The sequence below is a fragment of the Myotis daubentonii genome, chromosome 3 (assembly GCF_963259705.1).
Source record: "Myotis daubentonii chromosome 3, mMyoDau2.1, whole genome shotgun sequence".
NCBI lineage: Eukaryota > Metazoa > Chordata > Mammalia > Chiroptera > Vespertilionidae > Myotis > Myotis daubentonii.
In genome coordinates this window covers 20,034,974-20,179,152 of record NC_081842.1, presented here as the reverse complement: position 1 = coordinate 20,179,152, position 144,179 = coordinate 20,034,974, and the positions used below count along the sequence as shown (strand labels likewise).

The following is a 144,179-nucleotide window of genomic DNA, read 5'->3' as shown; positions in this document are numbered from 1 at the left end:
GCGGGGAGCTGGGGGTCCCCCGCCCAGGCCTGACACCTCTGCCGGAGGCCTCAGGCCTGGTCAAGGGGCCGATCGGTGATTGGTGATCGGAGGGTGATGAGGGTCAACTCCTCTGGCCGAGGCATCAGGCCTGGGCGGGGGGCGGAGCCGGGGATTGGGGGGATATGATGGTCCCCTTGCCCAGGCCTAAAGCCTGGGTCAGAGGCATCAGGCTTGGGCGGGGGGTGGAGCAAGCGATCAGAGGGAGATGGGGGTCCCCTTTCCAAGCCTGACACCTCTGGCGGAGGCGTCAGGCCTGGGCAAGGGGCCGATCAGGTGATCAGAGGGTGATGGGGGTCTACGCCTCTGGCTGAGGCATCAGGCCTGGGCAAGGGGCAGAGCCAGCAATTGGAGGGGTCTGGGGGTCCCCTGCCCAGGCCAGATGCCTGGGCCAGAGGCGTCAGGCCTGGGCTGGGGGCAGAACCAGTGATGGGGGGAAATGAGGGTCCCCTGCCCAGGCCTGACGCCTCTGTCAGAGGCGTCAGGCCTGGGCAAGGGGCCGATCCTGCGATTGGAGGGTGATGGGGGTCAACGCCTGAGGGCTCCCAGTATGTGAGAGGGGGCAGGCTGGGCTGAGGGACACTCCCCCCCCCCACACACCCAGTGCACGAATTTCGTGCACCGGGCCCCTAGTATATATAATAAAAGCATAATATGCTAATTAGAACAGACGGCTGAACAGCAGAACAACTGTCCGGACGACTTTCCAGATGAAGCCTGCGAGGCCTGAGGGCCAAGGCAGCTGCTGCAGCTACAAGGGCTGAGCCCCTTGCACGAATTTCATGCACCGGGTGGGGGGGTCCCTCAGCTTGGCCTGCACCCCGCAGGCCTAAGCCAGCAGGCAACATCCTTCTCACAGTCCGGGACTCCTCACTCCTTACTGCCTGCCTGCTCACTGCTCCTTACCACTCAGCTCACTGCTCCTTAGTGCTGCTGCAGAGGCAGGAGAGGCCCCTGCCACTGCCGCTACACTTACCAGCTGTGAGTCCAGCTTCTGGCTGAGCGGTGCTCCCCCTGTGGGAGCACACTGACCACCAGGGGGCAGCTTCTGCATTGAGCGTCTGCCCCCTGGTGGTCAGTGTGTATCATAGCGACTGGTCATTCTGGTCATTCAGCCATAAGGGTCGCTTAAGCTTTTATTATATATAAATATATAAAATAAAACAATACACATATTGTTTTATCTTCCACAGCCTCTCCTTCAAATGGTTACCATGTAAACTGTGAAGACTGAAGTCCTTGAGATCCACAATGTTTATTGGCTATGACTGTACATTTTAGTCATATACTAAATTAAAAATAATGTTAAACTCATTCAAATAGCAGCTGCCAACTGTCCTTGGAGTTGCTGTCCTTGAAGTCCCTAGTTAGAGAAGTCTGCAAATTCAAGCCCTGAAAAATGAATAGAAGTAGACAACATTTCAGTCTTTATAGCACAATAGCTACAACACTTTTCTATATTTGAATAGAAGAATCACAGTAAGCTAAAGATAGAATGAGTTTTGCACAGCATTATGAAAGTATGTATGTGTGTGTGAACAAATATATGAGAATAGAAAAAATATCATTCCAGAAGTTCAGAATCAAGAGGAAGAGTTACAGTGGGATATCGCTGAGAGATTAAAATAAATTCTATTATTTAATGTCTTGCCAAAAGAGGCCTGGGCCCTATTTTACTCATTAACTGAGATTTAAAATGAGAATTGCATTTAATGCACTACTACACCAATTTACCAAGGAATAAATTCCTGAGTTGTGTTCTACTTATTTTCCTCCTTTATTTTGCACAGTCATCCCCTGTTCAAGTTCTACTGCTTCTGCAGACAAGGTATTTTCCAAAACCAACAACCCTTTCTGTACAACTCACAGTCCTGTGCCTGAATTGAAACTTTTATCGCAGACTCAAGGATTCTTAGAATCTCAAGGACATGAAATAGCATTGAAGTCAACCTAGGCTAGAGTATGCATGATTGACAGCCACCCATCTCAGCAGAAACAATAGCAACAAAAAGGAACACGGAAGCAAAACCTAGTTCCTGTGTAGCCTATGCTGCCTGCTAACTGGATGGCTATGAAATAATCACAGTTTATTTGTCAAATGAAAATAAAAATATTGCTCATTTATTTATATCCTTATGTGAAAAGTCTTTATAACCTCTACAAATTCTGCAAAACGTGCTATAATTTAATTCATTCTTTATTATTTCACATTTGTTGTAAGTCTCCCTCCTTCCCTTAGAGAGGACCAAAAGTGTTTCTCTAAAGCTCTGTCTTAAACAACACAGATTATCTACTGATATTTTTGCCCCTGAATGTCATGAGGAATAGATGGATGGCCATTTGAGTAAGATCAGGCATAGTTACAACATCAGTAAGGAACAAAGTCTGCTGAATAATAGCAAGCTATTAACTTATTTCAAAATCTTGACAGGGCATTACAAATTGTGCCAGTAACTATCTCTTAGAGGAACTCAGAATGATTTCTTCCAGTCAAGGCCTCTTAAGATTAAATAGACATATTTGAGTTATCCTATATAATAAAAGGCTAATATGCAAATCGAACGAATGGCAAATGACTGGTTGCTATGACATGCACTGACCACCATGGGGCAGACGCTCAATGCAGGAGCTGCCCCCTGGTGGTCAGTGTGCTCCCTCAGGGAGAGCACTGCTTAGCCAGAAGCCAGGCTCACAGCTGGCGAGTGCAGCGGCAGTGGCAGGAGTCTCTCCTGCCTCCGCAATAGCACTAAGGATATCCAACTGATGGCTTAAGGCCCGCTTTCCATGGGAGCAGGCCTAAGCCGGCAGTTGGACATCCCCCGAGGGCTCCGAGACTGTGAGAGGGCGCAGGCCCAGCTGAGGGGACCCGCCCACCCCCAGTGCACGGATTTTGTGCACCGGGCCTCTAGTGGTATAATAAAGCTGCTGCTTTAAAAAGGTTCATGTAGCTAAATCTTGGACTGCTTCTACTGAGGATGCTCAAGTTCCACAATATTCCATTTTTCATAACATTAGGACCCACATGTGGTAGACACTCTTTCTAATCTCATATCCTTTATTTGCTGCAATAGCCAATTTGGTAGCACTGCTCTGGTGGCTTTATGGTGATTTTCTTTTCTTTTTCCTAATATATTTTTATTTATTTCAGAGATGATGGGAGAGGGAGAGAGAGATAGAAACATCAATGATGAGAGAATCATCAATTGGATGCCCCTTGCATGCCCCCCATTGGGGATCAAGCTCACAACAAAGCCATGTGCCTGACTAAGAATCACACCAGAGACCTCTGTTCATAGGTCGATGCTCAACCACTAAGCAACACCAGTCAGGCTTGGTGATGATTTTCTTATCCCAAACTTCAAATCCTAACAACTCCTATTAGTTGCACGTATACACACCTTCCTCCATAGAGTCCTCCCCATTCTCTATTTCTATGTTAACCTCTCCCTGCATCCCCACACCAAGATTATACCACAGACATTCTGTCTTAACTGTGATAAACCATTTTCTTGCCTATCTTTCCTAATAAGTTATTAGCTCCTTACAAGTTTTAACAAAGTAAAGAGCAAAGGAATAATTTAATAAATGGCAACAGAAAGAACACTTCTGTTTTTCCCTCTGTTGTGTTATACATTTAATATTTTCTGCGGACCCAAATAGGATATTTCTGATCCTGACTGATCTATCAAAAAATCTAAATTTATCTATTGTCATTTTAATATAATATTTCAGAATAAATTCAATCTCTGTAAAAGCCTAAGGTTATAAATGTGTTATGTGGGAAAGCATTCAAGACATTCAAATGCCACAGTGGAAAAGTGGCATTTGTTGATGGAAATGGCTGATTCTGAAGAGACACATCTTAGTGCCATATTTATCAGTCAGAGTTTACAAAACCTATAGAGCACATATAATAAATATGCCTAGGTGTTCTAAACTAAAGAATTATAGAATTAAAAATCATGCTTATAAGCAAATAAATACAGAGATATTATATGCTTATATATAATGTTTATCTATAATAATAAAAGTATAATGTGCTAATTAGATCAGACGTCCTTCCGGACTACCTTCAGGATGAAGCCGGGGCTGCGAGGGCCGAGCCCCTTGCATGAATTTTGTGCATCCAGTCTCTAGTAATAAAATAAGCATCCTATCTAATAATAGATAAACATGGTAATTAACCATACCTCTGCTACGCTTCCCATTGGCTAATCAGGGTGATATGCAAATTAACTGCCAACCAAGATGGCAGCCGGCAGCCACGCAGCTGAAGCGAACATGAGGCTTGGTTGCCCTGGCGATGGAGGAAGCCAAGGTTCCCACCTGCGCGGCCCGGCTCTGAGCTCCAGATGCAACAATGTTGCAATTATAGAAGCTAAACAAAGCCCAGATACCTGCTTTCAGCCAGCTGGGCTCAGAGCTGGAGCTGCAACAAAGTTTCAATTACAAAAGGTAAATGAATCCCAGAATAAAAAAATTACAAAAAGGGGGAGACTGGGAGCTTCAGTTGCAGGCTTGGCCAGCCTGAAAACGGCCCTCAGAGGCTAACCCAGGCTGGCCAGGCACCCCAGTGGGGACCCCCACCCTGAAGGGAGTGTGGGCAGCCTGAAAACAGCCCTCAGCCCCTCATCCAGGTTGGCCAGGCACCCCAGTAGGGACCTCCACCCTGAAGGGGGTGCGGGCAGCCTGAAAACAACCATCAGCCCCTCATCCAGGCTGGCCAGGCACCCCAGTGGGGACCCCCCATCGAAGGGGGTGCAGGCAGCCTGAAAACAGCCCTCAGCCCCTCATCCAGGCTGGCCAGGCACCCCATTGGGGACCCCCACCCTGAAGGGGGTGCAGGCAGCCTGAAAACAGCCATCATCTCCTCACCCAGGCTGGCCAGGCACCCAAGCGGGACCCCCACCCTGATCTGGGACACCATTCAGGGCAAACCAGCTGGCTCCCACCTGTGTACCAGGCCTCTATCCTAGATAGTAAAAGGGTAATATGCAAACTGACCCTAACAGCAGAACGACTGGGAATGACTGGTCACTATGACACACACTGACCACCAGGGGGCAGACGCTCAATTCAAGAGCTGCCCTCTGGTGGTCTGTGAGCTCCCACATGGAGGAGCTCTGCTCAGCCACAAGCCAGGCTTATGGCTGTCAGTACAGTGGTGGTGGTGGGAGCCTCTCCTGCCTCTTCAGCAGCACTAAGGATGTCCGACTGCAGCTTAGGTCTGCTACCTGCTGGCAAGTGGACATCCTCTGAGGGCTGCCGGGCTGCCAGAGGAATGTCTGATTGCCAGCTTAGGCCCAATCCCCTGGGGAGCAGGCCTCAGCCAGCAGATGGTCATCCCCTGAGGGGTCCCAGACTGTGAGAGGGCACAGGCCAGGCTGAGGGACCACCACCACCACCCCCAGTGCACAAATTTTTGTGCACCGGGCCTCTAGTGGATAATAGACAGGAAATTTCACATTTAAAAAATACAGAACATAAAAATATTATAATTATGACTGTCCCTTCAGATTAAGCTTGCAGCTCCCAGGGACCTTTGTTCATTCTCCTTCATTTTTTAGAATGTTAGCAAAAACAAACAAAAATAAATATATTCTTCTATAAGGGGAAATGAAAATAGTTGTAGCAAATGAATGACAAGTAATAGTACATGTACATAAGTCAATATAGTATATGATTCCACAAAAGATTACCTCACTCCCATTTTCATCAGTTTGCTGTTCTTCCAGAATTTAAACTGGGATTGATTTGTTTCAACAATTTTTCAACCCATGTGCTGCAAGAATTCTTAAAACATACCACACCTGACTATTTAGTTAGGGGCACTGACCTCTTTTCCCTTAAACTGTCAAATAAAAAAATGACAGCAGGCAACACAATAGCTGTCCTGTGTGAATAAATCAAAATTATACCATTTTTTTAATCAGGTCAGCAAAAAAATATATTTTTTGGCGTGCCTCAGAACATTAGTACTCAGTCTGTGTGTGCCACGAGATAAAAAAAAAAAAATGGTTGAAAATGGCTGATTTTTTCCATTTACATGTTCTCCCTCACTATGATGCAGGCACTGACCAGACAGTGAAGGTGCAAAGATACATGTGAAGAGGCTGCTTGCCTGAAGGAGCTTTCTGACGAGCTGGTGATGGACATACATCCGAGTGGTGCAGGAATAATGATACAGTGAGGCCCAAGAAAGAGGGGAGTCAGAGCAGCTAGCCTAAAACAAATACCTGTGCATTATACTTTGGAATATTAAAACTGAGCAAATTTGAGAAAACATGAATTGTAAAGTAAGCGCCAGAGAAATCTTTTCTGAGTTCCCCACACTTCCTGGGTATAAATATTCAGTAGCTGATCTGTGGCAGATAGGATTCTGTAAATAAATTCAGACAGGGCCCTCATTTGCTCTGTGTTCTGGCAGGAGTAACGAGGCTCCTGTGACCACTGAGAGCCCCCGGTTCCCTTACAGTAGCAAGACTGGTTTCTTAGAAAAGCCACAGACCACCAAGAGAAGAAATTCTGAATACATTAATACTTCTTTCAAAGCCATGGCAATCATGAAACAATTGTAGGAATATAAGGATTTGAATTGACATAATTTTAAAAATTTTCTAGTGTTCTGGATTTGCACATAAAGAACTCTTATAAAATAATGATGTTGAAAGAGAAAGACAACATTACAATTAATATTATACTTAAGATATTATGAATCTGAAGTTTCCAATGGCCCCTTTATCAAGGATTCACTGAAGAATTTCAAGTTGAACAGTATTCTTTTTACATTCTTTGTCATTTTGAAAGTATTTATAACTTTCAAGTCAAAATGTATTGTTTTGCATTTCCCATATAGTCGCTAACAACAAGATCAGCTCTAGAAATGGATGAGTGGACATTCTATTTCTCTATCTAGCATGCCAAACACTGATAAATTTATGTTTTAATATCATCACGTTCATAGAAACTTTCAAAATCTTAATGAAGAATCACTATCAAATCTTGCATTTGCTGATTTCTTGGGAAGCATCAGCCATTAGGGACACTGTTCTCAATAGACTGGTAGAAGTGTCTGCTTAAAACAACAAAGGTTTTATTTTGTTTCTTTTGTTGTTATTATACAATGACTAGTTGTTGTTGTTTTTTTATTTGTTTTGCTCTGTTCCTTCATTATAACTTTCATTCTTAAACATGACCAATGATATCCATATGTTTGCTGTGGGTCATGAACTAAGTCTATGACAAAGTCTAAAAAAAAATCAACTCAAGAGGGATACCTTCCTGAGTAGAGTCCCCTAAAAATCATAATTCCTGGCAAGGAAAAAAGTGTTGCCTTTTTCATTGACTCTCCAATGCCTTGCACATAGTTTTCACAAACAGATGTGTCAAATACAAATTAAGCATTAGTGAGCCTTATCAACATGAAATATGGAGACTATCCCAAGTTCTAAAGATAAAGTACCACTACCTGCCCCTTCCGCGGAATTTCTATTGCGCTTGTCCAGGGAGCACATATGGAACTTTGTACTGCCTATTATAAAACACATTTTCTTTCCTTTCTTTTTAATGCAGATATATGCCATTTCTTTACGTTTCTATTTATTTTTTGTTTCATTTTAAAACTTTTTTTCCTTTTTATTGAATTTATTGGGGTGATACTGGTTAACAAAAGTATACAGGATTGAGGTGCATAATGCTATAACACATCATCTGCACTCTGCCTTATGTGTTGACCATCCCAAGTCAAGTTGCCATCCATCAGCATTTATTCCCCCTACTAGAGGCCCGGTGCACGAAATTCATGCAAGGGGGCAGGGCGTGTCCCCTCAGCCCAGCCTGCATCCTCTCCAATCCGGGACCCCTTGAGGGATGTCCAATTGCCAGTTTAGGCCCGATCCCTGGACATCCCTCTCACAATCCTGAACCGCTGGCTCCTAATTGCTCACCTGCCTGCCTGCTGGTTGCCCCTAACTGCCCCCCCCCCCACCCACTTGCCTGATTGCCCCTCACTGCCTCTGCATGCCAGCCTGATCGCCCCTAACTGCCCCCCACTGCCGGCCAGGTTGCCCCCAACTGCCCCCTCCCTGCCGGCCAGGTTGCTCCTAAATGCCCCCACTGCCGGCCTGGTGACCCCTTACTGGCCCCCCTGCCGTACTAGTCACCCTCAACTGTCCCCCCTGCTGGCCTGGTTGCCCCCAACTGCCCCCCCCCCGCCGACCTGGTTGCCCCTCACGGCCCCCCCCCCACCGGCCTGGTTTTCCCCAAATGCCCCCCCTGCTAGCCTGGTTGCCCCCAACTGCCCACCCCCAGCTGGCCTGGTTGCCCCTCATGGCCCCCCTGCCGGCCTGGTCGCCCCATGCAGCCTGCTGTTCAGTTGTTTGGTCGTCCCTCGCTAACCCCCATGCTGGCCTAGTCATAGGCAGCCATCTTGTAAGGGCATGAGGATTAATTTGCATATTACCTCTTTATTATATAGGATAGCCTCACCTGCCATGACAGCCCATCCCCCCAGCAATCACCACACTGCTGTCCATATCCATGGTTTTTTACCTTTTTTTACTTTTTTGCTCAATCCATTCACCCCACCCCCACACCACACCCTCACCAACAGTTGTCAGCCTGCTCTCCATCTATGAGTCTGTCTCTATTTTGCTTGTCAGTTCATTTGTTAATTAGATCCCACATGAGTGAAATCATATGATACTTGTCTTTCTTTGACTGGCTTATTTCACTTAGCATAATATTCTCCAGGTCCATACATGCTATCACAAATGATAAGATTTCCTTATGTTTTACAGCTAAGTAGTAGTCCATTGTGTAAATGTACCACAGTTTTTTGCCCACTCATTTACTGCTGGGAACTTGGGCTGCTTCCAAGTGTTTGCTATTGTGAAACACACTGCGATGAACATAGGTGTGTGTACATTCTTTCAAATTAGTGTTTCAAGTTTCTTTGGATATCTTCCCAGAAATGGAATCACTGGGTTTAAGGCAGTTCTACTTTTAATTATTTTTTTCTTTATTGATTAAGGTATTACATATGTGTCCTTATCCCTCAATTGCCCTCCCACTTCCCCCACTCATGCCCTCACTCCCCTTGTGTCTGTGTTCATTAGTTAGGCTTATAGGCATGCATACAAGTCCTTTGGTTGATCTCTCCCCCTAACTCCAACCTCCCCTACATTCCCTCTGAGGTTTGACAATCTGATCGATGCTTCTCTGTCTCTGGATCTGTTTTTGTTCATCAGTTTATGTTGTTCATTATATTCCACAAATGAATGAGATCATGTGGTATTTATCTTTCTCTGACTGGCTTATTTCACTTAGCATAATGCTCTCCAGTTCCATCCATGCTGTTGCAAATGGTAAGAATTCTTTCTTTTTTACCGCAGCATAGTATTCCATTGTGTAGATGTACCACAGTTTTCTAATCCACTCATCTGCTGATGGGCACTTAGGCTATTTCCAAATCTTGGCTATGGTGAATTGTGCTGCTATGAACATAGGGGTGCATATATCCTTTCTGATTGGTGTTTCTGGTTTCTTGGGATATATTCCTAGAAGTGGGATCACTGGGTCAAATGGAAGTTCCATTTTTAATTTTTTGAGAAAACTCCATACTGTTCTCCACAGTGGCTGCACCAGTCTGCATTCCCACCAGCAGTGCACTAGGATTCCTTTTTCTTCGCATCCTCGCCAGCACTTGTCATTTGTTGATTTGTTGATGATAGCCATTCTGACAGGTGTGAAATGGTACCTCATTGTCATTTTGATTTGCATCTCTCAGATGATTAGTGACTTTGAGCATGTTTTCATATGTCTCTTGGCCTTCCTTATGTCCTCTTTCAAAGAGTAACTATTTAGGTCCATTGCCCATTTTTTGATTGGGTTGTTTATCTCCCATTTGTTAAGTTGTATGAGTTCCCTGTAAATGTTGGAGGATTAAACCCTTTTCAGAGATAACATTGGCAAATATGTTCTCCCATGCAGTGGGCTTTCTTGTTGTTTTGTTGATGGTTTTGCTGTGCAGAAGCTTTTTATTTTGATGTAATCCCATTTGTTTATTTTCTCTTTAGTTTCCATTGCCCTAGGAGCTATATCGGAGAAGATATTACTTCAGCATATGTCTGAGATTTTGCTACCTGTGGATTCCTCTAAGATTTTTATGGTTTCCTGTCTTACGTTTACTAGTAAGTCCTTTATCTACTTTGAATTTATTTTTGTGTATTGTGTAAGTTGGTGGTCTAGTTTCATCTTTTTGCATGTATCTGTCCAATTTTCCCAACACCATTTATTGAACAGACTGTCTTGACTCCATTGTATGCTCTTGCCTCCTTTGTCAAATATTAATTGAGCATAGTGGTTTGGGAACAGCTATCTTTCTTAATTATTTGAGGTAACTCTGTACTGCTTTCCACAGTGGCTGCACCAATCTGCATTCCCACCAACAGTGTAGGAGTGTTCGTTTTTCTCCACATCCTCAACAACAGTTGTTTGTTAATTTATTGGTGATAGCCATTCTGACAGTGTGAGGTGATATCTCATTGTGGTTTTATTTTGCATTTTTTTGTGATAAGTGACTTGAGCTTCCCTACATATATCTCTTGGCCATCTGTATGTCCTCTTTGGAGAAGTATCTATATCTGTCCTTTGCCCATTTTTTAAATTAGATTGTTTGGTGTGTATGTGTTGTTTGTTTGTTTGTTTGTTTTGGTGTTGAGTTTTATAAGTTCTTTATAAATTTTGGATATTAACCCTTTATCAGAGGTACTGGCATATAAGTTTTCCCATTCAGTGAGCTCTTTTCATATTGTTGATGGTTTCTTTTGTTGTGCAAAACCTTTTAGGTTGATGTGGTCCCATTTATATTTTCTTTTGTTTCTTTTGCCTGAGAAGCTATATCAGCAAAAATATTGCTCACCTCTCTATATTTTTGTTCTCTCCAAAATCTTGGCCCCTAAATCACCATTCCCTTGGTAGATCGCTGATGTTCTATATATGAGGTCATCATTCTGTCATTGCCTTTGGTGAAAAATTTGGTACACACTGGACAGTCTACTATTGGGGAAAGAATAAAACCACTGTAAGTAAATATTGACTGTAAAAGCAAAATGAAATAACAATGTTTTAACTTTAAAAGGAGACTATGCTGCAATTTTAGATAATAAAAACAGAACAAGATAAAGGTTTAGGGCCGGGGTGGGCAAACTTTTTGACTGGAGGGCCACAATGGATTCTTAAACTGGACTCAGAAGAAGGAGCTGCGACGGTGTTTCCCGACGTTGGCATGTTAACACTGCTGCTGGTGAAGGAGCGGAGGGGAGAGCAAGAGAACCCTCCGCTCTTTCGGCTCCGTGGGCCGGATAGAACAGCCGAACGGGCCGTAGTTTGCCCACGGCTGGTTTAGGGACAATTTTCCATGGGTAGCTAAAATGTTTCTTTCTGTTACTAGAGATATAAAAATAGTGCACATTTTTGACATTGTATGGAAAAAAAATTGCCACTCCAATAAAAGGCAGAAAAGGAAAAAAGGAAAAACAAAGAAAAATCACATGAAACCAAAAGAAATCACAAAGAGGTTAAAAGTAGATCCAAATATATTATGGATCAAAATGCAGAGTCTGAACTCACTTCTTAAAGTGAAAACACTTAAATCAACAAATAACAATGATATTAGTTGTAATCTGATGACAAACTGAGATAACTGGAAAGTTATCCTGCTAAAAACATCCAGAATCAAGGATAAACTTTGAAAGACATTAAAAGATTGTTTAGTGCATTTTTCAGCTGACAAGTAAGAAATTAAAATCCACCAATGACAGAAATAAAACCAGAACTGAAAGGCAGAGACCTAAACACATGGCTGATATTGCAGCTCTCTTAATCAGCCCAATACACTAGCGACTGTGTTTTAATGTCCACCTGAATCAGGCAACAAGGCCTATGACTCTTGAAAAGCATGAAATTGAAACCGAGAACTCCCCGTAAAGCCTTGGCTGCTCAGTAAAAGACCAGACTATATAAAAACCCATTCATGATGGCAGAGGAAATACAACCAAACTCGTCTATCTCTGATGGAGCTCTCAGCAGGGAAAAAAATGTATCCCCTAAAAGTCAAACTCCTTTTGCATTTTGGATGGGTTTGGAGACAGGTATTCATTACCCTAATGGTTCAAGGAACATTAAGCCAAAAGATTAACATAAAATTGTCCCAGAGCAGCTCTTTTCCTGGAATACATAATAGAAATAATGTACAGCCAATTATGAAATATATCCTTACAACCCAGGCTACAAAGGATTCTCACAGAAAAAAAAAGTTAAGTCCACCAGAAATGAGCTCACAACAAAAGAGTAAAAACACAATACAAAATCAACTGATGATGAGTGATAGTGTCCAAATAAAGTACATAGTAGAGTTAAAATCCAAGAACTTTTATGTAAAAAAAATAAACAAAAATACAACATTGAAAAGATATAGGTATCCTTCCAGTAATCAAATAAATAAAATAAAGAACTAAAACATTAAGAATAGTACAAAGCTCATAAAACAAGAATGAACATATAAAAATGAATCAAGAAGACTGCTAGAAATAAAAAATATAGACATTAAAATTGAAAACTAAATGGAAAGATAAATGAAAATTGAACATAGTTAAAATTTTCTGTAAAATTGAAAATAAATCAGGATAAAAATCACAGAATGCAGAAGAGAGATATAAAAGAAAAAAGAAGGATGTTAAAAAACAGAAAAGGAATAAAGGTCTAACACATATATGCTTAGTAAAATTCTGGAATAGATGAAAGCCATCTTATCTTCATATTGAAAACTCACAGAGATCCAAAATAAAAGCAAAATTAAATCAACATGAAAAAATATCTAGTGAAAACTATGAAACAACAAATCCCAAAAGAAAGTTCTTAAAGTTAGTAAAGAATAAAAATCATGTTCTAATAAACAATAATTTTACTGTGAATGGAGAGGCTAAAAGTCAGTGGAGTTATATTTTCAAAGTGATAAGAGAAAATAAATGGCAATCTAAAATTCTATAACCAAATACAAAATAAATCACAATAGAACATTCTTCCAAGAGAAGGGAAAATGATGAGAAAGAAACAAACACTGAATAATGAACTTTAAAATACTTACACATATACACATTGCTGCTCTTACTGAAGAATGAAAGACTGGGGTATTTTATACAAGCACAAAATAAAGCATTTTGAAATAAAAGTACTAATTATTTCAACAATACCTAAAAACCAGAGGCAAAGAGTTGGGAGAGAGAAGAAATAAAAATATTCCAAATGTCTCTTCTGGGAAAAAGTGAAAATAAAACAGGGAAGTAAAAGTATTAAAAAGGTCTCAGCCTATTGGGTTGGTGAAACACTACAGAGACAGAATGACTTGGTGATGGGTTGTGCCTTGATTTCTTATGTTAGAGAGCTAGCTATGTGTCTATGACAAGAAAAGAAAAATTACTCACTGTAAAAAAAAATGAGATAATAAAGTAGAAGTTCCAATTTGACAAGGGGGTAATGGAATAAATTGCAACTTTATCAATCCCACTAAAAAAAGGAAAAAAGAAAAGAACTCAACACAAAAATGTAACTTACAAACATAAAGATAGAAGGAATAAAACAAGCAAATCAGCCTTACACTAAATGTGGACAAATCAAAATGTAACAATCCAACTGTGTTGTGTTTTTTTAAAACACACACACAAACACACAAAAGACTATCCATTGCTTCAAAAAATACATGTATGACAAAGTAATAAAGAATGGTTGAAAAAAAAGAATTAGACAGAAAAATAAAAATATCAGGCAAAGGCAAACTAGAGTGGGAATGGAATATCAAATGAATGAAATTAAAGTTAAAAGCAATAAATTGAATACAAATAGATGTTATATCAGAATAGAAAGTACATTTTATGAATAAACTACAATAATCATAAATTAGTACGTATAAGATAATTAAGCAACTAATTATATAAAGCAAAATCATTCCAAATAGAATTAGAATTAGATATATACACTATTAAAACAATAGCCTACAATAGGTTTCTCTCAGAATGAGATAGATCTAGTTAACAAAAAATAAAGAGTATATCTATATTTACCAAATTGATAATTTGTCTGGCTACGAAAAAATCTTGTTCTTGGAATAAAATGCAATTAAATCAGAAACAAACAAAAAAACAAAAAAAAGCTTTAAGCACTCAGGTATTAGGAAACATTTTCCTACATAACCCTGTATCAAAGAAGATATATATAAAAAAATAAACTGATGAACGGAGTGGATCCAGAGACATGGAAGCATGGAACAGAGTGCAGAATCTCAGAGGGAAGGTGGGGGAGGGTGGGTGGGCAGGAGGTAATCAATCAAAGACCTTATATGCATATATGCATAACCCATAGACACAGACAATAGGGTGTTGAAGGCCTGGAGGGGGTGTCAATAGGGGGAAAAAGGGAATATATGTAATACTCTCAACAATAAAGAATTATTTTTTAAAAAAAAGAAGATATAAAAGTGGAGCAACAAACTATATAGAAAGCAATAAAAGGAAGCATTTGACAGCAGATAAAGTAATATGCAAACTTTATAGAATGTAAATACCTTTGTGGCAATAATCGTGTGCTTATGTGCTCCTAAATCAGTGAACACAGTAAGTGCTCAATAAATATTTACTAGATATATAAAAACTAATGGGACACAACCAAAACATGCTTTTAAATGAAAACTAAAGAAACTAGGTACACCATCAGCCTGGTAGGCATGGCTCAGTGGTTGAGCATCAACCTATGAACCAGATCATGGTTCGGTTCCTGGTCAGAACAAATGCCCCAGTTGCGGGCTCGATCCCCAGTGAGGAGGGTGCAGGAGGCAGCCGATCAATGATTCTCTCTCATCACTGATGCTTCTATCTCTCTCTCCCTTTCCCTTCCTCTCTAAAATCAATGAAAATAAAAAGAAACTAGGTACACCATAAAAAAAATTAATTTAAAAAATAGTAGAAAGATGAAATCAACAAGAAGAATCTGAAAAAAAATGTTTAAATGGAAAAAAATAAAACCAAACCTGATTCTTTGAAAATATAAAAGTTATTGATTAAATTGAGCAAGAAAAACAAACGAGGGTAACACATACAAGTTTAGACATGGAAATGGAGACACGACTAACAAAGGAAAGTGAAAATAATTATCAGAAAATATTGCTTGTGACTATAACTTTAAGTTTATAAATCTCTAGAGAAAGATGATTCCCTAGAAAAATAGAAAACTATTATATTTTACCTTTAAAAGAAGTAAAAAATTTGAATAAACTTATCACACTAACGAAACTGGAAAGGTGAAAAAACATAAAACATTTACTAGTATTATTAGAAAAGGAATTCCATGAGGGGATTCAAACAGTTGTAGGCATTAAAAAAAATTTATATTTGTATTAAGTTGACAGCCCTCAGAAAACAATTACAACTGCCAGGAAGAGCAAATGGCCCAGTATCTAGTGCCCAATGGGCATGCCCTATTACCCAGCACCTCCCTAGAGGGGCTTTTCCACAGAACATCAGGAGTCATGATCATGAATTTCATTCCAGCAGTACCTGTAATAACGAAGATTTGAAAATTGTCTAAATGTCCCAAGGGAGGGGGATGGTAAATGCATTCAAACAAATAAGTATATTCAATAGTTAAAATGGATAGAGCTCAAAACTATGAGTGGGGGGAAAAAGCAGGTTGCAGAAAAAAAAATCATATATGAAGTCAGTTATGTAAATTAAAAACTGAACAATATAAAAAGTATGCATTGGTTTCAGATGCATATGTATATAATGAAAGCATAAAAATATGGAATAAATACATAACGCCATGAGAACTGCCTCCAGAGAGAGGAAGAAGCATACACACTGGAAAGAGAAAGGAAGGCACTTCACCTTCAATTTTCATCATTTAAAAAAAATTCTGAAACACATATGACAAAATGTGAACATGTTTTACAATTCTGAAAATAGGACAAACTTTGTATGGGTCTTAGTTATACTTTTCCATATATATTATCTCCCAAAAGCCCTTTCTGCACCCCTTTCTGCCTATATGATCCCACCTTCTTGCCAAGTGCCCAGTGCTGTCTCCTTCCCCATACCTACTCTCCGGGGTGGAAATAGCTGGGGAAAGGAGGGTCAATTGGGGAAAAGGAAGATATATGTAAAACTTTAGACAATAAAAAAAAAATAAAAAAACAAAAGCAATTTAATACCTGCCACCAGCATTTATTACTCTCAGATATATCTAATTATCTAATGGTTGAATCTGTATCCACATGTACTTTGCAAACATTGCAAATATCAGAGAACGGGCAGTTCCATCTTTGTAATGGTAGTGCTGTTTCTCTGAGAAAGTGGTTTTCCCCTGGCTGTTGAAACCACATCTGCTGGGCAACCTTTTATATGCCTCTGTACAATTCAAGGCCAGCTCAATAGAAAGCAATTAACCGGAGTGTTGTTTTGTTATTAAATTAATGCAAGAGCCTTGCATGGGGAATGCTGCATATAATTGCATGAACACATGTCTCAGTTCTCCAGAGGGACAGGGTGACCAAAAACATGGCAACTCTCAGTTTTACTTACAAAGGTCTGCTGAAGGATATGTGGTGAGAGAAATATTGGTAGAGGGATGGTTCAGTTTGGAATTAGGCTCTTGATATTCTCAAGGCTGCTTCTCTCTCAGACTGACCAGGAAGTTATCTCCATGTAATGTGCAAATTGCAAAGCAGGATCTAATTTTTGGCTGTGCGCACACAGGCAGATTGCCATTGGCTGCAACAGAAAGCGCAATAACTTCCCTATTTGCATCGGATTTAGACTTTTACTCTGGTTTGTTTCAAATAATTTTGAATATAATTCAAGATTTTCTTAATGAGTACAAACAATATTTCTGTAACATAACAAGCAGTTTCTCAACTGGCAAATTGACTGGAAAATCTCCCAGACCGCTATTTCTTTTGAACACTGATTTGTGGAATCCCCCCCACTGCCAAAACGGCTATGAAAAACAAACAGATAAATAAAAACAGAACAAAAACTTCAATTTGATGACCACAATCAATTGCACAGAATATTCATGTCCGCCATTTTTAAAATGCGAGGAAGTACACTCAGTTGAAGTTCACTGCTTGGCATTCCCAAAGCTGTTAGGGAAAAGCCAGTTTTTATTTATGTATTTACTTATTTTTAATCACGCAGGTAGAAGAAGTAATTTGTAGAAGAAATCGGCTTAGAAAACAAGTTGTTATAGAGGCAAAGGAAGGGCCCTCAAAGCTTAGAAGTGAGGAAGGTAAAGGTAATGAATGAGGGGGGGGGTGAGTGGAGGGAAGAGTGAGGGGGAGAGGCAAGGGCATGCTCCTGGGAGGGAGAGTGCCAGGGAGAAGCCAATTTTAAAAAAAAGGATTTGAGGTTAAGGAAAATATTCTAAGTTAACAGGGTATTAAAGGCAGAGAAATTGCAATTTATTATGTTGATTTTTTTTAAATGCAATCTATTCATAGGTGGTTAACTGGTCAGGTATAAAAATAGATATTTATACTAAGATTCAAGTTTTGCAAATATTCAAAGAAAAGAATTATAGAAAGGGAATGTATAGCATAACCTTGATTCTAAAATCTTTACAAGTTTCATAAGACCTTAGCCAATTTGATAGGTCTTTTTCAAGTATAATGAGAAAATTTTATATAAAATTAAGCTTAAATAAGACCTGTTTTATTTCCTTAATGCATAGATGTTTTGTTTCATTATATCTCTTTCATATTGCTCAACTTCTCAACAGCCTGATGCATTTAGGAAGAAGGATAGCAAAAAATTTCTAATTTATTCTCTTTTTTTTTCTATTAAAAGGTAGCCTATACTTGTTGAGGGCATGCACTCAATTATGCATGCTAGTAGTTAGGGATACAATATGATCCCTGCCTGAAATAGAACTTGTATGCATAGGGTTCAATAGTTGAACATCTGATATTATTCCAGAATTCTGATATATCTTAATTGTAAGCTTCATCTAACTTGAGAAAAGATCTTATAAAAAATGTCTTTAAACTTCCTAATGTAACACTATCAGACATTTTGCTATATTTTCCCCATATTTACTCTATGGAGATTATCTATGCAATTCATTTCAATAAATATTTATTGAGTGGTAGAATCATTTACCTTCTTGAACATCAATCTCCCCATTTATAAAAGAGGCTGCTACCAGTCCCTAAGAATAGTGATCTTCATTGTCAGGACTGTTTATTATATAGCCTGGTAAATCATGGACCACAGCTACACTGACGAATGAGAACTAAGTCCATATTCCTTCAGGCACCAGTGAACTGGTAAAATATGCAAGCTGAAAAGATCCAAAGCCTTGAGAATGTCCTCTGTTGATACAACCCAAATGCATGCCAGTTGTCATCCCTCATGACGAAAACACGTCCCCTGGGCCACTGAATTTGCATCCAGAGGTCTGCAGCTTCCATGCTGCTGCTCTATGCATGATCCTGTGCTCCTAACATTCTGTGTTTTCTTAAAATTAATAACTTTATACTTAATAAGATAATTCTGTTTTATGAATCTGAATAATAATCCAAAACTGAAATCCACATGAATAAGATGGCTGACTTGAGACAGAGCCAACTACTTAGCAGGTGTAATAGCATCGATTTCATGGTTTTGGGTGAGGATGAGCCTGAAGGAAAATGGACTGAGTTTAAGCGTCCCAGAATTAGCAATTAAAGTTTAAGTTGGCGAAGTATTGTTGACAAATGAGTAGGAAACTTTAATTCTAATCATGTGCTTATACCCTCATAAGTTAACACTGTGGTTCAATGAAAAATGTCCTCCTGAGAGAAGCAATTTTGGAGTGTGAAATTGATTATGACGTCTTCCAGAAAAAAAGGCAGTATGCAGAAAAGTGCCTTGCACCTATAAATTTCACAATTAGATAATTGCTTTTCAAAACTTTCAAATTTTCCTAAAGGCACTAGGGATCATTTACTGATCCAGATAAACCCCAAGTTATTTTCTATTCTATTTTAGTTTCAAATATTTAAAAATAGAATTACCATGTTATCCAGCAATTCTATTTCTAGGTATACAACAGCCGCCCCCACCCCACCCCCCTCAAATTGAAAACAGAGACTCATAAATATTTATACAACCATTTTCATGGGAGCATTATTCACAACTAGAGGCCCAGTGCACAAAATTTGTGCATTGTGGGTGGGGGGGTCCCTCAGCCTGGCCTGTGCCCTCTCACTGTCCAGGACCCCTCGGGGGATGTCTGCCTGCCGGCTTAGGCCATTCCCCTCAGGGAGTGGGCCTAAGCCAGAAGTCAGAAATCCCTCTCGCTATCTGGGACCCCTCACTCCTTACTGCTGCTTGCTGCTCTTTACCGCTCTGCTCACTGCTCCTTAGTGCTGCCACGGAGGTAGGAGAGGCTCCCACGATGGCCACTGCACTTGCCAGCCATGAGCTTGGCTTCTGGTTGAGCAGCACTTCCCCTGTGGGAGCACACTGACCACCAGGGGGAAGCTCCTGCATTGAGCGTCTGCCCCCTAGTGGTCAGTGCACATCATAGTGACTGGTCATTCTGGTCGTTCCACTGTAATGGTCACTTAGGCTTTTATTATAGAGATAGCTAAAAGGTAGAAGAAACCCAAGTATCTATTAATAGATGATGGGTAATACTTGCAATAGAATATTATTAGCCATAAAAAAGAAAATCTGCCATTTGTGATAACATGGATGAAGCTTGAGGGCATTATGCTAAGTGAAATAAGTCTTACAGAGAAAGATAAATATTGTATGATACCATTTATATATGGAATCTAAAAAAATTAAACTTATAGAAACAGAGAGTAGATTCGTGGTTGACAGGGGCTAAAAGTGGGGAAATGCGGAGCTAGTGATCACAAGGTACAGATTTCCAATTATAAGACTAATAAGTTTTAGTGATCTAATGTGAAGCATGATGAAAATAGTTAACAAAACTGTACTTGAAAGTTGCTAAGGGAGTAGATCTTAAATGTTCTCACCACAACCTCCTCCCCCACACATATGCACTCTATGTGAGGTGATGAATGTGTGAACTAACCTTACACATGCATGCTATGTGAGGTGATCATTTTAAAATATGTATATCAAGTTATCACATTTTGTAGCTTACACTTTCACAATGCTATATGTCAACTACATCTCAAAAAAGCTGGGAAAATATTTAAAGGAAGTCTTTCAACACATGGTGCTGAAACAATGGACCTCAGTGTACAAAAATATAGATCAAGATACAAACTTCATACCATTCTCAAAAATAAATTGTTTAAAATAAATTTATTCCAAAATGAATCATAGATATAAATTCAAAACCCAAAACTATAAAGCTCTTACAAGATAACATAGGAGAAAATCTAATTGACCTTGGGTATGAAATAACTAATAAGCTGGACTTCATTAAAATAAAAACCTGCTCTAATAAAGAAAATGTCAAGAGAATGAGAAGATAAGCAACACACTGGGAGAAAATATTTGCTAAAGACATGTAATATTATTCAGTGCTTAAAGGAAATGAGTTATCAGAAATGCAAATCTAAACCACAGTGAATTATCACCTCACATCTGTTAGAATCAAGAAGACAAACGACAACAGGTGCAGGCGAAGATGTGGTGAGAACTTGTGCACACTTTCGTTCACTTTATTCATAAGTATATAATATTTTGATGCTAATATAAAGCATATGATTTTAAGCTTCATTTTCCAAATGTTTTTGTTGCTAATATATGGAAACACTAATATATCTACTGTTCCAGATTTATTTCATTAAAATATTTTAAGAAAATTACAAAGCAAACCTATAACCTTAATTTTGAGAAATATAAACCATAGTGCAGGTTACTTACACATAAAATTTCTTTTTCAGATTTTATCTCCCAGTAATGTCTTCATTTATTGATTGGTTCTCCACTCATGCAAAAGTAGAGAATGTGGCAGATGGCACTATAAATAAAAACACTAGGAACTTAACTAAATGTCCAAGTTTCTATGTTCTCTGTCGTAGGCCTACCAACCAAGCTTTAATCTAGTAAATTTTAACTTAAACCAGACTATTAATCTAATAGTTAATAGTTAATCATGCCAAAATTCATATTAGAGGTTAAAAAAAAGCATTTTAGCCCTAACCAGTTTGGCTCAGTGGATAGAGCGTTGGCCTGCGGACTCAAGGGTCCAAGGTTCGATTCCGGTCAAGGGCATATACCTTGGTTGTGGGCACATACCCAGTAGGGAGTGTGCAGGAGGCAGCTGATCGATGTTTCTCTCTCATCGATGTTTCTAACTCTCTATCCCTCTCCCTTCCTCTCTGTAAAAAATCAATAAAATATTTAAAAAATTAAAAATTAAAAATGCATTTTAAGCTTGTCTAGAAAATGTATTTGAGCAGGATAAAAACTGGTTGATAAATTTAGTGCCTATGACATAAAATTCATATAATCTCCACTTCAACATTTTTCAAATAATGTAACTCTCTTTTCTTCTCTCACATTTCTAAAGTCTTTATTCATATACTTTTTCCCTTTCTTCCAAACATCTCTATAAATTTCAACCACTTCTCATACACTGGTTTTTTTAATCCTATTTTAAAGGTAACTAGATTCACTTTTCTTGAATGAATCTTCATAAAAGAGGCTTCCTCTGGCCCCCATCATCTGGAACTCACTAACAGCATATGTCTGGAACCTAGAAAGAATTTGGGTAAATAATTTCAATGAATGAATGAACGAACGAACATATAAATGAAGTATATCTTAATCCCCTTCTCAACTTTTTCTAAATTCTCTAATTAACATCCCCATAGTCACACTCAATAATGGTTTTCAATTCCTAACTCCTATTGAACATTTTTCCTGTATTGGATATCACTAAAACCTCCCTCCTTGGTAGCTTCATCCTGTGTTTTTGCTTTAATTTCTTCTCTCTTTTCACATTATATCCCCATCATATTGTCCTGTTCCTTAATTCCTCTCACTCATTTATATTGACTTCATAGTTCCTTTCCTTTACACTCATTTCTCAAGAGTTCATCCAATTTCCAGTTTAGATTAATTTTATGGATCAGGCCTGCTGATAGCTCACAGAGCCTGTGTGAATGAATGCAAAAAAAAAAAAAAAGCAGACCTTCTAGGGAGACAGCTCTATGAATGTACAAATTGTGAATATAAGCCAATAAGCCACCTTTGGGCAAATTTGAAAGATCCACCCCTTCCTTGAACTCAGCCAAGTACACAAACTATACAGAGAAGTCTTGTAAATGGTTCCCAATTCTACATTTCCAGCCAGGATACCCAGCCTGGATGACCTGCAAAGGGTTCCTATAAATACTCTACAGTCAAAATATCACAATTAGTTCCTTCCATCCAAGTTTCCGGCTCTCAAAAAGGATCCCTCATGCACTGTTAGTGGGATTTTTGTAAATTGGTGCAGCCACTATGGAAAATAGTATGGAGATTCCTCAAAAGCTTAAAAATAAAGTTGCCATGCCGAAACCGGTTTGGCTCAGTGGATAGAGCGTCGGCCTGTGGACTGAAAGGTCCTAGGTTCGATTCTGGTCAAGGGCATGTACCTGGGTTGCGGGCACATCCCCAATAGGAGATGTGCAGGAGGCGGCTGATCGATGTTTCTCTCTCATCGATGTTTCTAACTCTCTATCTCTCTCCCTTCCTCTCTGTAAAAAATCAATAAAATATATTTTAAAAAAATAAAAAAATAAAAAATAAAGTGGCCATATAATCCAGCAATTACAATTCTGGGTATGTGTCCAAAGAAAACAAAATCACTAATTCAAAACAATGTATGTGCCCCTACGTTCACTGCAGCATTACAGTATTTGCAATAGACAAGATATGGAAGCAACTAGGTGTCTATCAATAGATAAATGAGCGCGCGCACACACACACACACACACACACACACAGCGAGAGTGGGGCAAAAGCAGATTTAAAGTTCATATATTATATTGTATAAATAATATTGTATGCTATGATACTAAGATAAGAACCTAAAATCTGATGATTTTACTATTCTAGTCATCTCTTGTTGGAGACCATTATCATTTCAGTCTCTCTTCTTGGTGACTTTTCATGCTTTCAGAACAAAATCTACCGAAAGCCTACAGGATTCTACATGACATGGTGCTCACTTCCCTAATCCCTGCATGAGAACTAGTGTCCTGATATCTCATATACCTTTATTTCCCCTTGACAGTTTATCATCACTATAATTAGACAAATATTTATAAAATTATATTTCATTTAACTAAGAATGTATGGAGTATGTCATTTTATTCTATCTTTATGCCTAGAACCAAGTACAGCACCTAGCATATAGTAGGTAATGTGTATTTGTGAGAGAATAAATAGAAGTACCATAACAGTATAATTTTAAAAAATGAAAGGGTCTGGTAAAATATAGCCTATATTGAAAAAGCCAGAAATAACAGAGTGCAAACTCTGCCATGTAAACAGATGATGAAGTAACCATTAATCATTCCCACAGTTTACAGAGGTCATGATTCCTCCAAGAGCACTATCAGTCCTTGCTACTGGTACAGACATTGTATACCAGTATTTCACAAGAACAGTCCCTAGTACTCACCATCTGACATTAACGTTTTAACTAGTCCATCACACTTCATTAATGAGAGCTGGCACTGACACAGTTGGAAGAAGAAAAGAGCCGTTTAAAAATAAAACAATATTATTCATCTGTTTAATATTTTACAAGGAGAAATGGCATAAAAGCAAATAGGAACATATATGAACAAAATGTGCAATAGAAAATGGAAAAGGAAGTGAGTGTTGATTTATTTCTCCCTAAGTGTGTAAAACAGGAATGCCAGAACTCAAACTCCCCCAGCCCCATCCATGTGGGATAGGTTCTGGCATGCTATTTTCTCTTTGTCCTTTGTCCAACTCTACTATTTACTGAATAAGCATATAACAATGTATGTAGCTCAGTTTGCTCATTTGTAATAGTAGTATAATACTGATAACCTACCTAGTTATTTGTAATGAGACTAGAGGCCTGGTGCATGGATTTGTACCCTGGTGGGGTCCCTCAGCCTGGTCTGCAGGGATTGGGCCGAAATCGGCTTTCCCACATCCCCTGAGGAGTCCCGGATTGGGAGAGGGCGGTTCTCGGGTGACACACCCTGGAATCAGGCTCCTTCCTCTGGTTCTGGGTATGTCACCCGAGAACCACAGCTGCCAAGTCACTGCAGCTCGACAACTCCTGCATTGAACATCTTCCCCCTGGTGGTCAGTGTGTGTCATAGTGACCAGTCATTCCCAGTCTTTGTGCTGTTAGGGTCAGTTTTCGTATTACCCTTTTACTATATAGGATAGAGGCCTGGTGCATGGGTGGGGGCCGGTTAGTTTGCCCTGAAGGGTGTCCCGGATCAGGGTGGGGGTCCCGCTTGGGTGCCTGGCCAGCCTGGGTGAGGGGCTGATGGCTGTTTGCAGCTGGTCACACCCCCTTCAGTGTGGGCATCCCCACTGGGGTACCTGGCCAGTCTGGATGAGAGGCTGATGGCTGTTTTCAGGATGCCCGCACTCCCTTTAGGGTGGGGGTACCCACTGGGGTGCCTGGCCAGTCTGGATGAGGGGCTGAGGGTTTTCAGGCTGGCCAAGCCTGCCGGCGACTGAAGCTCCCAGCCTCTCCTTTTTTTCTTTGTTTATTCTGGGATTTATTTACCTTCTATAATTGAAACTTTGTTGCCACTCCAGCTCCGAGGCCACGGCCTGCTGAAAGCAGGTATCTGGGGTTTGTTTGGCTTCTATAATTGCAACTTTGTTGCTTAGAGTGGAACTCAGAGCCCAGCCGCAGCAGGGAAGAAGCTTGGCTTCCTCCATCACTGGAGCAAGCAAGCCTTCTGCTCGCTTCAGCTGCGTGGTTGCCGGCCGCCATCTTTGTTGGTGGTTAATTTGCATATCTCGCTGATTAGCCAATGGGAAGTGTAGCGGACGTACGGTTAATTTCAATCTTTGTCTATTATTAGATAGGATAGTATTTATAGATGGAGATTTAATAAATTTTCTTGGCATCCAATTTCAATGTCAGTCACCAGTTCTATCTATCTGTTATTTCCCCAGTTAATCCTAAAAGTTTTAAATTACTATTTAAACTCATCAAAACACTACAAAGCCATAATTTAATCCCATTCACACCAATCACTGCCCCTTTGTTAAGATCCAGCCTTTAGCCCTAACTTAACTTTGCAGCTTGATTTAATAGGGTGCTATTTTAAGCCCTACACTTTTGCAATCAGCAGTCTGCTACTTACCACTCAAAGATAGATTACCAGCTGATACATGTCATCAAGACAACAAATATTTCTTCTCTGTCATGGTTTTTACAAACAAAGCAATTGACCTACCTCCCAAGACCCTATGGGATGTAAATTCTATATCAAATATATTTTATGCCCAGCCACTGTGGCTCATTGGTTAAGTGTCATCCTATAAACTGGGAGGTCACAGTTCGATTCCAGATCAGGGTACATGCCTGGGTTGTAGGCACGAAGCCTGGTGTGGGGTGCAGGAGCCAGCCAGTCAATAATTTTCTACGATCTTTGATGTTTCTATCTCTCCCCCTCTCTTCCTCTCTGAAATCAATAATAAAAAATATTTTATCACAGTCATTTCCATCTTTGCCATTTTCCCCCAAAACATGGACATCTGACAGGTATGTAATGGAATTAAGAAATTTTTGCCTCTGTTAAGAGAACCTCCAGCACAGCCAGAGTCAAGTTTCAGCCAGAAAATCCCAGTGGAAATAATACTTGCTTGTCCTTATGACAAGTATGCATTGCCCAGGAATGCCAGAAATGGGAGACCTATTACCTCAGCCTGGTGAGATGACTTGTCCACTCCGCCTGGCTCCTTCCATGGGAATTGCCCATCTGGTCCCACTCCACAGCATACAACATTTGAAAATAAAGAATTTTCTCAAGTTCTCAGATTAGAACATGGAAGAGGCACTTGGTAATACCAAGAGCCCTTGGCAAGAGGAAGGACTTCCCTAGGACATGCATAGTTCCCAGGGAATGATATTAGACAGCAGTTCCTCAAAACTCACTTCCTGTCTCAGCAAGCACTTAAGCCATCAAGTTTTCTAGCGGTAACCCCAAGACGGAACTTTGGGGAAAAACAAATCCCTTCGAACATTTCAAACAGATTAGGCCTACCCAGCAAATATGGCAGGAACAACATCTAAATGTGTAGGTGGATAATTGGCAGTATTCTTGGTGGTTCTTTTATTCTCTAGCTCTCTGCTTCTGATCCCCTTTGAATTCTGATTTGGCTCCTAATAATTCACCTTGGAAGTCATACACTGAGGGTTCATTTCAGACACATTCTTCTAGCTAGATCCTCAGCAATATTTCATGGTTCTGACCTAGTTTTTGCTTCTAGGCTTTAAATACTGTGAATCCTAAGAACTGTTTCCACCTTCTTTCCAGATTTTGTAAACCCGATGGGATTAGAAAGTCCTCCCAGGCCAAAGGGATCAAAGAGATTCCATTCATAGGGGATGTATAGGTATAGAGATTTACTCTTGCAGAAACAATAGTGTAAACCACTATATAAAACTCATTAAGTATGGCATTAACTTAAGAATTATACCAAAATGGTAAAATAAATAAGGTATACATTTTCTTACTTTCTTATATTAATCTTGGAAAGAGACTTACAAGAATTCAGTTTCCCCTTACCAAACAGTTCTCTTCAAATTGAATAAATTCTTATATAATTTTAATTAAAAACCAAATGAAATTTTAAAAAATGTTTTCTTTTGTATTTCCAAATCATTTTATAGTCCTCTTTTTTATTTTTATTAATTAAGCTAGTTATATAAATTAGTGTCAAATAGTTTTACAAGGCTTGTGGGAAAAGAAATTCTCTCTCTCACCCATTTCATGCCCCGCATAAGCTGCTACTTTCTTTTCTTTCCTTTTTTAATATATTTTATTGATTTTTCACAGAGAGGAAGGGAGAAGGATAGAGACTTGGAAACATCAATGAGAGAGAAACATTGATCAGCTGCCTCCCGCACACCTCCCACTGGGGATGTGCCTGCAACCAAGGTACATGCCCTTAGTCGGAATCAAACCTGGGATCTTTCAGTCCACAGGCCAACGCTCCATCCACTGAGCCAAACCGGTCAGGGCTAAGCTGCCATTTTCAACTCTTTGATGATTATTAATGTTGAATATCAAGCATATTCTTTGTTTTTAAGTTTTAGGCATATTTCTATTGATTGTTAACTAATCAACAGTTGCATAATTTTAAATAAAGATTTTACTTAACAGTAATTGGAATGTAAGTTTTCTATTAGAAACAATCATTCCCATGGTACAATTGAGTGATATCATAATTTAATCATTTCTCTTCCGTTGGATATTTAATTTATTTCCAACTTAGAGGAGAGGTGGACCTACATAAATTATAAATCAAATTACAATCCTGATTTAGGAAGCCAGGCTGCAAGATGACACTAAGTTTCTCACAGAAGGACTTTGAACCTTGAGGTGATAATTCCTTTTGGATTCTTGACAGCTTAACAGATGAACACTTGTTTCAAGAACAGGGTTCCATACAGTTGGAAGATTTACTAAAGTGTCCTTAAGAACTAGCACCCAGCATGCCAGCTGGCTGGGAAATGTAACTCTTGGTGTCTTCCTGGAAAACAAAAGCAAAAATAACTAAAAAGATAGCCTATTGTTAAACAGTACTTCGAATATGATCAAAATCAAAATATTTATGAAATTTATGGTAATCTTTGCTAGCAGGAAAGTTGAAGAAGGCTTTTCAAATATGTCAATTCCTCCTCAATCAGAACAGAATGAAAGCCATCCTAACACTACTGGACAGTTGCCTGCTTTGACATCCAGAATGTGGATGGCCCACAGGGACAAGAGATGAGTGATAATGGAGATGACAAGTACTGACATCACCACAGGTCTTTTTAAAATCAGAAAAGCCAGCCAAGAAGCTATGACTTAAAGAGCCAGCCAATGGCAAGTTTCAAGTTTAGTCAATTTTAAAGTTTTAAATAAAATTTTTAGTGAGGAAAATATTTTACTTCTCAAAATTATGAGAAGTAGTTATAACTCCTGCCACTATTGGTGTCTAGAACCATTTTCAATTCATTAATTAAAAATTAAAATACACAATGCATTAAGTCATAAGAGTAGTGGCATTACACAAGGATTGCGGAAACACTTTTCCCAGAATAAATACATGAGCTATTTCAAGCCTCTATGCCTTTGAATGTTTGGTTTTGTCTATCTAGACTCCTCTTCAATACTTCCCTGCCTTGTCATTGGCCAGTGAACTTCTTACCACTCAAAACTCAGGCTCCAATAATCTCCTCCCCCACAGGTTTGCTAGAAGGTCATTCTCTGCCAACTGGCAGAAGCTGTTCTACCTCTCCCTCAGGACACTCAGTGAAAATGCTGCCTCATCACTCTCCTCCCCAGTTGTCCTTGCTCACCCTTGTCCCAAGATCACTGCCCCTATCTCAACAAGCTCTTCCTACGCCCTGTGAATTTCTCTGAGAACCTCTCAGCTTGCAGCTGGAGAGGACCTAACCCAAGGACCTGCTACAGGAGGCTCACTGGGAGGCTCAGTCGCCTAGCTAAGGGTTTCACATTCTAAGGTCAGAGAACCACCAAAGGCTTTGTTATCTACCTCACTGCAGGGACTACATAGAGGTGTCAGTTCAAAGACTTGCCATAACAACAACCAGAATTACAACTTCAGCACGACATTTTAAGGTGAGGACTAAGAGGAAAAAGATGCCCTTTTGAGTAATTCAGGGATTTTAAAAAGAGTCTTATTCAAATCACCTTACCGCTACCCTCCCACCAAAGCAAAGGAAGGGGATTCCAGAAGCATCACTAATAATATAACCAACATACAATGTATAATTTTATTTTCTTAATTTGGGTTCTCCTAGAAAAACTTTGAGACAAAAAATCAAATGCAAAATTCATTTATTTGGAAGGTGCAGGAGGCACTGGTAAGAGAGAGGGGGAAGTGAGAGACGAAATGGGGGCAAGTGAAGTTAATTGTCACAGGAAAATTCAGACTCAGAGTAAAACCTATGCCTAAGAGTTTTCACCAACTCCAGTCAGCATTTTTTAATGTAGTTAAATATTGTTTAAATGTCCAAGGATATGATTTTACTTTACTTATTTTTGTAAAGTCTTTGATATTTTTTACTTTATTTTAATTAAATTGATTGGGGTGACATTGGTTAATTATGTAGGTTTCAAGAATACAATTATATGATACATCTGTATATTGCATTGTAAACCCACCACCCAAAGTCAAATCTTCCATCACCATATATTTGACCCCCTTTAACCTTTACTATCCTTCAACCCCCTTCCCTTTTGTAAACACTGTTCTGTTGTCTGTGTCTCTGAGTTTTTCTTGTTTGTTCATTTGTTGCTTTCAGTTTTATATCCAACATCTGGGTTAAACTGTATGGTTCTTGACTTTTTCTGACTTATTTCACTTAGCATGATATTCTCAAGATCCATCCATGTTGTTGCAAATGGCAGTATTTCATCTTTTCTTATGTCTGAGTAGTATTCCATTGTATGTATGTACCATTTCTTTATCCAATTCTACTGAAGGATACTCTGGTTGTTTCCATGTCTTGGCCACCATGAATAATGTTGCAGTGAACGTAATGGTGCATATATTTTTGCAAATAAATGTTTTCAATTTTGGGGGTGTAGATACCCAGAAGAGGGTTGCTGGGTCATATGGTAACTCTGTTCATAATATATTTTGAGGATCCTCCATACTGTTTTCCATAGTGGCTGTACCAGTTTACATTGCCATCAGCAGTAATTGCCACCAGCAGTAAATGAAGGTTCCTTTTTCTCCACAATCTCTCCAGCACTTGTTACTACTTGTTCTTGTTGATGATAGCCATTCTAATAGAGAACACAGTAATAAGAGGAAAGTTTATATCATTACAGGCCTATCTCAAGAAACAAGAAAAATCCTAAGTAAACAACCTAACATTACATCTTAAAGAAGTCAAAAAAGAAGAACAAAAGCAGCCCAACGTCAGAAGAAAAGAAATAAAAATTAGAGCAGAACTAAGCGAAATGGGGATCAAAAAGACTATACAAAAAATTAATGCAACAAAGAGCTGGTTCTTTGAAAAGATTAATAAAATTGACAACCCTCTGCAGGGGTCCTCAAACTACGGCCTGCGGGCCACATGCAAATACAAATATTGTATTTGTTCCCGTTTTGTTTTTTTACTTCAAAATAAGATATGTGCAGTGTGCATAGGAATTTGTTCATAGTTTTTTTTTAAACTATAGTCTTGACCTCCAATGGTCTGAGGGACAGTGAACTGGTCCCCTGTTTTAAAAGTTTGAGGACCCCTGGGCTAGAGTCACTAAGAAAAAAGAGAAAAGACTCCAGTTAGTAATTTGCTAAAGTCTACCAGAGGAAGAAGTGGTAGTATTAATATCTGGACACTCTAAGTCTACCTCAGGTGACATAGTGATGGCAAAGTGGTCTCTAGTAGCAAGAGAGAAGCCCTTAACGTGTCAGGTTAATTAGGGTCACACCAAGAGTATCATCATGTAACTCAACAAGCATCTAAGTCTCCATATTTTAGCAGAGGTCAACTGCACCAATTAAGCACTTTTTTAACTTCTCAACATCCATTGCCTTCTTTTATTTCATTTGACCTCCTTCTTTATATGGAATAATGTTGCAGTCACAAGGGGAATGAAATTATATATTCATGAGGTTTTGAAAGAGTCATAGCTAGTGGCAGTTTGACTGCAAATCCAAGACTCCTAACTATTAAGTCAATTTTTCTTTTCATTTGTGAACCTCTTGGGCCTTTCCTTGACTTTCAATTTTTAAAATCATCCAAAGCCCAGGGACATTCTGACAACATTAACATCAATATATTGCTATTGTCTTGAACATAATGCTATTGATTCTGTTGTCAACCTAATGTTTATTTAATGATATCTCTACTGAAATAATACACTCTTATAATCTCAGAAATGTTAGGATAAACTGGAGGATCCACACACTGAGAGAGTTGATATTCTAAGTTTCTTCAAAATGTGCAGAACTAAAAAGATCCATTAATTTTCAGAGTGGGTTTTAAAGCCCCCTTTGGAAATATAAAAGATGATAAGCTCTTTTTATTTCCTATGTTCCCAGATGCCCCAATAGTGGAAAGAACTACCGCAGTGAAACAGGTGAAAATACACTGTCAGTTTTAAGAGCCACACAATAAGAGTGAGCACATGAGGTGGGCTTTCTTCTTACCAGGCATATTCCTATATTCCTGAAAAGGGGAATTTAGGGGAGTGAAAAATGGAGGAGAAAACCCAGACCATGACCCTGCTATAGTCAGTAAAATATTCCCCGTGAGTAGTAGTTTTCCCTTGCAAAGAGCCAGCACAGAGGTATTGGATGACTGGTTACTTCAATTATTTTTTTCTCCCTAGTGTCTTGATTTTTATTTTTTACTTTCTGGAGTTTTTTCAGCTTAGAAGTACCAAGGGCTCACATTGGCTTTGTGTTTGTAAACCTTTTATTTCCTTTTGTTATTTCACTTTGACATATATAATGATGATTGATGGTTGTTTAGTAAGAATGATTCGTGGATGGCTATGTATTTTCAAGAGCTTCAGTGATGCCTCTTAAAGAAAGACAACAAATACCACAGAGAGCTATGAGCCACATATATTAATGTATACAGAGTCTACTTAATATCTAGAAAGGAAATAAAGCAATTATTGGGAAGATCGTCATTACATCTTTCAGAGATTTTCATAAAATATTACAACACACTTTGAACATGTACATAAGAGTGGAAAAGAATGTGACTCTTCCTACCCTTCAATGTTGGAGCAGTTTTTGTGGTTTGACTCAGAGTAGTCCCCTAAGCCTACAAGGAGTATGGCAGCTCACAATTATGGCTACAGAGCAGAGTTTTCTGGGAAAACATGGTAACACGGTAAATCATTCATTCAACAAATGTTGTGAGGCACCAGGGATATAAAAGTAAAAATTTCATAGTCTTTGACCTCTCAGAGATTGAGTTCAAATGTGGAATGCAGTTAACTAAACAAGTATAATGCAAAATGAGTACAAATTAGGGTCTGTGTGAACACATAAGAGGGACAACCAATCTTAGTCTTTGGGATGCAGGGAAGGCTAATAGTGGACCTTGTGAGACATGGAGGGGATAAAAATATATTTCAGGAAAGGACACTATTGTAGAGGGAAAGGAACATATAGCACTTTGTGGTAACTGAAGCTAGTTTTATTGAGTTTAACAGTAATGAGCAAGGACTAGACGCAGTGATGGCGAACCTATGACACGCGTGTCAGAGGTGACACGCGAACTCATTTTTTTTTGGTTGGTTTTTCTTTGTTAAATGGCATTTAAATATATAAAATAAATATCAAAAATATAAGTCTTTGTTTTACTATGGTTGCAAATATCAAAAAATTTCTATATGTGACACGGCACCAGAGTTAAGTTAGGGTTTTTCAAAATGCTGACACGCAGAGCTCAAAAGGTTCGCCATCACTGGACTAGAGACTGGAAACAAATGGGGCTGGGCAGGTGAGGACCTTACAAGCCATGTTAAAGAGTTAGAAATTTGTCTAAGCATAACAGTAATTTATTAAGGATGCTTAAGGAAGAAAGTATCACAATGTTGCACACCTTTGAACAATTGCTCTGGCTGTACCATGGAGACTATTCTTGGAAAATGTAAGGCTTATAGGCAGAGAAATCCATAAGGATGCTCTAGCTATAATTCAGACAAAAGACAGTGGTAACCTGAACTAGAGTAGTGATAAGTAAAGCGAGCAATAGGTGGATTTACTAGATATTTAAAAGTAGACTTTATAGACCCTGGTGATTGGTTAGATGGGATGTCTGTAGGGAAGACAAGGAACAAATAGGACTTCTGTCTTGGGCAAATAGATAGATGCTCAGACACTTACTAAAGACTGGGAACTGAGGAAGAGATGCAGGTTTTATGTGTCTAAGCCACTCCTGAAAATGCAATTGCTGTTTTCATAATAAATAACAGCATTTATAAGTGTTTTTAAATTATCTCAATGTCCTTTACTTTGCCACAAGTCACATAATACTACATATTTTACAGGTGAAGAATTCATGGCTTAAAGCAGTGGTTCTCAACCTTCCTAATGCCACGACCCTTTAATACAGTTCCTCATGTCGTGGTGACCCCCAACCATAAAATTATTTTCGTTGCTACTTCATAACTGATTCATAATTTTGCTACTGTTATGAATCATAATGTAAATATCTGATACGCAGGGTGTATTTTCATTGTTACAAATTGAACATAATTAAAGCATAGTGATTAATCACAAAAACAATATGTAATTATATATGTGTTTTCCGATGGTCTTAGGCGACCCCTGTGAAAGGGTCATTCGACCCCCAAAGGGGTCGCAACCCACAGGTTGAGAACCGCTGGCTTAAAGAAATTCAATGACTTGTCCCAGATTACACAGAGCATAAACAGAGACACCAGGACTGGAACAAGACCTCATGTTGCTAATAACATTTCCTTTTGCACTCTGCCTCCCTTCCCTGCAAGCTGCATTGACTCTTATGAGCCACAGGGATAATAGCTTTAGTGGTATTATCAGTGATTTCCTAAGTGAGGTTCTGATGACCTGAGAGATACGATGCTGCCTTCCAAGCTATTCAACGCACTCATCCAGCACAGCAATTTCAATCCCCCAGATTGCTATCTTTACTGAGATCTTATTTTTAAAAGAACAACCTTGAAATAGTTTTTCTACCTTTCCCTTAAAAGTATTCCATAGCTAAGTTAGAAATACATACATGTTTTGAAAGGAATGTACATTCAGAAGTAGGTCCTTATGGAATAATTAAATCATCACATTATGATATTTGCATGACAAAAATATCATAAAGTCTATTTTCTGACTACAGGTAGATTATTTTCCATGGCAGTTTTAATGTATTGTTCTATTTTCTGCAGCTATTTTCCTTGCATTACTGTCTCAGCATCATAGAAGTTTTCTGAGACAAGTATCCAGTATCAAAAGCTTCTCTGCTGACATAAATCAAGTGAAATCCAATTTTCCCAAATTTTAAAAAAACTACTACTAATAAGTGATAGATGGAATCTTCTCAATTTTAATTTTATGTCATACATATTTATTAAAATTTGGTGCCTGCTACAAATTATCCATATCAAAATTTAGTGTTAGAGGATTCTAGGAAGATGGTGGCAGCAATAAGCCTTGAATCTCAACATAAACAGAACAACCACAAGGAATACACCATAGACATTAAATGACAAACTACCCTCATAGACCTCAAAATGCAAGCAGGTGAAGACTATCTATAGCCACAAGACTTGATGGTATTAGCATTTGATGGAGAAAACAGAAAAGAAACAGGAAATCTGGTGGATCTAAGAATAACCCTAAAGCAGCCAACAACTAATCACTGGAAAGCACAGCAAGTTGATGTGGAAACAGCAGTTAAAATCAAGAGAGGTTTGGCTCAGTTCAATATTGAATGAATGAAAGGAGTCCTTGAGGTGACTAGTCTCTAGACCAGTGGTGGCGAACCTTTTGAGCTTGGCTTGTCAGCATTTTGAAAACCCTAACTTAACTCTGGTGCTATGTCACATATAGAAATTTTTTGATATTTGCAACCATAGTAAAACAAAGACTTATATTTTTGATATTTATTTTATATATTTAAATGCCATTTAACAAAGAAAAATCAACCAAAAAAATGAGTTCGTGTGTCACCTCTGACACACGTGTCATAGGTTTGCCATCACTGCTCTAGACCTTTGTACTCTTAAAAAGAAAAAAAAATATATATATATATATACATATATATATATATATATATATATATATATATATATATATATATATATATATTTCAGAGAGAGATAGAAATATCGATGATGAAAATCACTGATCGACTGCCTCCTGCATCCCCCCTACTGGGGATTGAGCCCACAACCTAGGCATGTGCCCTTGACCGTAATCGAACCCAGGACCCCCCAGTGCATAGGCTGATGCTCTATCCACTGAGCCAAACCAGCTAGGGCAACCCTTTGTACTCTTGAAATCAGCTTGCCAAGGCTCTATTTCAGGAGAGAGCCCACATTGAAGAGAAATTGCTGGGAGAAGAATCAAAATCAAACAAGGTGTGTGCAACAGAGACAAAGGAAACAGAAGGTCCAGATAAAAATGGGGAAGGGGAAGAGAGCCAGGAAACCTCAGAAAGCAAGTTGCCATCTTTTGGAACACTACACTAAAACAGAAGAGGAGAGAATACTGTGAAAGGAGAAAAGCTTTTTGAGCAAAGCCTCCTTCAAAAATTGCAGGAGAACTGAATTAACATAAGATTAAGTATTGGAATCAAATCCATACAAAGCTATTACAAACTACGAAAGAGAATAAGGAGCAGGATAATATCCCTATAAATAAATTTTTAAATGATGGTGATTTGGGCAGCTTCACCAAGAAGCTGTAATTTTGCACTCCCAAGGGGTCTGACAAAGAGAAGATAGACGCATGCCCAGTAATGATGGAATGACATAGGAAAGGTACTTGCCTGTCAATGGTAGGGACAGAGATGGTTGGCCAGAATGGGTGTGGCCACTGCAAGGGAATGAACATTTGGGAATACACAAGCCTCTAAACCAGCGGTTCTCAACCTGTGAATCACGACCCTTTTGGGAGTCGAGCAACCCTTTCACAGGGTCGCCTAAGACCATCCTTCATATCAGATATTTACATTATGATTCATAACAGTAGCAACATTACAGTTATGAAGTAGCAACGAAAATAATTTTATAGTTGGGTCACAACATGAGGAACTGTATTTAAAGGCCAGAAGGTTGAGAACCACTGCACAAAGAAGTTCACTCTCTTGGGATTCTTGTGCTCTTGCCTCGCTTTTGGCTTCCTTGCATTTGTCCATGCTTTCTCCATAGCAATGTGGCTCTGCGAATCCCACATGCAATGGACTAATGGACTGCAGCTGGAAACACAAGCTAAAATAGTCTGATGCTCGACTGGACCAGGCTCCAACATGGAAAGGAAACGCAAACACTGGCTCTGATTTTTGCTCTACTGAAACCCCAGATATACTTCTTTTATAACTAGACTAAGGGAGAGCCTTTCTCAGACCCAGTGCTGCTGTTTTGGGCCCTACAAAGTGTCTGACCAAGTAGGCAAAGAAAGTCCACCCCATGCTCTGCTCACCAAGCCCAGCACCCTGGCATGGGACTGCCTACCCCAATATGTCTTCTGATAGACAATCCATGTCACCAAGTGGCAGTTCTTCAGAAGTTGCCAGAAAGGTAATGCACCTTTACCCTAGAACCACTGAGTGAAAATATATAGGAGTGGGTCCCCATAACTTTTTATTTTTAAAATCCCCTATTGATTTCTAAGTACCCCATGGCTAAGGGCAATTTTAGAGACAGCACTGTTTCGTGTGCAACATCCTTCCAATACATAGGAATCAGTGTAGGCTGTGAGAGATGATTTCCAAGTTGAGTGCTGGCTGGTATTACACAGAAGCCTCTTCCACTTTGGTGGTCTTTATTGTCTTTGTCATGAATTGTATAATATATACTAGAAGGACAAAACTGAGTCTGTTTTGCACTGTATCCACAATGCATTCATTGCACAGAGCCTAGAACTGATTCAGTAAACATTTCTAAATTAATGTAAGTACAAATGGATAAGTGGGTGGGTGAATGGATGAATGAAGAATATGTTCAGCTGAACGTGAGTTTTTCATTAAACTGCTTTGTCTTCATAATATATGGGTTAAATCTAGGCAACACAGAATTAACCCAATTATAATGTAAAAATCTAATTTTTCTACAATATGCTGGATATACATATTAGTAAACAGATAGTTCAATTTTCTTCCACACTTTCAACTCCTGCCACATGGCATGGAGAATATACATGTCATCTTGCTGCCACCCTTGCAATACATACCTCATATGTAAGTTCCCTTAATAAACTCCTGATGTAATGATAGGGTTATTAGTTTCTTTCTCCAACCTTTGTCCCCAGGAAACTTTATATAACACTTACAGAAATGATAATTCTGAAAGCAATATGATGACAGAGAGAAAAAAGAAGACACAAATAAATTTTGAATACTCTTAAGTCAGGAGGATTTGGGAACATTTTATTTAGATAGTCTTAAATTTGCTTAAAACTGAGACTGCTCATTTAAGAAAGACGGAAATAAAGAAAAAATTAAATGTTGGCCAATTTAATAAACTATGGTAAGTTTAATAAAATTTATGTTTTCATGTTATTTAACAATATGAATAAACTCCAGTAAGCCATCAACAATGCCATAGTTAGGCTTGTGTATAAACATATCCTATAAATGGAGGTAAAATAAGACTACTGGCTAAGGTAACAAGATGAAAAAAAAAAAATCAAGGGTTTGCAGTCAGACCTTTTAAAAAATTCCAGCTACATTAGGTGCTACCTGTATTTACATTAATTAATCTTGTTAACTTCCTTCTTCAAGCCTCAGTTTATTCATTTATAAGAGGCCCAGGGCACGAAATTCATGCACCTGTGTGTGCGGGGTCCCCTCAGCCCAGCCTCTTCAAGCCAGGACATCCCTCTCACAATCCTGGACCGCTGGTTCCTAATCACTCACCTGCCTACCTGCCTGCCTGGTCGCCCCTAACTGCCCTGATCACCCCTTACTGCCTCTGCGTGCCGGCCTGATCACCCCTAACTGCCGGCCAAGTTGCCCCCAATTGCCCTTGCCTACCGGCCAGATAGCTCCCAACTGCCCTCTCCTGCCAACCTGGTCACCCCTTACTGCCCCCCCCCCGCAGGCCTGGTTGCCCCTAACTGCCCCCCCTGCCAGCTTGGTCACACCCAACTTCCCCCCCTGCTGGCCTGGTCATCCCCAACTGCTGCCCCTGCCGGCCTGGTCACCCCTCACAGCCCCCCAGCTGGCCTGATTGCCCCATGCAGCCTGCTGTTCAGTCATTTGGTTGTCCCTCACTAAACCCCTGCCAGCCTGGTCACCCCCACCTGCCCCCCACCAGCCTAGTCACCCCTCACTGCCCCTAACTGCCCCCCTGCCAGCCTGGTCACACCCAACTGCACCCCCTGCTGGCCTGGTCACCCCCAACTGTCCCCGCTGCCGGCCTGGTCACCCCTCACGGCCCACCCCACTGGCCTATTGCCCCACGCAGCCTGCTGTTCAGTCATTTGGTCGTCCCTCACTAACCCCCCTGACGTCTGGTTGCCCCACGCAGCCTGCTGTTCAGTCATTTGGTCGTCCCTCACTAACCCCCCTGACGGCCTGGTTGCCCCATGCAGCCTGCTGTTCAGTCATTTCATCATCCCTCACTAACCCCCCTGCCGGCTGGTTGTAGGCAGCCATATTGTGAGGGTGTGAGGGTTAATTTGCATATTATCTTTTTATTATATTACCTCTTTGTTATATAGGATATTTCCTAGGATTGTGTGAAAGGCACACAAAAAGGGCCTAACAGTAGAGAGCACAGAGCAAACACACAGTATATGTTATTCTCAGCCACTGTCTTACTAACTGGCATGATTGCTACTCCATGACAGCACCAGTCTCTGGAATGCTGAGGAGGAAGCCAACTTCCCTGATTCCCAGAGGAATCATAGGCAGAGGAGATGGTGGGCCTATGTGAGTGTGGGGCATGGAAGTTTAGGAAAGAGTTATAGGGGGGAGGGGGGGAAGGCTAATTTCATTGTCAAAATTTTAACAGTTGTAAGCTTATAAATCTCCTCAAATTATTCACTTGCCTCTCACTCCCTCAAACTATCATTTCTGTTTATTTGTTTTAGAACATTTTTTTTTTCATTTGCTCTCTCTGGTCTATCTCTAGTTTGTTTACTGCAGTATCCCTAACTCTACAAATTCATTCACCTCATGAAAACCTCTTGTTCACTGACCTTACCACTGACCAAAAATCCCTTCACGTTCTCACTTCCCTCTTTTAAAAAAAAAAAAAAAAATTTTTATTGATTTCACAGAGGAAGGAAGAGAGAAAGATAGAAACATCAATCATGAAAAAGAATAGTTGATTAACTGCCTCCTTCACACCTCACATTAAGGCTCAAGCCCAAAACCTGGGCATGTGCCCTGACCAGGAATCAAACCGTGACCTCCTGGTTCATAGGTTGGTGCTCAACCACTGAGCACACTGGCTGGGCTCACGTCCCTCTTTATCCAACTGGGTATTAAGAATCCATCTCTAGTATCACTCTTCTATATAGGTTATTCATTACCTTGCTCCTCTTTCCCTTCACCTACTCTTTTGAAAAATTCAAACTGGTTAACTCAACTCATTACACCTTGTGTAGCTGAATACAGCATGAGAAAAACACACAATTGTAGTCTCCCTTTAGATTTAAAATTACAGTGGGTACTCAGCACTGCCCTGCTATCCAGTTACATTCTCCTAGTAAATTAACTTCCTTTTTCTCTGAAAAAACTAATTCACACCTTTTTTTATGCTCAAATTTCCATTATCTTCTCCCTCCTTTCTCACTCTGTCCTGATGATCTAGACATCTATATCACTCAGAAAATTACAAGCAATAGCAAAAATAATTCTCCAACTCCCTACACCAAATCTGCTAAACTCCCTGTTCCTATACCCATATACTCTTCCCTCCTGTTGCAATAGTATCTTAACTTTTTTTGTTGTTGTTCCCTAAGGCCCACTGGCACTCTGGTGAAGCCTATGAACTGTTTTTAGACTAATGTGCTTAAATGCATAAAATAAAATGCCTAGAATACAAAGGAAATGAATTATATTAAAATTCTACTATCAAAATGTTTAAAAACTTGTGATATAGTAATATGTGTGCTTCTTTATTAATGCATTATAACAGATGATCAAACAAGCAGTCTAATAATTACCCAATTTTAGTGTAGTTAGGAAAGAAAATGATATTTCATGGTATTTCCAACAGTGTTATGTGATTTGAAAATATCTGTATTGGTATCCAATTCTGATTTGTTGATTACATTCATTATTGAAGGAAATATTCAATTTCAATTGGTGACCAGTGAAAATAAAGATGTAGTTTTTCACCCATTCAAGTTCATAAACTCTGAATTCTGTCTATGGGCTTCTTGGAAGTTGATGAATACCAGATTTAAATGATCAGATAAAGCCAACTCTTCTACTTGTCCAAATATTGACCATATGTGGGCCAAAGCAAATTTCAAGGGATTAAAATCTGACCTTGACACTGAAAGTAATTAGCTAGTTATAATAATAGGAAAGGAGCAAAAGGGGAGGCCAGACATTATCGGCATGTTATTTGGGTAGCTTCACCAGGAAGCTGCAATTTCACACTCCCCAGTGAACCACCAGCCCATTCCCCACAGATCACTGGAGGAAAGGGTCCAACAAAAGGGAGATAGATGCATGTGCAGTAAAGTTGGTATGACATAGGGAAGATGCCTATCAAACCTGGAAACAGAGATCATTGGCCAGAGAGGGCAGAGTCAATATAAGCCTATGAAAATGTGGGAATACATAATCCCCTAGACCAGTGGTTCTCAACCTTCCTAATGCCGCAACCCTTTAATACAGTTCCTCATGTTGTGGTGACCCCCAACTATAAAATTATTTTCGTTGCTACTTCATAACTGTAATTTTGCTACAGTTATGAATCGTAATGTAAATATCTGATATGCAGGATGTATTTTCATTATTATAAATTGAACATAATTAAAGCATAGTGATTAATCACAAAAACAATATGTAATTATATATGTGTTTTCTAATGGTCTTAGGCGACCCCTGTGAAAGGGTCGTTCGACCCCCAAAGGGGTCGCGACCCACAGGTTGAGAACCGCTGCCCTAGACAAAGGAGCTTGCTCTTGTAGCTCTTGGCTGTTGGTGCACTCTTGGCTCTCTGGTTCCTTTGGCTTTGCTCCTGCCCATATTCCCTCCATAGCCATGTGGCCCTGTAGACCCCACATGCAATGGACTGATGGACTGCATCAGGGAACACAAATTATGCTAGCCTGATACTGTATTGGACTGTACAGACATGGAATGGAAACTCTGGCTTTGATCTTAGCAATATGAGACTTTTTTCTTGGTGGACATGAAGGAAATGAGACCTTGAAAACTCAAGTGTGTAATTTCACAGAAATAAAGCTTCCTACAATACCTCATCCTCCTGTGGAGGCCTCTGAAAATTCTTATTCCAACAGCACCCCCAAGAATCCCACTTCCACCAATAACAACCTCAGTGGAGTTAAACTAGAAATCAATAACAAAATGATAACTAGATAATATCTTTATATTTGGAAATTAGAAATACAAAATAGCCCATGTGTCAAGTAGTGAATTGAAGTAAAAATCAGAAAAGCTTTTAATCTGAATTATAATAAAATTATAACAAAAGATGAAATATCAAAATTTATAGCCTTTAAAGTTAAATGCATGAATTAGAAAAAAAAGGGATGAAACTGAATAAACTAAGCAATCATCTCAAGAAGAAAAAGAAAAGCAAAATAAAGTTAAAGAAAATGTAAGAAACCGCAAATATAAATAAAATAAACAAATACACATTAGAATGAATCAACAAAGCTACAGATTGATTCTTTGAAAAGGTTAATAAATTGGTAAAACTCTTGGAAGAGTGATCAAGAAAAACAAGAGACAATGTATACTGAATAATCTAAGGAACATCACTATAGATTCTACAGACATTGAAATATGTCTGAGCATGTTATGAGAAATTTTATGCTGATAAACTATTGGAAATGTAAGTAATATGAACAAAATTATAATAAAGAACATTTACCAATATAAACAAAGAAGAAATAAAAAATATGAATAGTCCTGTGACATTAAAGAAAATAAATCCATAATTTAAAACCTCTTAAAAATTCCAGACCAATATGGCTTCTCCGGTGAATTTTTCCAAGCATTTAAGAGAGTTATCCTCAATCTTACAAAAAAACAAAAACAAAAACAAAAAACCATGTTAGAATAGAGAAGATGTGAACACCTTCATTCAATTTGTATTGTGAATCTACCATAATCTTGACATCAAAATATGACAAGGAACCACAAGGAAAGAAAATTAAGTTGAACTATACTCATGAACATAAACACAAAAATTCTAAACAAGGTATTAGCTAGTCAGAGTCAACAAACACAAAATTAATAAAATATAATAAATCAATGATTTATTCAGGAAAGCAAGATTGTTTTAACATTTAAAAATCAATTAGGCCTGGCCAGTGGTTGAGCATTGACCTATAAGCCAGGAGATCATGGTTCAATTCTTGGTAAGGGCATATGCCGGTTTGCGGGCTCGATCCCCAGTGTGGAGCGTGCAGGAGGCAGCTGATCAATGATTCTCTCTCATTATGGATATTTTTATCTCTCCTTCTCCCTTCCTCTCTGAAATCAATAACATTTTATTTTTAAAAATCAATTAGCCTAATTCATCACATTAAGAAAATGAGGAAGAAGAAAAAATCATGTGCCCTCAGCAGATGCAGAAAATGTTTCAGAAAAGTTGACATACTTTTATAATAATTTAAGAATACTTAGCATACTAGGAGCTTCTTTAATATGATTTTTAAAAAAATAGCTAAAATAATCTACACAATATTAAATTTAGCTATGTTAATGAATATGAAATAGTTATAAAACCCTATTTCGTTTTCATAATACCAGCAACAATTTAGAAAATAACCTTTATAAAATAGCACCATTCGAAATAGCATCAACAAATCTATACAAATCTATACAAATCTATACAAAAGCCTAAGTGACTGGCCGAGGCCAACTGGCCGACTGGCCAGTAGCTAGGATGTGCAATGACCACCAGGGGGTTGACGCTCCAACGAGTAGCTATGATACACACTGATCACTGGGGGGGGGGGGGGGGGGGAGGGGTTGGGGGGCGCGTGGAGCTGCCAAGCTGCACTGACTTGGCAGCTGTGGTACTCAGGTGACGCACCTGGAACCAGACAGGAGGGAACCCGATCCTGGGGTGCGTGACCCGAGAACCGCCCTCTCACAATCTGGGACCCCTCCAGGGATGTTGGACTGCCAGTTTCAGCCCAATCTGCGCAGGCCAGGCCGAGGGACCCCAACAGTGCACAAATCCATGCACCGGGCCTCTAGTACCAAATAAGCAGCTCTAGTTACCATTTTCTCCATGAGGGAAAGCCTAAGGCACCCCAGGAGAAATGAGTAGGGAAAAACACAGTGGCAGTGTTTTTCCTGGCATTTTATGTTATATTTCACGTATTTAAAATATAAATGAATGTAAATTTAGGAAATCAATGTGTGAGATCAGAATTATACACAACTGTACACCCTACAAAATCTTCCAGATCAAAAAGATTACACCAAGAAGCATTTTAAAAAAGAAATTCAGGTTTATTTAGCTACAACATAGCAATACATTTTACTTCTTTTATTTATGAGTTTTGACAAACATTCAGTCATGTAACTACCACCACGAACAAGACAGAGAATAGTTCCCTTTTGTCCATTTTGGTCAGTCCTCCTCCCTCTCTCCAACCTTTGGCAAAGATCAGTATATTTTATGTTCTTAAAGTTATATATCTTACAGAATGTCACATGCCTCTTTGCTTCCAGAAATATATTTTAAAAGAATATACATAGGTATTCCCAAAACACTTCAAAATTTCCTCATTACATCATTTTATTATAGGGATTTCTGACTTTATATTCTAAGCACAATTCTAAGTAAATATCCCATGCACAGAATAGTCACATGTATTAAAACAGAAAAATGTAGCACAGATAAAAATATATAAAAATAAGTTTTAGAACACTTGCACAGTCTCTTCCATGTGCCAGACACTTTGCTAAATAATTTAATATATATTAAATAATTTCATCCCTGTCATAAATACGTTACATGTAATACCTCATTTAATGCAAAAAATCTATATAGAGATTATTATAATCCAAATTTTATGGATGAGAAAACTGGGGCTCAGATAAAGTTATTTGCCCAAAGTCACATGGCTAGTAAATAGCAGAACAAGGGTTCAAACTCAGGCAAGTTGGTTCCTTAGAAAAACACACAAATAAAGAGTATTAAGTTCACTTTTAATATGTTGAATCATACAAACTTGGAAATTAAGGCTGACCCAGTCATGCAACTATGTATGCACACTAACAGATTAATGAAATCATAGCACACTGCATATGGAAAATAACTTACAACTCATCATCCTGTCAAATTCTCTCACTTTATCACCAGGGAAACAGGCTCAGAGAAAAACAAAAATTCGTCTAGTATTCCTAGGCTAATTTATGGCTTACTTGGCAGTAAAATACAGGCATTCTCTTCCACACTATCCTTAATCCCCTTGAAGCAGGTACTCCATGCAAGTTGTCTATCACATACAGAGCACTCGTCTCAAAACCTTCAAGTGCCTATAGCCTCACAGACTCCGGAACAAAGATAGATGAAATGCCTTATGCATAGGTGATTCTGCTTTATTCCAGGTGACTTGGTTATTCCAGGACCTCTGCATGACCAAAGGGGCCTGTGTGATGTCTATTAGAAGAGCTGTGCCCTACAGGGTGACTCTACAGGACAGTGACTAGAATATCCAATCAAATCATTGAAGTCCCTGGGGACTTTGAATGAGAGACACAGACTCAAGTTGACAGAGGGGCACGGAGAGAAAAAGCCAAAAGGCAGAAGTCATGAGGCACTAGATTCTATGAGTAAGCCAAGAACTTGAGGTAAAAGTAAGAACTGGTATCAGAATAAGTCAAACAGGAATGTGGAAGCAAAGTCGAAGGAACCAAGTCATTAGTACAAGACGGCCATAAGGTCAACATAGTGGCTTTTATACTACCAGGTCGGTGTGCTCAAGGTGCAGAATCAGAATCACTAACAGCATCAGAATCACTTGGAAACTGGTTAGAGGTGCAATTTCTTAGGCCCCCATGCAGACTTGTTGAATCCAAAATGGAGTGGATTCATGCCAGATGATTCTGATGCACCATAAAGTTCAAGAACCAGAGCAGAGATCAGTAACTACATCCCAAAAGGATATCCATTTCCCTACTTCCTTATGCCCTTCCTTCCTTCCTTTTCCTAAATCCTTTAAATTAAAGCCTATCTCCCGGAGTTACCCTGGAGTTTCTGTTCCTTGCAGCAATTTAATTAACACTCATCTTCAAGTGTTGGAGAACTGAATATAATCAGTTTTAATGAATTGTTTGAACTTTGATTATTCAAATGAGGCTGCTCTTTTGCATATTAATATATTTTTCATATGTTAATTAATTCAGTAAATATTTAACTGCTTATCATGTACCAGACAGTACATAGCAGTGGACATACAAAAACCCATACCTTCCTAGAATTTAGATTATGACAAGAGGAAACAGACAATAAAGAGATAAATAAATAAAATATGAAGTGTGTCAGGTGGTGATATGTTATGGAAAAACAGTATGGGAGCAGGGAAGGTAGTAGGAAATGTGGAGCAGCCTTTGTGGACAGAAAGGCTTCTCCACTAAGGTCACATTTGAGTAATCACTTCAAGGCTACATGGGAGCGAGCCTTGTGGATATGTGAGGAATGGGGGATTGCTGAGGATTATAGGGATGGCACGGAGGCCAGCATGGCTGGAGCTGAAGCAGAGATGGGAAGAGCAGTGGGCACAGAGCCAGGGAAACTAACAGAAGGCTAGGTAGTTTAAAACTTTACAAGTGATTGTAAAGCCTTTGGGGATTATTCGTTAGGTTTGTAAGACAGGGATATTTTATTTCTCCAATCACATACTTTTGGGATTCTTTATTTGATAGGAATAAAAACTGCCTAGTCTTTTAACTAATGGGTTAAGTACAATTGTGCTATTTGAGAATGCCAGACTGACCTAGTTGCTTTATGATTCTAATTCCAGGTTGGCCCTGGAGAGAAGAATACCCAAAGACTGATTTCAATGGTCTTAGCCACTGTAACAAAGAATAAAGCCATGAATCTCCCATTTACTTCTCTGGAGATAAAACAAATTCTGTGCAGCATTTTATGTAAAGTGACTTTATCTGAGGTGAAAATGACTTTACAGCAATTCTCTTTAGGATAGAACTGATGATTGAGTTGGAAGGATGAATGGGTTACTTTCTAAAGCCTTTTGTTGCCAAGAACATAGAAAGTTCTATAAAAATGTTCAGCTTGACACAGCTCTAAGACCCAAATCCATTTAACAGATGGACCCAGAGTCAGAGTGATTGTTGATAGCACATTCCTTTATTATACACTGTCCGAGACATTGGGGGTCAGCAATGAACACAGCACAACAGTCCCTGCCCTGTGGAGCTCGCACTACAGATTAGGAAGGCAGAAAACAACACATAAACAGCAAGTAGGCTAATTTCAGATTGTTACTAGTGGTATGAAAAGAGAAGCAGGGCCAAGGAGTGACTGGTAGAGGATGTGGATTCCTAATTTAGACCAATTGTTCAGGGAAGCTCTCTCTAAGAAGGTGACATTTAAGTTAAATCTAAAGGAGGAGAAGAAGCCAGGCTTGCAAAGATCTGGGCCAAGAAGAATTCAGAGGGTTTATGATCCACGATAATTATTAACATTCATAGTGTGATCTAGGGCTGTCACTTCTTTCTCACATACAGTAATATTTTTATCCTCACAATAATGTTGTAGAAAATTTACACTTGATATTACTTGACCTATTTTCCACATGAGAAACGACATTTCAGAGAGGTCTAAGAGCTTGCCAAAGACAGGATTAGTAGATGAGCCTTGGCAGGCATTCCTTCCTGACCCACTTTGTTGTTACTGTGATTCCAAAGAAAATGAATATTCTCTGGTTGAAAAACACCAATGTCACATAGAGGACAGGAAGAATATTATATTTAGGTTTCAGTTGTTTGCAAAAGATTAAAAAAAAAATAAGTCACCTGTATTTTTTAACTATAGGTTTTAATTGCTCTTTATCTTTCACTTAAGAGTTTTAGTTTTGGTCATCTAGCTTTGAGGGACTATGATACTCTCTTATGCTGAGTCTTGATTTGCTTCCCTTTTCATTCAAACAGTAATAGAAACTTAATATAATTTATTGAATGCTGAAGGATTTAATAAGACTTAAAGAAGTAACCTACAAAAATTTCTCCTGCTTTTTGAGTTTAGGTATTCCTTATATTCATTGATTTTTCAGAATAAATATATGTACAATTTCCAAATCTAGTGTTACCAGAGCAAGATCATCAAATAAGATTAAAAGCTAAATAGTTTCGAAAAATCCTATATTATAAAAGCCTAATATGCAAATTGACCAAACAGTGGAACAACCGGTCAGCAGGGGCAGGGCTGGCGAGCGGGCCACACCAGGCCAGCCAAGGTGGGTACCAATGGGCAGAGGGAGGGGACAGAAATCAGGGGGGCAGAGGTGACTGCAGTGGCAGAGGAGTGATCAGGGGTGGGGTCGGCCACTTGCTGGCTGGTGCTGTTCCCTGATCAGCCCGCGGGTTGCCTCCCCCTAAGCCGGCAGTCAGACATCCCCCAAGGAGTCCCAGACTGCGAGAGGGCACAGGCTGGGCTGAGGGACCCTCCCCCCCCCCCCCCAGCACACGAATGTCATGCACTGGGCCTCTAGTAAAAATATAAAAAATGGGACATCTGTAATGCTTTCAACAATAAAGATTAAAAGAAAAGCTCAGAAGTCAAGTGAGAATGAACAGGTTATGTTATATGACTAGAGTCCATCCACAGTGTAAATACAGTAATATATAGTTTAAATAAATGTAACATACATGTGTTTAAAACATATTCCAAGTAAGGTGTATCCCCTCAATTTTAATCAGTTAATGTGAAATTTAAAAGTAAAATCTCTTTATGTAGTTGGGTAGCAAAGTAACACTAATCATTTTTAACTACATTTTTTAAATGTTTCTTTTACTGTGTTATTTATAATGTTTTATTCTTTATTGGAGATTTAAAACTATTGTAAAAACAGTTTTGGAAGCTCTGTGTCCAAAGTAGATGAGCTACTTTAACTTCTGATAAATATAATATAGTTACACATTTTTATCTCATTTTATTGAGAAATCATTAATGTGGAATAAACTGTATTCATTCAGAGTGTAAAAAAACACAAATACAAACTATTATCCTATTATTAATATTTGTATTAAGATTTATGCAATGTTATATTTTCTTCAATTTGTAGAGGCCTATATCACAGGGAAAACTGTGTTTTCCTGAAGATTCTTTTGTTCCTAGCCTCCTGAAAACATTGACTATGCAAAGAACAAAAAATTTTTTCTAGCTATTATGGAAATGTTTAGTTCTCTTGATCAATTTGCAAAGATATTTCAGGCAACAAATTTAAGGAATATTCTTGTCATCTTTTGTGAAATGAGAAACTCCTTTTTGCCCCATGAATCTCAGAGGACTACAATAACATGCTCAGCTGCTATGCACCACAATTAAACAAGAAAGGCTTCTAAAATTAACTGAAACATAGTATTTTGAAATTATAAGATAAAATTTTATCCCATTTAACATTAATGCTGACTTTGCAACCGAGATCTATATTAGTACAGAATAATACAGTATGCATTGTCTAGGCTGTTGGAAAGTCACTGCAAAAGGAAGGAAAACAGAGGGATAATAATAAATATTGGTGGTGATAATATCAAACAGGAAGTGCAAGTTGTGATAGTAATTCTATATAATAAAGAGCTAATATGCAAATGGTTACCACGCACTCACACCCTCATGCCCTAGTGCTGGGTCCTGGGGACCTGAGGCTGGGCCAGGGGACCTGAGGCCGTGCCCCCCGCACTGGCGCTGGGCTGGGGGAACTGAGATTGCACCCTCCCACCCTGCGAGGCTTGATGGAGGGGGGGGGTTGGCCAGGTCTCACACGATTTCAAGGTGCGCATGGATGGTCCTGCAGCATGCCCCAGACTCTGACAGGAGGGAGATTTTCATATACATTTTACTAATTTTCTTTCATCTCTGACACTTCTATTATAGAGAAAGGGCAAATAGCAATATTAAAATATTTCCTCTAATTCCCTTTTAATGTGCATAAATTTCATGCACCAGGCCACTAGTAGTATAACAATAAAAGACAGTATGTACTAGCAGTTGAAATGTGCCAGGTGACAGGTGATAAGCTAAGCAGTTTGCTTGCCTGATTTTATTTCATCCTAAGAACAACTCTATAATATATTTATATATGAGAACAGCATTGTTCAAATGGTATCCCACAAAATACTAGTATAAGGTAAATGGTATCTCATATCCAAAAAATCCCACTGTCAAAAATAATCTTAAGAAACCTTGCATATAAATCCCCTTCTTACAGAATCACAATGAACATCCTATATAATAAAGTGGTAATATGCAAATTGACTGTCACACCCTCACACTAGATGGCCACCCCCATGTGGGCACAAGATGGCTGGCAGGGGAGGGCACTTGTGGGAGATCAGGCCAGCAGGGGAGGGCAGTTGGGGGCGACCAGGCTAGGAGGGGAGTGAGGGCAATTGGGGGCAACCAGGCCAGCAGGGGAGTGAGGGCAGTTGGGGGTGAACAGGCCAGGAAGGGAGGGCAGTTGGGAGGGACCAGGCCTAAAGGGGATGGCAGTTAGGAGTGACTAGGCCGGCAGGGGAGGGCAGTGGGGGCAAGCGGGCCGGCAGGGGAGCAATTAGGCATTGATCAGGCTGGCAGGGGAGTGGTTAGGGGGTGATCAGGCTGGCAAGGGCAGTGGTTAGGGGGTGATCAGGCTGGCAGGTAGAAGCAGTTAGGGGCAATCAGGCAAGCAGGCGAGCGGTTGGGAGCCAGCAGTCCCGGATTGTGAGAGGGATGTCCGACTGCTGGTTTAGGCCCAATCCCACACCAGCAGTCGGACATCCCCCCAGGGGTCCCAGATTGGAGAGGGTGCAGGCTGGGCTGAGGGACACCCCCACCCCCGCCCCAGTGCACAAATTTCATGCACAGGGCCTCTAGTTATTATATAAAGGCTCAAAGAATTCCTGAAGCAAAGAAATTTGCTTAAGCAGCACTTTCCAAACGCGTTATAACACTTCATGAGATCCCTGTGGAACACAGTTTGGAAAACACAACACTTGTAGGTTTTAAATAATACCCAGGTATATTCTAGTAGACTCGGGATAAGTATTTAAATCCATGGGAGCCTAATTCAAAGCATGCCATTAAAAACAACTATAGGAAATTTCACAGGAAAAACACTGGTAAATGATGTTAGTTTAATTTTTAAATAACATGCTCAATATATTTTTAGGTTGTATACTTTCTGAAAGTAAAGATCTGAGTCTAATTGTTAATTTAAAAGAGTATAATACATATATTACTTCTTGGTATTTCCAGATTTTTGGATATCACATATCAACTTACTTTAACCCGAGAATTACTGCTAATGAAGAAATCAAGGAAAAATAAAGTTTTATCAAAGAAAGCCTTCCTCCAGTATGTGAAGTCAGTTGCAATTTGCAATAGAGAGTTCTCCATTGTAGGAAGTAGTAAAAAAAAAAAAAGTTGATCTGCCCTGTTTGGTGTGCTAAATGCAGAATTAGTTGGGAGTTTATAGTAGGACCTTTAGTATTTTAGTAGTTCAAAGATAGTTTCTTCTACATTGGCTTGAATTCACCCTTCCTTCCTCTCCCCACTTTTACCTAAGGTTTCATCATCCCATGCCAAACTTCAGAGCAGGTCTGTGTGCCCCATTCCCTCCTCCCCAAAGTATCCACGCTGCATCTGCCAGGAAGATCTTCCTAGAACATCACTTCAATTATGGACTTACACATTCTGGGTTGCCAAACCAACATATCCCACAGTGAACTCCACAGAGAATGAACTCAAAATGCATTTGCTATTCCAAGGGAGGGAAATATTCCAGTCAAAAAAAATTGAATTACCCTGGATGAAGCAAAGTTAAATATGCTTCTTTACTGTAAAATTCTGTGAACTGTACTCTGCAAAAGTGGGCATATTGTTCAGAGTTTCTGAAACTTATTTGACCACAAATACATGTTATTAAAGAGCATCTCATAGTCCCAGAATTTCTCAGAAGTCATTTCGAGAATTACTAACGCAGAATAGTAAGAAAAGGAAGATTTTGTCCCTGGTTTTAAAGTCATTATTTTTGGGCTGCATACTGCTCTGTCCAACATTTTTCCCACTACTCTCCTAAATCAATCCTGCATTACACCTCTCTCCTCACTCTACCCCTGAAAGTGCTACTCTTATTAATGCTTTATTCTACAAAGATTCCAATAAGCAAAAACCTTATTTAAATTGGAGTTTGGAGGGCCTGTAAAGGAGCTTGCATATCCTACCACTGATCATCAACTCCCCAAACAGGAAGACATGTACTTTTCGTCTTAAACAGGAAGATGTTTTTAGACTCTGCTATTCTAGCATGAAGGATGACCTTCCTCTATCCCTTCAACTACTCAGCCAATGAAAGGCTGCTACAATTCAGCCAATGAGAAGCCACTGCATTTCAAGCTCTCAGTTTCCACCAATGGACTCTTCATCTACAACAGTGCCTCTGAAACTTCCCCTTTTGTCTATAAAAGAACATTCTCTACTTTATTCTCTGGACTTACACATAGTTCGGCATTAGACTGCATGTCCTGAATCATAATTCTTTGTTGTTCCTGAATAAACCCATTTTGATCGAGAAATAGCAATTAATTCACTAAATAACTACTTATTAAATATCTATGATACATCATGCACTACTTAGTCCAATTCCTGCCTTCTAGTCAAACAGACAGACAGATAGACAGGATTCATGCAAAATAAGTACTCTGACAGGGGAGTACCAGGTCCAATGCACAGGTGAACATCTAGCTCAGCCTTGAGAAAGCTTTCCAGAAGAAGTTCCAAAATGAGTGAGGTGGGGATAACTGGAAACATTGTTCCAGGTAAAGGACATATGTAAAGAAATGAGAAAGACTGTGTAGGATTTGGTACCAGCAAGTTGATTACATGACAGTAATGTATCCTAAGAGGGCAGAGTGCAGAACAATAAGGTGGGACAATAGGCTAAAGGCAAATTTTTCTGGTCCTATCCTTCCTAAAGAATTTGGATTTTATCCTATAATATAGACCAAGGATTGGTAAACCATTTTCTTTTAAGATTAAGATAGTAAAAGTTTTAGACTTTGGAGGCTACATGGTCTCTGTTACAACTATTTATCATTGTCATTATAGTGAAAATGTAGTCATAAACAATAGACAACAAATGGATGTGCCTGTGTTCCAATAAAACTTTATTTAATAACAGGTGGTAGGCTGCATTTGGTCCATGGGGTGTAGTTTGTCCTACACTCACATATAGATCCTTGCTTCTCAAAGTTTTATCTGAGGTCTAGATGCAATTGCTGGAAACTTGTTATACATACAGAATCTCGGACTCTACTATGGATCTACTAAATCTGAATCATTTAACAGTTTCATTGTATATTCACATTTAAGTTTGAGAAGCATAACTGGAAAACATTGAAAGATTTTAAGCCTGAGAATAAAATAATCAGCTTTGTTCCAGCTGCAACGTGAATCTTTCTGAACATTCCCCATCAAATATTTCCCATATCTGCACACTGCCAACTTTGTTCAAATCCTAGCTTGAACCTAACTCACCCATGAAACCACTTGCCACAAACCTGTAAAGATCACTTCCTTCTCTAATATCATACAGCATAAAAACGTGTTTTATCATTTGTTTCTGTGACTTTTGTAAGTTATAATCTACTCAAGAATGAAAACTATATCCATGAATCTTTTGTATTTCCCACAAAACTTAACGATGAACTCCATGGAGGAAAAAGGTGTATTTCAAAAAGAATCTGCCAGTTTTGTAATTGGTGTCAGTAATTTAGACTGGAGCTACAGAATTGTTAACTGTGACGCTGGTATCACTGTAGGGTGCACAGTTTCTTCTCCCACAGAAGCCAGCTACCACTGGGCTGGGAAATTCTCTAAAAAAGTGAACCTCTGTGCCATGAGTACTCTTGGATGCAAGAGGGCTGGGTCAGAGAAACTTCATGGCTCAGAACGAAGTTTGGGGGAAGAAAACAACTCAGAGCAAGGGCATCAACCTTGGATATTTCCTCAGCTCTTTAAAGTCTGCTCTCCAGAAATATCCATCAAAACATTGTTTCACCATGTCCTGCGCAGTTCCCAAATCAAGGTCCAAAAGTGTGTTTGGGTTCACTCGAGACATTTATGGAAATTGTTATAATCTTGTTATCATCAATCAAAGGTATCCAGCATCCCAGGGTCACCTCATCTTCTCCTTGGTGGGGATGGAAGGGGGTGTGGGGTGTGGGGATGGAATGGGGTGAGGGGTGTGGGGATGGATCTAAGTCAACCCTTTAGCCTCATTCTTTATATCTTGGGTGATTTTGCAGAAAAATAAACACGAGCTCCCAGTTCTCCAAGAAAATCTCTAGACTGGAATACTCAACATTTGGGGTGCTTACTCTCTCTCTCCAGACAGGCATGGATCTGGAATAACTTACCAGAGCAAAGGTTCTGGATGCTAGGACATGGAATGGAGTAGAACAATGCTGGTCCAAGGGCGGTATAACATAGAACCAAGAAGTAAGAACTGAGAGACCATCTGAGGGCACAACCAGAATTACAAAGACTGTCTGCTAATTAGAGAAGGAACTGGAACCATAAAGCAGAGAGAGCACTTGGCTAAGGGAAGGCAGACCCAGGACTGATTCCCAAAGGTATGGATGGAACTACAAGAGTTTATGGGGCACCAGAGGCCTTTCCTGTAGGAGAAGCTGCTACAAACACTCTGCATATCGGAACAATAGCAGTTTATATCTCTAGTTTTATAGGGCAGAAGATAAAAAGGATAGTGTCAGCCTATTTACCCCATAGTTGCTCTATATAATGGACATCATAACACTTTAAAAAACTTTTTCCATAAATGGTTTTAGAGAGATTTAGATTCATTACTGTTTAAAATAAAACAGCTTTAAATTCTCTTCCCTGGCCAACTAAGTCCTTCCCCATGCTCATTTACAATGAGGACTGGCACTAAAACATACAGAAATCCCATCAGAATTGAGGCTTGGCAGCCACAGTTCAATTTAATGTCTCAATATTATCAAGTTTTCTTCAAAGAAATTTCATCAGGGAGGCATTAGAAAAGCAACAGGTTAGCTTTTCAGAAACTGCTTATAAAATGGTACAATAAATTACAGTAATGGAATAAAAGTTAACTTTGAGCACAATATACTAGGCGTTAGCACGCTATGCAGATGATCTCACTCTTCTCATAAAACCCTTTCAAGATAATGTATTCCCCACTTTATAGATGAGGAAGCTGAGGCACCAAAGGGGCCAGAGCCAATCTGACTCTGCTTTTAACTAGCACACCATGCAGTGTGCCCATTACCCTAGGGAACTCTGCCTTCTGAAGTGATCATTTGTCTAATGTAACAGAACATCATCATCAATGCAAAAAGGTTGTTTGAAACATTCCCGTATTATGACTGGAATAAAGCACCTTTAATTAAACTTAATGCTAACACTTATAAGTTGTTTTGTTTTGTTTTTATAATGCACATCAGCCTAAATGTTTCTCCAAAGATAATTTCCATCAATTACCTCTAGGTATCTTCCTGTAAAAAGAAAACTAACAGATTCCAATAACACTGAATTTAATTGACATGCAATGATTTGCATAACATTTTAGCCCACACAGTTTTTATGTGAATGTTTCAGACTAGAGTATGGTGAAATCACAATGAAAAATAAAGATGAATGTGCTGAAAATATAGCAATTAATCAATTTTAACATGTTAAATGAAAATTAAAGAAGCTCTTTTTAACAGAACAAGTGTTTTGGTTTTTTTGTTTGTTTGTTTTGCTTGCTTCAGAAAACCTATAGGGAAAATGGTTAAGTAAAATGTGTTACTCATTAAAGACAGTGGCTGTTTTTAAAGAGTATATGTATGTTTATTATTTATTTAAGTTATCTTTAAGAAACATGAGACGTATGAAATTCTGTAGATTCTTATTGATAGATCTTGTTTGGAGCATAAAGAAAACTTTTAAAAACAGCTCATTGCTTTATTCCTTGAAAATCAAACTTGCTTTGTCAGGCTGGCGAGACTCAGGGTTGAACCGTCAAACTATGAACCAGGAGGTCATGGTTTGATTCTTGGTCAGGGCACATGACTGGGTTGTGGGTTTGAACTCCATTGTGGGGCATGCAGGAGGCAGCCAATCAATGATTCTCTCTCATCATTGATGTTTCTATCTCTCTCCTTCTCCCTTCCTCTCTGAAATAAAAATTATATATAATTTTTTAAAATCAAACTTGCTTTAATTATATATTTTATCTTTTACAAACTTTTGTTAATTCCATAAATTCTGAATGTAAAAGAAATATGGACAATATGGACCACTTAATAAGAATTTTGACTATAACTATCTACAAAGTGCCTGGAATATTTTAATGAACTTTAAAGGTAAATTGCTGGGGTCCAACCCCAGCGGGTCCAGGGGTTCCCAAAGGCGTAGAAGGAGTCGGCGAAGAAGGAGTGACACGGAGACAGCGTTCAGTTGATCAGCAGCCTAGCCAGGATCTCTAGCCAGGATCTCCAGCCAAGTTCTGGTCTGGATCTCCAGCGAAGTTCTGGTCTGGATCTCCAGCCAGGTTCTGTGTCCATGTTCTCTTGCTAGGTTCTCCAGGTTCTCCAGCCAGGTTCTGTAGCCATGTTCCCTCACTAGGTTCTCCAGCCAGGTTCTGTCCAGGTTCTCCAGCCAGGTTCAGTCACCAGGTTCTAGTCAGGTTCAGTCCAGGATCTTTTGCCATGTTCTGTCTCTAGGTTCTTCTCTAGGTTCTGTGTCTAAGTTCTGTGCCTCTTGGTTCTGTCTTCTAAGTTCTGTGTCTTGCTGTCTTGTTACATCTGTATTTATACCAGTTGATTCAATCCTATCAATCTCTATTCCAAAGGTTAGGGAGTTTCTTATCTCCATTCCAGGGAGTAAAGATTATGTAGCTTAAGCATGATTGTTCGTAGTTAAAGTGATTAATTACCCACCTGGGACTTAGTTAAGAGGTTTTATTCCCTCCCTAACTTGAGGGGAAAATCCCTACCTGGGGAAACAACCTTTCTCAGAGACCTTGGTTAAAACACATAGTGCCAAGAAGGTGAGCAAACGTATTAAGAACAGTATGCCATATATGCCAGGTCCCTTGAAACAGCAAGGATGGACCAGCTCCCGGGAGTAAATAAGTTAAATTATTGAGTATCAATTATGTAATAATTATACTATTTGTCCTCTTAAACACATTATCAAGAAGCTGTGTGGTGCATATTGCTATCTCCATTTTATAGATGAGAGAGCTAAGTCACATTCCTGGTGAGTCAAATTCAAGATTCCTAGCATATACAGCGGAAAACTTCCACTTTTTAAAATTTTTAAGTTTATTATAACCTCTCTTTCTGTGACAATGTGTTTTCACTGATGGGGCATCAAAGATATTTATTTTTGTCCAAAGGCATTTCAGAGACCTTACAGCTTCCTCACCAGATTCACAAGGGATAAATGATTTGGCATTGCATATGTTGTTTCATTCCCCTTTAATATTTGACATTATGCCAGATCGTGATTTTAAACACCATAACTCACTCAACATAATTATGCCTATTTTATAGCTTGCTACATTATATTTGATAGGTTATTCATTGTTGTCTGAATACTCATGGGACAAATGTGAATGTATTACTTTAGTTAACAATGCTTCAAGCAAAATGCAGACAATATTAAAATCGATGTTTTCTTTGACTGCTAGCAACATACACATTATGTAAAATATAAAAGAAATTATTTATTTGAAGGTTAGTCATGTTACACTAGAATCCAACAAAGTGACCTAAATATCAGATATTAGATTTTATTTTAATGCAATATAATGTAAAAAGAAATAGGAGATAGGATTAATGCATGGAAAAATAAGTATATTTTTACCTTCTTAAGGCAATTGCAAGATAGTGTAGTGTTAATGAAAAGACCAGGAATCTTGTACTCAAGCAAATATGATTTTCCATTTCTGCTCCACCACTAACTAGCTGAGTGATACAGCATGTACTAATTAACCTCGCTGAGACTTTATTCTTATCTGCATAATAGGAAAGTACATACTACATTCTAGGCCATTGTGAAAATTAAATACAGTAAGTGAGTAAGGCATCTAAAAGTGCCTGAGCAGTGAATAATCATTTCATGATGTCGTTGCTGTATTTATTTTTAGAATTTGAAGTGTTGAATGAACAGTTGCATGATTTGTGAATTCTTGACCTTGATGACATTCTTTTGGGTGAAGTTTTATGGTTAGAATCACGATTCTAAAAATATTAAAAGTCATTTTTAGAAAAGAATGCTGCTATGGCCTTTCTCTTAACAGTTTGATATGAGGTTACAAATAACACACAGAGTGCTTGGCAATTGTCTTGCAAATCAAAGTTGTCTAATAAATAATGGTTCCTATTTTTAAACTAGAAGCCCAGTGCATGAATTCATGCACAGGTGGGGTCTGTCCGGCCCATCCTGATTGGGGCAATTGGGCCAGGCCAGCCAGGGAGAAGGGATGTGGGAGGTTGGCCAGCCAGCCCCTGCCCCCTATTGTGGAGGGGATGATCAGGATGGGGGGGCCGGCCAGGGGAGGGGCTGCAGCTGGCCAGGGGAGGGGCTGCAGGCGATTGGCAGGACAACCCCATCCCCAAACAGGGTGAGGGGCCTATCAGGGGTGGGGCCAGTGTGGGTAGGGGTCATGGGCAGTTGGTGGGCCAGGAGGAGGGGCCTTGAGCAGTTGGCCGGCTGGCCCCACCCCCTGGTCAAACTCCTGGTTGAACTCCCAGTCGAGGGGACAATTTGCATATTAGCCTTTTATTATATAGGAATTTGACCAGTGTAGCATACAAGATGGTTACCGCTGAAAAGACAAAGTGGAATCTTCCTGGAAACATGGCAAATTGAGATTATGTCAGAAGCGTCATTGCTGCACACAGTAGAAGAGCTATCCCCCTACCCCTCCCTAAAGGAAAACCCACAAATATCCATCATATAGAGAAACAGGTAACTTCTGTTTTAAGCCCAGTTTATATCATGTTTATATAAAGGTAACATTGGCCTTTATAAATTTAAGTTATATCTTAAATCCAAACTAAATTTGTATGCAAAGATTTAGAGTATATATAATAGTGATTAATTTTAGTCAGCTCACAACAACCATTTATTTAGAATTTTGATTTCTCAAAAATATACATCATTTTCCTTCCAATGTCAATTTGAGAATGTGTCAATTTCTCACAATGTATATAAACTAAATATTATTTTGCCATTAGAATTACAGGATAATTTTTTGAATGGTATGTCTAATCTCAAAAACACATCCATTATTAAAAGATCACAATTTACTCTATAATGGATATTAAAAAGTATCTCTACAATGAAGAAAATCAAAACCTAAATAATTCAAATTATGTTTATATAATGACTTACATATTCTCCTCTGGAAAAAAAATGTTGACATTTTTTAATGGTTAAGATTTCAAAAGGTCTCAATTTATTTCAGAAGGTAGTTTGTATCAGAAAACATCGACACAGTGATAATTACATCAGTAATGCTGAAGTATAAATTTCTATTTACTCAAAGCCTCACTAAAGAATTGTTCAAAAGGTGCCAGAGGAACTGAGAGTAAATTAGCTAACAAATGCAACCCACTAAATCAGCAGATAATTGATCAGACCTTTTCTTTCTCCAAGTGCTGTTCTAAATCCTTGGTATACAATGATGAATAAGATACAATAACACCCCTCCTCCTATAGTGCATGATGAAGAATGAAAGACCTCTGTCTAAATGATCACGGTAAAATATAGTGAATGCCACTCAATGCTGTACAAATGGAAAAGTGGTACTAAGATTTTCTTGGGGGTCAAGAAATAATCATGAAAGTTGGTAGAATATAGAATAAGTTGTAGAAATACAGTTGACTATTAAGAGAGTCATTAGTTTTCACACTTCAAATTAATAATGCAAACTTGTAATCATGGTGTTAATATACACATTTTTTGAAAGATTACTCTGGAAGCTTTGTGGAAATGGATTGGAGTGGGTGAGACTGGAAGCAAGAACACAGAAAGAAACATATTTCAAGAAGGGAAAATTAGTGCAGAGACAAGTGAATGGAGAGGAAAGTTGGATGTGAAGATATTCAGAAGCTAAGATTCAGGAGACTCTGTGAGTAATCAGAAAGGAGGGAATGGAGTAAGGAAAGAGGGTAAGCCAGGGTTCTTTAAGCAGGGTACCTGGAACAAAAGCATCAGCATGTCCTGAGAATTTTTAGAAATATAGTAATTCTCTGGCCTCACTCCAGACCTTTTGAATCAGAAACTCTGAATATAGGAGTCAACAATTCATGTTTAATAAGCCCTCCAGGTCACCCTGATGCATGACAAAGTTTGAAAAGCACTTGAAGCTATTGGTTACCAAGCATAGCTGCACATTAGAATTGCCTGGGAAGCTTAGAATAAGAAAATTCTGGTTTAGTTGGACCAGACTATGACCCAGACAACATTATTTTTTTAAACAAATTCTTATTTAAATTTTTCATAATTTTATTAAGTTTATTGGGGTGACATTGGTTAATGTTATATAAGTTTCAGGTGTATCTATAATAATAAAAGTATAATATGCTAATTATACCAGACATCCCTCTGGATATCCTTCCGTACAACCTTCTGGATAAAGCCGGGGCTGTGAGGGAAGCCTGGGTCCCGGGTGCCAGAGGGAAGCCAGTGCTGGCTGCTGAGGGAAGAAAGGCCTACTCTTGCACGAATTTCATACATTGGGCCTCTAGTATCTTTATAATAAGATAACTGTACACTCTATTGTGTGCCCAGCTAATTCATTGTGGTAGTCCAATTGTGGTAGACTGCTGGCTCTGGTTGAGATGCTCAATGGATATTACTGATACTCACCAAGGAAAGGAGGAAGGTTTGAGAGAAAATCTGATGCCATTTACCCAGGCTAACTGTATTCTATTGAATTTCAAAATAAGCACACCTGACATTTATTTGACTAGCTTTTCTGTAGTTTGTTTTAAGCAAACATACAAAATTACCATAAGTATCAAAATATGGGCACATTACAAGGGCATCAAATCTTCAGACGTTCTCATAACACCTCTTTCATTCATTGTATCTTTTTGTAAAGTAATCTCCAGAAGCTCTACTGGTACATGCTTTAATTTCTTTGGAAGCATTATTTTTAAAAATATATTTTATTGATTTTTTACAGAGAGGACAGGAGAGGAATAGAGAGTTAGAAACATCGATGAGAGAGAAACATCAATCAGCTGCCTCTTGCATATGCCCTACTGGGTATGTGTCCGCAACCAAGGTACATGCCCTTGACCGGAATCGAACCTGGGACCCTTCAGTCCGCAAGCTGATGCTCTATCCACTGAGCCAAACCGGTTAGGGCTGGAAGCATTTTTGAGATTATGAAATTTTCCTATTCTTCTGCTAGGCTAATGGAAACTGTTTCAGAAATTACTTTCTGGGGCTCTAAGTCTAATTTTTTCCTCCACTCCGAGTGTCAGTCCCAACTTCATTTCCCTACTTCTGCCCTTCCTAGCATCTCTGATAGATCCTTCTGCAGGCCCAAATTCACCTGATTTTCCAGTTAGATCTGAATCAGGTAAGACGTGTAGCCCAACATATCTTCTGCCTCCATCTAGAGATACTTTGGTTCAAATCACCATCCCCAAACTACTTATTTCCTCTTGGAAAATGTCATATGAGATCTCATTTTCTATATAGAATAATTCAACCAATGAATGGTTGAATAAATACCCCGTCATTAGTTCATTTATTCAACACATATTTATTATGCAATTACCATGGGCAAGACACTGTGCTTGGAAGTGGGGATATAAAAATGAATATGCCATGGCACATAGTCAAGCATTTGGCAGTCTTCTTAAAGGAGTTACAGTGTCGCGTGTGTCTCCCTCTTCAAGGCACAAGTGAGGCTCACCTGATGCAAATGACCTCCCTCATACCAATAAGGCCTTGAATGGCCTCTTGGTTCACAACAAATATTCTACACTAATTTTTCTTGCTTTTTTTTTTTGAAACAAACACACACATGACATTTATCATGTGCCAGGCACTGTTACAAGAATTTTACAATTATTAATTAATCAGTCCTCAGTCAACTCTAAGAGGTAGGTTCTTTGTTATTCTTCCTTTATGTTGAGGAAACTGAGGCACATAGAAATTAAATAAATTGTCTAGTTCCACAGACTAGCAAGAGGTGAGGTTAGGATTTGAACCCAGATAGACTGTGCTTAACCACACATTAAGAACCTGGACTAAAGGAAGAGAGAGCACTGAGGAATTTCATATTTAGTAATAAATGGGAGAGGAGAGAAGACAGACTTTACCAGTATGAGGCTTGATAGACTTGGAATCAGGGCCAGCTCTGTCATTAGCTGGCTTCCAAACTTAGGTGACTCACCTATTCTCTCTAAGCATCAGTTTCCACCTGTCCAAAATAAGGCACTGACTAATGATCTGAAAGGTCCTTTGAAGCTCTGTAGTTCTTTTAAACAGCATATTGAGAATTGAAGCTCTTCCAAGGAAAAATAAAATGGGTTCTTTTTAATTCATGGAACTATTACAGGGATCCTATGTGTGCAATAATATGGTCTACTCTTAAAATTCATTGTGTTTTAGACTTTTATTTACAACTAGAGGCCTGGTACACAAAAATTTGTGCACTCGGGGGTAGGGGGTCCCTCAGCCTGGCCTGTGCCCTCTCGCAGTCTGGGACCCCTCGGGGGTGACCCCTTGCTGGCTTAGGCCCGCTCCTTGGGGGATTGGACCTAAGCTGGCAATCAGACATCCCTCTGGCAGCCCGGCAGCCCTCAGGGGATGCCCATTTGCCAGCGAGGAGCAGACCTAAACTGCAGTCAGACATCCTTAGCGCTGCTGAGGAGGCAGGAGAGGCTCCCACCACCACCGCTGTACTGGCAGCCATCAGCCTGGCTTGTGGCTGAGCAGAGCTCCCCGCTGTGAGAGCAACTGACCACCAGAGGGCAGCTCCTGCATTGAGCGTCTGCCCCCTAGTGGTCAGTGTGTGTCATAGTGACGAGTCATTCCCAGTCTTTCTGCTGTTAGGATCAGTTTGCATATTACCCTTTTACTATATAGGATAGAGGCCTGGTGCACGGGTGGGGGCCGGCTGGTTTGCCCTGAAGGGTGATCCGGATCAGGGTGGCGGTCCCACTTGGGTGCCTGGCCAGCCTGGATGATGGGCTGATGGCTGTTTGCAGCTGGTCACACCCCCTTCAGGGTGGGGGTCCCCACTGGGTTGCCTGACCAGCCTGGGTGAGGGGCTGAGGGCCGTTTTCGGGCTGGTGGGCGACTGAAGCTCCCAGCCTCTTTTCTTTTCTTTTTTTTTATTCTGGGACTTATTTACCTTCTATAGCTTTCACTGGAGCTGAGAGCCGGCTCCAGCTCTGAGGCTGTGGCTGGCTGAAAGCAGGTATCTGGGTTTGTTTAGTTTCTATAATTGAAACTCTGTTGCCATCACTGGCGCTCTAAGCTCTGAGCCCGCGGACGGCTAAAAGCAGGTGTCTGGGTTTGTTTAGCTTCTATAATTGCAACATTGTTGCATCTGGAGCTCAGAGCTGGGCTGCGACAGGTGGGGAACCTTGGCTTCCTCCGTCACTGGAGTAAGCAAGCCTCATGTTCGCTTCAGCTGCCTGGCTGCCGGCCGCCATCTTGGTTGGCAGTTAATTTGCATATCTTGCTGATTAACCAATGGGAAGGGTAGCAAAGTTACGGTTAATTACCATGTTTCTCTATTATTAGATAGGACTAGAGGCCCAGTGCATGAAATTCATGCAGGGGCAGGGGAGTCCCTCAGCCCAGCCTGCACCCTCTCCAACCCGGGACCCCTCTGGGGATGTCCAACTGCCTCTCACAATCCGGGACCACTGGCTCCTAACCACTCGCCTGCCTGCCTGCTTTCCCCTAACCACCTCTGCCTGCCTGATCGCCCCTAACCACCTCTGCCTGCCTGCCTCATTGCCCCTAACTGTTCCCGTGCTGGCCTGATTGCCCCTAACTGCCTCTGCTTTGCTCCACACCTGGGACCCAGGATTCCCTCCTCCAGCCAGTTGCAGGCACCCGGGACCCGGGCTTCCCTTCCTCTAGCTGGCCACAGGCACCCAGGACCCGAGCCAGCTTCGCCTGGGCTGGCTGCAGCCGCAGGGGGCCGTGGGGCGGGTGGCTTGTCCCTCTCCTGGGCCGCAGGCGCAGGCACAGCCACTGGCACCCAGGACCACGAGGCAGGCGGCTTGTCCCTCTCCCAGGCCACGGCCTGGCTGGTCCCCATTCCTCTCTCACGAGCTCATTTGTGTCTGGCTGGCCCCATTCCTCTCTTGTGAGCTCATTTGTGCCTGTCTCATCCCCATTCCTCTCTCCCCACTGTTGAGTGTCTGAGCCACTACAGCATGATGGCATGAGGGCATGATGACCATTTGCATATTAGCTCTTTATTATATAGGATTATATAGGATAGGATGATATGAACTGACACCTAAGTCTAGGATAATTATAGTGGACCTCAAGAAGGAATGTATCTGCCAAGAAGGATTCCTCATGGTTAACTAAGAACAAATGCATTACTAGAATCTAGCAGCCATTGCAGAGGACCCTCACATATGCTGCATTTCAGGAAAAAGCTGCAGACGAACCTTCAGCCTCCTTCACTGTGCTCCTGCTGTCAACCCTTATAAAGAAGTTCCTGGTATCATCTTTCAACCAATAAACTGAGACCTGCTCAGACCACTCTGAACTATGCAGCTATGTTCTCATTTGCTGACCAATCAGAGCAGCTCCATTATGACCAATTGGAATGCTCAAAGATAATATGATGCTATATGAACCAATCAGGTTGTGCAAATTTGGATTCCTCATTTGCATGAAAGTGAAGCAATTAAGAACCAGGATGGGAACGTTTGTTACAAAAGCAGCCTCCCCTTTGTCTTCGAGGAACATACTTTCGGTTTCCAGAGGAGGCTGTTTCCCCAGTTTGCAAACTGTTCTCTTGAATAAAGTTTCTCCTCTTTCTGAACCCCAGATTTGGGATTCTAGTTGATATTAGATTGGTGGCAGCGAACGTCTGTTGATGAGGATTACACCAGACTACATTTAATTTTAACTTTGAGTCACCCATCACAACTCTGGATTCCTCATTTGCATGAAAGTGGAGAAAATGAGGTATGAAAATTCTAAGTCTCTAGAGTCTTTATAAAAACTAGCTTGAAAATATTACAATACATTTAGTTCTTGGACAGTAAGTAAAACTTAAAAGTCTATATCCATCATCTGGGTTACTCTCTAGACTTAAAAACACACACACACACACACACTAACTCTGAAGTGGGTAGAAAAGAAGGATGAGTTACAATTCTATGACTTTTATGCTTACATGCAAATTGCGCATGCATATCTAGGGGTTGGTGTCAAACTCAGGTTTAAGTGATGGAAACTGATTTATCTATTTACCTGGTTCATAAAGGCTCAGTGCCTAGGCAATCAATCTAACTCTTTGCAGAAAGACATGTTATTTGACATTTTTACCACAAAACCTTCTATGTCCTCAATATGCTATCTCTGATTATTCTTAAATACAATCTCAGTTGGCAAAAAAAGTTCACTATACCAGGACTCTTAAAAGCTTCAGAGAAGCACTTCACTAGATTCTAAAGCACTCAAGACATATCTCCAAAGCACAGGCAAACCTCCAGAGTCTCCTTCAAAAATTACTCACAGCCCAGCTCCTATTGGGGCCATCAAAGGCATAGGCTCAGGACTACAGAGTTAAGACCAAAATGAGTTATTTATTCTGCTAATTCCACAAGGAATAGTTTCCATATTATCAATATCTCTAAAGCCCCATAAAATAACATGGTTCTGTCAACATCAACTTCAAATAAACACTCCAAACCTAAAATTTCCAGCAACAGAAAGTCAGTTTTTCTTTGACATAGAGCTGGGACTTGTCATTTCCAACACAACATTAATCATGTCTAGTATTTCTAAGCAATCCAGAAGGTTAATGCCATATACTAATTTATCAATAGTTTCGCCCAATTTGTACATGACAAGCCTTTTATGTAGGAATAAGACATTTAGCCAGTGAGTAAATCCAGCTGAACACCCAGCATCTCAAACTATACAAGAGTTTTGTTATCTACTTGTAATCATGAAAATGTCCTTTGACTTCTCAAGAGAGTCAAATGCTTGTGATGGTGATTAAAATAGAGAGGCTTATAAACTTTCCAAAAAAGAAATAGTTTCTGAATAGAATAAAAAAGCTCTTTGGAGAAATTTCATGCCATAGAAAATTATTATATTGTACATACTGAAGATTTTAAAATGTAGCTATTGCAAATGTTAACTATCTATTGTCATTGGCAAATGGCAAATGATAGGGAATACTGCTAACTATTGGTTAAATCAACTAAACTATAGTAAGATCGTATATAATAAGATCACAATGTAGGTGAAATTACTTATTATATTGTGAATCACTTTACAAATTAAAAATAATTAAGAGCTATGTAGAGAAAAATGCTAAGATGTATCATTATTTAATGGCGCTGGAGTGTAATAAAATAGACCATTTCTGTAACCCTTTGAGAAAAGAAGAAGTTATAGTTATATCTTGCCCCTACGCCACTCATGTTTCCACAAGTTTCCAAAAAGAAATTTTGTTTTTGGATAAACTACATTAGAAGCAAAAGGAGACGAAAAGACAGAGACAGGAAAAACAGAGAGAGTAAGGTAAGGAGGAGAGAGATAACCTAAAGAGCTAAAAGGTTTATATATTGCATGTACCTAATTGTGGAAAAGTGGAACTATAAAAAACCCCACTTTATAGTCTCATAATGTGCTTGTTGTCTTTTTCAGTAAAATGATGGGAGTTCTATGTTTGTTATGCGCTGTTTAAATAGTAGAGGAAAATTCTCTTCTGGAGATATGTTTAAGAGAGACAAGTGTGTTTTACTGCTTTTATTAATAAAATTCTAACTAGCTTGCAATTTTATTACTTTAACATGTGTTCAAAAATCTTGTTGAGTAAGTTTAAATCTACTGATAACTTCAACATCTCAATATCAAAAGCCTATGTTTTTATTTCTAAAGATGTATTACTTTCTTTAATGAGATCCAAGAAATGGATTTTAGCATCACAGATATTCAGAACTGGAAGAAGCTTTCTATGTCACTCAGTCTGACCTTCAGTTGAAATTATGAATTATCTCTGAATTGTCCCAGGCCAGTGGGAACCCAGGTGCTCTTTGAACACTTTCCATGATAGGGAATCTTACTACTTCAGGAGATCTTCAGTTAAATTTCAAAGAGTTCTGGTAGGTTCTTTTTAAAATTCATATATTCACTTTAAATTTTTCTGATCTCCACTGTTTAGACATATTTCTCCATATAGAGAAGCAAAGAATAAATCTAATCCCACTTCCACACGAAAACTCCATAAATGCTAAGGAAAGCACCTTGAAGAGACTCTAGCACATAATATCCATTCAATAAATATAAGCTATTATTACTTTTATAATCAAAACCCTAAAAACTTTTTTTCTCAAACTTCCCATATCTAGTTTCTTTAAAATCCCCTCGTTTAGAATGTTTTAAAGACCTCTCTCAGCCTCAACTTCAAACCATGCTCAGGACACTCAAAATTCTTTTCAGAGAAGTTGAGAATCTGACCTAATAAGACAGGATGCCATGATGCTATCTTCATCTTTTCACCATTTTTGTTTGTTTACAAAGAGAGCTCACTTCAACTCAATATAACAAATATTTATTGAGTGTCTACTCTACAGATGACTCAATACAATCTGAAGTTTCCTACCAGGTGGTTCTGAGAAAATTATCACACAGGTTTTCCTTTGCTCTTTTACAATCATTATATATAGCAGTGGTCACCAACCAGTGGTCCGTGAGGTCCGAAAGGTTGGCAACTGCTGATATATAGAACTGTTTATCCATTACCAATATTCAAATCCATGTTTATGCTTAATATTAATTAGTTCATTAAAAATTGATACTATTCATTGGATTTATTTAAGAAAACCTGACTATATTGATATTAGTATTATATTATAAATATATTAGAGGCCCAGTGCACAAAATTCATACATGGGAAGGGTCCCTAGCAGCTGCCAGCTGCTACCCAGGGCCTTCCTTTGTTCTGCGCCATTCCCTGGTGATCAGCACATGTCATAGTGAGCGATCGAACTCCTGGTCGGTCAAACTCCTGAGGGGACATTTTGCCTATTAGGCTTTTATATATATGTATAGATATAAAATACAAATGCTTGTTTTTTAATAGGCTAAGTCCTAATACAATCAAATTCTATAAAAAATATTTCAGGCTTCATTCTAATAATCCTCTAAGAAGATTCCAAGAATCTAAGAATATTCAAGATAATACCATTCTAGTATAAAGAGAAAATTGGGGGAGTCCTGTAAAGTATTTCAAAGAATTTTTACTATAGAATATGAATATAACATAGGCTCTTTGCTTTAACTTGAGGCAAATAAATTCTTGAGTTCCAAATATTTAACTTAAGCTTCATTATCATTATTATCTTCAGATTGCATTTTACAATATTTACTAGGGGGATTTCCAACCAAAAGCAGTGGTAAAAAAAACAATATAGTGGTGAAAAGATATTTCTACTCAATTCTCCTCTACAAAACAGAATGAAAAACCACCCTCCTCCAAAAAAGAAATAAAAAAGGGAACAAGACTCCATATTTAATGAAGCTAATACAGTGAGTTTTGTACTGAAGACAGTAGAATGACAAGAGCAAACCCATATCTCTGTTGTTAAATTAATTAAACAAGGAGGCTATTAGAAGGAGGTGGTCTACAAAAGCAAACCAGTATCTAAGCTTGTAAATGCCTCCAGGTTAGTAAATGGATACTTAAGGACAACTAATCACAAACAGACAACAAGGATTTAAGCTACAGTCAATCTATAATTTTCTTTATTGGCTCTTGTCGGTGAAGCACTCCTAACCACTACTGGTTTGGGGCGTTAGTTTGAACCACTTCGGAAAATAGCAACTTGGTCCACAACTTCTGGCCAAACTTTCTGTTCCCATTCACATCGGAACCTATTGGTTTTAGCTAAAACAGAGTATAGATTTTAAAAAATAATAATAACTATATTACATATAATCAACACTAATAAAAGAGAAAAATGGTAATTGGCGTACGAGCTACCCTTTTCATTGGCTAATCAGGGCTATATGCAAATTAACTGCCAACTAAGATTGGCAGTTAACTGCCAACAAGATGGCGGTTAATTTGCATACGTAGGCACAATGCAGGGAGGCGAAAGGGAAAGCAGGAAGAAGCCCCCTGCCACTGACAGTGATCGGAAACCCAGGGGGGAGCTAAGAGCTGGGGGGCAGGGCAAAGGCGGCCCTGGGGCCGCCTTTGCCCTGCCCCCCAGCCATGATCAAAGAATCAGGTACCTTTTCCGCCCTGGCCAGTGATAGCAGGAAGTAGGGGTGGAGCCAGCAATGGGAGCTGGGCACGGTCGAAGCTGGCAGTCCCAGGAGCTAGGGGTCCCTTGCCTGGGCCTAAAGTGAAGCCCACGATCGCGGGGCCGCTGCCGCTGCGGGTCCCCGCTGCCCGAGCCGGACGCCTTAGCCAGAGGAGTCAGGCCTGGGCAAGGGGCCGATCCTGCGATTGGAGGGTGATGGGGGTCAACGCCTGAGGGCTCCCAGTATGTGAGAGGGGGCAGGCTGGGCTGAGGGACACTCCCCCCACACACACACCCAGTGCACAAATTTCGTGCACCGGGCCCCTAGTGTGTATATATATATATATATATATATATATATATATATATCCTCAAGCATTCATATTACTAAACAAGAACCAAAATAAATAAATAATAATGCAACCCAAGAAGTTAAAAAAGAAAAAAAATTGATTTAATTTAATGGGTTAAAAAGAAGAAAAGCAGTGCATTGATAAATAAATCCAAAAGCTAGTGTTTCCAATAAAATAGATACCCACTCCCACCTAATCAAGAAAAAAAAATTGCTAAAACACAAATATTCAAAATGAAACCTAGGAGAGAAATAGTCAAAATATGGGAAAATTGTATGAATTATTAGAGAGTGATTAGCTCAGCTCTATGCAAATATGTTTTAAAATCCAGATAAAATAGGCAATTTCACTTCTTTTTCCTTCTATTTCTATAATTCATTCCACTTTTTCTTATCCCTTAGGGATACAATCTATTGGGTTTAATGTTTATACTTCTTGTTTGTAGTTTATGTCTTTACAAAATGTGAGTCGATGTTGCATTTATTTGTTGCATCAATTTATTTCTAACACATGTATATAGTATTGTATCATACACCTTCCTTCAGTTACTTGTGGGGCTTTTTAAGCACCAAAGTTTCTAAGATCCATCTATATTGCTCTGTGTACAACTGACCAGTACTTTTCATTGCTATGTGTATCCACCACATTTTATGTATTCTCTCTTCCAGTTATGACCATCCAGATTACCTCCAACTCACCACCCACACAGCTAATACTATAATAAATAGTGTCACATATCCACTTTTAAAGTTCTTATTTCCTTCATATACAACAGGCACTTATCTATATATATAAAAGCCTAAACGACCAAATGACTGGAACAACTGGTTGACCAGTCGCTATAGTGCACACTGACCACCAAGGGGCAGACACTCAATGCAGGAGCGACCCCTGGTGGTCAGTGCACTTCCACAGCCAACCTTCCATGGCCAGCCAACCTCCCCTGGTCCCTCCCCCCACCCGGCAGGCCCTGTCCAGCAGGCCCCGGCCAGCAGCCAGCAGCCAGCAGCTGGCAGGCTCCGGCCAGCCTGGCCCTGATCAGGACTGGGCAAGACAGCTCCAATAGGCCCCAATCGCTGGCCAGGTCTAAGGACCCCATCTGTGCACAATTTTCATGCACTGGGCCTCTAGTAAATATATAATATATTTAGGTTTATGTTACTGTTCCTAGAACAACATTTTGGTAACTACATAGTCAGATTTGTCAAACTCTAAAAGCAAGATTGGCCCAACAATTCTAATGTTGAGAATTTATCTTACAAAAAGATACCTTGATATATGTATAAGGATGTTCACTCACATTCTTTTTTAGAAAAAAACTATAGGGTGAAAATTTTACCTGATCTTCAATAAGGAACTAATTAAATTATCATTTATCCATACAGTCAAATATACAACAGCTATATAATAGGAATGAAGTGCTGATATGATCTCCAAGATGAGTTGATCCATAAAAAAATAAGATATAAGTATATTACATATGTAAATAAATTCTATTTGTGTAAACATATGAAACTGTGATTAGTCATTACTTCTGCACAGTGAGAGCACAGTTTTCATTTGTAGTTTTGTTTGTTTTCCATTCCTTTACCATTATATTTAACCCATTTATAAGTCTGACTTAAGGGCTTTTATGTCAAATTCTCTCTGGGACAAATCAATTTTAAAATATGGAATCTGTATCTATCAATTTGTCTCTTACCCCTTACCTTTCTAGGCTGGGCATATACCCTCTAACCCCAATGCCTACCACCACCAATAACAGAATATATCAGCCCAGTTACCTCAGGTCTACTATCTCTCTCTCCCCACTCCCTTCTGTCCCCTCTTTTCATTGCACTTTTTATTAATTTGAGCATTAACTGGGAAATGGCATAATATATACAGTGACTTTGGGGGTTCTGATATGCACTGTACATGGAAGGAAAGGAAGAGATAAATGCCTCACCACAATAGCTTCCTCTTTACTGTCATCTATCAGCGAACACAGAACTGGTGATGGTGTAGTATTTCCCTTTGAAAGAAATTGCCAGTTATGGACTTACGTACACCATAAACTCATCATTAATTATTCTAAGCTCTTAACATGCTTTTCATCTGAGCTTTTAAAGTTCTTCAGGATAGGTATTATTATCCTGTCTATAAAGATAGAAATACTGTGCCATACACAAGATTAAGTGTCTTGTTGAAGGATTCATAGCAAGTCCAGTGAGAGCTAGAAATCACATTCATGTTGTCAGATTTCGTTTTCTCCACCACAGTGACCAGAGAATCAATATCACTTTTCACCTTTACAGGACTATTATTTCTAATCCCTTACTGTATCTCTCTTTTATTCAAGATTTTAAAAGTCTATAAATAACCTTTTCATTTTAAATACACCTAAAAACCCTGGGGTAGTTCTCTATACAAAGCCCAGAGACAACTCTGCCCTTGTGAGCAGACAATAAATGAGGAAAAGGAAGAAGTTGATTTAATTGCCATCTCAGTCACTGAATTACAGTATCATCTTGAACAATCGATTCTGTCTGCATGCACTAACTTCTCAGCTGTTAGATTTTGGATACAATTTCACTTCCCTTAGGGAAATAAGAGCTACTGAGATAATTTCTTTAAGATCCTTGGAGCTCAGTAATACTAAATGAAAAGAAAAAACAGGTGGCCACCTACATCATTCTATTATTTTATTAGAGTTAGGGCCTCAGAAATTTGTATTGCCTCAGGAAGTTCTCTTCCTCAGCAATCCCTCTGATTTATTGATGCACAGGATGTTTGCTACGTCAAGAAATCTAGAGAACAGGGCAGAAAAATAAAGTACATACAATCACGCTTCCATAATCCAGGGTTCTGTCTCTGGATAACCCACTAACCAGCAGTGTAACTTTAGGTGGGTAATTTACTTTCCATGCCTCAGTTCCTTCATCTGAAAAATGGGGCTAAAACTAATACCCTCATCATAGTATTGTGTGATTAAATTAGTTAGTACATGTAAATAACTTAGAAAAATGTCCAGTGCATTATAAGAACTAAATAAATGATAGCCATTTTTAGCATTGTTGTTATTATTAATTATAACATATCCCATCTAATAAAAGAGTAATATGCAAATTAACCATCACTCCGTCACTCCATCACAAAGATGGCGGGGGCCACGAAGCTGGAGTGAGCAGGAGGCTTGGGTTGCCCCCGGTGATGGAGGAAGCCAAGCTTCCCACCTGCCCTGGCCAGTCCTCAGCTCCACTCAAGGCTATAAAGTTTCAATTAGAGAAGATAAATAAATCCCAGATACCTGCTGAAAAAAAAAAAAAAGAATAAAAGGACAGGCTGGGAGCTTGGGTCACCAGGGGGCTTGGCCAGCCTGCAAACAGCCATCAGCACCTCACCCAGGCTGGCCAGGCACCCCAGTGGGGACCCCCATCCTGAAGGGGGTGTGGCCAGCCTGAAAACAGCCCTCGGCCCCTCACCCAGGCTGGCCAGGCACCCCAGCAGGACCCCCACCCTGATCCGGGACACCCTTCAGGGCAAACCAGCTGGCCCCAACCCATGCACCAGGCCTCTATCCTATATAATAAAAGGGAAATATGCAAATTGACCCTAACAGCAGAACTACTGGGAATGACTGGTCACTATGACACACACTGACCACCAGGGGGCAGACACTTAATACAGGAGCTGCCCCCCAGTGGTCAGTGTGCTCCCACAGGGAGAGCTCTGCTCAGCCACAAGCCAGACTAATGGCTGCCAGTACAGCGGTGGTGGCGGGAGCCTCTCCCACCTCCTCAACAGCACTAAGGATGTCCGACTGCAGCTTAGGCCTGCTCCCCGCTGGCAAGTGGACATCCCCTGAGGGCTTCCGGGCTGCCAGAGGGATATCTGATTGCCAGCTTAGGCCTGATCCCCCGGGGAGCGGGCCTAAGCCAGCAAGTGGTCACCCGCGAGGGGTCCCAGACTGCGAGAGGGCACAGTTGTTATTAGCATTGTTGTTATTATTACAACAATAATAAGGGACACTCCCTAAAGTGCATAAATTTTTGTGCACCGGACCTCTAGTATAATATAATATTATTACATAAAATGTAGATATGTCTAAATCTCACAAATAACTCAAACATTCTACCAATTGGAGATTACTTTGAATTGAAATGCTATTTTAGTTATATCAAGGATCAACAATTTTTTGTAAAAAGGCAGATAATAAATATTTTTGTCTTTGTAGGTCACACAGTCTCCCTCACAACTACTCAGTGTTCAACTCCATTGCTGTAGCTTGAAAGCAACCGTGAAAAGACTTAAACAAATGGTTATGGCTATGTTCCAATAAAACTCTATTTACAAAAAAGAGACCATAGTTTGCCAACTCCTAAAATAAATCAAGAAATCTTTCAAAGTCACTGTTTTTATTTAGTTAAGTAAACTGGGACTTTAATAAGGAAATTACTCCTCCTGCCAAAAGACATGAGATAAGACATATTACCCATTACCATGCCCCAGGTATCACCTCAAGGCAAGATGATGATGCTCCTACAGGAGAGAGTGCTCAGATTAGAAAGCAAAGCCATAGCACTGGGCACAGAAAGAGATGCCACTCCCAGGGCAATGAGTGGCATTCACTTGGCAAAGGACTGGAAAGAGCAACCATCTTTGAGAATATGGTTAGTAAAGTTTGGGTACATAAAGCGATCATTAACCATTTATAGATGTGGAGACAGAAATTTCTGAAAATACTAAGAAAGGCTTTACTTAAAAGGAAGCAATACCCTAGTACACACTGACATGGGACAGGAGCGAGAGGGAAGACACATTATAATCAAGGATCAGCATAACATGGGACATGCCAAATGAAAAGAAATCAAGGCCAGGCCAGAACGAAGAACTAGTCTCATAGTTACTGAAAAGTTTTCACCCCCTCAGCTCCCTAGTGAAAAAAATTTAAAAATTAAGATCAGAATTCCTTTGTACATCACTTGCATTGATAATACTTGGCTCAAGAATTTATTCTAGCCTTTCCGGCAGTGACAACCTCCCTATGGCAATATGCTTCTCGCTAAGGATCTCCTCCGTCCCTCTCCAGAAGAGAAGAGGAAGCACCTGGTGCAGAGCCCCGATTCCTACTTCATGGATGTAAAATGCCCAGGATGCTATGGAATCACCACCATGTTTAGCCAATTGCACAAACAGCAGTTTTGTGTGTTGGTTGCTCCCCTGTTCTCTGTCAGCCAACAGGAGGAAAAGCAAGGCTTACAGAAGGATGCTCCTTCAGAAGGAAGCAGCACTAAAAGCACTTCAAATCAAGATGAGTAGGAAACCATCAAAGATATTTTGGATTTTTTTTTAAAAAAAGATATTATTCTACCCTTAAGATAACAGAGATATTGAAATAATTTCTTTGAAATCGTGTAGCTCAAATGGACCCCGTGAAAATAAGGTATAGGGGTCCCCTTGCATTATCTCATTACTAATTTAAGGCTTGGTCAATTTGTTGTGCATCAAGACATTTTCATCCTAAGCATTAAATATTTATTGTATTGAATCCCTTAGGATGAAAGGTTTTTTTCAGAGAGGAATTTAAGGAAGAAGACAGTATGAAAAATGACTGGACCATAGTTTCACAAGGATAGAAACTATAATGTTCTTTACCCCTAATGCACATTGTCTGACCTTTAGACACTCGAATGGATGTTGAATGAATGAATGCAAGTTCATAGCATATAATCATATTTAAAATGGCTATGTATTGTTGCTATTTTTATTCTGTAGGATAGGTTCAGTCATTCTTAATCTATTCAACAGCTTTACACAGCTCTATAAAAATTCTCCTCCAGATATTATCTTTCTTAATGGCTAGATGAACCTTACATAACTACCAGATGAGTAAAATTGATTGCACAGTGACCATTAATAACAAGCCTGATTTCTCTTGATAGCTGTTCTACATTAACATATGAACATACATAGGTACATATAGATGTACATACATACATAAATACCTCCAAATTTTTGTCTCATCCAGGGAACAGGTTTAAAAAAATCATAAAATTTCCCATTTGAGAGACCTTTGGATTAACAATGTATTTAGCAGATTTCAAAATTAGATTCATGAAGTTAGTCTCTTTGACTTGGAGCCAAATTAAATTGTGTCCTTATTCACAGGACACAATTATATGCGTAGTAATCAGACAGTATTAAATATTGTAGGTTTCTGATGAGACATTGAAAAAGAAGAAAATAAATACAGCAATTGGGTTCTCCTATGATGCCAAATTGATAGTCACTTCTTTTGAAAACCATCAAAGCAGAGTATGCATGTATTTTATATAGTATAGATATTAGATATGTACAATCATATATATTATAAATTTATACATTATACATGTTTATAAAATCTAGATTTTACTTCTATGTAGTAAATGTACCTGTATATATATATATATATTGGATAATTTATGAGATCTTTCATTTCAGCTCTGATTATTAAGTTAGCAAAAGTCTTAAACTGGGCCAGTCCTCTACAATGTTTTGGCTACATAACACTATATTTCTAGAAAGAGAAATATTATCATCTTCATGATTAATTTATCTATGATACCTTTTTATTTTCATAAAATAAGACTAAATGTTTCCATTGGTCCTGTGTTTACTACAGACGCTATTTTGCCACATTCAACTAGACTTTTTTTATGCCATTTCCCGTTCTGAGGATTTTCAGATATAATGTAGACTTTTAGAGAAATGAATAGCCTGCAGTGCTTTGCAAAGTTATAATTCCATCAAGGAGTTCATAAACTAAAAGCCTAATGAAATTATTGCCATGTAATTCTCTGTGGGTTGTTTTATAGTCTGTAATGCTATATTTGGTATGTGTTTTAAAATAATCAAAACAGCCTGGCCATTGTGGCTCAGTTGTTTGAGCATTTACCCATGCACCAAGAGGTCGCTGGTTTGATTCTGGGTCAAGGCACATGCCTGGTTTCAGGCTTGATCCCCAATAGGGGGCATACAGGAGGCAGCCTATTGGTGTTTCTCTCATTGATGTTTTTATCTCCCTTCCTCTCTCTCTAAAAATCATTAAAAACATTTAAAAAATAATCAAGGCAGCAATAGGACAACAATAAACAAGTCTTCACCTAAGCTGTTCTAGCATAATCATAATTTCTATTTAAATAGATATAACTTTATTGCAAGTGAGACAGAGGAATGAGTCTCACAAGAAAGAAAAAAATTTTTAAGGCACAAGGAACTTCTTAGACATCTTTCTTCTTGGTTTTCTAAAAGTTATTTGTAAGGCATTTAGAATGATTATTTTATTATTAGCTCATGAGGATATTGAAAAGGAAATGAGATTATGGTTAATGGAAGAGCTTACAACTTTCAAGAAATATATATATACACACACACACACACACACACATACATATACATAAAGCTTGGTCGACAGTTATTTATAAGTTAAAATTTTGAAAAATGAAGATATTCCAAACATGCTTTTTGACAAAGGAAAGCAAAAACAAAACTTTATCATTATTAACATCCACTGGGAATGTTCCCAAGCATGAGGTGCCAAGAGGGGTAATTGGAAAGTCTGGGTCTGTTGCGATTAAGAATGCAGAACCAGACTATGATTTTTAAATCTGGCTCTACCACTTTTGACCTCTGTGGGGGCAACAGTATACCTAACTATAATAGGATGAGCTAGATTAGCATTCAGTAACAATTGAACCTCAAACTCAGCCATTTACACAACAACTTTTACTTCTCACTCATACAAAGCTACTATAGGTTCCCACAGACCTCCAGGGCAACCCTGATCCTTCAGTTGGCCCAACATTTCAGGCTGCTTGAATCTTATGCCATCTTCATATTGATAAGGGCCTTCATGCCATAAAGGGAAAGAGATAGCTTGGATAATCTCTTACAAGCTTCTATCTTTTATTTGATGACAATGGATTTTTTTAAAAAAAATATTTTTATTGATTTCAGAGAGGAAGGAAGAGGGAGAGAGAGAAAGAAACATCAATGATAAGAGAGAATCATTGATCAGCTATCTCCTGCATGCCCCCCCACTTGGGATCAAGGCCATAACCCAACCTGGGTATATGCCCTGACATATGCTCTGACCTGGAATTAAACTGTGACCTCCTGGTTGATAGGTCAACACTCAACCACTGAGCAACACCAGCTGGTTGACAATATTGATTATTGTGAAACAGGCAGAAAAGAAAATTAAGATGAAGTTAACCCAAACTATTTAAATATTATATTGTCCCTTGAGAACCTGAAAGGGCCTAAAAATAATCCATTCAAGCCCTCTTATTTTACAGATGTGAAAGCAAACACTCAGAGAAAGTATAAAAACTTTTGTCCAAGGTTATACAGCCAACAACTGCAAAGTCTGGAGTAAAACTCAGATATTTCTCCTAGCTCCCCTACTGGCTATAATTCCACCAACTTTTGGATGTGTGCTAACTTTTGGATGTAGGCTTCTTTTGTTATAGCCTAGCGACCAGGGTGACATTCTGGTAAGATGTCTCTCTTCCAAATTTATACTTAATAGAAAACCCAGATATGATGGTAATGATAGAGGGAATGTCCCTAGACATCAAATGGAATTGCAACAACTATTATTTTTTTAAATATATTTTATTGATTTTTTACAGAGAGGAAGGGAGAGAGATAGAGAGTTAGAAACATCGATGAGAGAGAAACATCGATCAGCTGCCTCCTGCACATCTCCTACTGGGGATATGCCGGCAACCCAGGTACACGCCCTTGACTGGAATCGAACCTGGGACCCCTCAGTCCTCAGGCTGACGCTCTATCCACTGAGCCAAACCGGTTTCGGCAACAACTATTATTAATGTCTATTCATTTTTAACAGTGTGATACTGATTGTCCAACCCAAATGAAAATCCAGAGTTAAATACCATATTAAATAATAATATTTTTGCATATGGCAGGAAAGAATAAGATCTGAGAGAAGAGAGAGTATAGCATGCCACAGAACACTGAACATAGTAAAAAATAAGGTCTGTTTATCATTTTGTGCTTTCTGAAGCAACATTATTTTAAGATGAGTTTACCCCAGATCTTTACTCGAACCACACTGTAAGGTCTATGTTAACAGTAGAGAGAGCTAGAGTGTTGTGCTGTCACAATGATTGTGTTCCATTTACAGAGCAAAGGGGAAATCAAACACCATGTCAAGAATAGCAAAGCGCCTAGTGTATTTATTGAAACGTATGGCTGGCAATGCCTAATACAATCACTTCCCACTTGAACAGATTCATGTTCAAAATGTAGCTTCAATTATCTCTAAAATGAACGGCATGCTCAGAGCTCTATTAGCACTTCCATTAATTTAGATCGTAATCATATCAACTTTCTCCTTTCCCTTACCCCACTTCCATTCAGACCCCTCTGGTCTTGAGGCTGAGCTGAGAAGGAATGCTGCAGGGTAGCCACCCCAAAGCATCCTGGGAAATGGCGGATCAGAACTACTGCTGTCAGTTACTTCTTTGCTAAACATCTCCTCTTGCAAAACTGACCACTGTTTAAATCAGTTCAGAGATGCAATGATTCTATGCAACAGTCCTGGCAACACTCTGGCCTTATATAATGTAATCTGAATTTAACAACAAGAAATATTATTTATTCAAATGGTGGCTCGCTTAACTTGATGACACAGTCAGAAAATAGTTATATTCCTAAAGCTAGTATGGCTCTATCAAAGATTCTGCAAAATCTTGTTTAGTGTAATGAGGACTGTAATGACATTTTTGTTTATTATTAAGTATAACATATATAGGGTGGGGCAAAAGTAGGTTTATAATTGTTTGTATGGAAAATAATACAATAACTAATAAATAATAATACAAAAATAAACTGTTTTTCCTACTCACAAGTGTAACCTACTTTTGCCCCACTCTGTATTTAAAAAAAAAACCAACCAAACAAAAAATATACAACCAAAGCTGGTACCTCCTATTCTTTTAAACATGGCATTGATAATATTCTTCCTCCAATAGATTATGAATCAGAGAGGTCTAGATAAGAATAAAAGTAGCCCCTTCATGGTATAGCTTGGACTTCTCAAAGATGGTATTTGTCATTCACATCAAACCTGAGCAAGTATTCAGGCTAGTTTTATATGTTAAAACCAGAGGGGAAGGCTTAGCAAGGACACTGCTTCTTGTTTCAGATGAGGCAAGCTGAAAAGATGGATATCATTTGGCTCATACACTGAACTCCCCTCCCTTTTGTTCCTGCTTCTCTCTTGCTTGGAGCTGGCTCCTCCCTCCTTCCTGCAGCTCCGAGGATCACTGGCTGATTGAAGAACACAGCGGTTCAGAAGGGGAGCTGTGCTCTGTGTCTCTCTCATCCTCTCTGTCTTTCTCTCCCACTTTCTCTCTCTCTGCCTCTCTCCCTGAATCGGCAAAGCTGAAACCTACCTGATAGTCTCTCTGCCTTTGAATCCAGCTCTGGAAACAAATGCATCATTTTACTGCTCTTAAAAAGTGAAAAGAGTTTGATTTTCTCCAGCTACAAACTGCTTTGCTCCATAAGAAGGACCCTAAAGGACCCAGACAGCATTTTTTTTTTTCCAATCTGCCTGAGGAGCTTTTGCTTTTATGCCTGAAACTTGATGGTTTTAGGGAGGAGGTTTTGGTTGGGTTTGTTTTTAATGGGAATGTTGAAAAGTTTCTTATTGATGCTTTCAATGGAATCCAATTTTTAATATGGGTTGAGTCAGATCTAAAGGAGAAATGCTTGACCATTTTCTGCTCGACTGACGGGGGAACATGTAGAGGGAAACTTGGTAGGAGAAAATGAGATCTGATTTGCAACTAACAGCTCAGCTTTATTTTGAGAATATGTACAGGCTCAGGGAAAGGGAAATTAAATATTGACCGAGGACAATGTCTGTATTTCTCAGTAACTTAACAAATGACTCGAGTCTATGGAAAGAGAATCATAATTCGACAGATCTTTTAAATCCACCAGGAACTCTGAACGTCTACCTTTTTTGCCTGACGTGCTTACTGACTGTCGCAGCCCTGGCAGGCAGCATCTATTCACTAGTTTCCCTGCTGAAAACGCAGAACAGAACTGTTGTGTCCATGCTCGTGGCGTCCTGGTGTGGGGATGATCTCCTGAGCGTCCTGTCGGTGACCATCTTCATGTTTCTGCAGTGGCCAAACGAGGTCTTTGACTACTTCCAGTCTCTGTGCGCCACCTCTGCCTTACTCTATTTGTGCCAGGGCCTCTCGAGCAACTTGAAGGCGACGCTCCTAGTCTCATACAACTTTTACACGATGCGCAGGACTGTAGGGAGCCAGGCAGCCTCCAGAAGATCCAGCCAAGTGCTCGGTGTGGCCCTGACCGTGTGGGCAGCCAGCCTGCTGCTCTCCGCGCTCCCACTGTGCGGCTGGGGCGCCTTCGTGCGCACGCCCTGGGGCTGCCTAGCGGACTGCTCCAGCTCCTACGTGCTGCTGCTCTTCGCCGTGTACACTTCAGCCTTCGGACTGCTCGCCGGCCTCTCGGTCCCGCTCATTCACCAGCTGCTGTGCTCAGAGGAGCCGCTGAGACTCCATGCCCACTACCAGGAGATTTCCCGCGGAACGTCCGCCCCCGGGACCCCTCCAACTGAGGAGAGAGTGCTTTCCCTGTGCCCAGAGGATGCTCTGGGCCCTGCCCTGCGTCGCTTTGCGGGATGCTCCCCGAACTCGGATGCCGTGTTGGGGCCTGGGCCGCCCGGGAGGGTGGAGCAGGAGCGCGGGCCAGGGCGCAGCGCCGCCGCTGGGGCTGGAGCCTGCAGGCGTGAGGACCCGGGGACTCTCTATGGCACCAGGAGCTTCAGCGTGAGCATGGCGCAGAAGCGCTTCTCTTTGATCCTAGCGCTGACCAAAGTCATCCTTTGGCTTCCCATGATGGTAAAAGCGCAGTTGCTCGCAGCGCGCGGGTGTGTGTGCCAGACAGCGTGAGTGCGTGTTGGGACCGGGCGCCCCTGGTTTGGGGAATCACCGAGAGTCCGCTTCCAAATGTAGCTCTCCCGGTTTTAGAGATGCGCTTGTAGGAAGGCAGTTGAAGGGCAGCGCTGATCCGCAGAGAAGCCTTGATACCAAATGCTTCTTTCAAAATATTAAAATTGAGGAGGGGGCGAGGAGAGCTTTGGGGAATTGGATACTGAGTTTTCCAAGATCTGTCGTGGCCAAGGGTGTTCACTTCTCTCATAGCAACCCCTGGGAGTATTCAGAAAAGGAGGTAGTTATATAAAAAAGAGATGTGTTGTTGTTTCTCCCCCATCTTCTGTTGTTATTCCATTCTCCTCACTCCATTCCTACCTGGTTAAGAGGAAACGCCCATCCCATCTGGAGAGGCTCAATCAGAAGTAGAGAAGAGAAGGGACTAAACAGGCTTTTGTTCAAGCCTTCAGAGGGATCCCAGTTGAGAAGTACCAGGGCAGCACCCTCTATGACAGCTGGCCTGCACAGAGGTGACATTCCAGGGATGTGACAAAGGGCCATCTGGGGGACCAGGCTGCACAGACACTTGCCTGTTTTCCCAGTAGCACCCCAGTTCCCCATTGTGGACTGTGCCTCCTTGGTGGAGACTTGAGCTGGCGGCAGGCAAGATCAGACACTCAGGAGTGTAAACCCCCAAAGTCCTGTTCTGTCTGGAGCATCTGAGATCCCAGGAGACCACCACTAAAGCTAGGGGTGCCAGCCCAGAGGCAGAACTTCTGGCTCTAGGGCAGGGAAGGGGCCAGGAAAAGGAGTCTGGGACAGCATGCTTGGGGGCAAGGTCTGGGGAAGTGAAAGTGTGATGCTGGGATATGTCTGAAGCTCTCTCCTTTGCAGATCCACATGGTGGTCCAGCACGTGGTGGGTTTTCAGAGCCTTCCCTTCGAGTCACTCAGCTTCCTACTAACCCTGCTGGCCACCACTGTAACCCCCGTGTTTGTCTTGTCCAAACGCTGGACCCACCTGCCCTGTGGCTGCATCATCAACTGCAAGCGGGATGCATATGCAGTGGCATCCGATGGGGGAAAAAGTAAGTCCTCCTCAGTGTGGTGGTTGGGAGCAATAGCATACAGTCAAATACAGAAAAGTGGTCATACAGTCAAATACAGAAAAGTGGTCATACAGTCAAATACAGAAAAGTGGTCTATTGAGAAAGTTGCCCACCGAGAAGGGGGCGAAGAGTCCAAGGACAAATGTAAATGGAAAACAGAGGAAAGAAATTATAATGTGAAAAAATTCTTGGCACAGTGCTGGAAGGAAGTTTTAAGTAAGTGGGTTTAAAACAGCGCTGTGAAGTGCTTATACATTGAATAATAATTTCAGGTAAATTCAACGAGGGCTCTTGGGCATCAGGTCCACCATAGCTCTTAGCCCAGAGTAGGAAATAAATTCATCTCCCAAGTCTACATTAAGAAGCCTGTATCTGAAAAGAGATGAACTCTCTAAAGAGTTAAAGATTCATTATATGATAGCCCATTATTATTTAATGGAACAGTACAGAAGAGCATTTTCATTATTTGCTGCTTGTATTCTTCCAGGGTTTAGGAGAGTTTTTAGAGTAATAATAAATGCCTGAAAACAGTTCCAAAACAAAATTTAAGTGTATGCCCCTGCTTTTAGAAAAACACAAAACAAAATCCCCACCAAATACCTGAGTGTTTTTTTTAAAAAGGACAAAGCATATAAAAAACATTAACAAGTTGATAAATTCTAACAGTCTATCAAATGTTAACCTCTTGCCACTAAATTAATGAACCAGCTTCTTGTAGTATTTAAAATTGTGAAAAAGAGTCTAGTGCCAGTGAAAATGAAAAGTCTTAGTTAAGTGGTTCAGGACAGTTCTTTTAAGAAGTAAAGAGCACCTGTATCAGAGCTGAAAAGTAAAGCAACGCAACAGACATCACTGCAAATGGTCGGGAGTATTCTATCTGATACGGCTGAGATAGAAGAGCGTAGGGCAAACTAGCAGAATCAACAATAACATTAAAATTTCATGTTTGAAATAAAAACCATGCTTTTCAAGATCAAAATAATAGTTTTCTGTATCTTGCTCTTCTTTATTTATTTTAAAATTCAGGGAAGGTCCTGACATATCTAGGCATACAGAAAGAGGCATGGATTCTAAAATAAAATGTGAGAAATAGTTAGTTTAAAATACTTATAGTTCAAATGACTCCAAGGGGCATTCCTTGAATAAAAATGACATATTTCCACTGTCTGAGGACTCCGCATAAATTTCCCTTTTGCTAGGACGACACTGCAGAAAACCCCGAAGACGGCCTGTCCTCAAGTATGCAGGGGCTTGACCAATTACAGCACCTTGATTCTTGGGAGTGTGACTCCGATTTCACATTTAAGCTTTTCCTCCTCAAAAAACTAAGATCCCCCCCCCTCCTTTAAATCTTTATCAGTGAACTCCAGAAACAAGAAAGGAATTTTCCCCTAACTCATACTTACCACAGGTTCATTATGCAGATGGAAATATAATTCCACATCTCAGCTTCACTGAATGGAAACTGAGACTTGCAACCTGATGATGAACGTCAGGAATAAAAATACTCTACAGAAATAACAATTCTCTCCAGCAGTCACCTGTATTATGTCTCAAAACAAAAATGTTAAAAAAAAAAAAAGGTTTTAACAGTCTCAGGTGGTAGACATATGCATTGGATATGGCTTTCAGACTCATTTTGTTTGGATGATATGTGTTCTTTTTAAATGAAGTAGTTAAAATATTTTATATCACAATCAGATTTTAAGCTTTAATTGTGAACAAAATCAGAGTATCTGGTGACATATTTCTCTGAAGAATTATTTTTATAAATTGATATAATTACATATGTATACATTGTAATTAGCAAGTTATATTAAAACGAAAGACTACAGCTAATCATGCTTTTCAGAGTTTTGCTTTTCAGAATAGATACATTATATCTCCTTTTCTTAAGTGTAGTATAGACTTCAAAAGATCCTGACTATATTCTAATAGTCTAAGTTACTTGTCAGTTATTAGTCAAGCCCTGTTAACTCTTTTATATTTTTATAACCTATTACATATATTAGTTAACTCAGTCAGTATTTACCTTAATGTTAAGAAAAGTCACTAACAAGGAGTGTTTTTATTGGTTACAGTTCATAATTAATGCACTGTCCCTAACTTAAAGACAGCACATCTGAGACATTATGAGAGTTTTCTAATTAATAGTTAAATTTTTGATACATAAAACTGATTTAAAGACTACTGGGTTCTTGGAATTGGATGTATTTCAAGCCTCTCATTGTGCAAGAGAGAAACATTAGGCATCGAGTGAAAAAATGACTTGAATTTGTGAGGCATAATTGCTTTGCATAATTGACAAGAAGTAAATGAAGATAGTTTTTAAATTCATAGTAATGAGGTTGAATGCACTTTCCTAATTTTATTTACTATTTATATTCAACTGTTGTTTATATCTTCTTTCCTAACCATGGAATTTTGTTTTTGTTTTTACTTAGCCAAGACAAACTGCTTTGAATTCAATCTATCATTTGAACAAAGTTATGGAATTTATAAAATAGCACATGAAGATTACTATGGTGATGATGAAAATTCTATATCCTATCACAATCTCATGAACTATGAATGCAAAACTCCAAAAGATTCTCAGAGAGACACTCCTAATATCTTCAGTGCCATAAAAGTGGAAATCAGCACTACACCCTCCCTGGACAGCTCCACACTTAAAGGCATTAACAAGTATACGAATACTGATATTATAGAGGCTAAACAGGATTCCCACAATGAAAAGGGCGTTGACCCACTGCTCTTTGAAAAAACAGGTGATATTCACTATGAAGAAACCACCTTTTTGGAAGGGCCAGAAAGAAGACTTTCTCATGAGGAGAGTCAGAAACCAGACCTTTCAGACTGGGAATGGTGTAGGAGTAAATCAGAAAGAACTCCTCGTCAGGTACAGTAAAGTTTATTCTTCCTGTGAAATTAAAGTGAGAACAAATATGACAGGCAAAAAAAATTCTCAGTTGTGTATTCCATTCAATCAAGTCCAAGTCTAATTACACTTGCCTCAATTAATTTCCATAATACTAAACTTTATTTCAAGGTATCTTTGAAAGGACCTTACATTTTCATTCAATATATATATTTGGGGATTAAAAGAGTTAAATAGATTATTTGAGAATTGTAGGGCAAGCAATCTACTTAAATTCAGACTAGACCCTCAGAAGTTGTTTCAAATTAGTTAACTTGTAGGTTTTATTATTCCTTCACCAAAAAGTATTTGACACCAAGATAAATTTCCTTTTTTAAATGTAAAGGCAAATATTTATACAACTAGTGGTGAGAAGGATAGTCCTGCTGCAACTATTCTAGACAGGTTGCATGTTAATCTTGCTAGAACTAGTCCATCTAGTTCTCCTTAGCAACGAAATAAAGAACTATTCCAGAATACACACAAGTGAGTCTTTGCAAGCCCTGCTGAATGTTTATCCCTTTAAGGATGAAAGAAAGGTTTTATAATATCTATACTAATAAAAGGGTAACATGCTAATTAGGGCTGATGTCTTCCAGACAACCTTCTGGACGTCCTTCTGGACAAAGCCACAGCGGCTGCAAGGTCCGAGGCTCAGACAGCAGTGGGCGGCTTCAAAGGGCCAAGGAGAGGCTGTGAAGGGCCCAGGCTCAGGCTGCCAGTGGCAGCAGCAGTCGGGTAATGGGGGTGGCGCCTTCCCCTGATCCGCCAGGTCACCTCCTGCAGAGAGAGGCCAGACTGCGGCTTAGGCCGGGGGCTGAGGCAGAGGTGGGTAGGGGCGATCAGGCTGGCAGGGGGGAAGGTAGGGACAATCAGGCCGGCAGGCATAAGCAGTTAGCCTAAAGCAGCAGTCGGATATCCCCCGAGGGGTCCCAGATTGAAGAGGGTGCAGGCCAGGATGAGGGACATCCCCCAATGCACAAATTTCATGCAGCAGGCCTCTATCTATACGAATAAAAGAGTAATATGCTAATTAGACTGGGAGACCTTCCGGGAGACCTTCCAGACGTCCTTCCGGACAAAGCCATGGTGGTGGGCCGAGGCAGAGGTGGTTAGGGGCAATCATGCCAGGAGGAGAGGGAAGTTGGGGGCAAGCAGGCTGGCAGGGGGGGAGGGCAGTTGGGGTGATCAGGCTGGTAGTGGGGGGCAATTGGAGGCAATCAGGCTGGTGGAGGGGGCAGTTGGGGGTGAGCAGGCTGGCACGGGGGGAAGTTGGGGGTGAGCAGGCTGGCACGGGGGGCAGTTGGGGGCAATCAGGCCAGCAGGCAGAGTGGTTAGGAGCAATCAGGAAGGTCGTTAGGTGAGTGGTTAGGAGCCAGCAGTCCCGGATTGCAAGAGGGATATCGGGCCTAAACCGGCAGTCGGACATCCCATGAGGGGTCCTTGATTGGAGAGGGTGCAGGCCAGGCTGAGGGACAACCCCCCCCCCCCGCCGTGCACAAATTTCGTGCACTGGGCCACTAGTATAATAATAAAAGCGTAATATGCTAATTAGATCAGACATCCTTCTGGATGAACTTCCAGATGAAGCTGGGACTGTGAGGAAAGACCGGGTCCTGGGTGCCAGAGGGAAGCTGATGCTGGCATCCGGGGGAAGGAAGGCCTACTCTTGCACAAATTTGGTGCATCGGGCCTCTAGTCCTATCTAATAAAAGAGAAACATGGGAATTAGCCGTACGTCCGCTACCCTTCCCATTGGCTAATCAGGGAGATATGCAAATTAACTGCCAGCCAAGATGGCGGCTGGCAGCCAGGCAGCTTGAAGCTAACATGAGGCTTGCTTGCTTCAGTGATGGAGGAAACCAATGTTCCCCGCCTGCCTTGCCGGCCACTGAGCTTGCAGTTTGAAACACTGTTACAAATATAGAAGCTAAACAAAACCCCAGAAACCTGCTTTCAGCCAGCCGGGATCTCAGAGCTGGAGCTGATACAGTGTTTCGATTATAGAACCCAAACAAACCAGATACCTGCTTTCAGCAGCAGAGGCCTCAGAGCTGGAGCCAGAGCTAAAGCTGGCCCAGAATACAAAAAAAAAAAAAGAAAAAAAGGAGCAGTTGGGAGCTTCAGTCACCCGCCAGCCTGAAAACAGTCCTCAGCCCCTCACCCAGACTGGCCAGGCACCCCAGTGGGGACCCCCACCGTGAAGGGTGTGTGACCAGCTGCAAACAGCCATCATCCCCTCACCCAGGCTGGCCAGGCACCCCAGTGGGGACCCCACTGATCCAGGACACCCTTCAGGGCAAACCAGCCAGCCCCCACCCGTGCACCAGGCCTCTATCCTATATAGTAAAAGGGTAATATGCCTCCCAGCACTGGAATCAGCGGAGCCGCGAGGCCTCCCAGCACCAGGATCAACGGAGCCGAGAGGCCTCCCGGCACCAGGATCAGCGTGACGGGGGCAGCACCCAAACCCCCTGATCTCCCTGAGGCTTTGTGTGTGACAAGGGGTGAGGCCACAACCTTCCTATCTGCCCTGCTCTGTTCGTAACAGGGGAAGGCGCCCCAACCCCCTGATCAGCCCTGCTCTGTGCCTGATAGGGGGAGCTCCCCAACCCCCTGATTGCCCTGCAGCTCTGTGTGTGACAGGGTACGGCGCCCCAATCCCCCCCTCCCCCACGGGCCCTGCTCTGTGTGTGACGGGGTAGAGCCATAACCTCCCCATCAGCCCTTCCCTGAGTGTGACAGTGGCGGCGCCCCAACCCCCTGATCGGCCCTGCTCTGTGAGTGATAGAGGGTGGTGCCCCAACCCCCCCACCCCCACAGGCCCTGCTCTGTGTGTGATGGGGTAGAGCCATAACCTCCCCATCGGTCCTGCCCTGAGTGTGACAGTGGCGGCGCCCCAACCCCCTGATCTGCCCTGCTCTGTGTGTGACAGGGGGGAGCTCCCCAACCCCCTGATGGGACCTGCTCTGTGTGTGACAGGGTACAGAGCCCCAACCCCCCTGATGGGCCCTGCTCTGTGCATGACGGGGGCAGTGCCCCAACCCCCCCAATTGGCCCTGCCCTGAGCGTGACTGAGGGTGGCATCACAACCTCCCAATCCGCCCTGCTCTGTGCATGACAGGGGGCGGCGCCCCAACTTCTCAATCGGCCCTGCTCTGAGCCCGACCAGGGGCTGCACCTATGGATTGGGCCTGCCCTCTGCCACCCGGGAGCAGGCCTAAGCCAGCAGGTTGTTATCTCCCGAGGGGTCCCAGACTGCGAGAGGGCACAGGCCAGGCTGAGGGGAACCCCCCCGCCCCCCCCGCCGAGTGCACAAATTTTTGTGCACCGGGCCTCTAGTGTTTTATAAAAGTGAAAGAATTTATACATTAATTTCATCCCCTAATCTCCTAGATTCCAACCTGTCTAGAATAATGAGAGAAACTTCTTATTTTATTGAAATTTGTAATGTTATATTAATATGAGATTATTCTTTCCTCCAAAGTCTCATATCTGGTAATTAAATTTATTGCTTTCCACACTATTTACTAGGAAGAGAAGTATTTTCGTACATGATTTGATAGAAATCGAAGCCCAATTGCTCCCAGTCACTGGAATCAAAAGCATAGCTCTACAAATATCTGCTAGAAATAATGCCTTCATTTTGGACCATATAACAGCAACTGTGAATATGAGCAGAAAAATCTGAGATTTCTTTTATTCTCTTTTTATGTTTCTTTTATCCTTATTGATTAATTAAAACTACTAATCTTACTCTGACATCAGCATTTTAAAAGTTGGTTAATAAAAGAAACTATATTATTAAAAATAATTATTCATAGTTTAGTGATTTGATATCTCACCAAATATTTTCCATAAGTTAAGAAATACAGTGAAAAGTGTATTCTCGACAGGACACAATGCTCAGTATTTTTAGAATAATATGGTACCCTGAATTCCTATTATTTCAGCATCAATTTGCTCCTGAATAATCTAAACCTCCTGGTTTTCTCACACTTAAAAAGTATTACATACTTTTTAAGTGTGTGTGTGTGTGTGTGTGTGTGTGTGTGTGTGTGCATCCCAATAACTTGCAACTACCTATGTGCCACTGCCCCATCCCATCCTCATGCACACCCCTTAGGCATTACAGCTATCTTGAATCTTCCTCATCATTTTTTTGTTTTATTGTCTTAGCATAAATGAACATAATAAATGAACATAATTCTAGCCCAATATATTGTTTATTTTTCCTTATTTTGAGCTTTCTAAAGATGGTATCATACTGTACCTAGTCTTCTGGGACTTCCTTTCTTCCACTCAACATAATTTCTTCCACTCAACTCTATTTTCTTATGTATTTTCTTACAATATTGGCTATTATCATCTAAAACATAACAATTTAAAAGTCTTGGTTGTAGGTCAGAGATTATAATCAAATAACTACACTTATAAATATGAAAGGATTAGACACTTTACATATCAATATATATAGTCTTAAGAGAATGAAGAAACACAACTTACCACAAACCTCTTGTAAATCAAAAAATAAAATTGTATGGAAAGCACAAAACTTTTACCAATCCAGATATCTTTGAATTATAAAAATTTTCTTACTGAATATGAATATTTTAACATTTGTGAAGAGCAAGTAATTAAGGAAACTGATCTAAAATCATGGCTTTAAAAAAATTATTAGTGGTAAAATAGATAATAGGATATTTAGGAAGGGTAAAATTTACATTTTCAGAGACTAATTGAAATACTATCATAAATTTTAAAACAACAGTAAGGAATCCTTAGGCCATAGGCTAATGTTATTGGTATGACTTTCTTTGCAAAATTGACTATGGAATTTAAGGTTAACATTATACAATATATTTAGGATTGAAAAGCTTATGAGAACTTTTTCTATGACAAAAGCCAGGTGTAAAGTCTTACTCTATTCTTCAGCAGCAAATATTTCCTGGGACTAGATGGTGACTTGGAAAGCACTTTCATTTCATCCCTTTCTTCCAAGACCTTCTTTGCTCAGAAAGCTATGTTAACTTATGTATCTTATAGTGATATATTAAACTGTAGCAGAGGGGCCCGGCCTGCATGGCTCAGTGGTTGAGTGTCAAGCCATGAACCAGGAGGTCCCTGGTTCAATTCCTGGTCAGGGCATATGCCTGGGCTGTGGGCTCAATTCCCAGTTGGGGGCATGCAGGAGGTAGCCGATCAGTGATTTTCTTTCATCACTGATGTTTCTAGCTCGCTCTTCCTCTCCTTTCCTCTCTGAAATCAAATAAAAATCTATTTAAAAAATAAACTGTAGCAGACACTGCAGCAACTTTATGAAAATACTATCTCTTTTGATTTTTCTATGGTTGTGCTTTCAATTATGTAGGCTCAATTTATCAGCTCCTCTCTAATGGTATTGACATAAAATAGTGTGAGTTCTTTGCTCTCAGGCTTTAAAAAAATCAGGTTTGATTTAAAATACATTTAGTAAGCCTTCCTTTACAATACACATTGGTTATTTTATTAGAGTTTGTGTTAGTAAACAAATTCTCAGTACATTTTGTTGGAAATCCTCATGGGAGTGAGTGTCAGGTCAAGGTTAAGGTGTAAAGAAGATAGTATTACAATGGCATTAGCAGGGTTAATTTTAAATGTGATCCAATAAACTTTATCAGAGTAGGGCTAGCCCTGCTCTTTAAAGTGTGTGTAAGACTGAAATTCATTGTTAAGCTTAGCCACATAATCACTTCCTTTTGGAACCCTATAGTGTAGAATCCTAAGCAGTTCACTATTAGTTTTCATCATAGTCAGAAAAATAGTCAGAAATGTCAGAGTTCTTCTGTTATAGTTTTAATGTGGTATGAATGTACCTCAAATGAAATAATGATTTTCCAGAACCCCAAAGACTTGTCATCTATGAATAAAGAAAATGGATTTATAAAATAATTTAGAGGCTTGTGGGTGATCACTATAATTTTCTCTTTTAATACGAAGTTCAATAAATTTCCCATGGATTTCATTTTCTTTTCTTTTAACATGTTGTCTTAAAGCTCTAGAAACTCATTTATTTATTATAAATTAGAAACAAAGATATGAGGTAACTATGCCACTTAATCACACTGGTAATTCTATCATTATAGCACTTAAGGTGAAAGGCTCTCCACTATGCCAGTAGAATATAGAAAAACGGTACTGAAACAAACCTTCTCAAATGAGTATAAGCAGGGGAAGTGCTTGATTTGATTGGCTACACAAACCACTTGGCATTAGGTAGAATAAACCAGTAAGAAATAACTTTAAAATCACCTAAGAATCAAAGAAATTTTATGTTAAGAAAAATACTTTATCTAAAATTAGTTTTACAAGTTGTATTATTTGCTAATATTGATTTCTATCATCTTTATAATATTACTAGAGGCCAGGTGCATAACATTCGTGCACACGTAGGGTCCCTAGGCCAGGCCAACAATCAGGGCTAATCTGTGGCGTGACTGGCAGGTCTATCAGGGCCCCGCCTCCCGCCACCGCCACCAGTCACCTCCCTCTGCAATGTGACCAGTGGGGCAATCAGGGGCCCCCCACTGGCACCTGCCTTTGGCTGGCCTGGGGCCTATGGGCTGGAGGAAGCTCCTGCATTGATCCGTCTGCCCCCTGGTGGTCAGTGCATGTCACAGAGACCAGTTGTTCCACCGGCCACTTTGACATTCCATCAATTTGCATATTAGGCTTTTCTTATATAGGATTATTTATTTAAGTAATTTTCATAGAAAACTGTAGTAACCGAAAGCAGAACAAGACTATATTAGGTTCTCAAGATCAATATGCAAGTCAAAAGGGGATGTTCAAATGTAGATTGTAATTGAGTAGATTTAAGGTAGGGTCCAAGATTCTGCATTTTTAACAAACCCACAGGGGACTCCGGTACTATATCACAGACCCATACCAGACCTACAGAATCAGAATCCCTGGGTTGGTTCGGATGCACATTAAAAATTTAAAAAGTACTGTGTTAGCTGCTAATCACTAGAAGGTGGATATTAATTTAAAGAGTAGGGCTAGCCCTAACGGGTTTGGCTCACTGGATAGAGCGTTGGCCTGCGGACTGAAGGGTCCCAGGTTTGATTCTGGTCAAGGGCATGTACCTTGGTTGTGGGCACATCCCCAGTAGGGGGTGTGCAGGAGGCAGCTGATAGATGTTTCTCTATCATCAATGTTTCTAACTCTCTATCCCTCTCCTTTCCTCTCTGTAAAAAATCAATAAAATATATTTTTTTAAAAAAAATAAAGAGCAGGGCTAAATTTACCCTCTAATCTATGCTGCATGAAGTGAAATAAGACTAGAAAAATACCCCAATACATAATCTCTTTACTCCCTCCCCCCAAAAAAGTACATGTTCTCTTTACATTTTAAAAAAGAAACTATTAAAAAATTAAATTGGGCATTGAGATGTTAAGTGTTTTCTCTGACATTGTTAGCTTAACAATTGCAAATGCTTCACTAATTTGCTGAATAACTTTCAACATTTTTTTTGTAATACTTTTTTTTTAATATTTTTTATTGATTAAGATATTACATATGTGTACCCTCAACCCCCCCTCCCCCCCCCCCCGCTCATCCCCTCACCCCCCCCCGTTGTCCGTGTCCATTGGTTAGGCCTATATGCTTGCATATAAGTCCTTTGGTTGATCTTTCCCCCTTGCCCCCACCCTCCCCTACCTTCCCTCCAAGGCCCGACAGTCCAATCAATGCCTCTCCGTCTCTGGATCAGTCCTTGTTCATCAGTTTATGTTGTTCATTATATTCCACAAATGAGTGAGATCCTGTGGTATTTATCTGCTCTCCAGTTCCATCCATGCTGTGGCAAATGGTAAGAGTTCCTTTTTCTTCTTCCTCTTCTTAAAGAATACCTTTCAGCATTTCATATAATGCTGGTTTGGTGGTGATGAACTCCTTTAGCTTTTTCTTATCCGTGAAGCTCTTTATCTGACCTTCCATTCTGAATGATAGCTTTGCTGGATAAAGTAATCTTGGTTGCAGGTTCTTGCTATTCATCTCTTTGAATATTTCTTGCCACTCTCTTCTGGCCTGCATGGTTTCTGTTGAGAAATCAGCTGACAGTCGAATGGGTACTCCCTTGTAGGTAACTGACTGTCTTTCTCTTGCTGCTTTTAAGATTCTCTCTTTATCTTTTGCTCTTGGCATTTTAATTATGATGTGTCTTGGTGTGGTCCTCTTTGGATTCCTTTTGTTTGGGGTTCTCTGCGCTTCCTGGACTTGTAAGTCCATTTCCTTCACCAGGTAGGGGAAGTTTTCTGTCATTATTTCTTCAAAAAGGTTTTCAATATCTTGCCCTCTCTCTCCTTCTGGTACCCCTATAATTCTGATGTTGGTACGCTTGAAGTTGTCCCAGAGGTTCCTTACACTATCTTCATATTTTTGGAATCTCTTTTCTTTTTTCTTTTTAGGTTGGGTATTTTTTGTTTCTTTGTATTTCAAATCTTTGACTTGATTCTTGGGATCCTCTTGTCTGCTGTTGGATCTCTGTAAATTATTCTTTATTTCAGTCAGTGTATGCTTAATTTCTAGTTGGTCCTTTTTCATGTCCTCCATGGTCTCACTATACTCCTTGAGGGATTCATTAAATTTATCGGCGGTTTCCATAAAATTCTTGAAAAACCTTATAAACGTGGCCTTGAACTCTATATCCAGCCGTTTGCTTTCCTCCGTTTCTGCCATTTGTGACCTTTTTCTTTGTCTCCGCATTTTGGCTGCTTCCCTGTGTTGATAGAGTGGCCCTGCGCGCCAGGTGTCCTGTAGGGCCCAGTGGCTCAGCCTCCCCAGTTACCTGGGGTAGACACTCTTGGTGCACTCTTGGAGCCTTGGTTGTTGTAGGATCACTGGGAGGAATTGACCTCCAGGCCAACTGGCTGTGGGAATCAGCTGTGTCTGAAGTGGGAGAATGGTCCCCCTCAGACCACTGGATACAGTGGCTCCTGGATCTAAGGAGGTGCTAATTCAGCCCCTGCCTGAGGCCACACAGCAGGAGCCACGAAGAGGCTCAGCTGTGAAGCAATGCAAGCCGCTGCGGGGCCTTGGGCCTTCTCTTGGAAGTTCCGGGTCTGCCTGGCTGGGCTGTAGTTAGGTACATTCACATGCAAAAGCCTCTGCTGCAGCCTGGGTGGGGCGGGGTCTCAGGGAGTCAAAGGGCGGTGAAAGCAGCTATGGTGACTCTCAGCGCCCGGAGTCGCGCGTCTCAGTGTCCCGGTAACGGCTGCAAGCACCTCTGAGGGAAAGCCGCCCTCAAGTTCACCCGCTGCCGCCTGACAGACCAGCCTCTCCCCGTATGAGCCCTGGGTCCCCAGAGACCCGCTGGAACCGGAGTTCAGAGCAGTTGGGAGCTTGTGATTCAAAAAGACAGCCGCGTCCTCAGGCGCCACCCCCTTTCCGCGCGCGCGAGCCGCCCCCCGTACCTCTGCACTTCACCTCCGCAGCTCCTCTGGCTCTCAGCGTGCCCCTCTTTTCTTCTAGTTGTAGAAATTACACTCAGCCAGCCTTCCTGTTGTTCTGGACGATGTTTGCTCTGACCCTTGCGGCATTCTTCAATTGTTGTGTGAGGCGACAATTTCCCGGTGTTTATCTATGCCGCCATCTTAGTTTCTCCAACTTTCAACATTTTTTTTTTTAAATATATTTTATTGATTTTTTACAGAGAGGAAGGGAGAGAGATAGAGAGTTAGAAACATCGATGAGAGAGAAACATCGATCAGCTGCCTCCTGCACATCTCCTACTGGGGATATGTCCGCAACCCAGGTACATGCCCTTGACCGGAATCGAACCTGGGACCTTTCAGTCTGCAGGCCGACGCTCTATCCACTGAGCCAAACCGGTTTCGGCAACTTTCAACATTTTTAATTGAAGTGAAGATTAGAGAAAAATTCACCTATCAGATCTGTAGCTTCAAGGCAGTCATCCTAACACAAATGACTGTCAGGAGTACAGATGTTTTATATCTGGTTATGTTCATTTGTCTGGGGTATTTCATTCATTACTCCACTGTTCAGATATCTGAAAATTTGTTACACTGCTTTTAAAAATAATTTATAACCTTGATTGTTTTATGATTATACAGTAATATAATTATTATAGAAAATTTAGAAATTGCTGATAAGCAAAGAAAAACACCCACTTGCAACCATCCAGAGCTAACCACTGTTTACATTTTATCTAATAAAATTTTAAGCTCTTTCTTAGTATTTTGACAAAAATAGATCATATTGCATGCTTTGTTTAAAATGTTTTTCTCCACTTCAGAGTATAATTTTCACCTGATTTAAATTGTTCAAGCCCCGTGTTCTAATATATGGTATAGTTTAGAATAACTATTTTGAGTATGGCTGAAAACATCCATGAGTGTAAATTTGTTCACAAGTATTTAAAATGAAGGGAAATGAATAAACTAATTCAAATATTTCATAACACATGTTGTGATCCTCACAGTATGCATCTTTGCTCAAATGAAGTAAAACTGAGCTATCTTATTGTTCACTTTCTATAAATCCAAGGAGATTAGCCTTAGATCAAAGTTTGTGTTGAATCCTATAATTCACCTTTTAAACTAAGAATTCTGTTAAAAACAAACAAAAAATCATGGTTTAAAAAAACCTTAAAGGCCATAACTGGTTTGGCTCCATGGATAGAGCATCGGCCTATGGACTGAAAGGTCCTAGGTTCAATTCCAGTCAAGGGCATGTACCTTGGTTGCGGGCACATCCCCAGTAGGAGGTGTGCAGGAGGCAGCCGATCGATGTTTCTCTCTCATCGATGTTTCTATCTCTCTCCCTTCCTCTCTGTAAAAAATTAATAAAATATATTTAAAATAAAAACAAAAACAAAAAACCTTAAAGGCTATGTATTGGAACCACCCCATCTGGCTTGAATCTTTTCTACAACCTCTTATTGAGTGGCTAGATTATCCCTTATGTGACCTCAAGTGCCTGGAAACTCAATTTATTTTTTAAAAGCAGGCTCACTTAATACTTTACACACACACACACACACACACACACACACACACGCACGCACACACACACACATTGATTTTAGAGAGGAAGGGAGAGAGAGAATGAAACATCAATGATGAGAATCATTAATTGGCTGCCTACTGCACGCCCCCCACTGGGGATCGAGCCCACAACCAGGGCATTTGCCCTTGACCAAAATTGGACCCGGGATCCTTCAGTCCATAGGCCAATGTTGAGCAAAAACGGGTAGGGCAAAACTCACCACATTTTAAAAACTTTGTTGTGAACTTATTTTAGATTTACAAAACAGTTTTAAAAATAGTACAGAGTTCTATTATTGCCAATTAACACAGATACTTACTGAGCATCTGCTATGTGTCATATATAGGTCTAAGCACTTTACATATAATTGTTCATTTAGTATTCACAAGGACTATCTGACAGATATTATTACCCAGTTTTACAAATGAAAAAATACTGGAACACAGAAAAGTTAAGCCTAAAGTCTATCATGAACAGAGCCTGGGAGCAAACTCAGGCAATCTGATTCCAGAGACAGTCCACATATCCATTACCATAACTGCTTCAGAGAGATAGTTTATGGCTAGCAAATCATTACTTACACTAATTTCTAATCTATTCACCTCACATAGGACAATTAATATCACTCAGGGAACCTTTAAATATGCCCCCACCCCACCCACAGAAATTCTGATTTAATTGGTCTGGAATAAGATTGGGGTATCAATATTTTTTAAATCCTTGTGTGTGGATACTTGCAAAATATATAACCAACAAAGGACTTCTATTTAGAATATATAATTTATAAAGAACACCAATAGATCAATGAGAAAATGACAGATACCTGACAGTATATAAGCAAAAGATTTAAACTAGTAATTCACATAAAAGGAAATATAAATATCTGTAAACATACAGAAAGAAACACCACATAATTAGCAATCTGGAAATCTCAATTAAAATAGCAATATGAGACCACTGTGTTCCCAAAGAATAGCCAAAACTAAACAGTCTGACAATGCCAAGAATTGATGAGAATGCGGAACAATAGAAATTCACAAGCAACTGGTTGAGTAAATTCTTAAAAACACTTTGGAAAACAGTTTTGCAATAGCTATAAAAGTTATATAAATACATGGTTCATGTCCCAGAAATTCCATTCTCGGGTATATACCTTAGAACTGCATTATCCAATACAGTAGCCACTATTCACACATAGCTCTTTAAATTTAAATTAATTTAAGATTTTTTAAAATTAAAATTCAGTTCTGTAATTGCATGACTCACAACATAATGCTCAATATCCAAATGTGGCCAGTGCTACTGTGTTGGAGAGCACGAATAGAAAGCATTTCCAGCATTGCAGTTCTAATGGACAGTGCTACCCTACAACATGTTTGTTTCTGGAAGCTCTATTTGTAATAGCCCCAACATTTAAGGATAAATAAAAGTCCATTATTAGAATGGATAAATTGTTAAACCCTATATAATAAAAGGCTAATATGCAAATTGACTGAATGGCAGAACGACCGGTTGCTATGATGCGCACTGACCACCAGGGGGCAGACGCTCAATGTAGGAGCTGCCCCCTGGTGGTCAGTGCGCTCCCACAGGGGGAGCACCGCTCAGCCAGAAGCCGGGCTCACGGCTGGCAAGTGCAGCAGCAGTGGCAGGAGCCTCTCCGGCCTCCGCCTCCGTTGCAACGCTAAGGATGTCCAACTGACGGCTCCTGGACTGCGAGAGGGCACAGGCTGGGTTGAGGGACCACCTCCCCCAACTGCATGAATTTTGTGCACTGAGCCTCTAGTATTTTTATAATAGAATACCATGCACAAAACTGGTCTTTCCTCCTTCACTCTATGAACCATACTTCTCTTAATGCATCTTAAGATCAAATTCATTTACTCAGCAGCCATATCGCACTGCTGGTGATAGTGTTTAACATCCACTATCACCGTTAAGGCCTTTGTTCATGCTGCTGCTTAGCCATTTGGAACATTTGTAGTCTATTCTTTGGACCCAATTATATCTCCATTCAGTTTCTCTTGTTCCATTTAGTCTACTCTTCTATTACTTTCAACAGCTTGTTCTAATGCTGCTGAAAATGGTTTTGGATGCTGATTCTTTCTAAGACCTAACTTGTATACTGTCGTTCCAAATTTGTATCACCCATGGTTTAATAAATCACCCTCCGTATTTTTATCTAACTGTTGGTTAAAAATGTGTAGCAAGACAGGGCCAAAGACAGGCCTGCTGCATACTACTAGAAACAATTCCCCTTGTTCATTTTGGTTTACTTAAAAACACTTCAATATTTTGGTTCTAAGAGTTATTAATCTCTTTAATTGCCCTTGCAATCAATATATGTTCCTCCCTCTTGTTCATATGGATGTCATTAGGATATTATGACATGCTTTAATGAAATACTAATACAAAATTTTCTAATGCATTTCTTTTTATCTGCTGTTAATTAGTTTAGTGACTTTAGTCCATAAATACTATTCATAGAAACAATATGGATATAAAGATATATGCTCCCTGCCTTCACAGTCAAATGTAGGAAGTAGACTTTCAAGGATACCTCCTAAAAGGTGTACTTTCACCCTAGCCAGTTTGGCTCAGTGGATAGAACATCAACCTGAAGACTGAAGGGTCTTGGGTTCGATTCCAGTCAAGGGCACGTACCTCGGTTGCAGGCTTGATCCCCCACTCTGGTTGGGGTGACTGCGGGAAGCAACCAATGGATGTGTCTCTCTCACATCGATGTTTCTCTCTCTCTGTCTCTCCCCTTCCCTTCCACTCTCTCTAAAAGTCAATGGAAAAATATCCTCTTGTGAGGATTAACAACAAACAACAAAAATAAAAAAGGTGTACTTTCACTGAGAGCTGCACCTCCGTGAGAAAAAGGGCAGACAGAATATAGAGAATGTACTTTTATATCACAGAGGATATAGATTGATAAGTCCAGCAGCCATGAGGAAGAAAGGACTTGGTCTAATTAGACATGGTCTTCGTAAACTTAAACTGTGTCATCATTTTTTAACTTCTTTTCTTGGCTCTCAAATTTTCATCAGATCTTAGAAACTTTCCAGGAATAGATGTAAATATCACTTGTCTAGTGTATTGATTTTTCTTCTTCTCATTTGAAAAATGAGTAACATTTGCACATATCCAGTGTTCAATTTCCCATTAGCTTAAAGGTCATCAACAGTGTGTATACAGCAACTTTTCCTAGTAACTGTGAGTGCAACTCTTTTGAAAGAGAAATCTTGAACTCTTTTGCAGTAGCAAGGTTCTCTCCTATTGTTTCTTGTTTTAAGTTGTACTTCCTTTGTCCTCACAAATGTTTTCTTTACTTTTTATTAAATTTATGGGAATTACATTGGTTAATAAGATTATATGTTTCAAGTATACAATTCTATGATACATCATCTGTATATTGTATTGTGTGATCACCACCCAGAGTCAAATCTTTTTCCATCACCATGTATTTGACCCCCTTTGCCCTTTAATACTTTCCACCACAACCCTTCTGTCTGGTAACCACCATACTACTGTCTGTGTCTATGAGTTTTTGTTTGCTTGCTTAACTTTTTCTATCTGGCTTATTTCACTTAGCTTGATATTCTCAAGATCCACCTATGTTGTCACAAATGGCAGTATTTCATCTTTTCTTATTGCTGAGTAATATTCCATTGTATATTTGTACCACATCTTCTTTATCTAATCATCTATTGAAGGACATTTCAGTTGTTTTTAAATTTTGGCCACCGTGAATAATACTGCAATGAACATAGGGGTACATATATCTTTGTGAATAAAAGTTTTCAAAATTTTCATGTAGATACCCAGAAGAAGGGTTGCTGGGTCAAATGGTAACTCCATTCTTTGTTTTTTGAGGAGTCATCATACTGTTTTCCATAGTTTACATTCCCACCAGCAGTGAATGAGGGTGCTTTTTTTCTCCACAACTTCTCCAATACTTTTATTATTTATCTTGTTGATAATAACACCATCTAATAGGAGTGAGGTGGTATCTCATTGTATTTTCTATTTACATGTCCCTAATAGCTAATAAAGTTGAACAACTTTTCATATATATGTTGGCCATTTGTATGTCTTCTTAGGAGAAGGGTTTATTCAGGTCCTCTGCCCATTTTTAACTGGTATTTGTTTGGTGTTGAGTTATATGAGGTCTTTCTATATTCTAAAATTCCTTTACAAAGCACAAATAGGAAATTAGAACGAGGATATCTGCTTTTCTGCATCATCTCTTGACTTAATGGTGTTCACTGAAATCAGTGGGTCTATCCCTTTCTTTGATCTCCTGATCTGAACATGTTTCCAAAAGCCCTCTTTGATGCCCTTACTATTTTTACAAGCCCCGGATCATTTTCTTAATTTAGCCTTCAAAATGCCAATCATTCCATCTTTGGCAATGAGTCATTTGTTCTATAGGTCCCCCTTAAGACAGACCTAACCTATACTGAAGTATAGAATATACTTTTTTCTTCTGTAACTTCATCACTTACAGTTATATAGCCAGAATGACAGTTCTTTTGTTTTTTACTGATTTCAGAGGAAGGGGGAGAGAGAGAGAGATAGAAACATCAATGATGAGAAAGAATCATTGATTGGCTGCCTCCTGCATGCCCCCTACTGGAGATCGAGCCTGCAACCCAGTGCCCTTGACTGGAATCAAACCAGGGACCTTTCAGTCTGCAGGCTGATGCTCTATCCACTAAGCCAGTGATGGCGAACCTTTTGAGCTTGACGTGTCAGCATTTTGAAAAACCCTAACTTAACTCTGGTGCCGTGTCACATATAGCAATTTTTTGATATTTGCAACCATAGTAAAACAAGGACTTATATTTTTGATATTTATTTTATATATTTAAATGCCATTTAACAAAGAAAAATCAACCAAAAAAATGAGTTCACGTGTCACCTCTGACACACGTGTCATAGGTTCGCCATCACTGCTCTAAGCCAAACCAGCTAGGGCCAGAATTATAGTTTTGATATTCATATCTGGTTTATTTTTTTTTCAAATTTGCCTTCTGAAAATGTAAAGGTATACAGTTTACTCTGTCCAAGCTTTCCCTTCCAGACAGCATGGATTCTAGGAATAGTTATCTGTCTCCTTATGTGTCCAAGTCTTCCTATTTTGCCAATTATTTTCCCATATTGGTCAGAATCTATATATATATAAAAGCCTAAATGACCGAACGACTGTTCAACTGGTAGCTATGATGTGCGCTGACCACCAAGGGGTAGACGCTCAATGCACAAGCATGGAAACATGGAACAGACAGATGAATCTCAGAGGGAAGGGGGGAAGGGCGGGAAGAGATTAACCAAAGATCTTATATGCATACTAGAGGCCCCGTGCACCGGTGGGGTCCCTTGGCCTGGCCTGAGCCCTCTCACAATCTGGGATCCCTCAGGGGATGTTGGGCTGAAACCGGCAGTTTGTTGGGGTTGACCCCCACAGGCCAAGGGACCCCACCGGTGCATAAATCTGTGCACTGAGCCTCTAGTTAGATTATAAGAAATTGTTCCCTATTGCCTCTTGTATTCTCTATGAGATAAAAGTGTTAACAAAGCAAGGCAAAAATATGGTAATCTACCTTAGAGTTAAATATACCTCCAAGCAGAGTCACTGGAAAATATTATTTTGCCTCTAGGCAAACACAGATTCTGCCTTCGTGACTATATCTCTATCCCAGAGCCATCTTTCCTATATATTAAGCCATGATTTAGCAGTCTAAATTCAGTTCACTGGCACCATCTGCAAAACCAGAACAGTTTTGAAAACACAACAGTGAATTAATACCACTTACTAACAAGTCACCAATTTATGATAGGTCACCATTTTAAGCAGTTATAAAAATAAAAGGGAAAAATCTTTTAAGAATTTTAGAAAATAACCTTGTGTTTTGTATTTCACCCCCCTGAAGAACCAGCCTCTCTCAGAAACAGGCAGGCTGGAGTTCAGTCTTGCCTTCACTTTTTTGTGCCCTTGTATCCTCATTGAAAATATAGGAAAAGAACAAAAGTGATATTGTGAAGATTAGATAAAATAATTCATATCAAATACTTATTTCAGTGTATAATGTACAAACATACTACATTTAAGGCTATTATGTCATTCATTCATTCAGCAGCTATTCTTTGAATGTATAGATGCCAGGCACTATGCTTGGTGCTAGTGGTAGATGGAGCAGTTAACAGAACAGACATTCTGTCATCATAGAGTTAATCTGAACAAACAGTGAAAACTAAGCAGGGATGACAACCCATTCTTCTGCCTGCCAACTCAATCAAGCGGTAATAACTGTGAGCATCACTGAACAAATGGTATTGCTTCCTCTGAGTCAGTTCCTACATTAATGAGATGAGTAATGGCCACTTTTAATTATTTAAGATCCATGAGCATACACAGAAATAGTTGGGCTTTTGAACTTTCCATTTAAGCCAAATTTCAATTTTAGTAATTATAGTCTGCTTACTTCATTTCCCCATGATGTATCAATGTTGTCTTTCTTTTCTTTTTTAGATTACACTCAAAACTTCCTGTTTTCAACTGTGTATATTGGGAGACAATAATGGTTTCAATTCAGATACAAATAGAAATAACCATTCTAAATGGTCCATTTTTTAGTTTAGAATAAAAGGTCATAAAAATTAGCAAGAAAAATATCAGAGATTGATGAAATGGATACAACTCTACTAGCCTCATAAACTTTCTTCTCCAGTGAGTCTTTATTTCAAAGAATAAAGATTCTTTCCATTTAAAGTTTGAAAACGTTTTTTATCAGAAGGAAAAAGGGTGTTTTAATCATTATCACAGTAATTTGTATAGCACTTAACCATGTATAAAGAACTTTCACATTTATTGCTTAATCTTATCTTCTCTCTAGACAGTCATGGAATATGATTTCATTTGCTTTAAGAAATAAGTAAAATGAAATAAAATCAATATTCCAGTGGTATAAATATATACCTACAATTTTTATATAAACATAAAATAAATGTTACTGATTGATATAAAGGACATGTAGCAGACAATTTACAAATAGTATTAAAACAGACATTACTTTTTATTGTAAATTCCATACAGCACTTGATTCTTACAGAAAGCTTTTGCTGATTTTTTACCAAAATCTTAAAACCTTAGCCAAACTACAGTTGCAACTGGCAAATAGATATAGTTCCAATATGAATACTGGTTAATATTTTCATACATTAATGAGTAAGATGAAAGTGAAACAACAAAGACATATGCTGTCTTCTGTTTGTCAATGATATAAGTGAATCTTTCATTGGATTGGATAATAGTTTTCCATTTTCTGTGCTCTTCTACAGAGATACCCTCCTAATTCTTATATGTATTATTAATTATCCATATTTCCTTAAGTCTAGGCAATTAATAAAAGAAAAGAATCAAGTACTAATATATAGCATTTGCTGACTTCCATGGTATAAACACTCCCACTATGGCTGACTTCAAGCTGCCAAAGTAACATCACGAATGCAGAGTTAGGAAGCGATATGAAGTAGCACATTACGTAGTATTTCCAAGGTATACATGCAATAGATGTAAATAACTCAATAGTATACATAATAACAACATGTAATTAAATAGGAAGTGGTGAGTTTTTAGTATTCACTATCTTTGTATTTAATTTACTATTTTATATAATTTAATTTTTAACAACTAGCTCTCAAGATTGGTAAAAGTTTAACTAGTCAGTACGAGCCAGCGCCAGCTCATCACTGACATACTCCATCTATTCTGTAAGAGGACTCAGCATAAAACACAAGCAATAACCCTTGGTGTCTGATCACAAGAGCTTTAGTCTCTTCTTTCCTGCCAGCTTCTGTTGGCATGAGCGTTTCTGCCCCCATCACTTTCAGAATCGGATTTTTTCTCTTTTCTCATTTGTGAGTCTGTCCTTTACCAGGCATCTTGCCCCAGAATTGGTTTAGGCATTTGGTCTTCTTATCAGACTCTTAACTTTTTCAAAATAATAGGGATTGGATCTGCTTCTATTTCAATGCAATCTCTAATTCATGAACATTGACTTTCCATTCTCCCTCCCTCCCCCCTTTCCCAATGGACATACAATACAGAACAGTGGGAAGAATTCAGATGTCTAAGTTTCATGTCTAGTATTATAAGCTTTAAACTCAAGATCATATCATTTAGTTCAATGCTTAGTAATCTTTTTAAAAGCTATATTCTTTAAAGTAAGAAGGAACTGATAGATCATTCTCATTTTTTTTTTTTTACTTATCTCCCTCTCTGCCCCAGGTGGGTGGATATAATTACCTCCAGATATAATTTTGATTTTTAAACATCTGCATATAATACCCTATCAAACTATACAATGTTTAATTTATATGGGTACTGCCCAATAGGAGTTACAGTAAGTTTTAGATTTAGGAAGACTTTGAAGCAAAGAAGAATAGTAAAGTTAACTTAATTATAGACAGAAACATTTTTGAGCATCCCACTGTAGCACAAGTCACCAGATGAAAGAACATTATTGATATACATAAAAGTATAATGATCCCAGCAGGCCTAGTGTCTCCCTTGCTCATCTCTCATTAGGGGGATAAGCAAGGTCATTTCCAAAGATGATTTGAACCCATTTCCCAGGTGATTTGGATAAGTTTGGATGCACTCTATCCCCAGCATAAGTGATCATTTTTTCCTTTATACCTTTTAAAATGCATCTCTCTCTCTACCCTGTTTTCAGTTGTAAGTTTTTGTAATTATGTGTCTGCTATCTTCACTAGATTATGATTGAATCTTTTTTAATCTTTATATTTCCCAGTCTTGTGTGGTGCCTGATGTGAATTTAATACTTCATAATGATAAACGAATAAATCATCTAGGCATCAACCACTATCAGATTTTCCTACAAGTAGTTATATCTTCTTGGAACTCGGATGAAATCCATTTGTTCTTCCTCCTCTCCTGCATTAACTCCCACTTCCACTCACCAGGGAGTGCCCTCATGAACAAAGTGATTTCTCTACTTTATGTGTTTACATTTGTGAAGTGTTTCGCTTAACAGTGATCCTGGTTTTCCTAATAGCAGTCAATTCATCAGTAAGGATTCTGTTCTTCCCCCATCTGGGCCATAAAACAACACAGTTTTGTGCTAGTGTAGCCAACCTCCAAGCCACACGGATGGACTGAAGTCAAATTGTGGGCAATAGAGTCAGATATAAGAGAGTCAGGGAATGGTAAGTAATAGGTTATGATCTGCCTGCCAGCTCCACAGACCTTGCTGAGGAGGGAATTAGGGCTATGTTTCTGAATGGTTCACACATCAGTATGCTTTCCTCCATCCAAATCAAAGTAGGCAACAACAACAAAAAAAGCACTATTCAACGGTTCTCAACCTGTGGGTCACGACCCCTTTGGCGGTCGAACGACCCTTTCACAGGGGTCGCCTAAGACCATCCTGCATATCAGATATTTACATGACGATTCATAACAGTAGCAACATTACAGTTATGAAGTAGCAACGAAAATAATTTTATGGTTGGGTCACAACACGAGGAACTGTATTTAAAGGGCCGGAAGGTTGAGAACCACTGCTTTAAATACCTCTGTGCCTTAAGGCGAGTTACAAAAATCAATGGCCCTCCACACAAACCATGCTCAGGCTTATTTTTCTCACTGTCTTGTCCTTCACTTCATTTTCCTAGTTAAAGCACAGGGGTTCGCAGGATGTGTTCTGTTTAATAATAGAGAACAGCACATATTTCCAGGCTGTTTCTTTCTTCTCAGGATAGATTTTTCAGCACTTTGGAGAGTCTCAGGGCTTGCCTGGCGTGATGATAATAATGTACTCTCTCATAAGAAACCCTGGTTCTTCAGGTGGGAGCTCATTTGTACTCCACCATTCCCACAATAGAGAAGAAGGTACAGCTTTTGGAAATGAAATGAAACATCCAGAGATAGTAGATGATTGAACTGGAAAAATAATTTAGGCTCACTGATTCCTACTCTACAGAAACTGAAGGACTCATGAGATCTGACCTGTGCTTGGGTCCAGTCAGGTTTGAGTTTGTTAGGTCACTGCATCTCGGCCTCAGGCAGTATGGCAAGAATGTGAGGGAACTTCTGATTGGGCCTCTATTATTCACTCAAACATTCACTGAGGGTTTAGGTCAGTGATGGCGAACCTATGACACGCATGTCAGAGGTGTCACGTGAACTCATTTCTTTGTTAAATGTCATTTAAATATATAAAATAAATATCAAAAATATAAGTCTTTGTTTTACTATGGTTGCAAATATCAAAAAATTTCTATATGTGACACAGCACCAGAGTTAAGTTAGGGTTTTTCAAAATGCTGACACATCAAGCTCAAAAGGTTCGCCATCACTGGTTTAGGTATTAATATTCAAAGGCAAAAAGACAGCCCTTGCCTCCAGAAACTCAAAGATCAGGAAGAGTGAGAGGGCAGAGACAATGACAGTATCTCAAAATAATTGATTACTACGGTTTGTGCAAAAGTGCTACAGGCACAGCTGATTCTGCCGGAGTGAGAACTGAAATCATCACAGCTTTCACTGTGAGCCTTAAAAGGAGTAATAGTTCACCCTGCAGAAAGGGCAGGAGGAAGAGAGCACAGTCCAACACCCAGAGGCATAAAGAGGCCAGGAACTTTCCTCATTTCATTTTGATATAAAATTTCTGTTCAAAAATTGCAGTGATAGGTATTGTTTATATATATTCAGTTACACATTAAAATTTTTAACTGAATTTATTGGGGTGACATTGGTTAATAAAATTATGTAGGTTTCAGGTATACGGTTCTACAATACATCATGTGTATATTGTATTATGTGCTTACCATCCCAATTTAACATGCAGTGCACATAATCCTGAAATTCTCTTGGATATTTCTTTTAAAGGGAAAAAGAAAACAAAAATATACTTCAACCTTTTTTCCAAAAGAGAAAAGTTAATTAATCCCAGATGAACACAAGAGAAATATATACATTATTATAATATTTTTAAAACACTGACTCTCCTCTTCAGACATTCCTAATTTTATTAATTATAAATGCCCTTGCAAGAACAATTATAAATTAATACTTTTAGACAACCAAATCTTAGTGTCAGCTCCATGAGGATTAAATTGTTTCTTTTTTGTACCGGATCCTGTGTTGTTTTCAGCAATACCTTTCACAGGGATTTCTTGTCCAAGAGAAAGTACAGTTTCTTAAAGGCAAGCCCTAGGTGGAATTAAAGAGTGGCAGGTGGTCTCTCCTAAGGGCCTGACAAATGTTGCCTTAAGGAACTGGTTTACACCTCAAAGGGCCTCCCTGTGTAGTGAGGGAGATGAAAACAGCTCAACTGTGGATTCCTGATATCTTTTAAAATGTCTGTTCCTATGATCAGGAGTCCCATCCTGAAACAGCACCATACTCCTTCCTCCATTGAGTGTTTCCTTGAGGTCAGGCCTGAATCTTTTTGGTGGGAACTTGTCAGGACAAAGGCAGACATATATTCTTGGGTCTTCAGAAATGACGTCTACCTCTTCACAGTTGTATAAGTTGTAATTGTTGGTCTCTGGAATTTTCTACTGATCTACAACTATAATTGATCCTTTTTTGACCTTCAAGTTCCTCAACTGGAAGGGAATAAAAATACTCATCTCACAGGGTATTGAGGTGAAATAAACTAAAAGTATGAAGCATCTTTCAAATATTATTCATTAAATATACATTTATTCATCCAACTAATATTGGTTATAAGCCATTAGTCATTCCCCTTATCTGCACCAAAAAGTCAGGAAGTTATAGAAATTTGTGAAAGTTACTGCATTGGAGAGCTTTATATTTATGACTGTCCCTTAAACAGTCCCTAAGGGTATAGTCCATGTGAAGACTTGAAGGTCAGTAAAGAAACAAAAAAGGAGCTCCCTTAAAATCACCCAGCTGGTGAGCAGTCTGGTCAAGATTCTACCCAGTGTCAGACTCCAGGTTCTCTTTTACCTTTCTTCTCTCCCTACTCACTCCCCCCAGCAGCTATGAGAGGACTAGGCAGTCACAGAAAAAGGACAAATGGTTGATTTATTGAAATTCTATGAGTTAGCACCCAAGGGTATCATGCTTCTGGTAAGAGTTCCTCTTCTGAGTTGTAAGCTTCCTAGTACTCAACACTAGTACAAAACACAGAAATGCCTACTCTGGATTTTCCATCTCCAAAGAGTATCCAGAGATTGGAATAACCTGCAAAGTCATCATCCTTTCCTTTTCCTATAGCAAGCATACTCCAACTTTCTTTTCACCCATTAACTTTTCTACCTAACAACATCTAAACACCAAGTCCCCAGACACAGACTTGCCCATATACAACCCATCAGCTCAGATATGCACTATACATGTGTATCCTTTAAGAAACACACTCATATCCGCTTAAGAAATAGTATTTTTCAAAGCACAGGCATGCACACAACCATACTTACAAAGCAAATAATATGCATTTGAGGTTGTTGTTTATTTACATGTCCATTGCGGGGGAGTCCATAGGAGAGGTTGGTAGGAAAGAAGGTGAAGAAGAGTCAGCAATGACCCATGTATCCCCCTTTTCTGCCTAGAAGTACTAATAACTATTCTATTGTTATTAGGTAGCTAAAAAGAGTAGTCATCCTGGTAATGGAATCCCAACCATCTAAGTAAATTAGCTCTACCCTGACACAGAGGTATAATTATACATAAAGGCATATAAGCCCCAGAACCTTGGATAATTTTCTTGTGGCTGGGAAGAATTTGGACTCTAGCTTATGGCTCTGGAACCAACTATGTGACACTAATCAGGCTTTTGCCTTTGTTTTCTCATCTGAAAAATGAGACATTTAAGAAAAACAAAGTTTGCGACTAAATAACCTTCAGGTCTTTTCCAGCCTTAAGATACTGTGGTCTATAAATCCTCCACACACTTCAGTGTCCCAAAATCTGACTTCAAAAAGCTTCTCTCTCCAAATCATTAGGGTTTTCTCTACCCCAGTTATGTAAACCCAACTTTTAGGCATCCGTGGCCTAAACTATATAATTGCATCAGTTGGTATTTCTTATTATGTGTTTATTTTCTTTCCTCCTCAATGGTCTAGGTATGACTGTAGCACCTCTGTTTCTCAAGCATATGCCTGTGGAATGAATATACGACTCTGATTACTGGGGAATTTGCCATACTGAGTATAAATTGGAACTTTGTCATGAGAAAGGCCATAAGTGACTTGACAAAAGTTTTCCAGAGTCATCATATAACTATATCCAGTCAACAAGCACGTGTAACCTTTCAGTGTGCCCAGTACCATATTCACTGCCAGAGACGGAAACAAAATAATTGAAAATGGCACTTCCTTTCAAGGAGAGGAGTAGGTACTCACAGCCTCAGCCAAACCCTACTAGAATGGTCTCCTGTCTTGGGACTACCCATGACTTAAAGGAAGCAGAGATGATAGTATGTGGTCTGAGAGGGTTTAAATGTGGCCTGTTCCAGCCCCATGCTTATTTTCAGAGCTTACACGTTCCCCAGTTCTCCCACAGCTGAGTCAACTCATTTCATCTTCTGCAGATCCAGCCTCACTATTTATTTTCAGAGCAATTTGGCTTTAGTAGGCTATAAATAAGTAGCCTCAGGCCCACTGTCTCCATTCATTCAGGCTTATTATAGCAGCCCCTTTCCTGAAAACTGGCACCAGATACCAGGCACAGGCACTGTGTCCTGGGTTGCCCTCACTATGATCTAAACTGCATTTTCTACTCTTTGTCAGCCCTAACCCTACCACCCAATTACAGAGTCCATGTAGAAGACAGAGCAATTCAACAACAATCAATTTCCTGAAGTAGCAATTTGTGAATGATTAATTCATTCAGTTTAATAAATGTATCAATATAACAACAATTTGTTTTAAGAAACATTCTTTTTTAAATATATTAAATAAATTTGGATATATCCTTATAGAGGATATGATCAAGAATATTCAAGTTTTACTTGAATATCATCATGAATATGTTCTTCTTGAAATATATTAAATTTGAATACTCTTTTTATGAATCCATCAATGAACTAATGAACCTTATGACCCTCAGTATTTACTAAATTGAACATTATTTAAAATACAGCTAGAGAAAAATGTATTAATTGAATATATTCAAAAGGACCATTTTTTTGCATGAGGTTTTTATAAATAGTAAATTGGATCAAATGGTCACGTGAAAAATTGATCTTTTAATAAATTGGCTTTCTACAAAATGACTTTTGGTGAAGGGATCTAGAGCCAGATGGGTGCTGTGTCTGTGCTTCCATGAACTATCTCCTATTGGTCAGCCTTTCAGGATTTCTGTGTGTTTCCTATACCACCCACCCCTGGCTGAGCTCTGCTACATCTGGTCCCTGGTGTTGACTGGAGAACGCCACTTCCTGATGTAGCTGGGTCTTAACTATGTGACTGAAATGCTATGCTAACTATCTCATCTTACCCAAATGGAGACACATAGTGCTGAGATTCAACTCCTCCTTCCCACTCCCTCCTGTTTGGCCTCACTGATAAATCTCAAAGTACATCAGACCCAAAGGCCTGTCCTCTTTTTCTTTCAAATACTTAGTTTTTGCGTGAACCAGTAAAAAATAATAAATAAATAAATAAATAAATAAATACTTAGTTTTTAAAAATTTCCTACTCTCTAATAATAATGCCAGAGTTATAAGGAAACTTGAAAACCAACAGAGAAATACTAGTATATTAACTCCCTATTGTGAAAAATAAATTTTCTGGTTTTTAGCAGAATAACCTTGTTGGAAGATTTCTTACTGTTTGGAGAATGATACAAGAAGTAGGGCAGCAAAATAGGCAATTTTGGTATCATTTTGATTCATTTAAATCAGTGGTTCTCCTCGATGTTGTGATAAAGAACCAACTAGAAATTAAGCATACACTGACTGAAATAAAGAATATTATACAGACACCCAACAGCAGACAAGAGGATCCCAAGAATCAAGTCAAAGATTCAAAACGCGAAGAAGCAAAAAACACCCAACTGGAAAAGCAAAATGAAAAAAGAATCCGAAAATACGAAGATAGTGTAAGGAGCCTCTGGGACAGCTTCAAGCGTACCAACATCAGAATTATAGGGGTGCCAGAAGATGAGAGAGACCAAGATATTGAAAACCTATTTGAAGAAATAATGACAGAAAACTTCCCCCACCTAGTGAAAGAAATAGACTTACAGGTCCAGGAAGCGCAGAGAACCCCAAACAAAAGGAATCCAAAGAGGACCACACCAAGACACATCATAATTAAAATGCCAAGAGCAAAAGACAAAGAGAGAATCTTAAAAGCAGCAAGAGAAAGAAACCCAGTTACCTACAAGGGAATACCCATACGACTGTCAGCTGATTTCTCAACAGAAACTTTGCAGGCCAGAAGGGAATGGCAAGAAATATTCAAAGTGATGAATACCAAGAACCTACAACCAAGATTACTTTATCCAGCAAAGCTATCATTCAGAAAGGAAGGTCAGATAAAGAGCTTCACAGATAAGGAAAAGCTAAAGGAGTTCATCACCACCAAACCAGTATTATATGAAATGCTGAAAGGTATCCTTTAAGAAGAGGAAGAAGAAGAAAAAGGTAAAGATACAAATTATGAACAACAAATATGCATCTATCAACAAGTGAATCTAAGAATCAAGTGAATAAATAATCTGGTGATCATAATAGAATCAGGGACATAGAAAGGGAATGGACTCACTATTCTTGGGGGGGAAAGGGGTGTGGGAGATGCGGAAAGAGACTGGACAAAAATCGTGCACCTATGGAAGAGGACAGTGGGTGGGGAGTGAGGGCAGAGGGTGGGGCGGGAACTGGGAGAAGGGGAGTTATGAGGGGGAAAAAGAGGAACAAATGTAATAATCTGAACAATAAAGATTTAATTAAAAAAAATAAATAAATAAATCAGTGGTTCTCAACTTTCTGGCCCTTTAAATACAGTTCCTCATGTTGTGACCCAACCATAAAATTATTTTCATTGCTACTTCATAACTGTAATGTTGCTACTGTTATGAATCATAATGTAAATACCTGATATGCAGGGTGGTCTTAGGTGACCCCTGTGAAAGGGTCATTCAACCCCAAAGGGGTCGCGACCCACAGGTTGAGAACCGATGATTTAGATTGAGGATATTTCCCCTTACTCCCTTGTGAAGACAAATGCATATTCCTAAGAAATTTGTGATAGAATTTAATCACATCTTTTAAGAAAAATAGTGCATATCACCAAATTTAATTTTGAATGTTGTAACTTAATAACATTTGACTTCCCTGATCTTGTATAAATGGACTTCAAATCCTTACCTTTATTTCTCCAATTAGATCTTAATAAGTTGTTAATTCGTTCCACACTATACATTGCAAAATCTGTTTTATCTTGCAGTTCTTCACCCCACTCCCACCAAATTTAATAACTTTGTATTAAATATCTTATAGCAGTTAGACATTTCTGATATGATAGGGAACATTTAAGAATAATTATTGGTTATAAGAAAAATGTGCAGACCAACAGAACAGAATTAACTTTAAAATACAGCAATTCAAACAAAAAAAACCACACACTTGTTGGCACTCAATTTAAAAATATAAAAAATATCCTCAACATCATTAGAAAAAAATGCAAATTAAAACCACAATGACATACCTCTACACACCCACTAAAATGGCTGCAATCAACTGGACAGACAGTAATAAGTATTAGCGAGGATAAAAAGAAATTGGAACAATACTGGTAGAATGTGAAATTGTATGCCCATCTTGGAAAAAAGTTTGGTAGTTTCCAAAAATGTTAAATATAAACTTACTAGAGGCCCAGTGCACAAATTTGTGCACGGGTGGGGTTGGGCCGGGCTGGCAAGGGGGAGCGGTGGTGCTCGGGGACAGGAAGGGGGGCAATTGGGACCCAGATCGGGCTGGTTAGCTGCCACAGTGTATGTCATAGCCACCAGTTGTTCTGGTTGTTCCGGTCGCTGGGCTTTTACATATCTAGATACAACCCAGCAGTTCTGCTCCTAGGATTATACCCAAGAGAAATAAAAACATATATTCCTGAAGCACTATTCATAATAGCCCCAAACTGTAAACAGTACAAATGTCCATCAAGTAGCGAATAAATAAAAGCTGAGGTTTACCCATACAATGGGATTCTATTTGGCAATAAAAAGGAATGAACTTTATGATTTATGAGAAAATATAATATGGTTCATGATAATTCTCAGTATAAAGATCCATTCAGCATGTTAAACATTAACATTCTGCCACATATAGTCCTCTGGTGAAAATAATGTCCTAGTTTCAAGAAAACAAACTAGCCTAAAGGTATTTTGGACAGAAATTTATATAGATTTAATACCTACACAGAGCCCTATGGTGAGCATTGTTGATGGTACTGAATAGAGTTCAGTAGAGAGGAAAAAAACTTTTAAAATGATGGAAGCCATTTGAAAAAATACAATATTCACACAATGTAATATTTTGGCATGCAACTATTGAGGACAAAATGTTTTTAAATCATTTATTAATTTTTAAGGTAATGTTTCCTATGTAACAAAAATAAAATTGTGTATTAACAGATAGTTTACTCAAAGGAAAGGAAGCCAGCAATAATAAAAAGTGACCCTTGGGTGAACATTTGAATTGAAATTTCATATTTAATATTTCCTAAGGAGCACAGGATATTAGAATCTCCAGAAACAGACCTCTGTCCAAAGCTGCTAAATAGCTAGTTCTAAATATTTCTCTTTGCCCGAACTGTACCACATTATGTAAGACTTGGAAGGCTAGCTGGAGAGAACAAGCCTATTAAGTGCCTCTGCAATAGTATTCTGTTAGGAAGGTTGGGTGGTTTGTTGGAAATGCCAGTAAGTTTGCTCAGCCATTCCACGTGTTTCTCTGAGAATTGAAGATGCACTTCCAATGATGGTACCACAAAAGTAAGAGATAAGCCAGCAGTTGACTGCTTTTCAATCTTTCATTGCTTCCTAAGATTTGCCATGAATTGTTTCTTCTATTAAAACTTGCTCCCTGGCCCTAGCTGGTTTGGCTCAGTGGATAGAGTGCCAGGGTCCAACCCCAGCGGGTCCAGGGGTTCCCAAAGGTGTAGACGGAGTCGGCGAAGAAGGAAGGACACGGAGACAGTTTTCAGTTGATCAGCAGCCTAGCCAGGATCTCCGGCCAAGTTCTGGTCTGGATCTCCAGAGAGGTTCTGCTTCGGAGCTCCAGCCAGGTTCAGTCACCAGGTTCTAGTCAGGTTCTCTTGCCATGTTCTATAGTCAGGTTCAGTCCAGGATCTATTGCCATGTTCTCTCCAGCGAAGTTCTTCTGTCTCCAGGCTCCGTGTAGGTTCTGTCTTCTGAATTCTGTGTCCTGAGTTCTGTGTTCTGAGTTCTGTGTTCTAAGTTCTGTGTCGGTTCTGTCTCCTGAATTCTGTCTGTTGTTGTCTTGTTGCATCTGTATTTATACCAGTTGATTCCAATCCTATCAATCTCTATTCCAAAGGTTAGGGAGTTTCTTATCTCCATTCCAGGGAGTAAAGATTATGTAGCTTAAGCATGATTGTTCATAGTTAAAGTGATTAATTACCCGCCTGGCACTTGGTTGAGGGGTTTTATTCCCTCCCTAACTTCAGGGGAAAATCCCTACCTGGGGATTCAACCTTTCTCGGAGAGGTGACCTTGGTTAAAACACAGCGCCAAGAAGGTGAGCAAACATATTAAGAACCGTATGCCATATATGCCAGGTCCCTTGAAACAGCAAGGATGGACCGGCTCCCGGCAATAGAGCACCAGCCTGTGGACTGAAGGGTCAGGGGGTCGATTCCGGTCAAGGGAACATGCCCTGGTTGTAGACTCGATCCCCAGTAGGGGGCATGCAGGAGGCAGCCCAATAATGATTCTCTCTCATCACTGATGTTTCTATCTCTCTCTCCCTCTCCCTTCCTCTCTGAAATAAAAAAAAATAATAAATTTTTTAAAAATGCCCCCTGGGCTATACACACTAATCCAAATAAATTTGGTATGTCAGTATTCCTCTCCTTTGTTATAAAAAATATTATGATAATTCACTTTTGTGCATTTTGACCAAGACTGGTATAAGTCTGGAAAACTGCTTCATTCCTGGGTGTTATGAGGAACTAGAGCCCTTACCCCAATCACTGACCATTTGGGACTCTTGGAGAATGTTAAGACTTGTGTGAGTCTCTTTCACTATGTGGACAAGCTGTTAAAGAGCTCAGACTTTTAAAAACTGACCAGACAAACAACTCTAATCACCCTAAAAGTCATTTTTTCCATAGCAGCTTTCCCCCCCACCCTATTCTTCTATTAGATAGAAAGATTAAAATTGCTTCTTCCATTTCCTTTTCATTCATTCATTTGATAAATATTTATTAAGGGACTACTACATGGCAAAAACTGTCTTAAGCACTAAGAATGAAGCAATGACTAGACATCTACTTCTCTCCATGGATCATTATTGTTTTCTGAAATCCCACACACATTCTGGTGCAGAAGAGTTAAGGTGTAGATGCATAAAACAAAGAGTGCAGAGAAAAGCAGAAAAGAATACAGAATCCTGGAACCAAGCCCTGTACATTCTCTTTAGCCCTTGTATACAAGAAGGTGGAAGGCAGGATGAACTCTATCTCTTGTTCTCATCATGTGTATTCCTAAAGTATACAGTGACCATATTTCCTTGAATAACAACAACAAAATCTGATGATCAATTCTGACAAATATAAACACATATGACAAGAAAGGATTTTATAAACTGGAAAAACTGTCTTGTGGCTGAGCAGCGCTCCCCCTGTGGGAGCGCAGTGACCACCAGGGGGCAGATCCTGTGTTGAGTGTCTGCCCCCTGGTGGTCAGTGCATGTCATAGGAACCGGTCGTTCCGCCGTTCAGTTGATTTGCATATTGCCCTTTTATTATATAGGATTATTCTTTCCATAGGAATAAAAAGACTAGTCAAGTATACCCTTTTTACTTTCACAGAACCCATTTCCACTGAAAGCAAGTGGTTAATTTCCCAGAGTGTGTGTATGGCTCATGCTCTATGTATAACTGCGTCATTAGCATTCTCTTTTTTTTTGAGATCCAATAATATCACTATGACTTTTATTTAAACTTTCTAAAGAACCTTTGTAATAATATTTTTAAAAGAACTACTATAGTGTTTGCTGTGTGGGATGGGAAGATTTGGGAGACCTTGCCTTCTAAATCAGCCTTAGAAAACAATTTCCACAGTTCATGTTCTATTGCTTTGTAAGTCATGAGAAGAAAGAAAATTTAAGTGTGAGACAAAAGAACAAAGCAGTCTTTTCATACTCCTTTGAGTTTAAGATTTGAAATTTTACTTGATGTTTTCTTCAAAAGCAAAATCAGTTGTGTTAGGTTTTGTCTTAACAATGACTTCATTATTTTTATAAAAATAGCATATGCTCACTATTTTTTAAAATCAAACAATACATAAAAGTACCAAAGAAGAGAGAGGCAAATAACCTAAAATTATACTATCTAGAAAGAAACATAGCTCTCTGTGCACATATATGGAGAGAAAGATAGATAGATAGATGGATGGAAGGAAAGATGAAAGGAAGAAAGAAAGGAAGGAAAACTATTTTATAATCCTAGTCCCTGGAATAGTGTCTGGCTCATATTAGGTACTCAATAAAAATACAGTGAATGAATGGATTAGATTGTATAATTTTTTTTCAGGAGCCATACTGCCCAGATTAGAATCTCTTGTCTACCACTTGTTATCTGTTTAACCTTGAAAAGGTACTTAAGATCTCTGTATTTAAGTTATCTCACCTATAAGATGGGGGTAATAATAACAATCACCTCATCAAGGACATTCTCAAGTGAAACTGGATTGTGTGTGTGTGCGCGCACATGCACGTATGTGTAGTAATGAAATATACAATGTCTATTAGTGGAATTTGGTGCAGCCACCTTGATTCATGTTGAAGTACCAGCAGTTTCGTCATTGCTTCTGCACCATCAGTGAACATGTCAACATAATGAAAATGGCAAATAATTTAGCTTTAGCATTATGAAAATAGTTTTGACTATCTGTATATTTTAAGAACCAACGCTCCAAATCCCCTCTTGCCAAAATGGAGTCTATATGCCAGAATTCTTGGATATTTTTAAGAATATCACCCTTCTTTCTATACAACTACTTATGGAAGTGGGTGAATCTTTTGTTTCTTTTTGAAGCCACTACTTTTAGAAGCTTATGCATGAGGCTTAGTGCTCTCTTTATTTGGTGGCTGCTTGAATCCACGGCTGCTTTTTTTCCCCCCTTCATTTTATTATTGACCTAGAGGCCCCGTGCACAAAAATTTGTGCACTCGGGGGAAGGGGGGTCCTTCAGCCCGGCCTGTGCCCTCTCGCAGTCTGGAACCCCTCGGGAGATAACGACCTGCTGGCTTAGGCCTGCTCCCGGGTGGCAGAGGGCAGGCCCAATCCCTAGGTGCAGCCCCTGGTCGGGCTCAGAGCAGGGCTGATTGGGGAGTTGGGGCGGCACCCACTGTCATGTACAGAGCAGGGCGGATCGGGAGGTTGTGATGCCACCCTCAGTCACGCTCAGGGTAGGGCCAATTGGGGGGTTGGGGCACCACCCCCTGTCACACTCAAGGCAGGGTCGATGGGGAGGTTGCGGCGCCACCCCCTGTCACGCACAGAGCAGGGCCAATCAGGGGGTTGGGGCACTGCCCCCTGTCACGCACAGAGCAGGGCCGATCAGGGGGTTGGGGAGCTCCCCCCGTCACTCACAGAATAGGGCCGATAGGGGAGTTAGGGCACTGCACCCTGTCACACTCAGGGCAGGGCCGATCGGGAGGTTATGGCTCTACCCCATAACACACAGAGCAGGGCCCATTGGGGGGGGTTGGGGCGCCGCACCCTATCACACACAGAGCAGGGCTGATCAGGGGGTTGGGGAGCCTTCCCCTGTCATGAACAGATCAGGGCGGATAGGGAGGTTGTGGCCCCACCCCCTGACACACACAGAGCCGCAGGCGATCAGGGGGTTTGGGCGCTGCCCCCTGTCACGCTGATCCTGGTGCCGGGAGGCCTCTCAGCTACACTGATCCCGGTGCTGGGAGGCATATTACCCTTTTACTATATAGGATAGAGGCCTGGTGCACGGGTGGGGGCTGGCTGGTTTGCCCTGAAGGGTGTCCTGGATCAGGGTGGGGGTCCCGCTTGGGTGCCTGGCTAGCCTGGGTGAGGGGCTGATGGCTGTTTGCAGCTGGTCACAACCCCTTCAGGGTGGGGGTCCCCACTGGGGTGCCTGGCCAGTCTGGGTGAGGGGCTGAGGGCTGTTTTCAGGCTGGCGGGTGACTGAAGCTCCCAACCGCTCCTTGTTTTCTTTTTTTTTAATTCTGGGCCAGCTTTAGCTCTGAGGCTTGGCTCCAGCTCTGAGGCCTCTGCTGCGGAAAGCAGGTATCTGGTTTGTTTGGGTTCTATAATCGAAACACTGTTTCAACTCCAGCTCTGAGATCCTGGCTAGCTGAAAGCAGGTTTCTGGGGTTTTGTTTAGCTTCTATATTTGTAACAACGTTTCAAACTGCAAGCTCAGAGACGGGCAGCGGCAGGTGGGAAACATTGGCTTCCTCTGTCACTGAAGCAAGCAAGCCTCATGTTCGCTTCAAGCTGCCTGGCTGACGGCCGCCATCTTGGCTGGCAGTTAATTTGCATATCACCCTGATTAGCCAATGGGAAGGTAGCGGACATATGGCTAATTCCCATGTTTCTCTTTTATTAGATAGGATGAGATTCTGTGGCTGAACTATATTCAACCACCTTCACCCATAAGTGCATTTGGGTTTTTTAATTAATTAAAAATCACTGCGTTGTTTTTTTTTACTATTAAAGTTGGGGTTTTCTTTCATTTTGCAGCATTTTGTATTTAGTCAGAGGAACAGAAGCACTATGACTGTTATGGGATAAGAGACTCATTCAGAATTGTGGGGAAAGCTGGGGAAGTGAAGGTCTGGTTAAGAAGTTGGAGGGTCAGAGATGAAGTTACTAATCAGTCAACTTGAGAATGCCAAGTATGTCCAGCCACCAAAGTAAGAATATGAAGGGGGAATTTGTGTAGATGTCTATGAAAAACTGTTGCCTCTGAATAAACTACAACCTCTGTGGCTTCACAGCCAAGTATCTGGATGTAGATCAAGGCCATTGCTGGTCAACAATCCCAGTAATCAGGAAGAAACACCAGATGAGGAGCAGGAGAGGTAGATGACATGCTCGTTCTTGCCAGGCACTATTCTGTCTCTGAATCTGCCTGTGAAAAGAGCTTTAGATGGTTATGGCCACTGCTCTGTTTCCACCTTCCAAATATTGAGCAAGTCCCTGTCTTGATCAATTCTAACCTGGAAGCATTCAAGGAAGGGGATCCTTAAGAATGGAATTCCCAGCTTAGCTATACTGACTAAAAACCACCAGTGTCCAACGGCATGTATTGTCTTCTTTTAAAGGTATAAATATTAGACTTATCAAATAATTTTTTAGATAAAATATATAAAAGAAAGCTAGAGAATTTTGTCACTACTTTGCTAAAAATGTAATTTTGAAAAAAATTAGAAGAAAATCCCATTAATTTATATAATTTGTAATATCCATATAGGCTACATAGTGTTGAATGATTCTTTTTTCAAAACAGATTAAAATTCTTACAATTATAGTCACATGAAAGTTATCCTTAGTGTACTCACTATAGACCTATTTATTTAGTGTCAGAGCATGTACTGTATTTCAGGGTCTCCTGAATGTCACTGAAATGCTCTTTAAAAATAACTTTATTGAGGAATATTTTACATATTATATAATTCTGCCATTTCAAATGTACAAGTCAATAATTTACCAAGTTGTATAATCATCACCATAAATCCACTTTAAAATATTTTTCTTATACCAATTAGATTCCCATGTGCCCACCTACTCTTAATCTATCACCATCCCCTGTCCCAGGATATTCTTAGTCAACTATTTGTCTCCATAAATTTTGGGGGGTTTGATCTTTTTACTATATTATGCTGTCTGATAAAAACAATTTTGTTTTCTATATTTTTACAAATAACATTAACATGAATTTAACATCTTTTCTAGGGTAAGAGTAATATTACCAAAAACAATTGTATTTATTTTTTGAAACTGTTTTACAAATGAAAATATGTCTTCATTCCTGATCTAATCCTGGTCAATGAAGTATGAGAAAATTTTTTCATACAACCATTTTCAGTAGTATATTCCGAACTGATACAATACCCAACTGAATGACTGTTTATTATTAAGATAAAAAACTATTTCACTTCATTTTCATTCAGTATTATTCTGTATTAGTTTCATATATACTGCAAAGTGGTTAGATAACCATTTACTTTACAGAGAGGTCCCTCTGATGCTTCAAGTACCCACCTGGCCCCATACAGAGTTATCACAAAATTATTGATTATATTTCATATGCTGTAATCTACATCTTTGTGACTATTCTGTAACTACAAATTTGTACTGCTTAATCCCTTCAGCTTTCTTTCTCAACCCCCTCTGACAACTGTCAGTCTGTTCTCTGTCTATGAGTCTGTTTCTGTTTTGTTCATTTTGTTCTTTAGATTCCACATGTAAGTGAAATTATATGATGAAAACTTTCATTTATTAGGATTCATTTATTTCTATAAAAATCATATTTTTCTAAATAAAATCAATGCATGCTTTATTTCAAGGTACAATTTATTCTCTATTTTGTTAGAAGAATAATTAGCAACACATGAAAATAAATAAATAAATATATATCATATCTGAGTTGAAATGTCATTATTAGAAATAAGAGATTTAGCATCTATTACACCAGAGAATGGAAAAACTTATCCAATATTCTCAAGAACAACACACTTAAATTCAAAATTCCTACCGGATTTCTTATAGCCTTGATGGTTGTGCTCATGGGCTCAGATAAAATTTTAAAAAGTATGAACTGAAAATATGAGAATATGATTTTCCATAAATAAAAAACAATTTAAATGCAGTGCTATATTCATTTTAGGAGGTTATATTTTGGCCATAAGATCAATGTAGAATAAAAATTCATGCTGAAACTTATTTTTATCAGATTATTTATCAGAATGGTTCATCATTTGCAATAGATGTCATCTGAAAAATGCATCAGAATATATTACAGGTATTTGAAAAGATAAGACTTTGTTTTCAATTCTATTCAGCTATAAATTGGCTTTAGGGAACTTCTATTATTCCTTCAACTGAATTTGAATTCTTTTCTCTACTTCTCTGCATCGCTAACACTATAAAATAAAATCTATTTACCCACAAAATAATATAATATTTGTATTATAAGGAGCCTTACAGGTTATATGTGCTTTGCTACTCAAAGTGTGGTCCAGGAGCCTCAGCATCATTTGAAAGCTTTTAGTAAGTGCAGAGTCTCACCACAGACATACTGAATCAGAATCTGCATTTGCACAGAACAAAAGTTTTTAATTTTAATGTCTAATTTATAAACTTTCCTTTTATGGATCATGCTCTTTGCCAAGCCCTTGATCTCAAAGGTTTTATCCTACGTTTTTAATAAAAGTTTTATAGTTTTACATTTGAGCCTATGATCCATTTTGAGTAAATTTTGAATAAAGTATGAAACTTAGTTCTAGGTTAATTTTTTTGCTTATGGATATCCAATTGCTCCAGCACTATTTGTTTAAAAGGCTACCTTTTCTCTATTGAATTGTTTTTGCACCTTTGTTAAAAAGCAGTTGGGCATATATGTGTGGGTCTACCACTCCTGGGTTCTCTTTTCTATTCTATTGATCTATGATCTACCCCCTCCACCAATAACACAGTCTTGATTATTGTAGCTAAATTGAATTTAGGTAGACTTATTACTCCCACTATACCCATTTGGGGGGAACTAATTATTCTTGAATAGAAATTTTAGAATAATCATGTGAATATATGCAAGAAAAACTTTTGATGTGATTTTAATAGGAATTACATTAAACTCATATATCAATTTGGGGAGGACATCTTTACTATGTCTGGTCTTTCAGTCCATGTACATGATGTTTCTCCATTTATTCAGATCTTTCATTTCTTTCATAAATTATATTGTACCCAGCATATAAGTACTATACAGGTTTGTTAGACTAATACCTAAGTATTTCACTTTTTAAGCGATTATAAATGGTACGGTATTTTCAATTGTGATGTCCATATGTTAACTGCTATATAGAAGTACAAATGACTCTGGAAGTTTAACTTATAGACAACTTTTACTAGCTCATTTATTATTTCTAGGAGTTTGTGTTAATTCCTTGGGATTTTACACTATGAACAATCATGTCATCTGTAAGGATTATTAACAGTTTTAGTTATTCCTTTCTGATATGTGTTCCTTTAATTTCCTTTTCTTGACTTATTTCACTGTCTAGAACTTCCAGCACTATGCTGACTAGGAGTGGTAAGAACTGACATCCTTGCCTTGCTCTTGATCTTAAGTGAAAGGAGTGTCTCACCATTAAGGATAATGTTAGTGGTTAGCATCCTTATAGATGCTCTTTATCAAGATGAGGTACTTACTCTCTATTCCTAGTGTACTTTCATAATAAATGGATGTTGAATTTTGTCAAATAGTTCTTCTGCATCAATTCATATAATCATGTGATTTTTCTTCTTCAGCCTATTAATATGGTGGATCACATCAACTTACTTCTGAATATGGAAATTAGCCTTGTAGTTCTGGGATAAACCCAACATAGTCATAGAGTATAATTCTTGTTATTGACTGCTGAATACCATTTGCAAATATTTGTTAAGGATGTCTGCATCTATATTGAGAAAGGTGATGAAGTCTACAGCTATAACTGTGAATTTGACCACTTCTTATTTCTCTTCTGCAGTCTGCTTTACATGTTTTGCCGCTCTGTTGTTTGACATAGACACAGAATTACTGTCTTCTTGGTAGATAGATTCTTTTATCATTATATAATAATCTTTCCTGTCTCTAGTAATTTTCTTTGCTCTGTAGTCTAATTTATCTGATGTTAATATAGCCATTTTTGCTTTATTTGATTGATGCTTGCATGCTATATCTTTTTCCATCCTTTTACTTTCAGCCTGCCTCTATCATTACATTGGAAGAGAGCTCTTTGTAGACAGTATATAGTCAGGTCATGTTTTAATCCACTCCAGTAATCATTGGCTTTTATTTTGTATATTTAGACAATTAGAATAAAATAGGGCAGAGGAATACGCTGCCTGAATAGTACGCGAAGATTTTAAAAGTAACATTACAATACCTATATCCTCCTAAGCTCCTTATATCAACTACTGCTAGTAGACACTAGCACTAAAAATCTCAAAAACGTCATGGATTCCTCTCTCACCTCCCAACAATAGCTAATACTTATGGAGCACTTCGTGTGAAGCACTCAACTAATCATTTAACATGCATGAGCTCATCTATTCTTTCTATTTTGCAAGTGACATAACTGAAGCTTGGAGAGGTAAGGATTACAGGGATAGGGGCTCAACTGAGTTCAAAGGCAGGTAGGTGTATGTGACTCTATAGCAGTACTTCACTCTCTTGTTCCCATAGGCCTTTGCAGGTTCTAGGTAGATTAGCAGAGTGAGGTGTTATTCATATTTTATCTGCCAACACTATGACTTGAAGTAAGAGCAGAACAGCTAAGAGCAGATTATCCTTGATTTGGATTTGACTATGACATTTACTAACTTGAGTTACCTCGCCATGACTCAATTATGTCATCTACAATATTGGGATGAGGAGTGTTTCTATTTTATATGGTTGATGTGAAAAGTATATAAGAAAATGTACAGGGTGGGGCAAACATAGGTTTATTAAACGTTTAAATGAAGGTGACAGTATGATACAGGAATATTTGGGAGTTGAATATATAAAAATAAAATTCCAAAAGTAAATTATTAAAAATCTAGTGAATTGTTTTTTTCACAAAGTTCTTGCTCTCCCTGCTATTTTTAAGTGTTCCTGTCTCTTATCTCCCAAACCACCTTAGATGGTCAACATGACTTATTACTCAAAGTACTGTACTTTTACATGCCTAAGTTACCCAAATCATCTAGAGATAATCTGTATGATCTTAATTTATATTAAAATTGTCAGTCTCTTGAATTGCTCATGAGTTAATAACAGAATTCTGGTTTCCAGGGCAGAAAACCCATGATCCACTCTTGGCTAAGGCAGATTTCTTTTTCTTTTTTTATTAAATATATTTTATTTATTTTTTTACAGAAAGGAAGGGAGAGGGATAGAGAGTTAGAAACATCGATGAGAGAGAAACATCGATCAGCTGCCTCCAGCACACTCCCTACTGGGTATGTGCCCACAATCAAGGTACATGCCCTTGGCCGGAATTGAACCTGGGACTCTTGAGTCCGCAGGCCGACACTCTATAAACTGAGCAAACCCAGTTAGGGCTAAGGCAGATTTCTTATAAAGCGACAGCATGATGCAGTGGAAAGAGCACTTAACTTGGAGTTAAGAAACCTGAGACCTGGTACCAGTCCTGATATTATTACCTACTACAGGCCCCATGCACGAATTCATGCACAGGGGAGGGAGGGTTCTCAGCCTGGCCTGCGCTCTCTTGCAGCAACCCTGGCCTGCAGGGATCAGGCCTAAACTGGCAGTCAAACATCCCCTGAGGGATGTAGCAGTGTGCCAAGCAGCACATGGCCAGGGAGGAGCCCGAGCCAGGGCTGGGCACCGCTTGTGTTCATCCTGGCCTGCTGTACCTTCTACCACCGCTCAGTAGGGAGAGGCTCCTGCCGCTGCAGCTGTGCTCGCCACCCATAAGCCCGGCTTCTGGCTGAGTGACGCTCCCTCCGTGGGAGAACACTGACCACCAGGGGGAAGCTCCTGCATTGAGTGTCTGCCCCCTGGTGGTCAGTGCATGTCATAGCAACTGGTTGACCGCTCGTTCCGGTTGGTCGTAACAGCCACTTAGTCTTTTATATATATAGATGTGACCCTGGGCAAGCAGTTTCCCATCCAGGGCTGTCAGTTCTCCCAATATCAAATGAGAAACTAAAACTGCATGATCTCTGGTGATTGCTAGGATCCTATGTGCTATCCCAATATGTTTTTCTTGAATGATTTAGATAATCAACAGCATACTTCATCATGTTAGGAGAAAATTTTGGAGCAACGCTTTTATATTGTAATTTCACTCTGAATTCACCTGGAGACTTAAAGTGAAGAAGAAAAAAGATTCAATATACCCAAGGCCAGTCAGTCTGAATCAATTATCAGAGCAGATTATTTGTGCTAATGTGTTTACATGGCATGCTTTCTCTTCCTGAAGCATTTCTGAGATTTAGAGACTGCTTTTCATTTTCAAACAAAAAAGCTTCCAGCCACCTACACTCAGGAATACAACAATAATGGATTGTCATTATTCCCAACAGTTTATGCTAATTCATTGACTTTCAAGTGGAAAGAAAGCAGAGAGTACTAAATGAGAAGTTTTATGTTCTCTGAAGCTATCATTTTTTATCATGCACTAAACTTTTGCACACAATTCAGTCCCCTAATATTCTATTTTATTTTTATTAAAAGATAGGTTTTTATATGTTCTTCTGATGTACTTGAAACTATTATCATTTAATGCATAGCACTGTTAAAATATAAAAAATGAATTTTAAGCAGCAACATTTTAAAAAGATTATCTTATTTTTTATGCTTTAGGAAGTTAAAATATGGAATCTAAAAAGCCTACAAAGTCATTGTTTCAGATTCATTGTCATGCACACATTTATTCATCTAACTAAATACATATTTTTAAATTATATTTTTATTGCCTTTTTTGGAAAGAAAATGGAAGGGAGAGGGACAGAGATAGAAACATCGATGAGAGAGAAAAATCAATATAGATGGCTGCCTCCTGCATGGCCCCTACTGGTACTCGAGCCTGCAACCAAGGCATGTGCCCTGACCAGGAGTGGAACTGGTCATTCTTGGTGCATGGGTTGACATTCAACCACTGAGCCACACCGGCCAGGCTAACACATATTTTTAAGGGTTTGCCACATGCCAGCCACTGTGATAGATAGCAGAGAAAATACAGAGCAACAAGGAATCTTCCTTTAAGGAGATTTCAGTCTATGTGGATTTAACAGAAATGCCACAAATCTAATCTCCAGAAGAAAAGGGGCAGTTATCAAACTCTGTAAAATGTCTATTTACATATGTGTTTTAGTAATATTTTGCATGAAACATTACATTAGTTTCCTAGGGCAACCATAACAAATCACCACAAACTTAGACAGCTTAAAACATCAGAAAGCTATTGACTCACATTTCTGGAGGTCAGAAGTCTAAAATCAAGGTGTAGGCGAGGCCTTACTCCTCTGAGGCTCTAAGAGAGGATCCTTTCTTCTTGGTTTATGACAGCGTAACTCCAACTGTTGTCTCCTTTCCATGTCCATCTTCCCGGTGTCAGTCTATGTTCAATTTTCTCTTTCCTTAAAAGAACAGGAGTCACTGAAATTAGGGTTCACCCTAATCCTGTATGACTTTATCTTAATTTGATTATATCTGTAAAGACCTTATTTCCAAATGAGGTCATACTCACAGGCTGTAGGTGGAGATGAACTTTGGAGGGGACACTGTTCAACTCAGTACAAAGATAAAAATAAACTAAACCAATATTAACAGTTTTTTATATTATCTCCTTCTTACAAATAATGTTAATTTTCTCATTAGGTTTTATTGCTTTTTACTTTTGGTCTTTTTTGGAAATTGTTCTTGAACTTTATCAATGGTTTGCAAATCTATAGGCTACATTGCAGCTTGTGACTCAAGTACTATAATTATTTTTTTTTTGAAATGGAATTCTCTGTTTATTTTAACTTAATGTTAACATTGACAGCTTGTTAGACTCAAATTTTTATAATACTTTTTCAATAAAATAAGTGCAGAGGACCTAATACAGACCCTGGCCACTGTGAAAGTGCTATAAATTTTTGCCTGGCTAGGGTCGAAGGATCTTTTTCCTTTCTGATAATTATTTTTCTCCATCTGGTTTGTCTCCTGTCTCCTAACCTAAAAATAGCGCAAACCCAAATACAGAATGTTGGTTCACAAATCCCAAATGCAAAACAAACCCCAAACACAGCACAAATCCCAAAAGCAACATAAACACCAAACTGACTACCAAACTGAACTCTGAGGTTAACTACCATCATAGGCAACCCACACTCATTACTCTACCCCTGTATCTTGATGACCTCTAGTAATAATTTATATTCTCTGCCCCCTCTATTACCTAATCAATTTCCATGAGCAAAGTCATCAGCAGCAGCATATAATTTAGAAATATCTATCCTATCTAGTAATAGACAAACATGGTAATTATCTGTACCTCCAACACACTTCCCATTGGCTAATCAGGGCAATATGCAAATTAACTGCCAACCAAGATGGTGGCCGGCAGCCAAGCAGCTGAGGAGAACAGGAGGCTTGCTTGCTCCAGTGAAGGAGGAAGCCAAGGTTCCCCGCCTGCCGCTGCCGGGCTCTGAGCTTGCACTCTAAGAAACAAAGTTGCAATTATAGAACCTAAACAAACCCCAGGCTTTCAGCCAGCTGGCCAAGCTGGAGCTAAAACAGTGTTTCAATTATAGAACCCAAACAAACCCAGATACCTGCTTTCAGCAGCCAAGGTCTCAGAGCTAGAGCCGAGCCTCAGAGCTAAAGCCGGCTCTCAGCTCCAGTGACAGCCATAGAAGGTAAATAAATCCCAGAATAAAAAAAAAAAAAAGAAAGAAAAAAAGGAGAGGTTGGGAGCTTCAGTCACCCGCCAGCCTGAAAATGGCCCTGAGCCCCTCACCCAGACTGGCCAGGCACCCCAGTGGAGACCCCCACTCTGAAGGGGGTGTAACCAGCTGTAAACAGTCATCATCCCCTCATCCAGGCTGGTCAGGAACCAAGCGGGACCCCCACCCTGATCCAGGACACACTTCCAGGCAAACCAGCCAGCCCCCACCCGTGCACCAGGCCTCTATCCTATATAGTAAAAGGGTAATATGCCTCCCAGCACTGGGATCAGCAGAGCCGTGAGGCCTCACTGCCCCTGTGTCAAGCAGAGCCACGAGGTCTCCCAGCACCAGGATCAGCTGAGCCGCGAGGCCTCCTGGCCGCCTGGAGCAGCATGACGGGGCAGCGCCCAAAACCCCTGATTGCCCTGGGGCTCTGTGTGTGACAGGGGGTGGGGCCACAACCTCCCTATCCGCCCTGCTCTGTTCGTGACAGGGGAAGGCGCCCCAACCCCCTGATTAGCCCTGCTCTGTGCCTGATAGGGAGGAGCTCCCCACCCCCTGATCAGCCCTGCTCTGTGTGTGACAGGGTGCAGTGCCCCAACCCCGCCATGGGCCCTGCTCTGTGTGTGATGGGGTGGAGCCACAACCTCCCCATCGGCCCTTCCCTGAGTGTGAGAGGGGGTGTGCCCCAAACCCGCAGTTGGCCCTGCTCTGTGGGTGACAGGGGGCGGTGCCCCAAACCCCTGATCTGCCCTGCTCTGTGACAGGGTGGAGCCGCAACCTCCCCATCAGCCCTTCCCTGAGTGTGACAGGGGGGAGTGCACCAAACCCCCAGTTGGCCCTGCTCTGTGGGTGACAGGGGGTGGTGCCCCAACCCCCTGATTGGCCCTGCTCTGTGCGTGACAGGGGGTGGCGCCGTAACCTCCCCATCGACCCTGCCTTGAGTGTGACAGGGGGCGGTGCCCCAACCCCCCAATTGGCCCTACCCTGAGCATGACTGAGGGTGGCATCACAACCTCCCGATCCACCCTGCTCTGTGCATGACAGGGGGTGGCGCCCCAACTCCCCAATCAGGCCTGCTCTGAGCCTGACCAGGGGCTGCACCTAGGGATTGGGCCTGCCCTCTGCCACCCGGGAGCAGGCCTAAGCCAGCAGGTCGTTATCTCCCGAGGGGTCCCAGACTGTGAGAGGGCACAAGTGGGGCTGGGGGACACCCCCTCCCCCCCCCCCGAGTGCACAAATTTTTGTGCACCGGGCCTCTAGTCTATATATAAAAGCCAAAGCGACCATTACAGTGGAATGACCAGTCACTATGATGCACACTGAGCAGGCAGGCAGGTGAGCAGTTAGGGATAAGCGGTCCCAAATTGCAAGAGGGATGTATGACTGCTGGATGTTTGACTGCAGGGATCAGGCCTAAACTGGCAGTCGGACACCCCCCGAGGGGTCCCAGATTGCAAGAGGATGCTGGCTGGGCTGAGGGACCGCCCTCTCCTATGCACAACTTTTGTGCACCAGGCCTCTAGTAAAATATAAATCCTTCCCCATCTACCTCCAGAAAAGTTTTTTCAAACCTTTTCCTATGCCTACAATATGTACATGTATATGCCTATGTATCTATCTTTTTTATCCCTGTAAATGTATAATTTACTGGATTCATTTCTGGTAGGTGTTTTTCTACAAAAAAACTGGATCATACTATTAATATTATTTTACAATTTACTTTTATAACTTAAAATGGTATTTTTACTCATCTGTAAAAATTGAGCTCTGCTCTGGGAAGGATTCTTAGGCCTCCTTTTCCCTCCCTCCATTCTCAGTTAAGTGCTATTATTCCACATTCTCACAATTTTTCAGCTTGGATCTACTGTAGCATGAATCACAGGAAAATGTAATTGTTTACGAGCTTCGTTATTTCTGTATTCTATGGGCTCTTAAGACCTGAAAGCCTCTTTATTCTTGCTACAGGCCTACCAGCTAGCCCAGTGCTAGCACTTAATAGTAATTGAATGTCTGTTCTCACTGCTTCTGATTTCTCTCCATTTTAGCCCTCCCTCCATCTCCTAAAAGAGGTGGAAAATTCTGCTGATTTTACTCAAATTCTGTCAGGTCCCTCCCTGAATCTCTATCCCTATTACTACTCCCTTAGTCCAAGCTCCTATTTTCCCTCCACTAACGCAATGTTTCTCTAACTTAAATAATAGTCTCTTTTAAAGAAAACATTTTTTATGAACTTGTTGAATCAAATTTTTGATTTTGATTAAAGACATACAAACAAAATTTGGCATAAATCTTATACTAATACTTCTTACATAAATCTAAAACCAGAACAACTTAAACATTAAAAACTTTCATAACCAATAAAATTAAAACTACTGAATTAGCCTTAAGTGAATGTACTATTTTGTTAAAACTAACTTGCCAATTTTGGATTAATAGTATAAAGATATATGTTCAGAACTGTTTCTATATAATCTGTCTCTGTGTTTTTACTTTTATGACTCTCAAATGGAGACCATCATTTTAAATAAGAATGTTTCAATATTTTCAGAAAAATATATGTATATGTCATATTCATGTTACTAGTGTGTTACATGTACAGATATATACACAATGTGTCAGCACATATATTCAGCTATTATAAACATGCATGAAAGAAAAAAGATGTCACAAAATAATTTTGATAACAAAAGACTTACTGTGCTATTTCAGAATAATGAGACTTCATACTTAGCAAAACTCTGGCACTATGCAACTCTCAAATACCAATTTTAATGAGCTGTCATTTGATAACTCAGTAAAGCTTGTTTGTTCATTTAAAGATAAGGTTAGCAAGGGAGAGTTACTAAAATGTGCATTATGTGGATGTATAAAACCAGACACACACAAAAATTGTTTATCACATTTGCTTTTATATTAACTGCTCATCAGTGATTCAAGTTGGTATATGGTATAAAGACATGTTATGCTGTTGATGCACTAACAAATGTGCTTTTAAAATAGATGTGCCAATACTGCTGGGCACTGGTAACTCAGTTTTCTCATCACATTTTTCTTTTTTCTTTTTAAAATATATTTTTATTGACTTCAAAGAGGAAAGGAAAGGGAGAGAGAGAGAAAAACATCAATGATGACAGAAAATCATTGATTGGCTACCTCCTGTAGGCCCCCTACTGGGGATGGAACCTGCAACCTGAACATGTGCCCTAACTGGGAATCGAACCCTGACCTCCTGGGAGGTCAACATTCAACCACTGAGCCACAGTGGCTGGGCACATTTTTCTTTTTTTAAATATAATAATCCATAGGACTCTGTTTATGCAACATTCTATATCAAAGAGAAAACTTATAAACAATTTTTTAAGTTCTGATGTAGGGTTTTTTATCTTCTTCCAATAAAGTGTAATGTAAGGAAGTTCAGCTTTCAGGTTAACTAGCTTTCAGAATAAAGAAGGCTGTGCGGGGTATTTATAATTCACATTATTAAATGACAGTCAGATTTTCTGATTATATAAATGTCTGTCAATTTTGATTTTTTAAAAAAAAAGAAATTTCTGACTTTGATAACAAAGGTTTTATCAGGATGGAAAACCTTTAAGTTGGCCCTTTAATTTATGACTTATTACTCAGAAAGAATGGCTTTTAAAACTGTAAATTTAAAACTATAAATCTTTTCTTTTTTTCATTTTCTTTTTTTAAAAAAAAAAATATTTTATTGATTTTTTTCAGAGAGGAAGGGAGAGAGATAGAGTGCCAGAAACATCGATGAGAGAGAAACATCAATCAGCTGCCTCCTGCACACCCCCCACCGGGGATGTGCCCGCAACCAAGGCACATGCCCTAGACTGGAATCGAACCTGGGACTCTTCAGTCTGCAGACCGGCGCTCTAACCACTGAGAAAAACCAGCCAGGGCATCTTTTTTTCTTTTTTAATGTTTATGTATTGATTGATTTTAGAGAGAAAGAGGAAAGGGAGAGTGAGAGAGAAATATCAATTTATTGTTCCACTTAATTTATACACATTCATTAGTTGCTTCTTGTATGTGCCCTGACCGGGAATCCAACCCACAACCTTGGAATTTTAGGACAGTGCTTTAAGAAACTGAGCTACCCAGCCAGGGCCTAAATCTTTTCTTGATTCTTAATATCCATTTCAAATACCACCCTATATGAAATCTTCTACCAGATGTCGTCATGCCTTACTTAAATCCACAAAACTTGGTTCCTATCTCTAATAGACACTTAAAGTTTTATTTTGTTTCTTCACGTCTATCTCACCCAATTACCTGTGAAGTCTTTGAATCAAGTATAGTAAATCTTTATATAGAGGCCCAGTGCATGAAATTCCTGCATGGGTAGGGTCCCTAGTGGCTGTTGCCTGCTGGCCAGGTGGGGAGGGCCCTCCTCCCATCCTCCTGCCAACACCGCTGCCAGCCCTGCCCCCTGGCTGAACTCCCAGTCAAGGGGACAATTTGCATATTAGGCTTTTATTATATAGGATATGTATTATATGTATAGTTTATAGTATATCTGTACAACCAATTTAAATTCAAGATAGTGCACATAATAGGTACTCGGCAAACGTTTCATGAATGAATGTATAAAAAAATAAATAAAAGTCACTTCTCCTTTGCCAAAAGTTGTTGCCACTAAAACAGTTCTCTGGTGCTGCAATGAACCTAAGAATTGTCCCTCTGTCTCTCCTGCTTCAGTCGACATCACACATGTGAAGTTGGTGAAGTTCTTTGCCTCAGCAGAAGGGTAAACTGAGCTTTACAGTGTAAGATTTCAAAGTTTATGAAAGGACAAGGCCCTCAAGTCAGGTTCCCAGGTTTCCTTATAGATAAACAGAGCTCAAGATTTCTCCATAGGCAATAACGGAAAGCCTAGTGACGTCTCACATGTCCTAGACTGTACTTTTTATGGTCCCTAAATGCAAGGAGTGAGGCATGATGGCATCAGGCATCCTCCTGTAAAAATTCTCCAAGTAGGTGAGAATCCAAACTATTCACCAATAGCAGGACCCTGGTCCTGGACTTTCTCTCGCCACTCTTAGGTCCATATACAAAATGCCCATGGCTAACAGGGTGACCAACCACTCTGGTTTCTTTGGGATAGAGAGATTTCCTGGGATACTGGACTTTCAGTGCTAAAACTGGGATAGTCACAGACACACTGGGGAGATTGATCATCCTGAATTGGCAAAACACCATGAGCCTTCATGCTAATTCCCCTACTGGAAAAACACTCTTAAGCCAACACTCTTAACACTCCTCAGTTAGTATCTCCAGGCTTTACAGGGGACACATGTATAAAAGTATAGGTTAACCATCCCATAGCCCCTTCTTTTTGAATGAATGAAGGGTTATGTCATTTCTTTAGTTGCAGTAATGGATCCCAAGCCTCAGCATGCCACAGAATCACCCGGAAGGCTTATTTAAAGTACAGATTGGTCAATGTTTGTTTGTTTTTCTCTCTCTCTCCCTTCTTCCCTTCCACTCTCTCTAAAATTCAATGGGAAAAAACATCCTCAGGTGAGGATTAACAAAAAAAATCAATTAATTAATTAAGTAAAATCTAGATTGCTGAGCTCCACCCTCAGAGTTTCTAAGTAAGTAGTTGTGGAATGGAGCTCAAAAATCACATTTCTTACAAGTTACAAGGTGATACTGATGATGCTTGATCTAGAGACCTAGGTTTGAGAACCTCTGCTCTAGTAGGTTGGCATATCTTCTTCTGAGACTAACATGTAATCAGAAAAGGAGCCCATTAAAAGAATAAAGGTATGAATCAACAACATAAAGTACAGACTATCATAAAATTTGGTATTATTTTCTTCATTTCTTAATATTTCTCAATGGTGAGTACAATTTTTAAAAGAGTTTAATACACAAAGTTTTAAATATAAAAAGGTTTAAATTTTTAGGCAAGTTTTTGCAGAGATATTGGGGGAGTTCCTGATCACTGGGTTTACTTAAACGACTGTGATTTCTCTGTGGAAAAATAAGCATACTGTAGCACAGTTTCAGTGAAACTTGGTTCCTCTTTTGTGTGCACAAACCTAACCATTGAAATATTTTTTGTACCTAACCTGAATCTTAGTTCTCTCTGGCATTCTAAGGGGGACTGGGGTGCTTTCAATCTATGCAAACCTCTCAATGTTACTGACTATGTAGCAAAAACATAAAAGCAATTCTCGATTATAAATTGCATTTAATTTTATGCTCATATTCTTCTCTTGAAAACATCTACTGCTGCCCATCAATACACAAATTTTGTTTTCGGCAGTAGAAATATCTCCCATATCCTCAAAGAAAGGCTCCTGACTGCCCTCATTTAGATGTTGTATTTGACCTAGAACAAACTGCATGATGGTGGAATTTAAAGCCCTTATCTGTGAAAGGTTTCTAGGGAAATAGGTCTCTATTGGCAAAAAATCACCATTTTGATGAATAAAACGACTTTCTCAATGGCCTAATCTCAGCAACTAGTTTTCAATAATCACCATTTCGTTTTTGTCCCCAGCGTTCCGGTGGTGGCCTTGCCATTCCCTTGTGTGCGTTCCAGGGGATGGTGTCTCTCCAGGCCCCGACAGGGAAAACACTATCTCTTTCTACCTATGAGGTAAGCACAGAAGGACAGAAAATAACCCCAGCCTCTAAGAAAATAGAAGTCTATCGATCCAAAAGTGTTGGCCATGAACCAAACTCAGAAGATTCTCCATCCACATTTGCGGACACCAGTGTAAAAATACATTTGGAGGTTCTTGAAATTTGTGATAATGAAGAGGCCTTGGACACTGTGTCGATCATTAGCAACATCAGCCAGTCCTCCACACAGGTCCGATCTCCATCCCTACGCTACTCACGGAAAGAAAACAGATTTGTTTCATGTGACTTGGGAGAAACAGCCTCGTATTCTCTCTTTTTACCCACAAGTAGTCCTGATGGTAACATCAACATCTCCATCCCAGACACCGTTGAAGCACACAGGCAGAACAGTAAAAGGCAGCATCAAGAGAGGGATGGCTACCAAGAGGAAATCCAGTTGTTAAATCAAGCTTACAGGAAGAGAGAGGAAGAAAGCAAGGGTAGCTAGTGACCACTTGGTCTAGTGCAGGCAAGAATGGTGCCTCAACTCCACCCCGCTAAACTAACACCTTTGTTCTAAGTCTCTTTGACTTCCTTTTTCATTTGTTGGTTTACATAAGCTTTACAGATATACTAGTTACTTATTTGTACTGCAAACAGCTGCAAATAGTGCAAACATTTAAGTGCTTTTGATGTGTCACTTTAATGATCACACACTGTGGTAATTAAAAGATTTGTTTCTTATCCAATTTCTAAAAATCTTTTCTAAATCAAATCTTGGCCTAGTTTATTAATGTTTTGCCAATGTTTGTCAACATCAGAGTAAACAAAAAATTATTTAAGCTTAATGAGTATACTGTTCCCATGCATGTTTCTACACATAATGTTGGGCTTTAAACTGCAAGGGGGAAAAAGACATTTGGGGAATGAAAGAAATGTAGCAAAACTCTTGAGTTGTGTTGGAAGAGGCTTGCCGAAATGTGATTTGCAAAGCAAGCTTATTACAGTTACAGCTTTAACTTTGCACTGATGTCTAGAAAATATATTCTTGTATAAAATTGCAAATTAACTTCCAACTTCAAACCATGCATGTCCCTAGTCCGTAAATAGTTGTTTCCTTCATTTCTACAAAATACAAATTGTTTACTGAATTTTTAAATTTTCTTTCTCTCTTTAATATAACAGTGTTTTCATCTTTTCAGTATGTCAAGACTGCCCTTAAAACAAATACTTTGTGTGTTTCAAGTGGAACTACAAATAGTCTTTAACTGAAACATTATTTGGAAAGGTTGTAAATATAAACTTCATCATTTCTAGAACTGTTCACTTTAATTGAATGGAAATTGAGGAAAAACTGCCAAATTAATTTCTGTGAGGTACACCCAATTAGACTAACAAAATTTCTGGGTAAAGTAGAGAAAAATCCTCGAAGTCCAAAACAAAAGTGTCTGTTTCTAAAGCCGCAGATTTGACAAACCTTCTTAGCCATTTTTAAAGCACAGAAAATTTTAGTTCAAATAATATTCCAACTTTAGGTGCTTTTTTCTTTCTCAAAGATATGAGTATCTCAAGCAAAGAAACAATTAAATATATTTTATTAAATGATTGTTAGGTACATATTTCAAGATTAATGAAAACCAATATTTAAAGAGCACGAGAATTTGATTGGAAAATAGTAATACCCGTTTTCCCTTCTGTGTCCCCAACCTTCCCACCCCCACCCCCACCCCCACTGTAATTGGGCCTATACTGTGGCAACTGAAAAACAAAAACAACTTGGTTGTTGAATTAACCACACCATGGATACACTTAAATGCTCTGCTGTATTGACACTATGCCAGGATAATTTAGCCCAAAGCCACAGCTTGGAAGGCTAATCAGTATCACATTAGTAACCTATAACACTTCAAACTCCAACCCAACAGTGGTTGAATCTACAAAAACCCTCTACAGGGGCTGTGCCTAAGCTTGAGTGTTTCCTCCTCCCAAGCCTTGATCAGAGAGGAGAAGGTTCAGCTACATCAGTGTAAAATCCACTTACACTTTAATGTCATTGTGACTATAAAAATAAAAATGTGTTCCTGTTATAATAAGAAATGCTATAACACCCTTATAGATATTTTGTGCTATAATTAAATATCTTACCCTTGCATTATTCTATTGTTCTTCTTATTAATAAATATTACATTTCATATAAGTTGTCTCTTTTTTCTATATATTTTATATCTACAGACAAAAGCTACTTACCTAATAAAAATATCACCATCTGGTGGTAACTCATATAAACTGAAAAGACTTAATCTCTAAAACTCCCTAGTAATAATATAAACACATAATATATAATCCCAAAGACTTCCAAGAGTTGTGACTGACAGAGATAACCATTTTAAAGACAGCAAACATCACGGTATTACTCACAATATAATAAAAAAGAGACCCGGTTTGCATTATTTGGAAGCTTTTCTCAACATGGTTCTGTAGTATCGGATTTCATAAGCAGTCTCTTAATTTCTCGTACTAGTCAGCACCTTCCAATCATTTATTTATTATAATATTGAATGACTGCCTATTTACATGCTAGATTTTGTTCTAGGTAGTTAGGAGTATAACTGTGAACAAAAATAATCCAAATATAAGTATACTGTGTGTTTAAGCCAACTGCAAATTTAGAAAACACAGTCCACACAGAACTTTACTCACTTCTGACACCAATTGTGAGTTCAGAATGTTCCCCAAACCACTATCAGTCTCAATACTTCACCAGAAGGACTCACAGAACTCACTGAAAACTATACACTCACAGTTATGGAGTATTGCATGGCAAGAATACAGATTAAAATTAATCAAGAGAAGCAGCACACACAGCAGAATCCAGAAAAAGTCTAAATGTGGAGCTTCTGTTGTCCCCTCCACATAGAGTCATGGATAGCATTCCCGGCCTCAATGTGTACAACTATCTTGCTTGTACAGTGGAAAGAACACGGGGTTAGGAATCAGAAGGATTAATTTCAATCTCTGATTCTGACTTTACCACTGTTTGACCACACTAAAACTCTCCAGAACTCAGTTTATTCTAGAGTAGATGTTAGAAAGATTAGGGGTGAAGTGAGCCCAGAAAGATTAAATGATCTCTAAAACCTTTTAGCCATTCTAAGATATTAAATGAAGGCTAAACAAAAACCTACTGTGATTACATGATTCTCTTCTTCATTCAAGAAGGATATCCTTGCCGAAACCGGTTTGGCTCAGTGGATAGAGCGTCGGCCTGAGGACTGAGGGGTCCCGGGTTCGATTCCGGTCAAGGGCATGTACCTGGGTTGCGGGCATATCCCCAGTGGGGGATGTGCAGGAGGCGGCTGATCGATGTTTCTCTCTCATCGATGTTTCTAACTATCTCTCTCCCTTCCTCTCTGTAAAAAATCAATAAAATATATTTAAAAAAAAAAAGGATATCCTTAATGGATTTGGGCCTAGCAAAGACTTCATATTCTTGAATCAAGAGACCTCAATGCTCACAAATTTTAGTATTAAGACCAGGAAAAAGACTCCCCAAAGGTAAGTAAGGCAAGAGAAGCTGGTAGTAGGAACAGACATACAGGAGGACAGATCAATTTGAGATAATAAAAAAGTAAAATCTAGAATTCCAGGGGAATACAAGGTTACAATGAGTAATTTTTCTCTTTAGCTTGGACATACTGAAATCTATAACCAGAGATTATATGATATATATATATATATATATATATATATATATATATATACACACACAGATATATATATATACACACACACACACACACATAAATACATTAAAAATATGGTCTGATTGCAAAGCTCTAAGCAGGAAATGTGGCAAGCTGAAATGGGAACAGGAATTCATAATACAAACACATCTTCCCTTCTTTCTCCCCGATGTGTCCTCCACATTATCCTACAACTAGGGGCCCGGTGCACGAAATTCGTGCACTGGGTGTGTGTGTGGGGGGGGGGGGGTGTCCCTCAGCCCAGCCTGCCCCCTCTCACATACTGGGAGCCCTCAGGCGTTGACCCCCATCACCCTCCAATCACAGGATCGGCCCCTTGGCCAGGCCTGACGCCTCTGGCCTAGGCGTCCAGCCTGGGAAGCAGGGACCTGCAGTGGCAGCGGGGGCGGGGGGGCCGCGATCGAGTGGGTTCCACCCCTGCCTCTGCAGGATGCCTCTGGCTGAGGCGTCCGGCCCGGGCAGCGGGGACCCGCAGCTGCAGCGGCCCCGCGATCGTGGGCTTCGCTTTAGGCCCAGGCAAGGGACCCCTAGCTCCTGGGACTGCCAGCTTCGACCGTGCCCAGCTCCCATCGCTGGCTCCACCCCTACTTCCTGCTATCACTGGCCAGGGCGGAAAAGGCACCTGATTCTCCGATCATGGCTGGGGGGCAGGGCAAAGGCGGCCCCAGGGCCGCCTTTGCCCTGCCCCCCAGTTCTTAGCTCCCCCCTGGGTTTCTGATCACTGTCAGTGCAGGGGGCTTCTTCCTGCTTTCCCTTTCGCCTCCCTGCATTGTGCCTACATATGCAAATTAACCGCCATCTTGTTGGCAGTTAACTGCCAATCTTAGTTGGCAGTTAATTTGCATATAGCCCTGATTAGCCAATGAAAAGGGTATCGTCGTACGCCAATTACCATTTTTCTCTTTTATTAGTGTAGATAATAAGGTCTTCTTGTTCTTTGACTTGCTGTGTATCACAGATTTCCATTTCTTCATATCACCTTTCTTAAGGCAAACTTCACTCTGTCACCTCCCTGGAGTTATAATTGTGTAATGTCTATTGGGGAACTTGGCTTATGGGGGTAGGATTAAAAATATATCAATTTAGTATCTATAATAATAAAAGCATAATATGCTAATTAGACCAGATGTCCTTTCAGACAACCTTCCAGACAAAGCTGGGGCTGCAAGGGAAACCCGGGTCTCGGGTGCCAGAGGGAAGCCGGTGCCAGCAGCCAGGGGAAGGAAGACCTACTCTTGCATGAATTTCGTGCATCAGGCCTCTAGTTTTAAAAATATTTTTGATAAACAGGTAAATTAATGTTTTGATTATTGAAAATAGAAGCTTTATAAATCAAGGAGGCATAAGTAATGTGTAGACACCTAATTTTTATTAACTTTCATAAGACTGCATTATTTCTTATGAACTATATCAGTAGTAGTGGTATTCTTTCCTTGGAATTGTCTCATTGTTTTTAGTCTTTCTGTTCCTTGAGTTTCTTGGCCTAACTATAGTAAAAGAGAGAGAAAAAAAATAGTACCTGCTTAGTTACCTAACATAAAATAAGCACTAATTAAATGCTACTTATCATTCCTTTTCTTACTCCTGGACAACAGCAGGAGTGCTTGTGATGCAACACGAGAAGTCTATAAAATTCTCATAATAGTGGTGTAACATGCATTCGCAGAAGGCCTGAATGAGGACATATAGCCGATTGTATCTTCCAAAGATGGGCACAATATCTCCCATCCCACATGCTTTTCTCATAGTGTGACCTTGGTTCTCCTCCCATTGCATGGTGAAGCCTCACTGCCCTTTTACCTGGGTGGACATCTATAACTGATGCAAATAATATAGTACAGTGGACATGACTTCTGAGGCCAGTTAATCAATATGTCAGTCTGCTTTGTGACACTTGCTCTTGGAACCCAGCTGCTATTCTGGGAGGAGGATGAAACCAGGTGGAGAGGCTACATGTAGGAATTCCAGCCCTTAACCAGCCTAGGTTCCAGCTGCAAACCAGCATCAACCACGAGATGTTTGCATGAAGATGTTTGCAAATGATTCAGGCCCCAAACTATCACCCCACTGCAGAGAGGAAAGAAGGAGTAAAAAAGGCCTAAGAGAGAGCAACTTCATAATTACCCTAAACAAAACAAAAAAATGAGTTGGTAATTTTATGAGGTTCCCTCTATTTCCTTCTTGTCTAGCAAGAAGAAAATTAAGAGAACCCCCCACCCCACATTTTCTTTGCCCATCTCTGTTGTATATTCAATAAATTTGTGATTTTACTATAACTTATAGTCAAGAAGAGTCATTCTCTACAAATTCATTTTCAGTATAACCAAACTTTTCCAATTTGAGTTAAAAAATGTTATGCGAAAAGACACTCTATTGAGTTATATAATAAGTTCTTCCATATCCTTCCTGATATAAGAGAGAAACAAATATTTTCTCCCCTTTCCCATCCTCTCACAGCCACATATTTATATTCTATAGAGGTCTAAGATTACTTATATCAGCATATCCCCTTGTCTTCCCACCTCAAGAGGAAGTAAGAAGCAATTAAGAGTTACATTTTCCAAGGGAACACTAAAAAAATCCCCGCCCAGGCCTTCAGGAATATTAGACCCATGACAAAGGACACAAGAGTTGTTTCACAGGGTTGGGGGAAAGAAGATGAAGAATAGGAGATTCCCAGAGATTGGGAAAACTGTAATAGCTTCTCACAGTGGTGTGCTTTGATGTGGCTCACCCTTGCTGCATATTAGAGGTGACTGGACTAGGAGGTGGATGCCTGTGGAAGTTAGTATCAAGCACTGTGGGTTTGAAAACAAATCAGTGGACAGGACATTTGAGAGAGACAACATTTAGCCTGCCCAGAGCACACAAATGGCAAAGCACCAGTAAGAGTAGCCATCAACACTAATAAAAGAGAAAAATGGTAATTGGCGTACGAGCTACCCTTTTCATTGGCTAAGCAGGGCTATATGCAAATTAACTGCCAACTAAGATTGGCAGTTAACTGCCAACAAGATGGCGGTTAATTTGCATATGTAGGCACAATGCAGGGAGGCGAAAGGGAAAGCAGGAAGAAGCCCCCTGCCACTGACAGTGATCAGAAACCCAGGGGGGAGCTAAGAGCTGGGGGGCAGGGCAAAGGCGGCCCTGGGGCCGCCTTTGCCCTGCCCCCCAGCCATGATCAGAGAATCAGGTGCCTTTTCCGCCCTGGCCAGTGATAGCAGGAAGTAGGGGTGGAGCCAGCAATGGGAGCTGGGCACGGTCGAAGTTGGCAGTCCCAGGAGCTAGGGGTCCCTTGCCTGGGCCTAAAGCGAAGCCCACGATCGTGGTGCCGCTGCAGCTGCGGGTCCCCGCTGCCCGGGCCGGACGCCTCAGCCAGAGGCGTCCTGCAGGGGCAGGGGCGGAGCCCGCGAGATTGAGGCACCCCCCGCTGCCACTGCAGGTCCCCGCTGCCCGGGCCGGACGCCTAGGCCAGAGGCGTCAGGCCTGGGCAAGAGGCCGATCCTGAGATTGGAGGGTGATGGGGGTCAACGCCTGAGGGCTCCCAGTATGTGAGAGGGGGCAGGCTGGGCTGAGGGACACTCTCCCCGCCCCCCACACACACACACACAGTGCACGAATTTCGTGCACTGGGCCCCTAGTGAAAATTATAATGAGCCAATCACACCATTTGTTTTCTGACATTAGTTAACCTAAGAATGCCTGTGGTTCCAACCAAGGCAGGAAAAACAACAACCAAGGAACAAAAGACAATTTTCTTCTGACCAATATCTTTCTCGAAAAATCACCCTTTTTTGCAGATTTTTACTACGACATTTGTGCTAAGTGTCTGCCTAAAGGAACAACTTCAATGAATACTGTACTACATGCTGATGACATCAGGAAAAATTAGTAATTTGCTAATCAACAAACATGAGGTGAAGAGAAACAATACAATTCATCAGCAAAAAGAATTAGCACAACTTCTCTCTGGGGTTTTCATGAGGATTGTGTGAAATATGAACTGTCATTACTTTTCTATTGCTGCTATAGTAAATTACCACAAACTCATAATCTGAACTAACACAACTTACTAGTATACCATCACGTAGCATAGAAATTTTGACAAGGGTCCTCACTGGTGTTGTCAGGGTATTCCTTCTGGAGGCCCTAAGGGAGATCCCTTCATTTTTTTTTGTTTTTTGTTTTTTTTTGTTCTACAAGCTATCTGCATTCCTTGGCTCATAGTCCCCTCCCTCCATCCTCAAAGCCATGAACATTCGGCTGAATCCTCATATCACATCACTATGAACTTCTCTTTTGCCTCCCTCTTCCACTTTGAAGGATTCCTAACTACTGGGCTCATCAGATAATCCAGGATAATACCCCCATTTTATGGTCAGCTGATTAGCAATTTTATTTATTTTTAAAAAATATATTTGTATTGATTTCAGAGAGGAAGGAGAGGGAGAGAGAGAGAGATAGAAACATCAATGGTGAGAAAGAATCATTGATTGGCTGTCTCCTGCACGCCCCACACCTGGGGATCCAGCCCACAACCAGGCCATGTGCCCTGATGGGGTATCAAACCATGACCTCCTCGTTCATAGGTCCACACTCAACCACTGAGCCACGCCGGCCTGGCTGATTAGCAACTTTAAATTCTCAGATTCCAGAAATTATGACTGACCGTCTTTGGGGGTCTTTATTCTGCTGTTTGCCAGTGTGCACTGCCTAGCCAACTCCCTAGCAAATGCTAAGCAACAATAAATGCTAGTTTTTTCCTACACTCTGTATTAGTCTGCTCAGACTGCCATAAAAAGTACCGCAGGTTTAAGCCTCAGTGACATAAGCAACAGAAAATCATTTCTCACAGTTCTGGAGGCTGGGAAGTCTAAGATCAAGATGTCAGCAGGTTGATTCCCGGTGAAAGCTCTCTTCCTGATTGGGAGACAGCCTCTGCCCTCACATGACCTTTCTTCTGAGGAAAGAGTGAGCAAGCTGTCTGTTGTCTTTTCTTATAAGGACACTAATCCTATCTGATTGGGGGGGGGGGGTCCCACCTTTATGATCTAACTTAATTACTTCCTTAGAGGCCACATCTCCAAATAGTCATACTGGGGTTAGGGCTTCAATATATGAGTTTCGAGGGAACACATTCAGTCCATAACACTCTCTCACCTCAAAGTCCACACTCTTTCTCCCAACCATTTCCATGATGCCTACCTAATCTTATGTATTGAATAATTCACATATTGTCATATCAGGCGTGCCCAATGGGTACTTTAATTGAAACTATGAGACTAATTCCTATGGTCTTAATATTTGCCCAAAACTCCCATCTACACTAATAAAAGAGAAACATGGTAATTGGCGTACAACTGCTACCCTTTTCATTGGCTAATCAGCGAGATATGCAAATTAACTGTCAGCCAAGATGGCGGCCGGCAGCCAGGCAGCTTGAAACTAACATGAGGCTTGCTTGCTTCAGTGACGGAGGAAACCAACGTTCCCTGCCTGCCGCTGCAGGCCTCTGAGCTGGCAGTTTAAGAAACATTGTAACAAAAAAAACCCCCAGAAACCAGCTTTCAGTGAGCTGGGATCTCAGAGCTGGAGTTATACATTGTTTCGATTACCTACGTTTACCAGCGGAGGCCTAAGAGCTGGAGCCTCAGAGCTAAAGCTGGCCCAGAATTAAAAAAAG

At 39.8% G+C, this 144,179-nt stretch overlaps 1 protein-coding gene and 1 pseudogene across 1 annotated transcript; both read left to right on the top strand.

Moving 5' to 3' along the window:
• The first annotated feature begins 74,256 nt into the window (after positions 1–74,256).
• LOC132229214 (small ribosomal subunit protein eS27-like) lies at positions 74,257–74,526 on the top strand (annotated as a pseudogene).
• Positions 74,527–80,019: 5,493 nt separating this feature from the next.
• GPR149 (G protein-coupled receptor 149) lies at positions 80,020–136,929 on the top strand. Its single transcript, XM_059686853.1, has 4 exons — positions 80,020–81,149; positions 82,077–82,269; positions 84,735–85,189; positions 134,668–136,929. The coding sequence occupies exons 1-4, from the start codon at positions 80,136–80,138 to the stop codon at positions 135,238–135,240; spliced, it is 2,235 nt and encodes a 744-aa protein (XP_059542836.1). The 5' UTR covers positions 80,020–80,135; the 3' UTR covers positions 135,241–136,929.
• Positions 136,930–144,179: the final 7,250 nt, after the last annotated feature.

What these genes read in the sequence shown, in the direction of transcription:
- GPR149 (XM_059686853.1), top strand. Translation starts at nt 80,136, where the DNA reads ATGTCTGTATTTCTCAGTAACTTAACAAATGACTCGAGTCTATGGAAA. An exon ending in TCCTTTGGCTTCCCATGATG is followed by an intron (nt 81,150 to 82,076) that starts GTAAAAGCGCAG and finishes TCTCCTTTGCAG; the next exon opens with ATCCACATGGTGGTCCAGCA. An exon ending in CAGAAAGAACTCCTCGTCAG is followed by an intron (nt 85,190 to 134,667) that starts GTACAGTAAAGT and finishes TTTTGTCCCCAG; the next exon opens with CGTTCCGGTGGTGGCCTTGC.